At 50.1% G+C, this 124,658-nt stretch overlaps 5 protein-coding genes across 10 annotated transcripts in view; 3 read left to right on the plus strand and 2 right to left on the minus strand.

The window, feature by feature from the left end:
- The window catches only part of CYB561A3 (cytochrome b561 family member A3), a 13,327-nt gene extending 3,125 nt beyond the window's left edge, over window positions 1–10,202 (plus strand). For both annotated transcript variants that reach the window (XM_007996283.3, XM_037999244.2), the window contains exons 2-7: window positions 1,537–1,632; window positions 2,653–2,851; window positions 5,441–5,649; window positions 6,309–6,463; window positions 7,989–8,145; window positions 8,715–10,202. In XM_007996283.3, the coding sequence (XP_007994474.1) occupies window positions 2,659–2,851; window positions 5,441–5,649; window positions 6,309–6,463; window positions 7,989–8,145; window positions 8,715–8,738 (738 nt within the window). In that variant the 5' untranslated portion in view covers window positions 1,537–1,632; window positions 2,653–2,658 and the 3' untranslated portion in view covers window positions 8,739–10,202. The remainder of the gene's footprint in view (window positions 1–1,536; window positions 1,633–2,652; window positions 2,852–5,440; window positions 5,650–6,308; window positions 6,464–7,988; window positions 8,146–8,714) is intronic.
- Window positions 10,203–12,040: 1,838 nt separating this feature from the next.
- Window positions 12,041–25,695, minus strand: TKFC (triokinase and FMN cyclase). Of its 2 annotated transcripts, XM_073015725.1 has the most exons (19): window positions 25,574–25,695; window positions 24,809–24,911; window positions 24,165–24,276; window positions 20,454–20,643; window positions 19,428–19,538; window positions 19,169–19,350; window positions 17,443–17,521; window positions 17,044–17,133; window positions 16,460–16,494; window positions 16,297–16,381; window positions 16,111–16,200; window positions 15,496–15,612; window positions 14,977–15,096; window positions 14,679–14,816; window positions 13,597–13,703; window positions 13,398–13,501; window positions 13,219–13,252; window positions 13,017–13,106; window positions 12,041–12,612 (listed from the first exon to the last, which is right to left on the minus strand). In XM_073015725.1, exons 3-19 carry the CDS (start codon window positions 24,165–24,167, stop codon window positions 12,460–12,462), a joined length of 1,728 nt encoding a protein of 575 aa, XP_072871826.1. In that variant the 5' UTR covers window positions 24,168–24,276; window positions 24,809–24,911; window positions 25,574–25,695; the 3' UTR covers window positions 12,041–12,459. The 2 variants fall into 2 exon arrangements, with proteins under 2 accessions (XP_072871826.1, XP_037855170.1); XM_037999242.2 differs by having other exon boundaries at window positions 24,775–25,689.
- Window positions 25,696–25,754: 59 nt separating this feature from the next.
- On the plus strand, window positions 25,755–60,014 carry DDB1 (damage specific DNA binding protein 1). Its single transcript, XM_007996250.3, has 27 exons — window positions 25,755–25,995; window positions 27,202–27,350; window positions 28,843–28,959; window positions 29,334–29,555; window positions 32,014–32,128; window positions 33,194–33,291; window positions 34,763–34,921; window positions 36,092–36,175; window positions 36,766–36,882; window positions 37,483–37,585; window positions 42,816–42,891; window positions 42,990–43,098; window positions 44,889–45,067; window positions 45,167–45,330; window positions 45,408–45,515; window positions 45,671–45,878; window positions 47,619–47,714; window positions 47,808–47,919; window positions 49,412–49,535; window positions 49,875–50,039; window positions 50,759–50,853; window positions 55,762–55,932; window positions 56,316–56,425; window positions 56,720–56,889; window positions 57,111–57,213; window positions 58,537–58,660; window positions 59,250–60,014. Exons 1-27 carry the CDS (start codon window positions 25,935–25,937, stop codon window positions 59,331–59,333), a joined length of 3,423 nt encoding a protein of 1,140 aa, XP_007994441.1. The 5' UTR covers window positions 25,755–25,934; the 3' UTR covers window positions 59,334–60,014.
- Window positions 60,015–60,089: 75 nt separating this feature from the next.
- VWCE (von Willebrand factor C and EGF domains) lies at window positions 60,090–101,774 on the plus strand. 4 transcript variants are annotated; one of them, XM_007996326.3, is made up of 20 exons: window positions 60,090–64,213; window positions 67,401–67,495; window positions 67,624–67,713; window positions 68,050–68,178; window positions 72,202–72,318; window positions 76,078–76,194; window positions 77,066–77,194; window positions 77,761–78,203; window positions 78,286–78,379; window positions 80,389–80,471; window positions 83,448–83,535; window positions 85,540–85,625; window positions 86,837–86,954; window positions 88,593–88,678; window positions 91,018–91,114; window positions 92,460–92,542; window positions 94,774–94,864; window positions 94,948–95,030; window positions 95,408–95,498; window positions 100,330–101,774. In XM_007996326.3, exons 1-20 carry the CDS (start codon window positions 63,600–63,602, stop codon window positions 100,965–100,967), a joined length of 3,372 nt encoding a protein of 1,123 aa, XP_007994517.3. In that variant the 5' UTR covers window positions 60,090–63,599; the 3' UTR covers window positions 100,968–101,774. The 4 variants fall into 4 exon arrangements, with proteins under 4 accessions (XP_007994517.3, XP_007994535.3, XP_072871824.1 ...); XM_073015724.1 differs by lacking the exon at window positions 67,401–67,495 and having other exon boundaries at window positions 64,115–64,213; XM_007996344.3 differs by lacking the exons at window positions 91,018–91,114; window positions 92,460–92,542.
- A 6,997-nt stretch (window positions 101,775–108,771) lies between these two features.
- LOC140711884 (pepsin A-4) lies at window positions 108,772–117,640 on the minus strand. The gene is made up of 9 exons (XM_073016722.1): window positions 117,585–117,640; window positions 117,057–117,219; window positions 114,683–114,824; window positions 113,702–113,820; window positions 112,826–113,025; window positions 111,522–111,638; window positions 110,400–110,544; window positions 110,200–110,298; window positions 108,772–109,084 (listed from the first exon to the last, which is right to left on the minus strand). Exons 1-9 carry the CDS (start codon window positions 117,638–117,640, stop codon window positions 108,935–108,937), a joined length of 1,191 nt encoding a protein of 396 aa, XP_072872823.1. The 3' UTR covers window positions 108,772–108,934.
- Window positions 117,641–124,658: the final 7,018 nt, after the last annotated feature.

Genomic DNA, 124,658 nt, shown 5'->3' on the forward strand with positions numbered 1-124,658 from the left:
GGAGGCAGTTCTAAGGCTGGGTAGTAAATCTCTGAGTTAAGTAGTTGAGTCACAAAGCTTCTAGGAAGCTGGTGGCATGATTTTCTCCTGCCAGCTTCATGGAAGCTTTTTCCCCACAGTCCTTGGACCTTCTTTTCTTTTTTTTGAGACAGTCTCGCTCTGTCCCCCAGGCTGGAGAGCAGTGGCATGATCTCGGCTCACTGCAACCTCCACCTCCAGGGTTCAAGCAATTCTCCTGCCTCAGCCTCCCTAGTAGCTGGAATTATAGGTGAGTGCCACCACACCCAGCACACTTTTGCATTTTTAATAGAGACACGGTTTTACCATGTTGGCCAGGCTGGTGTTGAACTCCTGACCTCAGGTGATCTGCCCACGTCAGCCTCCCAAAGTGCTGGGTTTACAGGCTTGAGCCACCGTGCCTGGCTGGACCTTCCTTTCTCAGAGATTACTGCCAAGTTGGGTCACCTTGTGAAATTCCAGCATTTTTACCTAAGTAGGTGGACCCCTAGCATGGGGAGAGCTGGTATGGCATGACTGAGGGCCACTGAGAGGCCTGGGCAGGCACAAGGAACATGAGTTGCATGTTTTTGTTAGTAGTTAGGATGAAGTACGTGACAGCAATGACTAAGAATTCTATTTTTTTTTTTTTAGATGGAGTCTTGCTCAGTCGCCAGGCTGGAGTGCAGTGGCGTGATCGCGGCTCACTGCAACCTCCGCCTCCCGGGTTCAAGCAATTTTCTTGCCTCTGCCTCCTGAGTAGCTGAGACTATAGGCATGCGCCACCATGCCCAGCTAATTTTTTAGTTTTAGTAGAGATGGGTGTCGGGGTTCACCATGTTGGCCAGGATGGTCTTGATCTCTTGACCTCATGATCTGCCCACCTCGGCCTCCCAAAGTGCTAGGATTACAGGCGTGAGCCACTGCACCCAGCCTATTTATTTATTTATTTATTGAGATGAAGTTTCGCTCTTGTTGCTCAGGCTGGAGTGCAATGGGCACACTGTCAGCTCATTGCAACCTCTGCCTACCTAGGTCAAGCAATTCTCCTGCCTCAGCCTCCCGAGTAGCTGGGATTACAGGTGCCCACGACCACACCCAACTAATTTTGCATTTTTAGTAGAGATGGGGTTTCACCATGTTGATCAGTCCGGTCTCGAACTCCTGACCTCAGGTCATCCACCTGCCTCAGCCTCCCAAAGTGCAGGATTACAGGCGTAAGCCATTGCGCCTAGCCAAGAATTCTAATACTTGACTTCTACAATGTGCTACATTCATTTTCTCACTTGATCTGCCAACCTGTGGTCAAGGAAGTGCGTGGGCCTTGAAGCTAAACATACAGGATTTGGAACTCCCCACCCACTCACTGGGTCCTCATACTAATTACTTCTCTCTCTCAGCCTTAGTTTCCTCATGGGTAATATGCCTCCCAGGGTTAAGAGGAATAAATGGGATCTTGTGTGTAAGGCTCTGGCGCTCGTAGCTGGTGTTCGTTATTCTTATTGTTCAAGTATTCTTATTGCCGTGTCTTTCTTGCAGGTGAGTCCTGCAAATGTTCAGTGATTTGCTCAAGGTGCCCATTTCGCAGGGATTGGAGCCCAGGCCAGTTCTCTGAGCCTATCATTAGGGCTAAAGGTGAGCAGTCAAGTGTTTTACCTCCATGGGGGCTATTGGCTATTTCTTCTCTCTATTGACTGGTTCTGAGTGAGGGGCCTCAATGCAGGAAGCCACATTGTTGCCTTCGTGGTGTGAGTCCATGGGACAGGGTGACTACCTTGATGCCTGGGCCCGTGCTGCCTACGTATTAGCTGAAAGCAGGGCCAGTCCTGTGGCTTTGCCCACTTGTCTAGGGTTTAAGAGCAACTGCTCAGGGCTTTAAGCATTTGCCATGCCTGAAACCAGAGCTGGTTTCTGGGTTTATCAAGGACTTGTGGAAATCTCAAAATAAATCTCTTGCTTTCTGGACCATGAGTTGTTGCTTCCTCTTTTCTTCTCTGGACTTTCCCCAGAGGAAGAGAAAGCAGAAGTCTCAGGGCTGGAGACAGCTGAGGGGCATCAGCTGGTTCAAGGTGTGGAGTGTGGGCAGTGGAGTGAAGGCCTGGTTACCTCTCCAGTGAAGATTAGCCCCGTAGCGCTCACTCTCTGGGGAAGAACTTTTCTGACTTCTTCCTGTCTAGTGTAATAGTGGGGTGTTTGCTCGTTTCAGATTGTAAGTTTCACCTTCTTATGTTAGAACCCAAGGCCTGGGCATTTGCGTGATTTAGCCTGGATTTTGATTCCTGTCCCTTTTTTCCTGGGGGGTGTGGGGTGGTAATTCTTTACCTTCTGGTCCTGTGAGGGGAGAGCAATCCCAGGACTCTGGGCCTTGGGGCTTGGCATCTGGCCTTCACCACAGCCAGCCACAGCCTTGAGCTTGCTGCTCTGTCTGGGCACTGCCAGGTGCTGGGGTGGGGCCTCAGTCATTGTGACTGAAGATCAGGCCCACCCAGACATTGAGGCCTCGGGGGTGGGGGGGGTGGTGCCCAGGCTGATGCAAGGGAACTGAAGCAAAAAGATTCCGTCCCACAAGTCAAGAGCGAAATCAGTGTTACGTCCTTTAGCCAGAGAACTGGGTGCACCTGAGCCAGTGGAGACTTGTGACTTCTCCTTCTTCAGGAGTGCATGATCAGAATGGCATCGGGATGGTTCTACCTGTCCTGCCTGCTGCTGGGGTCCCTGGGCTCCATGTGCATCCTCTTCACTATCTACTGGATGCAGTACTGGCGTGGTGGCTTTGCCTGGAATGGCAGTATCTACATGTTCAACTGGCACCCGGTGCTTATGGTTGCTGGCATGGTGGTATTCTACGGAGGTGGTGAGTAAGAGGTCAGGAAGGGAGGCGGGATAGGGCCCAGACTGGACAAAGCTGCACTTTCCCTCTCCAAGGCTGGCCTTTTTTAATATTGGGTTTGGGGCTATGTGGGTAGGGTGGGTTGGGCTGTCTCTGGGCCCAGCTGTCATTTGGGGGAGGAAGGGGTTAAGACTGGGGGCATCTCAGAAGGGTGGCTTCACACATACTCTAGGGCAGGAGTTGGCAAACTTTCTGTAGAGGGTCAGATAAATATTTCAGTTTTGCAAGACATAGAATCTGTGTTGCAGGTACTCAGCTCTGCCACTGTATTTTGAGAGCAGCCATAGACAACAGATAAACACTAGTGTGGCTCATGTGTTCCAATAAAGCTTTATTTGCAAACATAGGTAGCGAGCTGGATTTGGCCTTTGAGCTGTAGTGTTTTTTTTTTTTTTTTTTTTTTTTTTTTGAGACGGAGTCTCATTCTGTTGCCCAGGCTGGAGTGCAGTGGCATGATCTCGGCTCACTGCAAGCTCCACCTCCTGGGTTCACGCCATTCTCCTGCTTCAGCTTCCTGAGTAGCTGGGACTACAGGTGCTCACCACCACGCCCGGCTAATTTTTGGTATTTTTAATAGAGACAGAGTTTCACCATGTTAGCCAGGATGGTCTAGATCTCCTGATCTCGCGTGATCCGCCCACCTCAGCCTCCCAAAGTGCTGAAATTACAGGCGTGAGCCACCGCGCCTGGCCTGAGCTGTAGTTTTTAACCAGCTCTAGAGAACAGGAGATTGAAGCCTCTCATGGTTTGGTCAGGCCACTGAATGAGGGACTTGCTTGCTTTTCCGGGATCTATGTTTTTTTTTTTTTCTTTTTTTTCTTTTTTTGAGATGGAGTTTTGCTCTTGTCGCCCAGGCTGGAGTGCAGTGGCATGATCTTGGCTCACTGCAACCTCTGCCTCCTGGGTTCAGGCTATTCTCCTGCCTCAGTCTCCCAAGTGGCTGGGATTACAGGTGCCTGCCATCATACCCAGCTAATTTTTGTATTTTTTAGTAGAGATGGGGTTTCACCATGTTGGTCAGGCTGGTCTCGAACTCCTGACCTCAGGTGATCCACCTGCCTTTGCCTCCCAAAGTGCTGGGATTACAGGCGTGAGCCACCGTGCCCAGCCTGGGATCTATCTTTGTAATCTTTGTCCCATGCTTTCAAAACTATGCCTTGGGGCCCCGATGAGCCTCATTTTCCCCACTTGCAAAATGGCAATACGATGCCATTGATGATAGCAGCTTATCATGTGCAGTTCACATGTCATCCCATTTTGTTCTTACAAGTTTGTGAGGTGGGCTCTGTTATGTCCCTTTTACAGATGAGGAAATTGAGAGTTAGAAAGGAGAGGCCAAACAGCTAAGAGGCAGAGCCTGGATTTGGACCTATGTTGCCTGACCTTAGTACCTGTGTTCTTGACAGCCAGCCTCAGTTGTGACAATTCAGTTTGATGAAATAATGACTGTCATGATGCTTTTTAGCCTGGAAACCGCAAACAAGCTGAATTTATTATTGTAAAAATAGAATGAGAAGTCTAAGAAACCTGCTTCTCCCCTCCACTTTTTTTTTTTTTTTAGGAGACCGGGTTTCCCTCTTTTTCAGGCTAGAGTGCAGTGGGATGATCATAGCTTGCTGCAGCCTTGAACTGTTGGGCTCAAGTGATCCTCCCACCTCAGCCCCTAAGTAGCTGAGAGTACAGGCATGTGCCACCACGCCCGGGTAATTTATTTTTATTTTTATTTTTTTGTGGAGACAGGATCTTGCTATGTTGCCCAGGCTGGTCTTGAACTTCTCACCTCCCAAAGTGCTGACATGAGCCACCGTGCCCAGCCCTCCTCCCTTTTTAATTTGAATCTATTTATTTATTTCTCTCTGTGGCCCAGGCTAGGTCGCAGTGGCATGATCATAGCTCACCGTAACCTCAAACTCCTGGTCTCAAGCAGTCCTCCCACCTTGGCTTCCCAAAAAGTGCTGGAATTGCGGGCATGAGCCACATTGCCTGACCCCTCCTCCCTTTTTTTTTTTTTTTTTTTTTTTTTGAGGCGGAGTCTCGCTCTGTCCCAGGCTGGAGTGCAGTGGCCGCATCTCAGCTCACCGCAAGCTCCGCCTCCCGGGTTGACGCCATTCTCCTGCCTCAAGACTCCCGAGTAGCTGGGACTACAGGCGCCCGCCACCTCGCCCGGCTAGATTTTTGTGTTTTTTAGTAGAGACGGGGTTTCACCGGGTTAGCCAGGATGGTCTTGATCTCCTGACCTCGTGATCCGCCCGTCTCGGCCTCCCAAAGTGCTGGGATTACAGGCTTGAGCCACCGCGCCCGGCCCCTCCTCCCTTTTTAACTGGCCCTTCTCTCCTCCCTTCGTGGCTGACTGTTATCCCACAAATTATGGGAGGATAAAAGATGCCAAGGAGTTGATACCAGTGCCCTAGCATTTCCTGTTCCCTTGCTGGGAAACCGTGTAGGATCCTATCAGGGTTATTCCCTGATGTCTGGGTGAGCACGAGGGGAGAGGCTGAGCCCTGGGACTGCCCTCTCCTGGATGCTGAGCCCTGGGACTGCTCTCTCCTGCAGCGTCACTGGTGTACCGCCTGCCCCAGTCGTGGGTGGGGCCCAAACTGCCCTGGAAACTCCTCCATGCAGCGCTGCACCTGATGGCCTTCATCCTCACTGTTGTGGGGCTGGTTGCTGTCTTTACGTTTCACAACCATGGAAAGATTGCCAACCTGTACTCCCTGCACAGCTGGCTGGGCATCACTGCTGTCTTCCTCTTCGCCTGCCAGGTGGGTTCTCTCTGTGCTCCTCCTCGAGGTTCCTAGAGCCATGAGCTCTGGTTGGGGGTTCACTTGCATGAGCACCAAATATTCCTTCTGCTCACTGCCTGGAGAGAGCACCAAATATTCCTTCTGCTCACTGCTTGGAAGTTGTATCCTGTAGAATTGACAGTTTCTTCCAGGGCTGTGGGAGGTCAGTGGCCTGAACTTACTCTGTTCCTTTTATCCCTCCCATTGCCCGTCTCTTGTCCCAGAGCCCTCTCTGCTAACTTTGTCATGGCACGTACCATGCTGACTAATCAGCCATCTGGCTTCCACTTTCCCCACTCCCACCTCTGTGAACCAAAAGAATTCTAGAAGTGCTTCCCATATTCTGATCTCAGGCCTGTGCAAGTGAGGAGTTTTATGAGCAAGGACTGGAAGGAAGCAGAGACAAACAAGGTGGTTAGGTTTGCTGGGAGTGGGATGGTAGCTAAGCATGTCATTTACTGTTCTTGGGTAATAGGCCACATTGAGGAAGCTAGCATGGTGGTGGGCAATGCCTGGTGGGAGGGTCTGAGTTGTGAAAGAAGATCCAGGGAGTAGAGATGGGGAGGAGGTGCTGCTGGGGTGGGCTGTGCTTTGGTCACACATAGCACAGTTGGGTGCGTCCTCCCTTTTGTCCACAGTGGTGCCTGGGCTTTGCTGTCTTCCTCCTGCCCTGGGCGTCCATGTGGCTGCGCAGCCTCCTGAAACCCATCCACGTCTTTTTTGGAGCCGCCATCCTCTCTCTGTCCATCGCATCCGTCATTTCCGGCATTAACGAGAAGCTTTTCTTCAGTTTGTGAGTGCAGTGGGGTCCCCAACTCTAAGGTGAAGAGGAGGGAATAGGGTCTTCAAAAAATACACCCTGTGATCACAGGATTCACCCAAGGGAGGAGAGCTTTTGGGGTTGGGCCCATTCCTGATCTGGAAGGTAACAGAATTGATCTTTCTTTAGGTTGAAATTGTTAAGTCAGCAGATATTTATTGAGCATCAGTTTGATTTAGCACCTGCTGTGTGTCAGAAACTGTCCTAAGCACTTTACATTTAATCCTGTCAACCACCCTACATCACTGGTATTGTTGTCATTGCTATTTTCTTTTTTTTTTTTGAGATGGAGTCTCGCTCTGTCGCCCAGGCTGGAGCGCAGTGGCACAATCTTGGCTCACTGCAACCTCCACCTGCCGGGTTCAAGCAATTCTCCTGCCTCAGCCTCCCAAGTAGCTGGGTCTACAAGAGCACGCCACCATGCCGGGCTAATTTTTTGTATTTTTAGTAGAGACGGGGTTTCACCATGCTGGGCAGGCTGGTCTCAAACTCCTGACCTCGTGATCCGCCCCCCTCAGCCTCCCAAAGTGCTGGGATTACAGGCGTGAGCCACCGTGTCTGTAATGCCATCATTGCCATTTTCAATTGAGGGAACAGATTCTGCAATAGGACTGTTCAGGTAAAAAGGAAAATAATAAAAAAAAAAAAAACAAATGAGGGAACAGAGGGGTTACGTAAACTTACCCAACAGCACACAGCCAGTAAGTGGCAGAGCTGAGGCTCGGGTTAGGCAGTCTGACTTTAGAGCCGTGCATGCCTGACCACTACTGTCCATTTTCTTGAGGCAGTGGGGTGTAGTGAAAAGCAAGTAGGACTTAAGGTCAGACTGTGGTTTCGATCTTGGCTGTGCCATTTACTAATTATGCAACTTTGGGCAAGTTAATTTCATTGCTTTGAGCTTCAGTTTCCTCATGGGTAAAAGGATTATTACAGCTGGGTGCAGTGGCATGCACCTGTAGTCCCAGCTACTAGTGAGGCTGAGGTGGAAGGAGTCCAGCCTGGGCAACGTAGGAAGACCCTCTCTCTCCTTTTATCCCCCCCACCAAGAGATAGCATCTCACTCTGTTGCCTAGGTTTGAGAGCAATGGTGTCACCATAGCTTACTGCAGCATCAAACTTCTGCACTCAAGCGATCTTCCCAATTTAGCCTCCCAAGTAAGCTAGGACTACAGGCATGGACCACTTCACCCAGCTAAGCTTTATTTTTGTAGAGATAGGATCTCAGTATGTTGCAGTGTTGCACAGGCTAGTCTGGAACTCCTGGGGTAAAGCAATCCTCATGCCTTGGCCTCCCAAAGTGCTGGGATTACAAGAGTGAGCCACTGTGCCTGGCTCATTATACAAATATTTGCAGGGACTTAGAAAGGGTGTTAAAATTCTAGATCACATGTGGCCCTGGGAAGGTTTTCTCACCCTCTTTTAGTGACATCGAGTCTCCCACTAGACAAAAATAGGTGGAAAAATCTCTCGAGGGCTCACATTGTTTTGTCATCTTCAGGAAAAACACCACCAGGCCATACAACAGCCTGCCCAGTGAGGCGGTCTTTGCCAACAGCACCGGGATGCTGGTGGCGGCCTTCGGGCTGCTGGTGCTCTACATCCTTCTGGCTTCATCTTGGAAGCGCCCAGAGCCAGGGATCTTGACCGACAGACAGGTATGGGTTCCAGTCCCACATTCCAGGGTGAGACAGGGCCAGGTCTAGAGAAGGATCTCCCACAAAAGGCTGGGGCCTTGACAAGAAGACTAACCCTGTGGCACAGTGGGAAATCAAGTAACTTGAGGGTGGAGTTAGGGTGGCTGATGGGGAGCACTGGTTCCAAACCAGTGCATCCCAGCAAAATGCTGCGACTCCCCAGGGTCTGTCCATTGGGCGACAGAATTTCCCCCCAAATTACTGTGGTTCTGTGGGGTGAAGTGTGGCCTTATCTTCTTCCCCAAGGAAGGGCTTGACTATGACAAGGGTGTGGGATTTCTCCTTTACCAGCCTGGGGGCTACTCTAGTGAGATGGGTACATGGTGACCAGCTGAGTGCTCGGAGCAGGTCTTGATGGGATGTAGGGAGATGGGGTGTGTACCAGGCTCAGGGACTTTGGGGCTTCCCTGAGGGATGTGGTGGCTTGGGTGGGGACCACCCTGCAGGTTGGGGGTCTCTCTGAATAGCTTGGGCCTGGTGTGACTCCTGCATCATGTCATTAACTCCTCGGCATCTGCCTGTCTTTCCAGCCCCTGCTGCATGATGGGGAGTGAAGCAGCAGGAAGGGGCTCCCAGGAGCTCCTGGTGGTGCAGCCTGTGTTCTTCAGAAGCTCTGCTCTTCCCAGGGCTCCCAGCTGGTTTCAGCAGGCAACTTTCTTCGAAGGCTGGGCCCAGACTTCTTGCCTGGGTACTGGGCCTGCCTTCTCCAGCCGCTTGCTGTCTGTCTGCTTTTCTTGGTGGCTTTGGCTTCTGCTTCTCCTTGGCATCAGCCTCTCAGGTCCTCCATTCACACGAGGTCCTCCTTGCTCTGGCCACTCTTGCTGCTCCTGTCTGAAGAAGTCAGACTGATTTCCTCTTAAGACTCCTAGGGATGTGGTGAAGAGCTGGGACTCAAGTGCAGTCCATGATGTGAACCATGAGGGAGGTGAGGTGTCCGTCTGCTTCCCCCATAAAGGCGTGCATTTCAGTTAGGCTGCCCCGCCACAGAGCAGGCTTCATCTGCCATCCAACCCCGTCTGGATGTGAGGTGGGGTGGAGACATCATGGGGTGATTGCAGAAGCGGGGAGTGGTGGCCCACACAGCTTCTGCTGAGGAGCTGACTGCTCTGAGCTGTTCTGTTTCGTATTGCTGCTCTGTGTCTGCGTGTATTGTGACCGTGCGGCTCCACCTCTTCCAGCTGCTGCTACAGCTGAGGCCTGGATCCCGGCCTTTCCCTGTGACTTACATGCCTGTCACCGGCAGGCAGCCCTACGAATCCTGGTAACCTGCTCTCCCAAGAACAGAGCCTGTCCCCAGATGTCCTAGTAGCCATGAGTAACAGGTGGCTGTAGACTTCCTTTACTTCCCCTTGCTGGATCAGGACTTTCCTGTCTCCTGCTGGGCACATCTGGCCTTGCTCTCTTGGCAGGGCCCCAGCCCCTCTGATCACTGCAGCTTACCATGCATGCAACTGATGCCAAAGTTGTGGTGTCCTGTGTGCAGCAGCCCTGGGAGCCACTGCCACCTTCAGAGGGGTTCCTTGCTGAGACCCACATTGCTTCACCTGCCCCCACCATGGCTGCTTGCCTAGCCCAACCCAGTGTTCTGTGCCAGAGCTTGAGCTATTGTTCTTCTTCAGAGGAGGACATACGGTGGGGAGGGGGAAGGGTCTTGCTCCTCTCCTAAGTGTTGCTGCTGTGGCTTTTTTGCCTTCTCCAAAGACGCACTGCCAGGTCCCAAGCTCCAGACTGCTGTGCTTAGTAGGCAAGTGAGAAGCCTGGGGTTTGGAGCCCACCTACTCTCTGGCAGCATTAGCATCCTACTCCTGGCAACATCAGGCCAACCGTCCGCCCCAGCCTCACATTGCCAGATGTTGGCAGAAGGGCTAATATTGAACATCTTGACTGGCTGGAGCCTTCAAAGCCACTGGGATGTCCTCCAGGCACCTAGGCCCCATGACCAGCTCCCTGTCGCCATAGGGGTAGGCATTTCACTGGTTTACGAAGCCCGAGTTTCATTAAATATGTTAAGAATCAAAGCTGTCTTTGTTCAGGCTGCTATAACAAAAATATAATAGCCTGGGTGGCTTAAACAACAAGCGTTTATTTCTCACAGTTCTGTAGGCTATAGACATCCAAGATCAAGGCACTGGCAAATGTGGTGTGTGGCAAGGGCCAGCTTCCTCAGAGACCGTCTTGTCACCATAACCTCACATGGTGGAAAGGGTGTGAGAGCTCTCTGGGGCTCCACCCTCATAACCCAACCACCTCCCAAAGGCCCCACGTCCTAACACTACCATAGTGGGGGTGAGCCTTTCAACACAGGAATTTGCGGGGGGGACACATTCATTCAGTCTCTAATAGCAGCCCTCTGATGAAATGATGCTGTGGTTAAATGAGTTCTGGGCCAATTTGTAAAAGCCTCAGGACAGGTCTGACCGTCACAGACCTAGGGAGGGGCCAACTGGAAGGCACCAAAGATCCACACGATCCTCTGTCTTCATGGAATGGCATGTGTAGATTCACATGCAGCTCATTTATGTGCGGATGTCCTTAATTGCTAATGGCACTTGCTTATCTCAGGAGGAAGGAAATTTTTCCTATTTCATAATCTGAGAAAACAAGACTCAAAAAGGTTAAGTGACTAGGTTGAGGTCACCCAGCCAGGAAGTGACAGAGCTGGGATCCACAGGCCACTGTCTGAGGCCAGCCTCCTTCGCCGCTGCTGGGCACACACCCCTGTGCAGGTGCCTTGTGGTCAGGGACATACGGTGCAGCTGACAGACAAGACCCTGGGTAGAGAAGCCCAGGCACTGGGGGAGCCTACAGCCAATTTGGGCGAAATAGGTGACGGGGGTTGGGGGGCACAGGAGGCTGTTTCCTACTAGCTAGTGGTGGAGTGGATGACCTGGGAGGGGCTGAGGGCCCAACCCTTGTGATAACTCCCAGTGAGTGAGCACTTGGACTGTGCTGGGCTTCATCTTCATCAGTTCATTGGAATCCTTTCATGTCCCCGTGAGGTGGGTACCATTCTAATTTTACAGATCCCAAGGGGCTAAAAAATAGGCCTTAGCTCATGTAACCAGGTTAAAGCAGAACCAGATTTCAGATCATGTGTATGAGTTAACAGCCAGTGCCTTTACCACTCCCTACCCTACATGCGTGCCAGGCACGTGCTATTGGTCTCCACATGCACAGAATGCACCTGCTCACCCTGGTGCCATCAGTGATTGCTCTAGAAAGAGACCTAGGGGCTGGCTTGGCCACAGCCCTCCTCTCCCCTCCCCTCCCCCTGTTGCCCAGGCTGGAGTTTAGTGGCATGATCACAGCTCACTGCAGCCTCGACCACCTGGGCCCAAGCCATCTTCCCAACTCAGCCTCCCAGGAAGTTAGGTCTACAGGCACACTACCATGCCTGGCTAATGTTGTATTTTTTGGTAGAGCCAGGGTTTCACCATGTTGCCCAGGCTGGTCTTGAACTCCTGAGTGTAAGGGATCACAAAGTGCTGGTATTGCAGATGTGAGCCACCATGCCCGGCCTGGCTGCATTTTCTGATCTACAACCGAACCTTAGACTATGATGATTTATTTTTCTTCTGGTGTCCCAAATGCCCATTTGACTCCCGAGGAGCCACTGAATTGTTAATTCGATGCTGAGAAAAGCCGTTCTACCATTCTTACACGAATCAGGTGTGTGTACTGGAAAGGGAACAGGTCGGGGGTCTCAGTGGAAGCAGCCCAGCTGAGGAGACACTGATTTAGGGGCTCAGGTAATAAAGATCTGCCTGGTAGAAGATGGGTCATGATGCCTGCAGCCAGGGCTGTGGGCCCCTTTGTTTACACGCATGGGAAAAGGTCCCTCAGAGGAGGCAGTGGCTTTCTTGCTTCCACGTATTATAGTTTATTAACTTTCTTTTCCATGCTCATTGGGATTAAGGTGCAGAAGGCATTTCACAGGGAGTCTTAAAACCAAATTAGGATTGCCAGATAAAGGCTGCACAAGGAAAATGCCTTATCTCTGAAGCCCAGAACTGGCAAGGGAGGGCATGACCCAGGGACTCCACCCTCTCACAAAGGGAAAGGGCATGCTGGAGAGGCACAGGGACCCACTCTAGCTCGCTCTGGGTGCTGTCTGTAGTTCTGGAAGCTTGGTGGAGGATTTCCTGCTCAACTTAGAGGGTGGGCCAATGGAGCCAGGCCAGGGGAAAGTGACGGTTGGAAGGCAGAAAGAAGTGACAAAGGCCACCTCAGCACAGCAATGAGAGGAGCTGAGGCCAAGGGAGGCAGTCACACACCCTAGCTCTGCAAGACCTCCAGGATGGCCCGGAGGATGGCAGCAGCTGCCACTGCCCCGGGGTCTGGCTGCTCCAGCCGTGCTGAGCTGATATAACTGGCTCTTCCGGCTCCAGCTTCCATATTCTTGGTGGCCTCCGCTGCAGCTTCGGCACTCTGGGGGATGGGGTGTGGGAGCAGGTTCAAGGGCAGGCCATGAGGCCGCCTCCTTCCTGCCATGGACAGAACGTCTCTGCCGTGCAGCCTGGCCCTGCATGCTCTTGCCCTGGCTCTGCCAGCACCCTCTGCTCTGTCACCAAATGGAAAGTTACCTCTCATCTACTTCCAGCAGGGAAAAGGGTCACCATTCACTGAGGCCCTGTCACATCCCAGGCAGTGTGCGGGGCTCTACATATTTCCTTAGCCACATAACCACCTTCTGAGATAGGTGCTCATCTCCATTGTACAGAGAAGGAAACTGTGATCCAGGAAGGTTATTAACTTGCTCAGGGTCACATGGAGACAGGAGTCTGGTGGCTAGAAGCCTGTCTCCCTGGGTGGCTGGGCCCAGCCTCACTCACCTTGACTGCTTTGGTCAGGACTTGCAACAGATCGGCTCCGGGGCTCTTCCAGGCTTGGAGCTCCTGCCCTGCTGCCCACAGAGAATCCAGCTGGACAAGGTGAGGGAAAGGGGGCTGAGCACAGGCCCTGCAACTGAGGGTGCTCTTTAGGGCTTACAGGCTCAAAAGGAGAAAGGTCTAGGGCCACAGCCCGAGTACATACCATAGTCCTGTCCCCTGGGGCAGCCTTTCCATACCTAGCAGGGAGAGAATGAAAGGGGCTCACTATAGGGAACCAAGGGAATCACTCTGAGGGTGGGGCTAGGGCCTGGTGGGGGGGCAGATGTCACCAACCACCTCCCCCAGCCCACCCCTGGTCTGATGCACAGGGCTCCGGCTCACTTCTGCATGGCTTCCAGGCCGGCATCCATGGCAGCAGACCAGGCTGGGAGGCTGGTCTTGACCTTGAGGGGCTGGGCAGCCGCAGTCAGGAACAGGCCATAGAGCTGGGGAGGATGAGAACACTGAGCATGTGGTGCTGGCCTGGACCCCAGCCGGCCCAGCCACCTCCCTGTCAGCCCTTCAGCCCCCAGGCACCCACCGCTCCAGATGAGCCTCCCATCTTCTCCAGGAGCAGGACAGACAACTTGGAGAGCAGCTGGGCAGGGCTGGCAGGGGGTGGGCCCTCCTTCAGCCACTCCCGGATTGCTGCAGGCACCGAGAGACGGGAGGAATTCAGAGACCCTCCCTCCATCTGCCAGACTTCCAGCCGGCACCAATGATGGCTGGAAAAGGCTGACAGGGAGGTGAAATGAAGGCTTCCCAAGATCCCTTTCCACATTCAGTGTGCAGTCTAGACAGAGGCCAGACTGTATAATCGAAAGGGTCTGGGGAGGCGAGGCCTGCCTCGAAGCCCCTCCACCTGACACTGTGTACTCCGCTTCCTGGCTTGGTTTTTTCTCCTTCGCCCTTTGTGCTAACATCCTCTGTGTTTTACTGATTTATCTTGTTGACTGTCTTCCACCCAGAACATAAGCCATGAGGGCGGTGATTTCTGTCTGCTCTGTTCACTACTGTATCCACAGTTGAGAGCAGTGCCTGCCCCGTGGCAGACACCAAATACCTTTTTCTCGAATGAATGATGCTGGACAGTTAAGAGCTTTTCACTGGTCTGGGTAAACTGAGAAAAATAAGGACAACAGAATATGTTTTGCTTGAGTTGTAAGTTATTCACTGTGAAGGATTTCATTTAATTCTAAGATAATAACCTCGTACATTTGTGCTGTTAAGAAGGTCACTGTCGGTCAGGTGCAGTGGCTTATGCCTGTAATCCCAGCACTTTGGGAGGCCAAGGTGAGCAATGGCTTGAGGTCAGGAGTTAGAGACCAGCCTGGCCAACACAGCGAACCCTGCCTCCACTAAAAACACAAAAATTAGCCAGGCGTGGTTGTGCATGCCTGTAATCTCAGCTAGTTGGGAGACTGAAGCAGGAGAATTGCTTGAACCCGGCAGGACGGAGGCTGCAGGGAGCCGAGATCACGCCATTGCACACTCCAGCCCGGTGACAGAGTAAGACTCCTTCTTTAAAAAAAAAAAAAAAAAGTCCCTGTCTTCAAGGCAACAGGTGGAAGGGGGGCTAGGGTTTTGTGGATGACCTAACTTGGAAAAGTCCCCGGCACCAACCTCTGGCCGCACGGCTGTGGGTGGTGCCACAGTCGCCATCACCAGCAGCCCGGTCCAGGGCATTCAGGTGTTCCTCCAGGCCCAGGAGGGTGCTGCACACCCGTTCCAGCACCAGCGCCATCCGCTTCGAGGCTGAGCCTAGAAAGGGAGGATGGTGAAGAACAGGCCCACCAGGCCCTTCTCACAACCACACTTGACTGAGGTGGGAGATGTGGGTGCCAGGGCCCCTACCCACCCCACCGCATACCCCTGCATCCTTTGGGAAGCCTGTCCCTTCCCCAGAGGCAGGAGTTGGTACCTCCTACAGCAGTGGAATCAAGGGCCTCCTGGGGCTCGGCAGGGGCTACCCGGTTCCGCTTCCGCCCAGTAATGGAGACTGCGGCCACGTTAGGCCAGGCTACTGCAGTGGTTTCAGCATCTAAGAGCAGCAAGATAACTCTCTTAGACATGGCTGTCCAGCCAGGGATTCAGCAGGGCTTGGACCCCCCCATCCTGGCCCTGGTGGACTGGCTCCCTCAGCAGCCCTGGAGGAAGGGAGTCCACCTCAACAAGCATGGACTGAGTGCCTACTGTGTACAGGGGTATGGAGAGAGGGTCCCTGGGGAAAGGGTCAGGCCTATCTGAGGAGGATCCTAATACCAACTCCTCCTAGTACCAGTGACAGCTGGAGAAGGCTGAAGAAGCCCAGAAAGGTCCTTCTTCACAGGCTGCAGAGCCCTGATGGTCACGGTCAGCCCTGATAGAGTCTCCAAGTCTGCCTGACTCCTTCCAGCTACAAGGAGCCCTGGCTTGGGCGACCCCAGGTTCCAAGTCTCACCTATCAGTTTCAGGAGAGGCTCATCCACCAGCAGGAGGGTGAGAGAAATGCCAGGCATCTCCAGTGCTGACATGAAGGTGCCCACCAGGGCACGGGCAATCTTCACCCCACGGCCCTCTGCAATACCAGAGCATGGCGGTCCAGAAGGGAAAAATGGGCATCAGGGAAAGAAACAAAACAACAGAAAAGCAAGGACCTTGGAAGCTGGGGCACTGAGATCAGGACGGGGATGGCCTGATTTCCTCCTGGCAGGCATCCCTCAACCCCACAAATGACCATGTTCCCTGGAGGTGTCCCCTACTTCACGGCAGATGAGCAATTACAGGTCTCATTTACTCAGTTCGTGCCAGGTGCTGGGTGCTGTGTTGAGTGCCTTACATATGTTTAATCTCACTTAATCCTCACAACAACGGTATAACGCAGGTACCATTATTATTACCCCAAATTTGCAGACAAGAAAACAAACAGAGGCTCAAGGTATCCAGCAATTAGGTGGCAGAGAGACGATTTAACTCAGACTTATCTGACGCACAGTCCATGTTCTCTGCCATCACAAGGCCCTCCCTCAGCCCTTTCCAGAGGGCTGCAGGCTCCGCTTCCCAGTGCATGGCTCACCCAGGGAGCGAACGGCAGCATCGGCTATGATGCCCAGTTCCAGGAATGACAGGCCACCCAGGTTGTTGACCATCATCACAACTGAAGAGCCTGTGGGTAGACATGACACCCCAGGTGATACCCTCTGGGCGTCTCCTGCCCAGAGGTGTAGGAAGGGTTGGGAGACGCGGGCGAGAAGCTACCCACCGGGCTGCACAGGCACATGGGACGCATTGGTGGTGTCTGTCATGTGGTCGAGCATGAGTTTCACAATCTCATCAGCAGTTGCCATCTGTCACAGGGAGCCAGGAATGAGCTACATCTGGGAGGCCTTGGCTTTAGGGTGGCCTGTGCCAGGGCGACCACTTACCTTTATCCGGCGCACACCAGCTTCCCCGTGGATCCCTGTGGATAGATGTGGTCACTGCTGACCCACTCAGGGCCTGGGGATTTGCGCATCGTTTTTATCAAGGACCCACACAGTGCTGGACTCACACAGTAAGTGGGCGGGAGTCGGGAATGGAAAGGGACAGAATAATGAAAAACATGGTCTCTGTTCTCTGGGAGCTCGTGGCTTGGTGGTGGAGATAGCTTTAACTAGAGGTCATCAAGGTGGAAGCACAGGGGAGGAAGCAGAAAGCTTTGCAGCCAGGGATCTCTGAAGAGCCCTTGAAAGAAGGGTGTATTCTGGCAGAGACAGGAGGACCTGGGAATGGTAGGCAAAGGCAAGGACGGCGGCAGCGTACAGAGCTCCACGTGGCCAGAGCCCTGGGTGTAGATGGCAAAGCAGGTAGGAATCAGGTAGGTTGGGCCAGGCTGGGCCTCAAATGCCCAGGTAAAAATGCTAAGACCACCTGGGGAGAGGAGCAGGTTGATGGCTCTCAGGGTATACAAGGTGGGCAAAGTCCAGGGCTAAGGGGCAGGCAGGGCTGGGATGGGCGGCCACAAGCTTACCCAGGCCCAGCTCCACCTCATCGGCTGAGAGCTCGAAGGTGGGTTTGGAACCAGGGACGCTGCAGGAGGATAAGCTCACCCCCAGGGTACCTATGAGAAACAAGGCATGAAGGGATGACTGTTCCACTCTCAGCACTGGGCATCAGGAAGGGCGGCAGCAGCATCTCAGAAGCCCTGCCCACAGACACCCTCTTCTCTGAGAAAGCCTGCTGGACTCTCCACCTCAGTCATGGTACCCAAGGCCACCAGTCCCCAGGAGCTCCCCCAGGGATACCTTCCCTAGACCCCTGGGAAATAACCTGGGGAGCACCGCTAGGCAGCCAACAGGAACCTGCTCCTCGTCCCAGGGCTGTCCCAACCTTCCCCACTCTCCTGCCCAACTCCCAGGCCGGCACTCACCCATGGCCTTGGCAACCACGTTCACCCGCTTTGTGATCTCCTCCAGCCCCACACCTGCCTCGGCCAGAGCACCTGCCACCTGCAGCCACACAGAGTTAAAAGCCCCAGCGGGGCAGGTATCACTGTACCATGTGGGGTAGAAGACAGGCAGGGGGTGAGTTTCTTGTTGGGAAGGGGGAACCTCTTAGGATTTCCACACTCAACCTGGCCCATCACATTTAGGGCAGAAGAGCAAACTCCCTCCATTCGCATTGTACCTGCCAGAAATCTTCAAGAATTCTAGTCTGTTGGAGTCAGAAGAGACTTTACAAATGGGGAAATGGACCCAGAGAGGGGAGGTGACTTGTCCAATGTCACACAGCCAGTGGGTGGCCAGTTTCCCAACTCTAGAGTTCCAGAGTTCTCTCTCCCATAGCCTTGCTATTGTGGGTAACTTTACCCATCTATCCATCCATCCATCCAGCCAATTTTTACCAAGCATCTAGTATATGCTGAAAAGGAAAAAAGGCAACTAAGTCACAGTCCCCACCTTCAAGAACTCACAGCCTGGAGAGAGGCTAGGGAAGCAGACATGCACAGATGGAAAATTTATGTGAGGTGGTAATTACAATTACACTAGGAGGGGCTGCCAGCCAGCTCAGGGTAGTGGGGAGATGTAGATCAGGGAGAGCCTTCCAGGTGGGGAGACATCAGAGCTGAGCCTCTGCAGAAAGGTAGGAGTTAGCCAGGCCAAAAGGAGGCTGGACAAGGAAAGAATTTTCCAGGCCACAGACACTGCATAAGCAAAGTCAGAGATGATCCACAGCCTGGCAGGTATAGGAGCTGGTGTGAATGGACCGTAAGAGGAAGGCAACGATGGCCGGGTATGGTGGCTCACGCTTGTCATCCCAACACTTTGGGAGGCCGAGGAGGGCAGATCATTTGAGGTCAGGAGTTCGAGACCAGCCTGGCCAACATGGTAAAACCCCATCTCTACTAAAACTACAAAATTAGCCAGGCGTAGTGGCAGGCACCTGTAATCCCAGCTACTGGGGAGGCTGAGGAAGGAGAATCGCTTAAACCTGGGCGGCGGAGACTGCAGTGAGCCAAGATTGTGCCACTGCATTCCAATCTGGGCAACAGAATAAGACTCTGTCTCGAAAAATAAATTAAAAAATAAATAAATAAAAGAAAATTTAAAAAGAGGAAGGCAGGGATGATGGGAGATGAAGGTGGGGAGTCAGGGAGCTGAGGTGAGGGCTTGTGTTGATTCCAAGGACCCAAGAAGGCTTTCAGTGGATGAACCTAGTCAGATACACATTTTAAAAAGACACCTCTGGCAGTCGTGTGAGGAATGGATGAGCAAGGCCGGAAGGCAGGAAGCAGGCAGGGGAGCCCAGTGAGGAGGTGGCTGCAGCCATCAGGCATGAGCAGATGACCCCTGAACCAAGGCAAAGCAGGAGGGTGGGGTCTGAGGAGGATGTGTGTTACATACATTTGGGAGTAGAAGCGCCAGAACTGGGCAACTGATTGGGTGTGGAGAAGAGAAGGGGACGAGTCTGGGAAAATGCCTGTATCTGGGCTTAGGTAGCTGAGGGGATGGCGGGGCCTTCTGAGATCAGGGAACACTGGAGAAAAAGAAGTAGCTTCTTGGGGAAGGGCTGGAAAGGTCCAGTTACAGGGTGCTGCCAGGCAAGGGAAGGCTGGAAGGGGCTGGCCAGTCTCTGTGTCCCCGGTGGAAGCCTACCTTGTGTATAAGCACCGTGCCACACAGCCCCCGCCGGCCTGCCTTCTTCAGGACGGTGAAGGCGCTGTCATCCCCGATCACCACCATCTCCACTGAGATGCCTTCAGCCCGGGCCTGCTCCCGGGCCAGGCCGAAGTTGAGCCGATCCCCAGTGTAGTTCTTCACGATGAGGAGGGTCCCCACTGCGGGAGCAGCCGGCAGGGCTCAGTGCACAAACTGTGCCCTCCCCGCCGCAGCCCCTCCTGCATGCCAGGCTTACCTGTGCCGGCCTGGGCCACTGCCCTGATGGCTGCCAGGATGCTACCCACTGCTGGGGAGGTGAACACGGCTCCTGCGATGACCCCGGTCAGCATCCCTTTCCCTATGAAACCTGGAGGTGGAAGGGGTGGAGTGAGCATGGCAGGCGGGACTTGCGCCTGTAGTCACTGGGGCTTCCCATGCTCCGGGGGTCATGGTTTGGTGAGCCCTACTGTGTGCTTGGTGCTCAAAGATCCCCCAGGTCTTCGGCTGACTCCTTCTTAGGAGGCATCTTAGAGAGGCCTTCTGCGACCTCCCAGCCTGAAGCAGTCACCAACTCCCTCCCCAGGGACTCACTGTTCCTTTGCCGTTTTACTGTCTGTACTAAGTCACATAGCACCCTCTGAAATGATCTCATTTACTTTCGTGTTTACCTGGCTATTGTCTATCTCCCCTAAGTAGAATAAAAGCTCCACGAGGGCAGGGACCTTGCCTGTCTGGTTCATTGCTGTATCCCTAGTGCCCAGTACAGTGCCAGGTACACAATGGGCTCATGAGTGTTTGCTGAATGAATGGATTTTGCTGAAGGAAGACAGGAAGAGGACAAATGATGCGCATCCTAGTCCCTGCCCTCCAGCAGCCCTCAAGGAGAGTTCGCGTCCCCGGTTCCAGGTGTGGGTTACGGCAGGTGGGAATTCAGAAGAGGGGTGCTGCTCTAGGCTGGAAGAGTCAGGAAGCCTTCATGGAAGAGGGGGTGGGTCTGTTGGGCCTGGAGGGTCCAGAAGATTCATGGAATCACCAACTCTCAGAGCTAGAAGGACTTGAGGGATTGTTTGGCCCAACTTCATAGTTTTGTAGATGTAGAAACAGATTCAGAGAGGCCGTAATGGGCCCCTGATCCCAGCCGGAGGGAGTGGGAGAGTGGGAAGTGGCCCCAGTTCCTGACTCTGGGCTGGGCTCCATGCTGCACCTCATAGCAGCACTGAGGATCTCACAGGAGGCCCTGTCCACTCCACCAGTACCCCCTGCCCCACCCCAGGGTACTCACCAGCATGGGCAGGCTCATGGCCAGAGCCCCCACCCGACAGCAGTGCCACCCGGCCCTTGAGGCTGTCCAGGTCAGAACGGAGGGCCACGCGGTGGCCCTGCAGGAGCTGCAGGTTGGGGTTGCAGGCCACCAGGCCAGCAAGGGCGTCATCAGCACAACCAGCCACCGAGTTCACCAGCTTCTTGGAGGTCTGCAGGGGAGGAGTGAGAAGGATGTCAGAGTGTGGTCAGCACAGACACCCCATCCTGCCCAGCCACACTGCTGTGGTGTAGACCCCTCTCCCGCATCCACCTAGGAACTCCAAGAGCGCAGGACTTCCTTGAGTTGGGTGACATCTTAGGTGGGTATTTCTTTTTTTTTTTTTTTTTTTTTTGAGACGGAGTCTTTGCTCTGTCGCCCAGGCTGGAGTGCAGTGGCACGAACTCGGCTCACTACAAGCTCCGCTTCCTGGGTTTACGCCATTCTCCTGCCTCAGCCTCCCGAGTAGCTGGGACTACAGGCACCCGCCACCTCGCCCGGCTAGTTTTTTGTATTTTTTAGTAGAGACGGGGTTTCACCGGGTTAGCCAGGATGGTCTCAATCCCCTGACCTTGTGATCCGCCCGTCTCGGCCTCCCAAAGTGCTGGGATTACAGGCGTGAGCCACCGCGCCCGGACTTAGGTGGGTATTTCTGTGAGTTTTCAATAATGTGTGACTTTCTATTGAGTACCTAATTTATGAAGTGTCTTGCACCATACCTTCAATTTATTCTGAAAAAATGGCTGCAATACAAAGAAAATGGGGGAGTTGTTGTCTGCAGTGTAAAATATTTTAATAAAACTGGGGCCCAACACCTTCTTCTGTCAAAAGGAAGAAAAGCCCCAGGCTGAGGCTCCAATGCTGGGGGAGGAGCTGAGCAGGTTTCACAGCCACCGCTGCTCCCTGGTGCTCCAATGTGGGCAAAACATTTCCCCAGCCTGTTGGCATGCCAGGCCCAGTGCTAGACAGTGTGTAGAGATAACAGCCCAGGTGCGGTGGCTCATGCCTGTAATCCCAGCACTTTGGGAGGCTGAGGCAGGCAGATCGCTTGAGCCCAAGACTTTGAGACTGGCCTAGGCAACATGATGAGACTCCACCTCTACAAAAAATATGAAAAATGATCCAGGCATAGTGGTGCATGCCTAGAGTCCCACTACTGGGAAGGCTGAGGTGGGAGGATCGCTTGAACCTGGGAGGTAATGGCTGCAGTGAGCTGTCATCGTGCCACTGCACTCCAGCCTGGGTGACAGAGTGAGACTCCATCTCAGAAATAAAAAAAGAGATAACAATGCTGTTCCTGCCCTCAGGGGAAACACAGCAGAGGTCACAACCATGTGTGGTGGGCACCGCTACTCGAGGAGTGGACGTGCACCATGGGAGCATGGAGGAGGGGCCGCAGCCTCCTGAGGGGCCTGGAGGTCTCTGTGAAGGATAAGCAGGACCGGGGTAGGCAAAAGGGGGCAGGAGGCATGGGGGGAGGGAAAAGGGAGGCTCTTCCAGCCAGAGGGGGAGCATAAGCCAAGGCCTGGATGAGTGAATAGTGTGGTGGTGCCAGGAAGCATGGTTGACCAGCAGGGAGGGATGAGGAGGAGAGGGCTGGCCACAGGCAGCCTCAGGAGGGGTTGCAGAGCAGCACCGCCAGGCTTGACTAAGTGGATACGGGGTGCAGATAGAAGTGAGTAGCGTGGGGGCCAGAATGGAGCGTGGCTTGAGCTCTGCTGTTACAGGGACTTGGGTTCAAATCCCACTTCTGCCTCTGATTAGCTGCAGGAACTCAGGGAAGATAACATCATTGTTGGGAGCTATAATTCTTCCTCTCTAAAATAGGGATTTACTAGAACAGAGTATATGCCCGTGATATAGTGGAAACTCAATCACAGGAAGCGACTCCCCTTTTCAAACAGGCTGTGAAAAGCCTGAACAAGGGCTGAACAAGGGCTGCAGCCCCTGGTTTTGTCCTGAAGACAGAGACTGGGGCGCAACCTGGACTCAGAGGGCTGGGCTCCCACCGCCACCTGGTGGCCCAGTGGGAACCTGCAGCTGAGCCAGGTCCTGGCAAGGTGAACTTCTGGCTGTGGCTTCTTCCTGACCCGGCTAGCACCAGCTCCTTTGTACAAAATTTGGCTCTGCTGCCTCCCTGCCAACCTGTCCTGCACCCAGCCAGGGCCAGGGCTAAGCCACCTGCTTCAGAGTAGCCTAGGTCTGTAGGGAGCAAGAAGAATAAGATTGGTTCCATTTGCCGAGCAGTGACTAAGCACCAGGCTCAGTTCTAACTGTTTTTGAGCATGTCTCATTTAATCTTCCCAACAAGCCGGGTGTGGTAGCTCATGCCTGTAATCCCAGCACTTTGGAAGGCCGAGGTGGGCGGATTACCTGAGGTTGGGAGTTCAAGACCAGCCTGCCCAATATGGAGAAACCTCATTTCCACTAAAAAATACAAAGTTAGCTGGGCGTGGTGGTGCATGCCTGTAATTCCAGCAACTCGGGAGGCTGAGGCAGGAGAATCACTTGAACCTGGGAGGCAGAGTTTGCGGTGAGCTGAGACTGCACCATTGCACTCCAGCCTGGGCAACAAGAGCAAAACTGCATCTCAAAAAAAAAAAAAAACCAAACTTCCCAATAACCCTATGGAGGAAAGATGAGCCCAGTGAGGAAACTGAGGCACAGTTAAACGATTTTGCCCAAGGTCACACAGCCAGCAGGTGTCCAGGTCTGCCTGGCTCCAAAGCTGGTTCCCTTTTGGCCATATCATGCTGCTTTCTCGAGGGATTGGAGGGAGGTGGAGGGTGACAGAGGTTGCCCTAGAAAGGGCATGGGCTTGTGGCTCTCAGAGCCTATCAGGGACTGGAACATACAATAAAGTTGTGAGTTGGCCTCACTCCAAGCTCAGCCTCCAGCACCACTACCCTCCAAGAAAGTGGCCTGCTCTCCATCTTGATAATCTGTCTTGCCTGAGATTTTCAACAATCCCTCTGCCAGAGCCAGAGGAGGGTTTAGGGACCAGTGCTATCCCTGGTTTCAGTGGCCTGAGAGGATGGAAAAGGAAAGGAAGTCAGGTGAGGCCTCCAGGACTCTGCTTGATCACCACCACACAACCACTAGAGGTAGGCCTTAATTTGCCTTGTAATGCAGATGAAGAAAAAGAGGCTCAGAGAGGTCAAATCTTCTGCAAAAGGTCATGCAGCTGGTCAGTGGCAGGCTGAAATTTGAATCCAGATATGTTCAAGGCTTGTTTTGATTCAAATCAGTGGGCCTGGAGCAAAGCCCAGGGACATGGCCAGCCTCCCACACTGTAGATCCCAGCTCCAGACCGGCCCACATACGCCCCAAGGTTAGGAACAGTCACATGATCATTCTTCATGGTTCCTTCTGTGACTGGTACAGTATCTATTACAGAGCAGGTAACTGTTACTGTTTCACTTTGAATTCAAGACCCAGATAGGAGGCACAACGGCTCTGAAGGGACTCAAGAGGCTGCAGCCCCAGGCCTGGCTGGGACCAGTGGCCTCCAGAAAATGAAGAAAAGCAGGGATCAGGCCCTGGGAGAGAGGATGACCCTCTCTCTTCACCCGTGAGCCTCAGGAGGCAGGAGCATCTCTCAGTCAAGGTGTAAGCAGCTCTAGCATGCCCAAGGCCGGGATCCTGCTTTGAGACCATGCTGCCATTCCCCTGCCCCGGCCCTGTATGACTCACCATGGTGGGGAGGCTCTGAAACAGGCTGAGTTCACACCGCTGCGCTGAGCTGCTGGAGGATGGACAATCCTGTGCTACCTGGGTCTGAGTACAGTGGAGGCAGCAGCAGCACCTGCAGGAGTGGGTAATGATACAAGCTGCAGAAGGCACTCACAGCCGACTAGCACAATCACGCTTAAGCGCCCTAGTAATTAGGGAGCTGCCCCAGACTTCGGTCCAAGTCCAAACTCTAGTACGTGGGCTACGGATGGAGAAGAGTGTGGGGTTGACCAAGGTTCACGCCTGCACTTGGCTGCCAGAAGACAGATCAATCCATGTCAAGCACAGGGCTGCCTTTATGCCCAGGAACAGCACCCACTTCATCACTAAAGAACAGTGATCCTCAGAATAACTATCTTTTACACGGGCATCACATGCAGTGAAAAAGTTAACAAAGCTCTTCACACGCTTGCCCTCACTGTCCTTGGCACCAAAAGGGCAGGGAATGGGGGGAGCTAGCCAGGTTTGTGACCCATTTTACTTCTGGGAAACAGACTCAGAGAGCTCTAGGGACTTGTCCAAGGTCATACAGGTAGGAGCCAGGATCTAAATCCATGTCTAGTTTTCCTACCAGGAGAGTGTGTTTACTACTGATAATTCCGTGCCTCCAAAGTCAGGCAGAGTCTCTGCTGTGGCAAGGGCAAGACGTAAACCACGATGACGTTCTAGCTTTCCTCAGTTCAGCCTGGTTCAGCCGCGTGTTGGCCTCTGTGTGGGTGCACAATAGGAAGAATCAACATAGCTCTAACTCAGCCTACTTGGGGTTGGGGGGAGGGTCTTAGGTAAACCAATTCCTCCCTAAGCCTCAGCTTCCCCATCTGTAAAATGGGGGTTGGCTCCTCTCTGGCATTCTGCGAGTGTGCAAAGCCACGTGGTTCTCCTCTTGTTCCCGGGGAGCCTGTTTGATGTGGGGCACCCTGGAGGCTGCAGGGCTGACTGCCCTCCTGGCTCATTAAGGTTCCCTACGGAGAAATGTTGGTTTTGTGTTTGAGGTTCGAATTTGTAGAGTAATAGGGGCACCAATCACGTTGGGCAAGCAGACCAGTGGGCCCTTCGAAGTCTGAAGAAACAACGCGCAAAAGGGAGGAGGTGAGCCGGTGGTCGTTCTAACGTCAGGCGAGGGCACCAGCTGGATCTGGAGGAACTCAGAGAGTGAAAGGAAGGCAGGCAAGGTTCTAGTCTGGGATGTGCACGAATAGCGGTCGTCTCCCTTCCCTCTCTAGGCCTCAGCAGTCCTTCCCGTTCCAAAAGGAGGAACAGCCCCGAGGGCTCCTGGAGCAACGGAAGGAAGAGGACTGGATGCGGGGAAGGGCAAAGGGCGCGGAACGGGGTGCGGAGTCCGCGGGCGAGCTCCGAGGACACTGGCGCACCTCCCCCGCCAGCTCACAGCCGCATCTGCAACCTCCGAAGGCTCCGCGACTTCCCGGGGACCCCCAGTGGTGAGCTCTCATCCGGGTCCTGCGGTCGCTGGCGGAAAGAGGCGAGGCGGCGCCTCCGGGGGCGGGGTTTCCTTCGGTTGGCGGCCTCGGGCTTCGGGAGTCCTCCAAGAGGCCAGGTGAGGCCGTCCCGTGATGCCCCGCGTCCCGGCCGCTCTGGCCTGCAACGTGTCTCTGGGGCGGAGGCAGCGGCAGTGGAGTTCGCTGCGCGCTGTTGGGGGCCACCTGTCTTCTCGCTTGTGTCCGTCTCTCTAGTGTCGCGCTTGCGTCCCGACGGGCCGCTCTAAGCCTAGACATGTCGTACAACTACGTGGTAACGGCCCAGAAGCCCACTGCCGTGAACGGCTGCGTGACCGGTGAGGCTGCCGGGGCCGGAGACCCCGGCGAGGGAGGGAGCTGGGGGGAGCCGCGGCCTAGGGAGGCCCGCGGCCCCCGGGGCGGCCGGGCAGGAGTCGGCTCGGCTAATGGAAGGCCCTGGCGGCCGAGGAACCTCACCAACCCCGCGACCTCGAAAGAGCCGTCCCAGTACGCGCTTTTTGGGGGTTGGAAGCCGCTCTCGAGGGTCCCCTTTCGTTCTGGGGAGGTCACTCGGCCTCGAGGACAGGGCGGGCCCAGTGAGACAGAGGAGTGTGAGTTGGTTGTGCGGTGTTGTTTGGGCCGGAAGATTGGCCTCCTGTGGCCGGGAAAGGGGGAGGTGGTAATGGCGACTTTGGGGTCAGGATTTTCCTGTGGGGAAGTCTGGGGGGCCCAGGAGGTGGAGGGATGTGAGGAATGCCCGCATTATCCCACAGAGGGAGAGGAGCCCTCTTCAGGCTACCCCCTTTGCCTGGGGCGGTTGTTTACATGAGGGCCGTGCTGGAGAAGAGGGTTTGGTTTTCCCTATTGACGATGCGCTTGGACTGTTATGGACACCGAAGACCAGAACCCGGGAAGAGTCCTCTTAACCCACATTCTCAGCTGAATATGCAGACCCCAAGCTTGCATGTTTATATACACCCTAATCACGATTCCAAAACAAAACTGTTTTTCAGAGTTGGAGGTAGCTGAGTGTGGATGGGGGTATTGGTAGACTACCAGGAGGGCAGGGAGTGTGGACAAAACAGTGTTTTCATGTAAAGCTCGGGGACTTCTCATTTGACTTGGTCTGTCAGATAAAAGTTTTGTGAGACTTTAGATGAAGCCTGGAAGAAATGAACAGTTTCTCCGGCTTTCTCAATTAGAGCCTGCCACTGTAACTGTATATTACAGTTACAGAGTAAAATTTGAGGGACGAGAGCCATGAGAAGGGATTACGAAGTCATTGTCAGTTGGAGGACACACGGCTCTTAGGTCCAGTCCAGTTTTCTTAGTCTGATTAGGAAAGTAGCTTTGTTGAATGCATGAACTGAGACTCTTTGAGGTGCCGGGTATGATAAGAAGGGGAGTAGTACCTGGAGGGAGTTGGAGAAGTATGTGAAGTAAATGAGAATTTTGGAGGTATTTAGGCATAAGTGATAGGATTATTTTGAAGGGATGGGAGGCCCTTCCCCTGAGTTCAAAAGTTAGAGGGTCTGTTCTTTCAGGACACTTTACTTCAGCCGAAGACTTAAACCTGTTGATTGCCAAAAACACGAGATTAGAGATCTATGTGGTCACTGCCGAGGGGCTTCGGCCCGTCAAAGAGGTGGGCATGTACGGGAAGATTGCGGTCATGGAGCTTTTCAGGCCCAAGGTAAGTGTTGCAGTTGGGACAAGCAGTGGAGGGAGAACTGTTGGTTGTAGGTTGTTTTATGTTATTTTTGTTTATTTATTTTCTTTGAAACGGGTGTCTCGCAGTGTTGCCCAGGATGTCTTGAACTCCTGGGCTCAAGCAATCCCTCCGCTTCAGCCTCTGGAGTAGAGTAGCTGAGGGATTGTAGGCATGCGCCACCGTGTCTGGGCTGTGTTACGTTGTTTTGCGAATTCTTGAGATGGGTGGAATATACCTTAGGAGAGAAACTCTCTTCTCTTTTTTCTTTCTTTGGATGGCAAATTTCAGTATGTACTCTTGACCAGGCTTTCTGGAAGTAAAAGGAGAGATTTGTTAGGGAAACATTTATGAAGTTGACTTCTTTAGGAGACAGAAATTAAAGCAGTTTGTTTCAGAGGATAGGTTACAGAGTGGGGCAGTCCTGGCTTCATTCCTTGTTAATTCTGACTTTAGGTGTCACTTGAGGCACCTTTCAGATCAAGTCCCCTGGATTATTTTGAAGATGAAATGATTCGGTAACACAGGGCCTATCATATAGCAAGCATTTAAAGTTATGTTAACAATTACCAGGCTGGTTGTGGTGGCTCACACCTGTAACCCCAGCACTTTGGGAGGCCAAGGTGGTTGGATCACCTGAGGTCAGGAGTTCGAGACCAGCCTGGCCAACATGGTGAAACCCTGTCTCTACTAAAAATACAAAAGTTAGCCAGATGTGGTGGCATGCGCCTGTAATCCCAGCTACTTGGCAGGCTGAGGCACGAGAATTGCTTGAACCCAGGAGGCGGAGGTTGCAGTGAGCGGAGATGGTGCCCATTGCACTCCAGCCAGGGTGACAGAACGAGACTCCATCTCAAAAAAAAGAAAAAAAAAGAACCAAACAACAACAACAAAAAAACAATTACCATCAGTATTTTTATTATTTTAGTGCAAATGTATTCACCCAAATCACCACTACATTCCTTTATGATGTCTTAACTGAATCTGGCAAGAAAGCAGTGGGTTCAAAATTTTAATTATAACCCTTTGAACAAAACAGTAATTTTTTGGAGTCTGTGTTAAATAAGTAAGACTTTGTTGATCCATTTTAGCTTCCGTTGTTATTCCCACATTTTTTTTTCTCTTTCTTCAAATACTTGGAGAGGAGTGGAGGAGGCATTACATTCACGTTTCAGAATTTGAATGGGATGATTGAGATTAGCTTGAGATTGAAATAGATGAAGACTTTGTATATAGAACAGAGAGATGGAGAATAATGAAAGTGAGAAATAGATGTTTACCAGCTTCAGTTCTGGCTTTTTGTACGTGCCCTTAGGGTGTATGTGTACCTAGTGTGGGTTACAAGCTCATCATGTATTTTCTCTTTAGGGAGAGAAGAATTTGGAAAATTCTTAAAGAATTTGGTGTGCTTAAAGACTAGACAGGTTGTTCCTGTTTTAAAAAGAATCTCTTTTGATAGCATAACATTGGTTTCCAGGGGGAGAGCAAGGACCTGCTGTTTATCTTGACAGCGAAGTACAATGCCTGCATCCTGGAGTATAAGCAGAGTGGCGAGAGCATTGACATCATTACACGAGCCCATGGCAATGTCCAGGTGAGGTGGCTGCTTTAGGCCGACAAAAGTTTTCTAAGTAGGACTGTCATGATTCATGGAAAAAAATTAAAATGCTGGGGGCAGCTCGCTGTTTGATCAGAGAAACGAGGAGAAGACACTATGGGTTTGAGCTTTTTGGAGAAAAGACTCCTGTGGTTCATTCAAGGCCCAAGGGACAGAGCAATAATTCATTGAGATTCAGTGTTTCGTGAAAAAGACATGCACTGACATTGGGGCTCCAACTATTTGGCCTATCAAATAGATCCGTTAGTTTTACTTCCTCTCCTAAAGTTTTTCTTTGCAAGTGGTGCCCAGTGTCCTCTGTTGCTCTGTGGATGTTGAGGTTCTTCCCTAATCCCAATTTTGTTTCTCAGGACCGCATTGGCCGCCCCTCGGAGACCGGTATTATTGGCATCATTGACCCTGAGTGCCGGATGATTGGCCTGCGTCTCTATGATGGCCTTTTCAAGGTTATTCCACTAGATCGCGATAATAAAGAACTCAAGGCCTTCAACATCCGCCTGGAGGAGCTGCATGTCATTGATGTCAAGTTCCTATATGGTTGCCAAGCACCTACTATTTGCTTTGTCTACCAGGTAGGAGGAGAAGGGGAGAAACTGTGAGGCTGATGTGATAGGAGTTGTTTTTGCTAACTGGAATATCTGGGTTTGGTAGGCTAGAGAGAAGTGTTTACTGTGTTTGTCCTGAAATGTTTTGAACAACACAATTAATATGGGTCAGACTTTTGTTGCTTCTTGTGTGCACTAGTGCTTATTATGGAGGCAGCAAGCTCTCTGGGGCTTGTAGCAGGTTTTAATCCTGAGATTACACTCTGGTTGTGGGCCTTGGGAGATTTCACAGGATAACCTAGTTTATACTTTGATTCTCTTACTGGAGTGCTAGGGGATTATTAAAATTTAGCTGTCGAGAAGTTATCTAGATCTTGCCTTTATATTAAGTAAAGAGAAATTGTCTTGGTGATGCTTTATATGTGTTTTTTAAGAAGAGGTTTACATTTTGTCCAGCAATCACTTGTGATTTGCTGGCTTATTTTTATTTTATTTTATTATTATTTTTTTGAGACAGAGTCTCACTCTGTCGCCCAGGCCGGAGTGCGATGGCCTGATCTTGGCTCACTGCAACCTCTGCCTCCTGGGTTCAAGCGATTCTCCTGCCTCAGCCTCCTGAGTAGCTGGAATTACAGGTGCACGCCACCATGCCCAGCTAATTTTTGTATTTTTAGTAGAGACGGGGTTTCACCATGTTGGCCAGAATGGTCACGAACTCATGACCTCATGACCCTCCTGCCTCGGCCTCCCAAAGTGCTGGGATTACAGACATGAGCACCCGGCAGCTTGCTGGCTCTTCTATTTTAGTCTGTGCCTAAAACTTTAGCAGAGCTGATCCTGGGCAGCTGTTCTCTGGTCCAGATCTGTTAAGTGGGGGTGGGGTGGTAGAGCACCAGGCTAACATGCCAGTATCTTGGTAAAATCTCAGCCCTTTAACAAAAGGCCATGCAGCCTTAAGATCAGTTCATTTGCATGTGGCTGAATGAGTGACAGAAGGAGATGATAGTCTAGTCCCACATAGAGTGTGTGGGTACATAGACAGCTTGATGGCCTTGTTAGGTGTTGGAAGTGCTGATATCTTTTTGTATATTTCTTAGTATTACTGTAGTTCTGAGGCTATTGGAATAAGGCCCAATTGAATAAGGTTGAAACCAAGAGATTTTGTTTGATCTTACCAAGTATGAGTTAAAATAAAAACTTAGAATTTCTCTCTGTTTAGTTTTGTAAATATTAGGTCATTAAAACTTGATGTTGTTGATTATTCAGGGTTGGTTGCTCTCAGCTTCAGGGCTGCCAGGTGTGATCAGATCTTCATTTCTGCATGTGTGTCTCAGAGGCCCAAATCCACACTTGAACTTTTTGCGAAGCTGTGTCATAACCCTACTCATTGATGGGAAAATGTTTTCATCAGCCAAAAATTACTATCTCCTGTTTTATGCCAAAAATTCAATTTGACAAATATTTAGTTGCTTAGTGCTATGTGAAAGGTATTCATGCTTCAGGAGCTGTAACAGTGACTAAGATGTGATCCCTGCCCTGAAACACATTGCTGAATTCCTTCCATAACTTCTTTGTTGAAGCCGTCTTCCACTGGTTGAGTGTAGCTTTCTTCCCGTCCCTGCTCTTCAGCATCTTAAAGGTGACCTTGGCAGTCCCAGGACTGACATGAGTCATAATTCAGAAAAAGGAGGGGAAGATGATGTTGACAATGGCAGGACTGAAAGGTTTGACTTAACAGAGCAATCAATTGTGTTCTCTACTGTTACCCCATCAGAATGCTTTTGAGAATTGTATCAATTTAAAAAAAATCTCATAGGTATAGCTTATCAATGCGTTTTGTAAATTTCTTGAGGCTAAGGAACACACACAGGCACACGCACAGTATCTTTTTTTTTTTTTTTTTCCCTGAGATGGAGTCTTGCTGTGTTGCCTAGGCTGGAGTGCAGTGGTGCCATCTTGGCTTATTGCAACCTTCGCCTCCCAGGTTCAAGCGATTCTCCCGCCTCAGCCACCCGAGTAGCTGGGATGGTAGGTGTGCGCCACCACACAGGGCTAATTTTTGTATTTTTAGTAGAGACGGGGTTTTGCCATGTTGGCCAGGCTGGTTTTGAATTCCTGACCTCAGGTGATCCACCCACCTCAGCCTTCCAAAGTTCTGGGATTACAGGCGTGAGCCACTGTGCCTGGCACACAGTATCTCTTATAGTACCTAGTGCAGTGTGACAAGTTCATTTTTCTAATTCTTTAAACCTTTCTTCGTTGGTTGAATTGTTAGGAATGGTAGATCTAAGATGCTACAGTCTACCTAGGAATTAATCCCAGGCTCAACTGGTGATTGTCAGTGTACTGATGGATGAGGGTGGGAGGGCTGACGTGATGGGACTGTCAGATGCGGGGTGGTGGTAGCTTGTCCCTTTCAGCACCTCTCTTTAGCCCAAGGCTTACCCTTCCTAAGGGCTAACCATTTCACCTTTCCCCCACCCAGGACCCTCAGGGGCGGCATGTAAAAACCTATGAGGTGTCTCTCCGAGAGAAGGAATTCAATAAGGGCCCTTGGAAACAGGAAAATGTCGAAGCTGAAGCTTCCATGGTGATTGCAGGTTGGTTGGGGGTTTAGGAAATATGCCTTCACCCAGGTCTAGGCTAGTTCCCTGTTCTTGTTCCCTCTCTCACCTTCTCTGCCCTTTGTTTTGGCACTCAGTATTATTGAAGGTGTGCATTGTTTACCACACCTTTATGTCTGCTTTCTCTAAATTGTGCTTTGTTTTTTTCTGTCTTTGAGATTTTCTGTTTTTCATTCCTCCCCCCAAAAGTATAACTTCTCTTTTACTTGGGTGGAGGGATTGACTATAAAACACTGAGATTGATTTGCACAGTGGCGTATGGAAATGAGTCTCATTATTTTATTGCTGGGCATAACATTTAAAATTGAAAGGAAGCCAGGATCTATAGTCCCAGCTACTCAAGAGGCTGAGTTGGGAGGTTCATTTGAACTTAGGAGTTTGAGTTTAGCCTGGGCAGCGTAATGAGACCCCATCTCTTTAAAAAACAAAAAACAAAAAACCAAAAGGGAGCAATAGAGCTTATCTGATTTCTTTACCTCATGGATGAGGAAACAGGGCCAGAGGGGACCTGCCCATGTCTGTCCATGGTCTAGCCTGGGCTAGAATCCAGGCCTCTTCACTCCTTGTCCTAACTCTGCCCTTACATTATGTTTGTCTCACTCAGTAGGGAAGTTTTAAAACTCTTAAGAGAAGATTGGCTCTTCTAAATGGTAGCCCTGATAATGGGGGGAAGTTAAGCTAAGGAACAAGAGTAGAGACCAGGAAAAAAAAAGTAAAAGCTTTTACTTGGAAAGGATTAGAAGTTGAGAAGAAAAATGGGGGAGAATGCACGGGGAAGAACATGGAGAAGACTTCCCACCCATAGGAATAGTCAAATACCAGAAGAGTGGCAGTAAAAATATTACTGGGATTAGATAATGGCCAGTCAACAAATTCTAAGAATCTCGTAAAGGTTATCATGTTCCCTGGGTTTTGATGTCCTTTTTAACATAATGATGATCTTAAAGTTTGTCTTGGGGCTAACTAGACCTGTGCTCTTGCCAGTCCTGGCTTGGCAGACCCAGAGTGCTGAGCGTTCTAATTTTGCTGTCTTTCCTGCAGTCCCAGAGCCCTTTGGGGGGGCCATCATCATTGGACAGGAGTCAATCACTTATCACAATGGTGACAAATACCTGGCTATTGCCCCTCCTATCATCAAGGTGAGCAACAGTACTCTACCTTTTTTTCCTTTCATTTTTTCTTTCCTTGTCCTCACCTTGCTCCTCCCTTTCTCTCGTGTGTCAAAAGGAGATTCACAGATGCCTGTTACACGATTTTCTGTTTATACAAGATATTGCGTTGGCCTTTGGGAATACAGAAAGAGATTAGCCTGGATTTGCTTACAGAGAGCTTGGTTGCTGGCTTAGATAAATGATAATCAAAACAGGCTTCCCCTTTTCATTGACTGGGGCACCTTTTTTTGTCAAAGAGACAGGGTCTTACTCTGTCGCTCAGGCTGGAGAGCTAGAATGCAGTGACATGATTGTAGCTCACTGTAGCCTTGAACTCCTGGGCTTAAGTGATCCTGTTGTCTTAGCCGCCCGAGTAGCTAGAATTACAGGCATGAACTACCACATGGGGCAACTTTAAGAAGGGAAAATTTTGACAATTCCTTCCTTTTTTTTTGAGATGGAGTTTTGCTCTTGTTGCCCAGGCTGGAGTGCAATAGCACGATCTCGGCTCACCGCAACCTCTGCCTCCCAGGTTCAAGTGATTCTCCTGCCTGAGCCTCCCTAGTACCTGGGATTACAGGCATGTGCCACCACGCCTGGCTAATTTTGTATTTTTAGTAGAGATGGGGTTTCTCCATGTTGGTCAGGCTGGTCTCAAACTCCCGACCGCAGGTGATCCACTTTTCGGCCTCCCAAAGTGCCGGGATTACAGGCATGAGCCACTGTGCCTGGCCATAATTTTGGCAATTTCTGTTGCATGTAATGTTTTCAGGGCTCAAATCATATAAAGTAATATATTGATAAATTATAAAGGCTGAAAAAGTCAAAAATTTCACGGACTTAGAATATCAAGTTGTAAAAATTAGGCCTTAAAAGTTTCATTTTACTTACTTTTTGAGAAAAAAGAACAAAATCTAGCTGGCTACAGTGGCAAGTGCCTGCAGTCCTACCCACTTGAGCGGATGGCTTGAGTCCAGGAGTTAGGCTGCAGTGCACCATGATCATGCCTGTGAATAGCCACTGTACTTTAGCCTGGGTGACATAGCGAGACCCTGTCTCTAAAAAAGAACAAAATCTGTGGTAGCATTGCCACAGTGGTAGGGGGTAATTAGTGGTATTAAGAATAAAGAACTACATTTGTAATAGCATGCATAGTTCAGTGAATTTTGGCAGCAGCTTCCTATTCTGTGTATTTCTATTTTCCTGCAGAATGACGACATATCAGTAAACATATAAGATATATTGATGGAGCTCCTCAGAAAATTATCTTCAAAATAAAAAAGCTCCCCATTTTGTATTAATGGGGAATAGGATCTATCCTCATTTTCATGTAATGTTATCTGAGCGATTTGTCTGCCGGTAAAATGGCTGGGTTTGGTAAAGGGAGTGGTCCAGTAGGGTTTGTTTTCTGGTGTGGAAGATGCTGAATCTCTAATGACTGTTTCCTCCCCATTGGCAGCAAAGCACGATCGTGTGCCACAATCGAGTGGACCCTAATGGCTCAAGATACCTGCTGGGAGACATGGAAGGCCGGCTCTTCATGCTGCTTTTGGAGAAGGAGGAACAGATGGATGGCACTGTCACGCTCAAGGATCTCCGTGTAGAACTCCTTGGAGAGGTAGAACTTGTTCTCCCTGTTGCTCTACAATATTCTCTTAGGTTCCTAAAGATCCCAAGTGTGTGGTCCCACACCTCAACTCTGGGAATTATGTTACTTAACACCTAACAACAAAGTGTTGTTCTTGCTGTGGAAGTTGACTATTGAATGAGTTAGGTATTGGAGAATCTCACAGGATCCTGTGAGAATCTACCCAAGCTGCCCGTGAGAAAAGGAAAAGAAAGGGAAATAAAAGGATATAATCTGGAATTAAATATCAATCTAGCTGGTTTCGGTGGTTCACACCTGTGATCCCAGCACTTTGGGAGGCCGAGTCAGGCTGACTGTGTGAGCCCCAGGAGTTCGAGATTAGCCTGGTCAATATGGCAAAACGCCATCTCTACAAAAAGTACAGAAATTAGCTGGGTATGGTGGTGTGTGCCTGTAGTCCCATCTACTTGGGAGGCTGAGGTGGGAGGATCACCTTAGCCTGGGGAGGTCAAGGTTGCAGTCAGTGAGCCAGGATTGTACCACTGCACTCCAGCCTGGGTGACAGCGAGACCCTGTCTCAAAAAAAAAAAAATTGCTGATTTCAGTTCTGGGAGGAGGTTCCCAAAAAGTTTAATATTAATACTTAAAGCCGGGCGCGGTAGCTCGCGCCTGTAATCCCAGCACTTTGGGAGGCCGAGGTGGGCGGATCACGAGGTCAGGAGATCGAGACCATCCTGGCTAACACGGTGAAACCCTGTCTCTACTAAAAAAAATACAAAAATTAAAAAATTAGCCAGGCATGGTGGCGGGCACTTGTAGTCCCAGCTACTCGGGAGGCTGAGGCAGGAGAATGGCACAAACCCGGAAGGCGGAGCTTGCAGTGAGCAAGATAGCGCAACTGCACTCCAGCCTGGCTAATGGAGTGAGACTCTGTCTCAAAAAAAAAAAGGAAGTATCTTTTGGAGCAGGAATATGCAAGACAAATGATAGATTTTTCTGAGTGTAGGGATACAACAGATGAAGAATCACAAACTTCAGAGATTTAGAAATGTTTGCTTAGTGTGACCTGGGAATTTGAAACAGAACTGTCCTGAATTATGGCTGCAGTTGGGAGTTTTCTCAGCAGATGTCTGAGATGTGGATAGTATCTGGATCCCATGTGGAGTCCATTCTCATTTCTTCCATGTTGCTTTCTTCCAGACCTCTATTGCTGAGTGCTTGACATACCTTGATAATGGTGTTGTGTTTGTCGGGTCTCGCCTGGGTGACTCCCAGCTTGTGAAGGTGAGAAGACACTTGTTTCTGGTTTCTTTTTCGCTGTCCTCACTGTTTCTTCATCAAATTTCTCCTATGTTTGGTGCCTGTCAGAATCTCTCCATTTTATCCACATCCCTACTGTCCAGCTTTCTACTTGGTTAACATCCTACCTCTGACTAGCTCTTTGTCTTTGTGGTTCATTTAGCAAATTTTCCGGGCAAGGTGCTAGGTGCTGTGGATACATTGACGAGTAAGACCCAGCTCCTAACTTCAAACAGGTTATAGTTTAATGTAATGGACTTCTAGAATATGAAAACTTCGGACCTTCTCTGCAGGAAAATGCATGCAAACATTTTACATTAATTTTCAAATATTCACTTCTTCTCTGAAATCCATCCATGGACTCTAGGTCAGCCATCCTTGGCTGATTAATGGGTCACCTGTAGGACAACCATATTCCTTAGTCAACAATCCCCTTCTGGAATCATCGCTTGGAACACGAGAATGGCAGATCTAGAAACTAGTTATTGAGAGTTTCTTTTGGACAATAACCATCTCTTTTGGGTAGGTCTGTTAGGGTGTTCTAGGACTAACATAACATTGTTCTTTCTTCTTAGCTCAACGTTGACAGTAATGAACAAGGCTCCTATGTAGTGGCCATGGAAACATTTACTAACTTAGGACCCATTGTGGATATGTGCGTGGTGGACCTGGAGAGGCAGGGGCAGGGGCAGGTAAGGGCCATTCTGAAAGTGGATAGTTGGTATATGCCCACTCAAACTGTGTCCTCCTAGCTATGCTTATCTAGAGTGGGGAGGGTGCACTGAAAATACTTTTAAGAGCCCCCTCATGAATCCAAATGATATAAGGATAACTACTGTTTATTGAGTGCCTATCTTGGTCTGCCAGGCACTTTATATATATTATCTCTAATTACACAAGTACCCTAGATAGGGATTTTTGGCCATCTCAGAAGTGAGGAAAATTAGTGCTGAGAAAGATTAAGTAACTTTTTCCAAAGTCACCTAACTTAGTAAGTGGCAGGTGTATGTAACTCCAGATCCTTTGCTCATTCTAGTAAACTAGGTCCCAGGGATCTAAGCAAGCTTGCTGGGAGCAGTGGTAGAAGCTTTTTGCTTCCTGCACTAGGATGTCCTGTCTGCTCCGTAAATTTGAAAAACTTTGGAAATCAACCTCTGCCAAGTCTGCATTCTCAAACCAGCCCCACAATAAAGGTTCTTGGATTTAGGTATACCGTGTTTGCTTTCTGGGCATCAGTATGACTGGCCCAGTATCTTGAGGAGGTTCTTTAGAAATGTTTTCTCTGCTTGCAGCTGGTCACTTGCTCTGGGGCTTTCAAGGAAGGTTCCTTGCGGATCATCCGGAATGGAATTGGAATCCACGAGCATGCCAGCATTGACTTACCAGGCATCAAAGGTAGCTTTTTTGGTGAACACAGGATGCAGATCTTATATGAGGGACTTTGGCCTTGTTATATGTTGTGAGGGTGTTTTGGTGAGAGCCAGAGGAAAGCAAATCAAATGAAGAGTGAAGGTCATAACAACAGATCAGAAGCTTAAACATATCTGAAAGTATAAAAGTAAACTTTAAAAAAAAATACTACTAATCAAAATTGGTAGTAGAATAGAGGACACGGGGATTAAAAGATTATAAATTAAATTTAATGTTTTTATGAGGGAACTGGTAGAATTCATAAAGAGACAGGATATTTTATGAAGATATATGTATAAATGTAACTTCTAGATAAAAAATATAAATCTTCCTAAATTCCAGGAGAATTTTAATTAAAAAAAGATCAGAGGCTAGGCAAGGTGGTGTGGCTCATGCCTGTCATTACAGCACTTTGGGAGGCCAAGGTGGAAGGATTGCTTAAGCCCAAGAGTTTGAGACCAGCCTAGGCAATGTAGACCTCATCTCTATAAAAAAATTAAAAATTAGCCAGGGGTGATGGTGCATGCCTGTGGTTCCAGCTACTTGGTTCTAGCCTAGGTGGTTGTAGCCTTGAGGCTGTAGAGAGCCATGATTGTGCCACTGCACTCTAGCTTGGGCAACAGTGAGATCTTGTCTCACCAAAAAAAAAAAAAAAAAAGGCTACACAGTGAAAGACATTTACAATGTATAAGCGTAACCTAAAACAATATGACAGAATTGATATGGAACATAGCTGTCATGTCAGTAAATGTAAATGTCCTGTTAGAGGACAACATAATTAGATCAAATTATGAAACAAAACCACCTTAAAGTTGTATATAGGAGGCACGTCTTTAAAAGAGTAATTCTGAAGGCAGGTGCAGTGGCGTGTGTCTGTAGTTCCAGCCACTTGGGAGGCTGAGGCAGGAGGATCGCTTGAGTCCAGGAGTTTGAGACCAGCCTGGGCAACGTAGCAGGATCCCATCTCAATTTAAAAAAAGGAGTAATTCAGAATATGAAAAAAAAAAAAAGTGTGGGAAAAGGTGAATAAAGAAATAGAAGCATGGGCCGGGCGCGGTGGCTCACGCCTGTAATCCCAGCACTTTGAGAGGCCGAGACGGGTGGATCACAAGGTCAGGAGATCGAGACCATCCTGGCGAACACGGTGAAACCCCGTCTCTACTAAAAAATACAAAAAACTAGCCGGGCGAGGTGGCGGGCACCTGTAGTCCCAGCTACTCGGGAGGCTGAGGCAGGAGAATGGCGTAAACCTGGGAGGCGGAGCTTGTAGTGAGCCGAGTTCGTGCCACTGCACTCCAGCCTGGGCGACAGAGCAAAGACTCCGTCTCAAAAAAAAAAAAAGAAATAGAAGTATGGCCAGGCATGTTGCCTGATGCCTGTAATGCCAGCAGTTTGGGAGGCTGAGGCAGGTGGATCACTTCATTTCAGGAGTTCGAGACCAGCCTGGCCAAAATGGTGAAACCCTGTCTCTACTAAAAATACAAAAAATTAGCCAGGCATGGTGTGGGTGCCTGTAATCCCAGCTACTTGGGAGGCTGAGACAGGAGAGGCACTTGAACCTGGGAGGCAGAGGTAGCAGTGAGCTGAGACTGTGCCACTGCACTACAGCCTGGGCCACATAATGAGACTCCATCTCAAAAAAAAAAAAAAAAAAAAAAAAGAAATAGAAGTATATGAAATTGCAAAGGAAGAGATCATGTAACTATAAACCCAAGATAATCACCTAAAAAACTACTATAGACAATAAAAATTCACTGAGGTAGCAGGATATAAAAGTAACGTACTGAAATTAATAGCTTTCACGTAAACACAATTAGAAAGTATAGTAGAGGAAAGGGGGCAATTTACAATAACAAGAAAATGATAAAGTACCAAGGAGTACATTTAACAAAATTGTGCAAAACCTATACAAGGAAAACTTAAAAATACTCCTAAAGGATGAAAAGAACAAGTTGATCAAATGAAAAAGACACACCAAGGTCTACAAATCAATATAAAGTTGTTCTCTCTTTGTATATAATGTACCTCAATATGTATACATTTTTTCCTTGACTTAGACAAGTCTGAATGGAAAAAGGAAGAAGCAGGCGTAACCAGGAAAACTTTAAAAAGAGCAGTGAGAGGCAGGGTGTGATGCCTCACGCCTGTAATCCCAGTACTTCGGGAGGCCGAGGCGGGCAGATTACGAGGTCAGGAGATTGAGACCATCCTGGCCAACATGATGAAACCCTGTCTCTACTAAAATACAAAAAATTAGCTGGGGTTGGTGGCGCGTGCCTATAGTCCCAGCTACTCGGGAGGCTGAGGCAGGGGAATCATTTGAACTCGGGAGGCGGAGGTTGCAGTGAGCCGAGATTGCGCCACTGCACTCCAGCCTGGCGACAGAGTGAGACTCCATCTCAAAAAAAAAAAAGCAGTGAGACAGGTTAACCCTACCAGATACTGAAACGTTAAGCCTCTATAATTAGAAGTGTTGTATTGCTGATGAATAGGCAGAGTCTAATGGGCAGATTCAGAAGTCCGGAAATGACAATTACACATGGAAATTCAGTGTATGATAGTGGTGGCTTCTCAGTTCAGTGAGTAAAGTTGGGACTTTTAAAATTTTTATTTTTATTTTTATTCATTTTTTGAGATAGGGTCTCACTCTGTCACCCAGACTGGAGTACAGTGGCATGATCATGGCTTACTATAGCCTCAGTCTCCTGGGCTCAAGTGATCTTCCCTGTCTCAGCCTCCCAGTAGCTGAGACTGCAACCATGTGCCATCATGCCTGGCTAATTTTATTTTTTATTTTTTTGGTAGAGACAGGGTCTCCCTATGTTGCCCAGACTGGTCTCAAACTCCTGGGCTCAAGCGATCCTCCTGCCTTGGCCTTGTAAAGTGCTGTAATGACAGGCGTGAGCCACTGAGCCTAGCTTAAAGTTGGGACTTAATAAATGGTGTTTTTGGGATAACTGATAGTCATTTGGGAAAAGACAAGTTTGGGTTCCTACTGCCTGCCAAATATATACTTGGCTAGAATCTAAATGGATGAAAAACTTAATGTAAAAAAATGAAGCCATAACTATGACTCAAAGTACAGAAGCCAGAAAGAAAGATTGATAAATACAACTATATAAAGATAAAACACTTCATAGCAAAAGCAAAACAGAACATTATTAGCTAAGTCAGAAGAAATGACAAACTGGATAAAAATATTCTGTAGTTCATCTTATAGACAAAAGGCCCAGTCTTCCTAATTTATAAGAAATTTATAGGAAGATCACTAAATTTTCTGTCCCCAAACTAGCAAAGGACATGAATGGACAGGCAACAGTCCTGAGAAATGCACATTAACACCAAACAACTCTACTGGTTGACCAAAATCCAGAAGTTTGGCCATACGTGATGTTGGTCAGGCGTGAGAAAATAAACATGCTTGTGCGTCCTCTATAGACGGGAATTGGGCAATATCAAAAACAGCATTTAGCAGTTTACTTAGTAGTCCCAGTTCTGAGCCTCTACCTGACCTTCATATGTGTAAAGTGAAATAAAAATACAAGCTTATTTCTTGTGGCATTGTATGTTATAGCAAAATACTGTGTAAATGTCATGAGAAGGGATTTGTTAATCTGCATGATTTAATAATAATTGTATAGATAAATGATTTACACAATTATACTGTGTTCCGATAAGGGCTTTAAGCATATATTGTTAAACGAAAGAACAAGGTGCAGAATAGTGCTTGATAAACTATATTATATTTGTATTTGCTTGTAATACTCTATTTCCTTAAATTAAAAAAAAAAATTAAGCTTGGTGTTGAGTGGTGGGCCTGTAGTCCTCTCTATTCAGGAGGCTGAGGTGGGAGGATCACTTGAGCCCAGGAGATGGAGGCTAGACTGGGGCAACATAGTAAGATCCCCCCACACCCCATCTCTTTACCAGAAGGCTAAACAAGATGCCTTTATTGATTACTTGTTTGGGGAATGGGTTGGAGGGAGGTATGGAAATGAGACTTTTTTGTGTACTTTTAAAAAATATGTTTAGGCCGGGTGCAGTGGCTCATACCTGTAATCCTAGTAGTTTGGGAGACTGAGCCGGCTGATCATGAGGTCAGGAGATCGAGACCATCCTGGCTAACATGGTGAAACCCTGTCTTTACTAAAAATAGAAAAAATTAGCCGAGCGTGGTAATGCACACCTGTAGTCCCAGCTACTCAGGAGGCTGAGGCAGGAGAATTGCTTGAACCCAGAGGCAGAGATTGTAGTGAGCCGAGATCGTGCCACTGCACCCCCGCCTGGGTGACAGAGCAAGACTCTGTCTCCAAAAAAAAAAAAAATAAATAAATAAATTTAGACTTTGGGTAATGGAAATGTATATAATCCAATCCCAAATTTAAAACAGGCTCAAAACAGCTTTAAAAACTATCTAACTTTTGGCCGGGCACGGTGGCTCACGCCTGTAATCCCAGCACTTTGGGAGACCGAGGAGGGCGAATCACGAGGTCAGGAGATTGAGACCATCCTGGCTAACACAGCCAAACCCTGTCTCTACTAAAAATACAAAAAATTAGCTGGGCATGATGGTGGGCACCTGTGGTCCCAGCTACTTGGGAGACTGAGGCAGGAGAATGGCATGAACCTGGGAGGCAGAGCTTGCAGTGAGCTGAGATCGGGCCACTGCACTCCAGCCTGGGCGACAGAGCGAGACTCACACACACAAAAAAAAGGCCAAAAAAAAAAAACCACTAACTTTTTAGAGCCTTAAAACCAAGAAGGAGCGAGAGGGGGTTTCAGCTCAGGGCTCCAAGTTCCAGCCCTTCCAGTGGTATCAGACTGCCCTATCCATATATATACCTTTTTTTTTTTTTTTGAGACAGCATCTTGCTGTGTCACCCATGCTGGAGTGCAATGACATGATCATAGCTGCAGCCTCTTGTCTCCTAGTCTTAAGCAATCCCCCCACCTCAGCCTCCCATGTAGCTGGAACTACAGTTTTGTGGCACCACACCTAGCAAGTTCTTTTGTATTTTTGGCAGAGACAAGGTCTGTCTCTCCATTTTGCCCAGGCTGGTCTAGAACTCCTGGTCCCAAGCAGTTCTCCTGCCTCAGCCTTCTCAGGTGTTGAGATTACAGGCATGAGCCACTGCCCCTGGCCTGCCCTGTCTGTAGATATGCACGCTAAGTGTTGGTCTGTCCTATGCATCTGAATCCTTGGTCCTTGTTCCAGGATTATGGCCACTGCGGTCTGACCCTAATCGTGAGACTGATGACACTTTGGTGCTCTCTTTTGTGGGCCAGACAAGGTAAGGATGGGTCTAATCCCAGCTGTTGGTGCTGGTGAGAAGGTTTTGAGGTGGGGAAGCTGGTCCCAGGCTGACCCAGGCCCTCCATTCTGCTGCAGAGTTCTCATGTTAAATGGAGAGGAGGTAGAAGAAACCGAACTGATGGGTTTCGTGGATGATCAGCAGACTTTCTTCTGTGGCAACGTGGCTCATCAGCAGCTTATCCAGGTGATAACTGAGAAAGGGGCAGGTGTTACCATGTACTTGAATTGACCTAGAGTGCAGTACAGAGCACCACTGGATTTTAAAACAACCAATTTTTATGGCTCCAAAAACAATGTAAAAATTCTAGGGGGAAAAAATTATGGATAACCCACTACTCAGAGATCACAGCTCTTAACCTTAGAGTTGCTCCTTTTAGCTTTATTTTTTTCTGCAAATGTATGTGTATTTATTTACAATTTCTTTTATAGACTCGGATCGTTGTATACATAAATATAAAAATATAGTTTCGGATCCTGTTTTAGCGCTAATTTTATTTTCCGAGACACTCAAATTTTTTCCCTTTGTTAAAATAGTGATGCATCCTTATTTAAAAAATTGGAAAATACCAAAAAGCACAAAAAAAGAAAAAATTTATCATGATGCTACCATCCAATATGACTCTTTCCACATGTTAATTATAACCGAAGCTTACCCTATTCTGATCCTTACTTTCAATCTATCTGCGATATGGGGACAGATAGCCTTCTGGCATTTGTTATCCACGAGAACCTCATTTCTGACACCCTTCCACCCCTCAGCAATTGTTTGAAGTTTGGAGTGACCCTGACATCCTTTAGCTTTTTGCACTCTCTCCTAACCTTCTGAGCTGTTCTTGACTCTGTGGCCAGAGTCCGTCTTGCCATTGGTGGGTAGGGCACTGGAGTGCCTAAGGATTAATTAACTGTCTCCTTCTTTTTATCCACCCGGTTTTCCTTTTAGCCACCTGGCAGTGGTAGATTGGTAAAACTGGAGGGAAATTCTGTCAGTTTGCAAACCAAGTGTGGGACGTGCCCAGATACTGAGTCATTGCTTTGTCAGTGTTATCTAACTATTGGCCTGAAGACTGGCACCAGCTCACCTATCTATTATTAAAGAGCTTTCATCCTTAAATATAAGCTCAATCATGCTAGGTAAGATGAATGAATAGATAACAGTGTCACCAACCTACTTCCTGTTTTATTTCAGTGATAAATTTATACAATATATTTCTATACAATTTTGTAACCTTTATTAAGGAACTTTAAATAATTTAACTGGCTCATACACAGTAAAGAACTTAGATATTTTAGAGGTCTGGTTTGTGGGATGAGAAAAACTGCTGAGACTGGTGGTTACAGCCAGGCATGGTGGCTCACGCTTGTAATCCCAACACTGTGAAGCCGAGGTGGGTGGATCATGAGGTCAAGAGTTCAGGATCAGCCTGGCCAACGTGGTGAAACCCCGTCTCTACCCAAAATACAAAAGTTAGCCAGGTGTGGTGGCATGCGCCTGTAATCCCAGCTACTCGGGAGGCTAAGGCATGAGGCAGGAGAACGGCTTGAACCTGGGAGGCGGAGGTTGTGGTGAGCTGAGATTGCGCCACTGCACTCCAGCCCGGGCGACAGAGCAAGACTCTGTCTCAAAAAAAAAAAAATAAGCCAAAAAACTGGTGATCACAGGGTCTTACTGTATTCATATCTTCCCACAGGATGCAGTTTGTATTACCCAAGTAAGCCTCAATTAGAATGAAATAGGCCTTTTCCCCACTGGCTGTAGGTTTGAAAGCTGTAAGCTACTTTTAAGCTGGCGTCTTTCAGGCATTCATCCAAAAATGACGTCTGTTGTAATCATTAGCAGGACTTTGGGGAATAAGAAATAGAAGCCTCATGTAGCTTATTCGTAGGGCTTTATTAGTGCTGTATTTACCGCCTTTCCACTCCTGTGTGGACCCTGGCAGATGCTTGGAGACATTTGCTCATCTGCTCTTTATCTAGATCACTTCAGCGTCGGTGAGGTTGGTCTCTCAAGAACCCAAAGCTCTGGTCAGTGAATGGAAGGAGCCTCAGGCCAAGAACATCAGTGTGGCTTCCTGCAACAGCAGCCAGGTGGTGGTAGCTGTGGGCAGGGCCCTCTACTATCTGCAGATCCATCCTCAGGAGCTCCGGCAGATCAGGTGTGTGGTTTTTTTTCTATCTGCTTGCTTTCCTCCTCTTTTCTCTAGGACTTCTTTGATCCTTGGATTCCTTCCTCTGCCATATTCTTCTTTGTTCAGCCACACAGAGATGGAACATGAAGTGGCTTGCTTGGACATCACCCCATTAGGAGACAGCAATGGACTGTCCCCTCTTTGTGCCATTGGCCTCTGGACGGACATCTCGGCTCGTATCTTGAAGTTGCCTTCTTTTGAACTACTGCACAAGGAGATGCTGGGTGGAGGTATGTGTCATTTAGGGACCTGGATTGGGACAGAGTCAAAATGTGGAACAAGAACATAATGTCCCCATTTCTCACAGAGATCATTCCTCGCTCCATCCTGATGACCACCTTTGAGAGTAGCCACTACCTCCTTTGTGCCTTGGGAGATGGAGCGCTTTTCTACTTTGGGCTCAACATTGAGACAGGTGAGAGTAGTATTTTGAGTGAGGGACTCGTTCAAAAATGGAGTCTTAGAATTACACAGAATTCTTAGTCCCAGGGTTCTGCTTTTGAACTTTCACAGGCCAGCTATTTGTCCTGTTTTCTTTCTTCCTTTCTCCTGATGTCATTCTCTCTGTAGGTCTGTTGAGTGACCGTAAGAAGGTGACTTTAGGCACCCAGCCCACCGTATTGAGGACTTTTCGTTCTCTTTCTACTACCAACGTCTTTGCTTGCTCTGACCGCCCCACTGTCATCTATAGCAGCAACCACAAATTGGTCTTCTCAAATGTCAACCTCAAGGAAGTGAACTACATGTGTCCCCTCAATTCAGATGGCTATCCTGACAGGTGAGTCTCTTTTTCCTTATGTAATGAGAGCTATTGATTGAGGGGATCATGATGTTTTCCTCAAACCCTTACCTCAAAGCCTTTTTCCGGTGTCAAAGTCATAAGTAACTGAGATGGGAGTTATAGTGCAGAGGTTCTCAAATCTGGCTACCCACTAGAAACACCTGGGAAGTTTTTTAAAACTGCAGGGTTTTTGGAGTCTTCCTCAGAGTCTGATTCAGTAGGTCTGAGGTTGAGCTCTGGAATCTGTATTTTCAGAAAACTTATCAGGTGATTCAGATGATTGTTTCATAACCCCTAATTCAGAGATCATTTTGTGTCCCTCTAGAGCAGGAGTTCTCAAAGGGTGGCCCCAACCAGCAGCTACAGCACTACTTGGGAACTTGTTAGAAATGCAGATTCTCTGACTGGGCACGGTGGCTCACGCCTGTAATCCCGGCACTTTGGGAGGCCGGGGCAGGAGGATCGTTTGAAGTCAGGAGTTTGAGACTAGCCTGGCCAACATGTTGAAACCTTGTCTCTACTAAAAATACAAAAATTAGGTATGGTGGTATGTGCCTGTAATCGCAGCTACTTGGGATGCTGAGGCAGGAGATTCCCTTGAAACTGGGAGGTTGCTGGGCACAGTGACTCATCCCTGTAATCCCAGCTCTGGGAGGCTGCGGTGGGTGGATCACCGGAGGTCAGGAGCTCGAGACTAGTCTGGCCAACATGGCGAAAACCCATCTCTACTAAAAATCTCTACTAAAAATACAGAAGTTAGCTGGGTGTGGTGGCAGGCATCTGTAATCCCAGCTACTCAGGAGTTGAGGCAGGAGAATCGCTTGAACCCAGGAGGCAGAGTTTGCAGTGAGCTGAGATCTCACCATTGCACTCCAGCCTGGTGACAAGAACAAAACTCTGTCTCAAAAAAAAAAAGCAAAAAAAACTGGGAGGTGGAAGTTGCAGTGAGCTTACTTAGATTGCACCGCTACACTCCAGCCTAGATAACAGAGCTGAGACTCTCTCTCAAAAAAGAAAGAAAGAAAAGAAAGAAATGCAGATGCTTAGGCCCCATCCTGACTCACAGAATCAGAAACTGGGAGGGGACCCAGCAGACTGTTTTGACAAGCCCTCCAGCTGACTCTGACACAGGCAGTAGTTTGAAAGTCACTTTCCTGGAGCGGTGATTTTTTTAACTGGCTGCACATTATCATTAAATGGAAAGCTGTTGAAAATCTCAGCCTAGGCTCACCCAGACCAATGAAATAAGAGTATCTTGTGGATGGGACCAGGAATCAGAATTGTCTGTCTCTCCAGGTGATGTTTAGCGTGGAGTCAAAGCTGGTGTAATCCTGCCTTGTTTTTCTTTTTTTTTTTTTTTTTTGAGACGGAGTCTCGCTCTGTCGCCCAGGCTAGAGTGCAGTGGCACGATCTCCCCTCACTGCAAGCTCTGCCTCCCAGGTTCACGCCATTCTCATGCCTCAGCCTCCCGTGTAGCTGGGACTACAGGCGCCCGCCACCGCGCCCGGCTAATTTTTGTATTTTTTTAGTAGAGATGGGGTTTCACCGTATTAGCCAGGATGGTCTTGATCTCCTGACCTCGTGATCCGCCCGTCTTGGCCTCCCAAAGTGCTGGGATTATAGGCGTGAGCCACCGCGTCTGGCCCCTGCCTTGTTTTTCTTCCTCTGTGGAGTTGCCTCATAGAATCTTTGCCTTCCTTGAGTCTCCTCAGTCTAAACCCAGACCCTTCTTTCCAGCCTGGCACTGGCCAACAATAGCACCCTCACCATTGGCACCATCGACGAGATCCAGAAGCTGCACATTCGCACAGTTCCCCTCTATGAATCTCCAAGGTGAGGCCTGGGGTGGGAGAGTGGGATGTGGGAGTTGGTGTAGGGCGCTTCTGACTTTGTAAGTGACACTGTTGTTCCATACTTGTTCTGCAGGAAGATCTGCTACCAGGAAGTGTCCCAGTGTTTCGGGGTCCTCTCCAGCCGCATTGAAGTCCAAGACACGAGTGGGGGCACAACAGCCTTGAGGCCCAGCGCTAGTACCCAGGTAAGGGCAATGGACAAAGAAAGATGACATTAGAGCAGGGGCCAGCAAGCTTTCTGTAAAGGCCAGGTAGTAAAGGCTTTCAGCTTTGCAGGCAGTGTGGTCTCAGTTACCACTAACTGTTCAACTTTGCCATCGTAGCCTGAAAGCAGCCGTAGGCAACAGGTGAGCATAGCTGACTTCTGTAAAACTGTATTTATAAAAAGCAGTTCCTACTTGGTGGCCTTGCAGCATGAAAAATTCCTTTTCTGTCACCATCAGTTTGGGTCCTTTGTAGGGCAGAGTAGTAGAATAGGGGAGGAGCATGGGGTTTGGAGTCCGACAGAATGGACTTCCAGGTTTTTTTTTTTCTTTTTCTTTTTTAAAGACAGAAACCAGCTTTTCAAAAGTACCTACTGGGTTTATTTTATTTTATTTTATTTTTAAAATTTTATTTATTTTATTTTATTTTTTTATTTTATTGTATTTATTTTATTTTATTTTTTATTTTATTTTATTTATTTTTTTGAGACGGAGTCTCACCCTGTCGCCCAGGCTGGAGTGCAGTGGTGCGATCTTGGCTCACTGCAACCTCTACCTCCCAGGTTCAAGTGATTCTCCTGCCCCAGCCTCCCGAGTAGCCGGGATTACAGGCGCGTGCCACCATGCCCAGCTAATTTTTGTGTTTTTAGTAGAGATGGGGTTTCACTGTGTTGGGCAGCTTGGTCTCGAACTTTTGACCTTTTGATCCACCTACCTCGGCCTCCCAAAGTGCTGGAATTACAAGCGTGAGCCACTGTGCGTGGCCTGGCTTCCAGGTTTATTGCTAGCTGTGTGACCTTGGGAAAGCCTAAACTTCAGCTTTCTTGCCTGCAGAATGAGGCAGATAACAGGACAGTCTGGAGCTACACATACTAGGCTCAGTGGAGATACCAGCTGGTCATTTTCTTCCATGTATTCTCTGCCTTTCTTGTTTCCATACATCTGCGATAGGACCTCCCTCTGTAGTCCAGAGTTGAAGTCTTCATGGCTTCTGTTTTTATTTGAAGTGCCCCACTCCTCTTCCCATTGAGGGCAGTGGAGTCTGTCCCTTTATTAGGTCACCTGAGTTCCTTTTTAACTGTGTTTGATTGACTTGCAGCATCACTGTTTTGTCTTTAATATCCCTTAGAATTTTACTGTGTTTTGGATTGATGTTTCAACTGTATGTTTCCTCTGAAACATTCTCCTCAGACTCCTTGAGCTGCCAGCCATCAGAGTTTTTTTTTTTTTTTTTTTTTTTTTTTTTGAGACGGAGTCTTTGCTCTGTCGCCCAGGCTGGAGTGCAGTGGCACGAACTCAGCTCACTACAAGCTCCGCCTCCCGGGTTTACGCCATTCTCCTGCCTCAGCCTCCCGACCATCAGAGTTCTTGGCTAGCTGCAGCCTCTGTCCCAATCTGACGGGTCCCCTCACAATGATGTCTCAGCGCCTCTTCTGCGTTTGAGAAGGATGATGTGCATTCTTTCTGTTTGCAGGCTCTTTCCAGCAGTGTCAGCTCCAGCAAGCTGTTCTCCAGCAGCACTGCTCCTCATGAGACCTCCTTTGGAGAAGAGGTGGAGGTGCACAACCTACTTATCATTGACCAACACACCTTTGAAGGTGCACATGAGCTCTTTCGATAATTTTTATCTATGCCCTCCCTAATCCAGCTGTTCTGGGCTCTGTTACCTACAAAGCCTGACAGATGTGGCAGACTATCCCAGGAGGAACAGAAAGGAGGGGTGGGACCTCTTTGAGATGGCAGTGAGTTTGGAGGGCTGGTCATCCTCTCCTTAGCTTAGGCTGGTGGGGGACGGATAATCTGATGAGACAGGGACAGCAGGTGGCACACGCTTTGTCACTGCCTAAGCCGCAGGCCTCACAGAAATACATGGTTACTTGTGTGTGCAGATATGGGTAACCTATCGTCACATAGTCATCTCTGTACTCTCTATTTAGTGCTTCATGCCCACCAGTTTCTGCAGAATGAATATGCCCTCAGCCTGGTCTCCTGCAAGCTGGGCAAAGACCCCAACACTTACTTCATTGTGGGCACAGCAATGGTGTATCCTGAAGAGGCAGAGCCCAAGCAGGGTCGCATTGTGGTCTTTCAGTATTCGGATGGTAAGGGGGCGCAGTTTCCTGTTTCTGAGGGATGTGAAATGCTGAGAAAGTCAGCAGGCCATTGTGAGGTTTCAGAGAGCCTCAGTTAAGCAGTAGAAGAAGTTGGATTCATTGCTGTAAAGAGCGGTTCTCTTCTTTATTTGGTTGAATTTTGGAGCATGTGAACAGTACACAGTAAAATTTAGCTTACATTTCTTTCTTTGCTAGTCTTTGAAAGGCCAAAAGAACAAAAGGAGGGGTGGGAGAAGTGAATGATGGGTAAGGGAATCTAGTGACAACAGGTGTAAAAATTAAGAGTCCTAGAATTGTTTTCCACTTGGTTGCTCAGGCATTTAGGTGCTCTTTCCAGCTTCAGCACTGTGTTTATCTTTTAATATCTTTTCTCATTACTCCCACCCAAGAGGGCTCTAAAGACTATCAGCCCGGAAATCTCAGATCAGATAGGTGAAATGGGATTTGGTTTCCATCTTGAGAGAGAGATCTAGAGTTTCAGGGTGGGGGGCAGATCGTAGACACCAAGTGTATTTCTCTGCACTTTATCTTGGGGCTCATACTTGAGGTGGTGGTTAACTCCAGTAGATACTGAGTCTGTGTTGTTTTTTTAGACGAGTGGCTTTGCGGGGGCAAGAATTAGTACCAGAGGGGCAACCAGAGGATTCTTTTGACAAGGTAAAGTATGAGCTCATAGAGAGACTCAAACATATTTTTTCCACCCCCAGGAAAACTACAGACTGTGGCTGAAAAGGAAGTGAAAGGGGCCGTGTACTCTATGGTGGAATTTAACGGGAAGCTGTTAGCCAGCATCAATAGCACGGTGAGGCCTGGACCACTTGGTACTTACTTTAGGCTGCCCATCATTGTCTGCAGAATGTGTCTCTCTTAGGTTATCCGGTGCCGCGTGTGTGTCAGATTTGAAGGAGAACAAAGTAGTGGGTGTGGAGGATAGATCTCTGAGTTGAGAATCTGGGAAACTGAGATTGAACCAGGCATTGAACTAGGTTACATGAACCCCCATGTGTTTCAGATCCTGAGTGCTGCTGTGGGACTTGAGAAACGAGTGAGACCTATGGTCCCTGTATGTAGGGTGTTCCATGCCAAAAGAAAATGAGCCAAATCAGAATATCCTGAGTGCATCCCTGAAAGCTAGTCCTTTGAAATATTCCACTGCTTCTGCCATGACCCTACCTTCCTTGCTAAAAAGTTTTTTTCCATCTTTATTGAGGTATAATTGACAAAAATTTTGTATATCGAAAATGGACAACTTGATGTTTTGGAGTAGGGAGATAGCAGCAAACAAAATGGACAGTGAGCTGCCCTTTTGGAGTTTTTGAGCAAATAAAGTACATAGTACATAAAATGGTGAGAAATAAAAGGGGCACAGGACTGGAGGAATGCCGGGATGAACATGGGAAGTGGGGTTTGCTGTTTCATATCACATGGTCGGGAGGGTCTCGTGGATACACAGTGGCATTTGAGCAGATTCCAAAATGAAGGGAGGTAAGAACCCTACCTGTGCTTGGGGAAGACAAGTGCAAGGGGTGGTAGGTCACAGGCGAGAGTGGGCAGGCCTGGTGTCTGCGGGGACTGAGCTGATGGTCTGGTGAGAGATGAGTCCAGTGGACAGCCAGGGACCAGAGCGTGAAGAGCCTGGTAGGCATGTCAGTGTTTTATTCAGAGCGTGATGGCAACCTCTGGAGGGTTTGAGCAAGGGTTTGAACATGATTGAACTTGTGTTTTAAAAGATAATGTTGCTTCTCTGGAAAGGCTATAGGGGAGCAGGGGTAGAAGCAGTGGTAGAAGAGGTCAGTTAGGGGAGGCTCTTGTAGTAATCCAGATGTGGTTGGTGGTTGCTGGGACCAGGCGATGATGGAGGAGATGAAGAAGAGTAGTCACATTCTGCTTATATTATGAGGGTAAGATTGAAGGACTTCGATAGATTGAAGATGAGGTGTGAGAGGCAGAGGAATAAAGTGTCAGGGGTTTTGGCTTTGCCATTTACTGATGGAAAGATAGTGCAGCAGGTTTGGAGTGGAAACCAGAGGTTCTGGATATACTCAGTTTCAGTGGTTATCTAAGTGGAGGTGTTCACTAGGTAACAATGAGAGAGGTATGGAATCCAGGGAAGAGGTACACTGGAGATACTAGCACGGCAATTAAAGCTAAAAGTCTGGTTGACATCGCCAGACCATGTGCTGAGAGACTGTAGAGACAGGATCTGAAGATAGCCCTGGAGCTGTCCAGTATTTCAAAGACAGGGTGAAGATCCAGCCAAACGAAGGGTGACTTGTGAAGTAGGAGAACCGAGAGAATAGTGTTTTGGAAGCCATGGAGAAAAAGTATTTGAAGCAGGAGGGAATTGGTAAACTGCAAGTGTTGCCGGCAGGTCAGGTAACATAAAGATTAGTAACATGGAAGTCAGTGGTAAACTTGATCAGAACTCTTGGTTGAGTGGTGGGGCTAGAAACCTGATTGCAGTCGGCTCAACGGAGAGTAGGAGGAAAGGAGGCTGGTACAGAAAACCCCTCAAGGAGTTTTGCAGTAAAGGAGAGAGTGATGTAGACAGGGAAATTTCAGGATAATAATTTTCTGTTTTTAAGTTTTCAAGCTGGGAAACACTGCTGCATGTTTTCTATGCTGATGGGACTGATGTTAGAAAGAGAGCCATTGTTCTTGGCCAGGCAAAAGGAGGTGGGATCTCAAACCCAGTGGTAGAGAAGGGAACAGACATGAAAGTTCATGAAAATGCCCTTTTGGCTGTTGTCTCTGTTCTCTGTAAAATTGCTGAGAGAGAAGATGGGAAGGAAGTATTGGCAATTTGAGTAGAGTGGAAAAAGGATGAATTCATTGTTTTAGGACCAGAAGAGTGAATGGAGTAGGAAAATGCATGATTCCTGAGAGGTTTAGGAACCCCCTTTCAGTTATTAAGTCTTGAATTTAAAAGAACAGTCATCCTGTTGGTTTTTCTTACCTGTGGTGGAAGATGAAAATTTTATCCAAGTCGAGTTTTGTTGGGTGAGCATGAGAAAGGGGAGAGGGGTCAGGGCATTGGAATCTGCAAGACAGTTACTATGTGATTATGGTGGTGGACTATGGGCATCTGAGAAGAGGCAGAGTGGAGGACACAAGATTCAGGAAGAGTGTGGTTACTTGTAATGCCAGGCTTTAAGAGGTGGTCATAAGAATGGACTAAGTGGGAAAGAAGGGGTCAGAAAAGCTAAGATGTGAGGGTATTAGAAGGACCTTCTCTGTGAATGTTATAGTCATCAACACTTATAGGAGGTTGTGTGGGAGAGAGTGATGGGTGGGGTGGGAATTCAGGTGACTGCTTTAGTGGGTGATGGTGGTTGTGTGGTCTGGTGGTATGAGCCTCAAAACTGGTGTTTCAAGGGAGGGAGTGACAAGTCTGAAAGAGCAGACGAGGAGCATGGGAGACTGTGCTACCTCCTGTTCCAGTGTTACGAGGGACAGTGGAAGAGAAAACAGACAAGTTAGGAGTGCCACAAGGCCCTTAGGAAAGAGCCATGGATATCGGTTAGAATGAGAAGGTGAAGGGTTTGCCCAGAGAAGAGGCTGTCCATGATTAATGACTGTTCCAGAGGGTGCAGTGAGTGGGCACAGGGATTAGGAGGGTGGAGGGTGGCATTGAGGTCAGGTGAGGACATATCTATTCTGTGGCTGGCCAATAGAAATACTATATGAGTAATGTATGTCATTCTAAATTTTCTAGTAGCCACATTAACAAATGCACAAAGAATCAGGTGAAATGAATAAGGTATTTTATTTAACCCAGTATCTAAAATATTAGCATTTCCACATGTAATCCGTATAAAAACACTTAAGATATTTTACAGTTTTTCATACTAATAATTCAAAAATCTGGTATGTATTTTACAGTCAGAACACATCTCAGCATGGACTAGGCACATTTCAAGTGTTTCATAGCCATGTGTGGCTAGTGACTACCATGTTGAACAGTGGAAATCTACAACCTTTTGGGAAGAGAATGGGAGTCTTGGGCTTCTGGCGGTGTCTGGCCTTGGTCTTGACTCTCTCCAAGGCGATGGGGAGGTTGAGAGTGTGGAGAGAGAGTGGTGGCAGGTGTTTGCAGGAACATGTGGAACTCTGAGGCCCCCCACCTTCACTCTCCCTGTTGGAGGTGTCTAGGCCCAGCAGGGTGGGCTTGCCTGAAGAGGGGACACTCTGGAGGTACCTTGTACCCTGTGATAGAGGTGTGGTAACCATAGTATGTATATATATATGTATGTATGTATGTATTTATGAGATGGAGTCTTGCTCTGTTGCCAGGCTGGAGTGCAGTGGTGTAATCTTGGCTCACTGCAACCTCTACCTCCCTAGTTCAAGCAATTCTCCTGCCTCAGCCTCCCGAGTAGCTGGGATTACAGGCATGCATCACAATGCCTAGCTAATTTTTGTATTTTTAGTAGAGATGGGGTTTCACCATGTTGGCGAGGATGGTCTTGATCTCCTGACCTCATGATCAGCCTGCCTCGGCCTCCCAAAGTGCTGGGATTACAGGTGTGAGCCACTGTGCCTGGCCAACCATTGTAATTATTACAAATGACTCTTGGAATATATTCCTGTGTTGCTAGGGTTCTTTGGACAAATCTTGAGAAATTGTGGTTTAATTAATATGTTCTACTCAGGAGTTTCTAGATGTGCAGAGGCCATGGGGATTATCTGGATCCTGAAGGATGTGCCAGGGAAGGCTTGTCAGTTCAGATGGGTTGAGTCTGTCTTCTTCAGCACTGGGCGATGCCAAGTATCTCTCCATTTGTCTACTGATGATAAAGCATCTTCATTCTTTTGGAGATGTGGTTGTAATTGAAGAAGCACTGCGGTGGAGACAGAAAAAAGCATGTTTTTTTTTTCGAGGTGGAGTCTCACCTTGTCCCTTAGGCTGGAGTGCAGTGGTGCGATCTTGGCTCACTATAAGCTCCGCCTCCCGGGTTCACGCCATTCTCCTGCCTCAGCCTCCCGAGTAGCTGGGACTACAGGCGCCCGCCACCATGCCCGGCTAATTTTTTTTTTTTGTATTTTTAGTAGAGACGGTGTTTCACTACGTTAGCCAGGATGGTCTCCATCTCCTGACGGTGTGATCTGCCCATGTCGGCCTCCCAAAGTGCTGGGATTACAGGCGTGAGCCACCATGTCTGGCCGCACAAGTTTCTTTTTCCCTCTTGTGGGATGGTAGAGGGTGGCCATAGAATCAAGTTCTTTGGGTTCCTTTAGTTATTTGACAATGTTTTCTGTTGGACTTTTCTTTTTCTTTTTTTTTTTTTTTTTCGAGACAGAGTCTCGCTGTGTCACCTAGGTTTGGATGCAGTGGCATGATCTCAGTTCACTGCATCCTGGGTTCATGCAATTCTTATGTCTCAGCCTCCTGAGTTGCTGGGATTACAGGTGTACGCAACAAGCCCAGCTACCCACATTACTGTTTCCTTTACATGGACTCATTGTTTTGTGTAAAGGAAAACTTGGAAAGTCTTGTATTCCTAGTTTGGTGTGTTCATCGTGTTTTCATATTTCATAAATGTATAATAGCGAAATAATAAATGTTTACCCCAGTGCCTCATAAAACTGGTTCCCGTCCCGCATTGCACTTTGAGAAGTGGTGCTGTAGATGGAGGGTCGAGGAGTCGGGGGGCAGTCGTTCTGAGAGTGCTCTGGCCCCTTTGACTGAGAGAGACAATGCCCTTCCCAGGTGCGGCTCTATGAGTGGACAACAGAGAAGGAGCTGCGCACTGAGTGCAACCACTACAACAACATCATGGCCCTCTACCTGAAGACCAAGGGCGACTTCATCCTGGTGGGCGACCTTATGCGCTCAGTGCTGCTGCTCGCCTACAAGCCCATGGAAGGAAACTTTGAAGAGGTGATGCTGGTGGGGGGATGGGAGCAGACTTCTTTCTTGAGCCATGGCCCCTGCAAGTGTCTCTGGTGGGGAAGGATAATCCAGCCGAGTATTAGGGGCAGAAATGTTTTCCGTGGAGCAGACATTCTACATTGATTAAGTATTTTTAGAGACTCCCAACTCGAACTCTGAGTAGGCTCCATCTTTGGGCAGTTGGCAATCAAATGGGCTGCGTTGGCAGAGAGGTGGGGGGAGAATCCCTCTAGGGCGACACTTGTTGAACACTGGGCTACATCTTCTGCAGGGTGGGGCCTTGCTCCTGAATAAAGGAAACACAAGTCCCAGAACTGGATTCCATGCAAACTTCTGATTGTGCTTTCTTGTTTCACCTTGTCTGTTTTAAGATTGCTCGAGACTTTAATCCCAACTGGATGAGTGCTGTGGAAATCTTGGATGATGACAATTTTCTGGGGGCCGAAAATGCCTTTAACTTGTTTGTGTGTCAAAAGGACAGGTGAGTAGTGGCCAGCTCTGGGAGTGGTGGGGAGGGTTGGGAGCTCCCGGGTCTCTGGTGGATACAAGCAATGGGTTCTGTGTCAGGTTCAGGTGCTCCTCTTTACAGAGATAGAACTTTCCTCATGAGAGAGTATAAGGTGACAGAAATCCACCTCTTTAGACTGGCTCCCCTACTGTGAAGTATGTCAGCTCCCCAGGGAAGTTCAGCACCGTGACCACTGCACGTGGTCCTGTCTCAGGGCCTGTGGTGGAAACAGGAGGTTCAGAAACTTACTTTCTCACCACCTTTCAGCGCTGCCACCACTGACGAGGAGCGGCAGCACCTCCAGGAGGTTGGTCTTTTCCACCTGGGCGAGTTTGTCAATGTCTTTTGCCACGGCTCTCTGGTAATGCAGAATCTGGGTGAGACTTCCACCCCCACACAAGGCTCGGTGCTCTTTGGCACGGTCAATGGCATGATAGGTAAGGTTACCCCCCGGGGCACACCCCCACACAGGCCTCCTTCCTGATACCACCATTCTGAGGGACTGGGGAGAGCAACTGGATAAGACCTAGGTGTTTACTAGAGGAGGCTGCAGCACATTAGTCCTCCCCGAGCTGCTCTCCTGGGCTGCCCTTTACGTAGAGGATGCGTGCTGTGAGGTTGGCCTCTCTGCAGCTCACTGTCTCCTTCACTTCTTCAGGGCTGGTGACCTCACTGTCAGAGAGCTGGTACAACCTCCTGCTGGACATGCAGAATCGTCTCAATAAAGTCATCAAAAGTGTGGGGAAGATCGAGCACTCCTTATATCCTTCCCAGAGCCATCCCCTTGCTGGGAAGCATGTCCCGGCATATGTGGCACATGGAGTCACATTACCCGGAAGCTGCTACATGTCTTGGTTAGGTTCCTATACAGAACAGGTTTTTTGTTTTGTTTTGTTTTTGACTTTTTCATGTGGAAAATTTCAAACATACACAATAGAACAGTATATTGACTCCCAAAGCACTTATCACTCAGCTTCTGCTGGTCCATCTTGGAAATGTACATTTATATTCCTGAAATGTGTCCGCCTCTGGCCCTCAGTGTAGCAGGTGAAATGTAAGTTTAGATCACAACACAGGAGCACATCCTTTCAGGGATTTGGTTGAGGGCAACAGTGTCTGAGACTAGAGAGACTACCAGAAGAAAGGGAAAGGTGAAGAACCAGAAAACGCTGAAGCGCAAGAATTTGCCACCCTGGGACCCCCAGAATCCAAGTGCTATTGGAAGTTGGTTTAGTACAGGAGATATAAAGGGCCCTCCCTGCCCCCGCTGGAGGTGGGAGGAGCTCCTGCCTGTGACTCTGGTCCGGCTCTAGTCAAGGAGGGCTGATGGGCTGATTTATTGTTTTTTGCTAACTATCAAGACTTTAGGCAGCCCTGTCTCAGTGAATCTCAGTTTATTCATCAAGGGAGCTGCTGCTTTTCTTCTTCTTTTTTTTTTTTTTTTTTGAGATGGGTTCTTGCTCTGTTGCCCAGGCTGGAGTGCCGTGACACGATCATGGCTCACTGCAACCTTGACACCCTGGGCTCATGTGATTCTCCCACCTCAGCCTCCCGAATAGCTGGGACTATAAGCACATGCCTCACCTGGCTAATTTAAAAAAATTTTTGTTTTTTGTAGAGACAGGAGTTCATGGTGTTGCCCAGGTTTGGTCTTGAACTTTTGGACTCAAACGATCCTCCTGCCTCAACCTCCCAAAATGTTGGGTTCACAGGCGTGAGCTGCCACCACACTGACCTCTCTATGGAGCTCTGAGGGTAGACTTATACAAGTGGTTTTTGTGCATCAGCTTTGCCTAGAGCACGTTTAAAGAACTTGCATACACGTATGGTCTTCACATTAATAGACTCTGATCTGTACTTTTAAAAACTATTTTGAAGATCACCCCAATTGAGAACCAATTAGATTAGGTCATATTTTTACATTTTTTTCAATTCCAAAAATGTCCAAAAAAAACCAAGGCGAAAGGAAAGTGTCATTTCCTTTTGAATCCTGATTGCTTTTAGATTGTGGTCTTATTCAAAGGTGGGGATGACTGAGGAAGGTGTTTCCTGATAAGCACATGTTCCTTAACTCACCCGTCCACCTGGAGATCCTTTCACACCGAGCGGAAGACAGAACCAGCCACAGGTTTCATTGATGGTGACTTGATTGAGAGTTTCCTGGATATCAGCCGCCCCAAGATGCAGGAGGTGGTGGCAAACCTACAGGTGAGCTGTGTGTTGTTTAGCCCTGGGCCGGACAAGTCCGGTGCAGGTTGGGGCATGCCAGGAGACTGTCTCTGGGCACCTCTCCCCCTCAATTCCAAGGTGTGAGGGGCCCTCTGTGTAATCCTTACCAGATAGAAGGTGGAGTCTGAGGGAAAAGAGATGTTTGTGGTTGTGGCTTCTGGGTATCTACTAGGTACCAGATGCTGTGCTAGTAACTCTACCCATGTTAACCCCATCCTTGAGCAATGAAGACACATCTGGGATCTCTGGCAAGACCCAAAGGGAGGAGGCAGGGTCAGGATCCTGTAGGGAGGAGAAATGGCCACTATTCTGGAGTTCAGGATATTGCTCACTGGAGATGGTGTCTTGGGGACAGCAGAAGAGGGAGAATCTCGAAGAGGGAGAAATAGACCAGGTGGTGTCCTTGCTGACCTGTACCACTCAGGGGGAGGTGTGGGTTTCTGGTGAGTCCTTTCTCTGCCATGACGACGGTGGAGTCTTGTGCCTCCTTCACTGGGGGCATTCCCTTCCCCAGCTGTGGGCGAGCGCCCTCTTGGTCCTCACAGCCCCGCCCGTCTTCTCATTGCAGTATGACGATGGCAGCGGTATGAAGCGAGAGGCTACTGCAGACGACCTCATCAAGGTTGTGGAGGAGCTAACTCGGATCCATTAGCCAAGGGCAGGGGGCCCTCTTTCTGACCCTCCCCAAAGGCTTTGCCCTGCTGCCCTCCCCCTCCTCTCCACCATTGTCTTCTTGGCCATGGGAGGCCTTTCCCTAAGCCAGCTGCCCCCAGAGCTGTAGTTCCCCTACGTGGAAGTGGGGCGGGCTTCATAGAGACCTGGGAATGAGCTGAAGGTGAAACATTTTCTTCCTGGATTTTTACCAGTCTCACACGATTCCAGCCATCACCTTGGACCACCAAGCCTTGATTGGTGTTGCCAGTTGTCCTCCTTCCAGGGAGGGATTTTGCAGTTCTTTGGCTGAAAGGAAGCTGTGCGTGTGTGTGTGTGTGTGTGTGTATGTGTGTGTGTGTGTATCTCACACCCATGCATTGTCCTCTTTTTATTTAGATTGGCAGTGTAGGGAGTTGTGGGTAGTGGGGAAGAGGGTTGGGAGAGTTTCATTGTGAAGTGAGACCTTCCTTTTACTTTTCTTCTATTGCCTCTGAGAGCGTCAGGCCTAGAGGCCTGCCAGGCCATGGGCAGCCTGTGTGTAAAACCTGGAGACGGTGGATGATCCCCACACCACAGCCCTTTTGTCTCTGCAAACTGCCTTCTTCGGAAAGAAGGAGGTGGGAGGATGTGAATTGTTAGTTTCTGAGTTTTACCAAATAAAGTAGAATCTAAGAAGAAAGGTATGTTTGTTTTTGCTTTTATTCACCCTGCCCAGCTATCCAGGACCTCAGGTATACTATTCCTAATTTACTGCGAACGTAGGCAGTATCCTACTCTATGGCAGCTGTTGCATTCACTTGCCCTTGCTGTTAGAACGACTCTTTTCAGGTAGTGAAAGTGAAGACGTCTATACCTCTTCTTGATCACGTGATTGTTTGATGGGATCCCAAGGATGATGGATTTAGAAATTCACTGGTCTTTGTGGTTGTCCTTGACACCATTTGATTCTTACTTGCCTCTGCCAGTAACCTGCTGGGCCTGGGCTGCCTTTCCTGGTTTTACAGCCAGCTGTGTGTGCAGTGTCTAGTCATCTAGCCCCCAGGCCACCTAGTAGCTTCTCATGTGCCTTCCAGCTGCTTGTTGCCACATGCCCTTTGAACCCTCATTTTGTTTCCTCTGATCTAATCAAGTGACCATTTGGTGCTTTTGGTTTGAGAATACAGGAGTAGGGCACATATGGGGTTCACTCTTTTGTCTGGCTAACAAAGCCTGTCTTCTTTTCAGCTTGGTGGGCCAGTGTCTGGGCCCACGTTTCTCCCAGTGATCCAGTGGGAAGAAAGGCTGCTCTGTCCCCACAGTGGAGTAGGGTTGATCCTAGGCATATTAGTGGCTCCTTTAAGACCAGCCTTTGATACAGTGTCAGGAAAATTGTGGTTACAAGTTCAAATTGTGGTTTTGAGAGATTCTAGCTTAAAAGGAAAAGAGCAAAGAAGCATCCCTGGTTTGAGGGTCTTCTGGAGGAAGTTTCCTTCCCTGAAGGAATTCCTTGTGTTTTACTACCCTTTTTTCCCCTTAGTCTTCTGAGAGTTCTGGGGGTAGGGGATAAGGTCTTAACAAAAAATAATCAGCATCTCAAAAACCACAGTTTGAACTGGAAACCTAACACTGTGATTTGAATTCTAAAAGTCATGGTTTGAATTTGAAAGGGCCTCCCCCGCCCCCCAGAGGCCAGCTTTAATGAGGCAGGCAAGCAACAGTCTCCACATTGTAAAAATTTAATCCTAGGTGGGAGCGCTGACTATAAGGTGTCATGATCAGAAAGACGGAATGTGTTGGGATGATCATTCTGGGGCACTTTCGTGGTCTGACCTGCAGCTGCTGAGACCTGCTATTGAAGAAGGTTGTCAATGACTTGTCTTGAATTTGGAGGCTTGTGGAGTCCTTGCTATGTTTTGCTGTTTTTTTGTTTCATACACTCTTGGGTATATTCACTCGGGATTGAATTCCAACTTCGGAAACTGATGTTCTGCTGCCATACTCCCACATCCCCTCTTAAAAACCATTAATCACCTCTCTAGGGTGAAAGGTTGTCTTTGGAGCATGGCTCTAGCCAGCTGGAACAGTTCCATTCCATGTAGGCGCTGATGAGCTAGCATCACTCCAGGCCTCTGCATGGAGGGACCTTTGGGAGAATAATAGAAACACTGACTCATCACATGACCATTTGGAGGGATCACAAGCCAGAGGCCGTCATTCTGCAGCCAACAACAACTTGGATCCTCCACCCTCGGTGGAGGGTCCCTTTTGTTACCGAGAAACCACAAGCCACAGAAGTGGGGAAGGAACACAGGAACTGCAATCAAGGGATATGCCTGAACTAGTCTTGAACAATAGTAAGAGACTCTGTGTCCAAACTGAGAAACCTCAGGGTCAAACAAAAAGACAAGAAAAACAAAAACCAAACTAAAGGGGCAAATGTTGATAGGAGCAAGGTGAATGCCATAAGGTCACCACAACTTTATGGGGAAATGAAAGAAATGCCAAGGGCAGTTTGGACGTTATTTGGAGATTCACTAACAGGAATTTACTATGTATTAAGTATTCTGAATTCCTTAGGGTAGATGTGGGTTTTCTTCAAGCACAAAGTTGCATCTCAGCTATTACAGCTGCTCTTTGGCCAATATGGAGCAAACTGCCAGAGAGTGAGTTTTACAGGGTGAGGTGGAGCGGGTGGGGCTCCATAATGTAGCTAAGAACAGAGGTAGCTGAGGTGTGCTGGAGTGTGAGAAGGAAGATGGCATGAAATATGGCAGTCATGTGGACACTTGTTCTGTGTATGCCTGTTGAAAATGTGGGTAGCTCCCCTAGGGCCAGGAAGAAAGAGCACCTATTTGACATTGGTGGTTTAGGGGCAGTGGAGGGGGAAAGTACAACCTTCAGATGTTTGGGGAGAGACAGATGCCTTAGGATTCTGAGAGTCCTTAGAACTCAGAATGGATATGATGGAAGCGGCATTCATCTTATATTACAGAATATTTTGGCTCCTACTTGTTGAGAATATGTTGACTAGATTAGAAAATGGGCCAAAACAAACAAGGTGAGGTAAAGCCTCAAGGTGAATGTCTGCAAAAATGTAGCCACACAGCTTCAGGTAGGAAGACCGCTTGGCAGCTTGTGTTTAAATAACGTAAAAGCACAACAAAAAATGCCTGCGGTTTTTTTTTGTTTTTTGTGTTTTTTTTTGAGACAGTCTTGCTCTGTCACCCAGGCTAGAGTGCAATGGTACCATCTTGGCTCACTGCAACCTCTGCCTCCCGGGTTCAAGCGATTCTCCAGCCTCAACCTCCTGAGTAGCTGGGATTACAGGCACCCACCACCGCGCCCAGCTAATTTCTGTATTTTTAGTAGAGATGGGCTGTCACCATATGGCTAGGCTGGTCTGGAACTCCTCACCTCAGGTAATACACCCGCTTTGACCTCCCAAAGTGCTGGGATTACAGGCGTGAGCCATCACACCGGGTCACCTGCGGTTTTTCTTTACTGCAAACTCAGTGTGTCATAATTAACATCATGGGGTTGCCAAAAGTAATATTAGGGTGCATTAGTAAATATGTTGTCTGCGGGAAGGAGGCATGAGTCCAGGCCACTGCTGGTACGCCATGTCCATTTGTGGCCACCAATGTTAAGCACCTCAGTAAAGGCAGAGGTAGCAGGAAGGCCAAAGGACCTGGGATTGTTCAGCTGGGAAGTGAAGACACTTTAAAACAAATGTGGTTCAAAACTGGATGGGCTGCTTCTTAACAGGTAGTGAGTTTCTTACCCCTGGAAGTATTTAAGCAAAATCTTGACTAATTGTGAGTGGCTAAGGGAAAGATTACTGCATGGAGCAGAAGGTAAAATCAGTTATCCTTTCAGCTTTCTCCCAGCGGGATGATTATTATTTCCACGCACCCATTTCTGCACCCCTTCCTTACCTAAATCCCTACGCGGACCCCCAGTCTCTGACCACAGCCTGGGGCAGCTGCAGAAGGGGCAAAGAGGAGCGTTCCAGATCTGCTTCTGCCTCTCCACTGCCAACGGCGCCAGCTGCTTCCTCGCCTTGCCACCAGCAGTCGGGAGGCCAGCCATCTGCCCCCTGGGTGCCCAGAGGAGGCCGGGGCTTCAAGAGTGGCTAGGGCCCCCGGCCAGGGAGCGGTTGGACCTACAGATCTACGCACTCCGGTGTTAGGGTGCAGACCTGCTGGCAGGCTGGGGGCACGCCTAGAACTGCCCAGCGGCGCAGCGACCTGGCGTCCTGGGTTCGAATTTCCACGGTTCCCACCTCATGAAAACAAGGCGTCTCGGGTCCCACCGACAGGGGCCATGCCCGGGGCGCGCAGCCTCGGGCGCTAGCCTTGTTCCTGAAGTCTGTTTCCTCCTGGGGCCTCGGTCTGACGCCCTCAGTCAGCGCTTCGCAGGAAGCCGACTCCCAAACCCGGGCAGGGGGTGTGGGCCAAGGGCGAAACCCCGCCCCCAGGGGTCCCTGATCTTTGCCCCGGCCCCGGGCTCGGCGCCTCTCGGAGAGGCATCAGCAGGCGGGCGGCGTTGCCTTTGTGTGTTTCGCTTCGAGGTGCCGGAGACCCTCCCCAAAGCCGTCCGCCGCGTCCCCTCGCGGCCCTCGGCCCCTCCTCTCGGCATCCCCAGCCCCCCTGCTCAGCTCCGCTTGCCAGTTCGGGAATTGCTGGTTCGCTCCCCGCGGCGCCAGGAGGAGGGGCGAGAGCCGGCAGCCCCCTCCCCCGCGCGCGGCGCAGGAGCTGAGCCCAGCCCGGGGGACCCGCCGCCGCCGGTCATGTGGGCCGGACTGCTTCTTTGGGCCGCCTGTGTCGCGCTTCTGCTGCCGGGGGCTCCAGCCCGAGGCTACACTGGGAGGAAGCCGCCCGGGCACTTCGCGGCCGAGAGGTAAGCGCCCCGAGCTCCTCCCCGCCCCCTCGCCCGGGAGAGCGCTACCCGTGTGCAGCCGAGAGGCGCGGAGGGGCGCCTAGGAGCCGCAGGCAGCCACGGGTCGGGGCTTCCTCTGGGGTGCTATCCGCGCGGGCATAGCTCGGGGACGGGACAAAGAGACAGCAACTTGTGCCTCTGGGCGGGTGCTCCTCGTGCGCCCCTGGCTGGGGCTGTCCTGACTGGGACCTAGGGGGACGGAGGTCCAGGCGCTGGGGGACTCCTAATGTGCCCTGGAGCGCGGACCTCTGGAGAGGGGAGCCCAGGACGTGCCATCTGGTATCCGGACTGTCTGGCTCACCCCGCAGCGTGCCCATGGCTCTGCCTGGGCGGCGCCTGGCCTCCCCCAGTGCGCGGGGCTTTCCCTAGGTCTTGGCCCTAAGAACGTGGTGGACCTTGGAACCGCCGGGGTCTCTGGGTCACCTTTCGTTTTCTGTCCGTGCGTGCGTGCGTGCGCGCGCGGCGGGGTGGGGGGTGGGGGTGCATGCCCCTCCGCCGTCTTTCGCGATGGATGCCGCCCTCCGCACGTGCTTTCCCCCGGACTGCGGCGGGGCGGTAAGCGTGTGTGCGTGATGCTCGGAGCTAGGGAACACGGTGTCAGCGGGCGGCCTGGCCCGCGGCCAAGTCCTCCGGGGGGCGCGCAGCGGGGGCGGCCCGGCCAAGCTTGCAACTCGCACGTGTGTTCCACAGCCACCGCCAGTTCCTGCTCAGATCCGGCCCCGGTGCCGCAGCGTTCCACAGGCTCCCACCACCTGTCCCTCTGTCACCAGCCCTAGGAGGCTCCTTGGGGCGCTCTGGCGGGTGCTCGGTCCCGGCTCACCTGAGAGTTCGACTCCATCAGCCTCCCTGGGCACCCTTTTATCTGCCGCCTTGGTGGCACTGCCTGTCAGTTTCTGAGAGTCCCAAGGCTCCGTTCATTTTCCTGGTCCCCTCCTTGTCAGACTGCTGCCATAATCACTCCAGCAAGGGGGTGGGTGAGGCTTCACTGCCAGCTCCCGCCAGCAGGAGGGCCCCCCTTTCTTCTGTGATGACCTCAGAGAGGGAAAAAGGCCCCAGGGACAGCTTTCCTCAGACTTTTCTGTGCTGCCATGGCGCCCTGAGCTTCCTTTTCCGGAATACTTGTCACATTTTGGCACAGATTCTTCTCCCCAAGAACGCGATAAGTTTGCCTTGTCCCACGTCCCCAGTGCCTGGTGCGGTGCGCAGCGCAGAGTGGGTGCTTTACAGAGCGCCTGCCTCACAGCATCACCTTCCCTCAGCTCTCAACACTGGTGGAACCCCGTTGGGAAGGGGTTTCTTGTCCCTTTTCTGTTGCGGTGGGGTTGGAAGCTCAAACCAGGCTGGATTTCCTCACCCTCTGTCCAGTCCATGACTGGAGCTGGTTGCAGTTGTCCTCTCTGTCCCCCTCGAGGCCCTGCAGTTGTGCTGTTTCTCCTGCTGGAACACCCTCTCCCTTCCTCTTCTTTTGCTGGCTGCCCTACGTGTTTTTTTGAGACAGAATCTTACTCTGTCACCCAGGCTGGCGTGCAATGGCTTGATCTCGGCTCACCGCAAGCTCTGCCTCCTGGGTTCAAGCGATTCTCCTGCCTCAGCCTCCCAAGTAGCTGAGATTACAGGCATGCGCCACCATGCCCGGCTAATTTTGTATTTTTAGTAGAGATGAGGTTTCCCCATGTTGGTCAGGCTGGTCTCGAACTCCTGTCCTCAGGTGATCCGTCCGCCTCAGCCTCCCAAAGTGCTGGAATTACAAGCGTGAGCCACCGTGCCCGGCCTGTATTTTTTTTTTTTTTTTTTTTTTTTTTTTAGTGGAGACAGGGTTTTGCTGGGTTGACCAGGCTGCTCTCAAACTTCTGACCTCAAGTTATCCACCTGCCTTGGCCTCCCAAAGTTTTCTCTCTGACCTCAGCCTAGATGCTGCCCTTCCAGGAAACCCACCAACCCTCCTCAGGGCTCCACAGCCCGTTCCATTATGGCATTTGTCACTCTATGCTGTTATCATCTGGCTCCTGGTCTGCCCTACGTTCCTTGAAGGCGGGGGCAGTAGCTTGTTTATGGCTCTATGGTCACGCCTCACTCAGCACCCAGCACCAGTTGGATGCATCTGGCTTCCCACCCTTTCTGGACCTCATTCCTGGTTGAACAGACCCCCACTGCCTCCAGTTTTGGGCGGCTCACTGATGACCCCACACCCACCCCAGAGATGTCACCTATGCCATTGCCCTTCTCAACCTTTCCCTCAATAGCCATTTACTGAACACCCACTATATGCCAGGCACTGCTCTGGGTGCTGGGGTAAATAGATAAGAAACCCTTGTCACCAGCGAGTTGTAGGGGAGACAATGAATTCATAAATTAAAAACTAATCTGTATTCCCAGGAAGTAAATTTTGTGGAGAATAAAGCAAAGTAAGGGTCAACAAGGAAGGCCTCTCTGAGAAGGTGCCTTGGGCAGAGATCTGGGTGAAGGGAGAGAGGGAGCCCAGTGTGTGTCTGAGGAAGAATCTTTCTTTCTTTCTTTTTTGAGATGGTCTGGCTCTGTCACCTAGGCTGGAGGGCAGTGGCAGCAACTTGGCTTGCTGCAACCTCTGCCTCACAGGCTCAAGCCATTCTTCCACCTCAGTCTCCCAAGTAGCTGACCCTACAGGTGTGCGTCACCATGCCCAGCTAGTTTTTGTGGAGACGAGGTTTCGCCATGTTGCCCAGACTGGTCTCAAACTCCTGGGCTCAAAATGGTCATCCTGCTTCGGCTTCCCAAAGTGCTGGGATTACGGGCATGAGCCACCGCACCCAGCCGTAAGAACATTTCTTAGAGCCGGAACTGTAAGTGCAAAGGTCCTGAGGCAGCCACCCCGGGGCTCCTCATCCATTGCACAGCCTTTCTTCAGCTCTGAGGCCCCTCTCCTGGCAACTCTGCTGTGTGTTCATGTGGCAGATGTCTGTAGGAGGCCAGTATCTATTGTCTCACACTTGTCTGTCTTGCCTCCCGGAGAGACTGTCTGGGTCATTTTTCTTTGGCACTTCCCATTGCCTCTCCAGACAGTTCTTGAGAACTGTTCGTTGACTGACTTACAGACTGGCTGGGAGACTTTCCTGTTGACCAATGTCTCCCTTAGTATAGAATGAGGAAAGTGCTCTCTCTTCTCTTGCAGACGCATGCTGGGCCCCCACGTCTGCCTCTCTGGGTTCGGGAGTGGTTGCTGCCCTGGCTGGGCGCCCTCTATGGGTGGTGGACACTGCACCCTGCGTAAGTGCTTGTCCCTGTGCCCCAAGCCTTCTCCTCCAGCAGTGTGTGTTGCCAGCCCTCAGTCCCTGGTCCGAGGGGCAGACGGGGGTCCCCAGTCCCTTGTCTCTCACCTGCACTTCTCCTCTCAGCCCTCTGCTCCTTCGGCTGTGGGAGCGGCATCTGCATCGCTCCCAACGTCTGCTCCTGCCAGGATGGAGAGCAAGGGGCCACCTGCCCAGGTAACTGGGGATGGGCAGTGGCTGATGGGAACAGATGAATGAGCATTGAGGTTATGTGCTGGGCAGTGAGCACTTGAGATGGGTCCTGGCATCTCAACTTCAGACAACTCTATTAGGTAGACATTTTGTGCCCATTTTATAGATGAAGAAACTGAGACACAGAAGTTATTGTCTTGCCCCGGGTCACACAGCTGGTAAATGGCAGAGCTGGATTTAAACCCAGGCCTGTTTGCCTTCAGATCTACCCTCCCAACAGAATTCAGGAGGATCCTGGTGAGGTGGGGGTGGCTGGGACTGCCACAGGGTGCACGCTTACCCATGCGATGCCTGCTCTAGAAACCCACGGACCATGTGGGGAGTACGGCTGTGACCTTACCTGCAACCACGGCGGCTGTCAGGAGGTGGCCCGAGTGTGCCCCGTGGGCTTCTCGATGACGGAGACAGCTGTTGGCATCAGGTGTACAGGTGAGACCTCTGGGAGTGGTGGGGGAGGGGGACAGCGGGAATTATATCTCCTCCCCATCCTGCCAGGATGGTCTCCAGTGTATTGCAAGAGCCAGGCTGAGCCAAGATAGGCTCTGATGTATCAGAGTGGGCAGAGAGACACAAAAACAAGAGAAATGTGTCACTTCTGTTATTTTACAAATATATATATATATCTTAGGGGCAGGAACTGAGCTAGGGACTGCGGTTATGGGAGCCACAGTCAGTCCCTGTTAGGGAGTTTTTTTTTTGTTTTTTTTTTTGAGACGGAGTTTCACTCTTTTGCCCAGGCTGGAGTGAAATAGCATGGTCTCAGCTCACTGCAGCTTCCACCTCCTGGGTTCAAACGATTCTCCTGCCTCAGCCTCCCGAGTAGCTGGGATTACAGGCGAGTACAACCATACCCAGCTAATTTTTGTATTTTTAGTAGAGATGGGGTTTTGCCATGTTGGCCAGGGTGGTCTCGAACTCCTGACCTTGTTATCCGCCCACCTCAGCCTCCCAAAGTGCTGGGATTACAGGCGTGAGCCACCGCACCCAGCCCCTGTTAGGGAGTTTCTGAATATGAGGAAGGAAGACAAGTAACAGCACAAGAACAGCCCAGTTGTCATGGGGACCTTAACTGGGAAGGGCAAGGTGCCAGGGTCCACAGAGGGCCATGGAACCCAGAGTCGGTAGGGTTGGCCAGGGGAGGCTTCTTGGGGAAATAACATTTGAAAGATGAGGGAAGCTAAACTCAATAATTATTTTGTGAACGTATTATTTGTTTATGATTTTTAAAACGTTTCTACGGACAAAATCTGTTACCTTCCCCAGAAACAACCACTGTGACCAGTTTCTTGCCAATCTTTCCAGAGCGACAAAAGCCTTTTTGGAGTTTTAACTTGGTAAAAATCATGTTTCTCCCCCTGAATAGAAAATTAGGAGATAGTTCATTGTAGAACATTTGGAAAGTAAGAGGAGAAAAATGAAAATAAGCATTCTCTGGAAGTCCCCACCCGGAGATATTTGTTACTAAAATCAAGTTTTTTTTCCTGCCCTTTTCCCTGGGTGTGTCTGTGTTTGTGTGTGTATATGTATGTTAAGCATGCATAGATGTATGCTTTATAAAATTGGGGTTATATCTTACCTGTAGTTTTTATTATTTCTCCTATCTTATTTTATGTTGTAGGTATCACTAACAATTTCTTGCAACATAATTTTTTTTTTTCTGCTGGTCTCGGTGGCTCACGCCTGTAATCCCAGAACTTTGGGAGGCTGAGGCGGGTGGATTACTTGAGTTCAGGAGTTCAAGACCAGCCTGGCCAACATGGTGAAACCCTGTCTCTACTAAAAACACAAAAACTAGCCGGTGTGGTGGCGGGCGCCTGTAATCCCAGCTACTCAGGAGGCTGAGGCAGGAGAATTGCATGAACCCAGAAGGTGGAGGTTGCAGTGAGCCAAGATCGTGCCACTGCACTCTGGCCTGGGTGACAGAGCAAGACTCTTGTCTCAAAAAAAAAAAAAAAATTGTTTTTAGCAGTTACGTATGTGGTTGCTGTAACTGAAATAAGTATTTGTCTGTTGTCCCTTATTTAAGAGGTTTGCAGTGTTTCACCACTATAAATAATGCTGCCATAAAGAGGCTTCTTGTCGGCTTCTCTGATTATTTCCCAGAAGGACGCTGTTGGGTCCAAGGGTCTCACTAAAGGTGTCTTGGAGTTCCTTGCTTGTTGCAGCATCTCCTCCAGATAGGAAAAACAATGGAAGCAATTGATCTGCTCCCGAATACCTTTCACCTTGGGGCACTTTCTGCACGTACTTCTTATTTCTGAGGCAAACAGAATCAAGGAGAAGCCAGAGAACAATGTCAGAGCACTTGCAGGACAGGGTGGCACTGACTGTAGCCACTAGACATCCCAGTGGAATGGGGTTAGTCAGGGTGGGTTTCTTAGCAGTGTTGAGCATAGTCTTGACCATCCAGCTGTTGGGAACAGTGGGTAGATGCTGGGTAGAAGGCTAACTAGAGGATAAGGAGAGCGGGGGTGTCCCATGGGCTTGGGGGCCACAGTGGGGAGACTCACTACCCAGTAAGTGCAGACTGGGTAGACTGAGCTGAGCCCTTAGGTCCTCAGAAGCCGCGGCAGATCTTTGGCAGGGAAGGGATCGCCTGCAGCATGATTTGGGGAGATCTGTCTCCCAGCTCCTGTCATCCCTCAGATCAGAACACCTCACTAGGCTCGCCTTCCTAAAGTACTACTTGGGTTTAGTCACCACAACTTAGTCTTTTTTTTTTTTTTTGAGACAGAGTCTCGCTCTGTCGCTAGGCTGGAGTGCAGTGGTGCGATCTCAGCTCACCGCAACTCTGACTCCCTGGTTCAGCGATTCTTGTGCCTCAGCCTCCCAAGTAGCTGGGATTACAGGCACGTGCCACCACGCCCAGCTAATTTTTGTATTTTTGGTAGAGACGGGGTTTCACCATGTTGACCAGGGTAGTCTCAATCTCTTGACCTCGTGATCCGCCCACCTTGGCCTCCCAAAGTGCTGGGATTACAGGCATGAGCCACTGCGCCTGGCCTTAGTCTCTTTTTTTTTTTTTTTTTTTTTTTTTTTTGAGACGGAGTCTTGCTCTGTAGCCCGGGCTGGAGTGCAGTGGCCGGATCTCAGCTCACTGCAAGCTCCGCCTCCCGGGTTCACGCCATTCTCCTGCCTCAGCCTCCGGAGTAGCTGGGACTACAGGCGCCCGCCACCTCGCCCGGCTAGTTTTTTTTTTTGTATTTTTAGTAGAGACGGGGTTTCACCGTGTTAGCCAGGATGGTCTCGATCTCCTGACCTCGTGATCCGCCCGTCTCGGCCTCCCAAAGTGCTGGGATTACAGGCTTGAGCCACCGCGCCCGGCCGTCTCTTCTTAATTCACATCTTCAGTCCTGTCTCCTGCTGCCTCGAAAGGAACCCAAGCTTCAACCAGTCTGGGCCTCAGGACAGTTTGAAAGGAGCTGCTGCCTGGAAGCACATCAGACCCTTTCTTCACCTGGGCAGTCCCTCCCCCGATACTCCTGGTCCTCTCAGCCAGTTGCTCTTCCAGGGCATGCCTGCTGGGGCCAGTCTGTCCCTGGTGAGGCATATATCACCCCAGCAGGCACTGTTCTCCTTTGGGTGTGTGTCTTGGCTCCTGTGTTATCAAACTGTGAACATCTGGAGTCAGCACTGTGTCTTACTCACATTTGCCTCCTCAACAGCCCCACTCTGGTCTGCATCACACAGTTGGTGCTCAGTGAACCTTTAAGAGAATGACTCTGTTGATTATTTAATAGCCTCCCTGTCTACTGCCCTCTGCCCCTTTGAGGGCCCTTTGGGGCTGCCCTGCAGGCAGGGCCATTGGAAACAGTTGGGTCCGTCTTCTCTCCTCATCTGATCTCCATGGACTGAAGGGGGCCCCAGTCCCTTGGCCTCTTCCTTCCTGGGGTTTCTTCATAGCCAGTGACCTTCCTGGTGTCTGCTCTTTCTTCCTGGGGTGCAGGTGGGGATTCCACGCTGCTGAGGGCAGGCTTGGTGTGGGCTCAGGGTCCTTGTGGGGTTGATTTGTTCCTGAGTCACAGTCATGTTCAGATAGGGCCGTGTAAGGGTGCTTTCTTTTCTTTTTTTCTTTTTTTTCTTGAGACAGAGTTTCGCTCTTGTCGCCCAGACTGGAGTGCAATGGTGCAATCTTGGCTCACCGCAATCTCCACCTCCTGGGTTCAAGCGATTCTCCTGCCTCAGCCTCCCAAGTAGCTGGGATTACAGGCATGCACCACCATGCTTGGCTAATTTTGTATTTTTAGTAGAGACGGGGTTTCTCCATGTTGGTCAGGCTGGTCTTGAACTCCTGACCTCTGGTGATCCGCCTGCCTCAGCCTCCCAAAGTGCTGGGATTACAGGCATGAACCACAGTGCCCGCTGCAAGGGTGCTTTCTTCCCAGACACTGACGAATGTGTAAGTTCCCTTGCGAGGACCACTGTGTAAACACGTGCTTTCTCTCTTTCCAGACATTGACGAATGTGTAAGCTCCTCTTGCGAGGGCCACTGTGTGAACACGGAAGGCGGGTTTGTGTGTGAGTGTGGGCCGGGCATGCAGCTGTCTGCCGACCGCCACAGCTGCCAAGGTGAGCTGCAGAGAAGGAACGGCTGCTCTGGGAGGGGTAATGGGGCTGCCACATTGAACACTCAGCCCTGCCATGCCCAGCACAGTGTGCTCTGTGCGCCACTGGATTGAACCTTCACCACCGGCTTCTGAGGGAGATGCTGATATGGTTCCTGTTTGACTGGTGTGGAGACTGAGGCTTGCCCAAGGCCAAGTCATTAGTAAGAGGTGGAGTCAGAGTTTGAATCCCAGCACATCTAACAGTTGGAACCGACTGCTGCTGGCCTGGCGGGATGGCTCACATCTGTAATCCTTGCACTTTGGGAGGCCGAGGCGGGAGGATCACCTGAGGTCAGGAGTTCGAGACCAGCCTGTTAGCCACACGGTGAAACCTCATCTCTACTAAAAATACAAAAATTAGCCAGGTATGGTGGCGAGCGCCTGTAATCCCAGCTACTCAGGAGGCTGAGGCAGGAAAATTGCTTGAACCCATCTGGTGGAGGTTGCAATGAGCCGAAATTGCACCACTGCACTCCAGCCTGGATGACAGAGTGAGACTTCGTCTCAGAAAACAAAGTACCTGCTGCTGCTGTTGCAGGATAAAGGGATGGTGATGGAAGAGGGGTCATGAGGAGAGCCAGGGCAGAGTGGGCCGACCAACCTGGGGAAGGAGGCCACTGAGAAGAGGGAGGGCCAGGAGAGACTCAGGCTGTGAGACCAGAGGAGCCATGGAGGGGCATACCAGGATGGGGTCATTCACTGACTTCATTCATCAGTTTCACCTGCCCCAGTGCTGGCCCAGGCTCTGGAGCTACCCTGGGGAGGGGGATCCCCCAAGTCTGATTGGGAGCAGAACAACAAGGTTAGGATGAGGGATAAGTGTTGGGGAAACCCAGGGAAGAGAAGGAATCCTTCTTCAGTTTGCAGGATGAGATATCTTACAATTATTACTCATCCTTTTAAAATGCCTTTTATTTACGCGTTATGGAAGAAAAGAATCTCACAAGGCGGATAATTGTGAGCTCCCCCTGAATCTTACATTATTATTTTCTTTGTGTTTGGCATTTTCATAAATGATAAGAAAAAATTTAAAAGCCATGGTGCTAGCCCAGGTCCTCTTTCCCACTGCTGCCCTCTGCTCTCCCTGGAGAATAGCCTGCACGTCTTAGTCTGCTCGGGCGGCCATCATAAAATTCCATAGGCTGGGCTGGGCGTGGTGGCTCCCGCCTATAATCCCAGCACTTTGGGAGGCCAAGACGGGTGGATCACGAGGTCAGGAGATCGAGACCATCCTCGCTAACACGGTGGAACCCCGTCTCTACTAAAATACAAAAAAAATTAGCCGGGCGTGGTGGCGGGCACCTGTAGTCCCAGCTACTCGGGAGGCTGAGGCAGGAGAATGGCGGGAACTCGGGAGGCGGAGCTTGCAGTGAGCTGAGATCACACCACTGCACTCCAGCCTGGGTGACAGAGCGAGACTCTGTCTCCAAAAAAAAAAAAAAAAACAAACAAAATTCCACAGGCTGGGGGCTTATACCACAGACATTGATTCTCATAGTTCTGGAGGCTGCAAAGTCCAAGATTAAGGCACCGGCTAATTCAGTTTCTGGTGAGGGCTTTTCCTGGCTTTCAGAAGGTAGTCTTCTTGCTGTGTCCTCACTTGGAGAGAGAGCTCTCTGGTATCTCTTCTTCTTTTTCTTCTTCTTTTTTTTTGTTTTTGACATGGAGGAGGACAGAGGACATTCCCTCTGTCTCCCAGGAGTGCAGTGATACAATCTCGGTTCACTGCAACCTCTACCTCCTGGGTTCAAGTGATTCTCCAATCCTCCCAAATAGCTAGGGTTACAGGTGTGCACCACCATGCCTGGCTAATTTTTGTATTTTTAGTAGAGATGGGGTTTCACCATGTTGGCCAGGCTGGTCTCGAACTCCTGACCTCAAATGATCTGCCTGCCTCAGCCTCCCAAAGTGCTGGAATTACAAGTGTGAGCCACCCAGCTAGGCCTCTCATGTTTCTTCTTACAAGGACACTAATCCCATCAATAGGGCACACCCTAATGACCTCATGTAACCCTAATTATCTTATCTACTTATCTTTGTATCTTCCAAATGCCATTACATTGGCGGTTAGGGCTTCAACACGATTTTTGAGGGGACAGAGTTTAGTCCATAGCATGCAGGCATTGGTCTGCTGTGTGCCCTGACTGCCCTTTCCCATGATGTGTATGTACATACACCGGCACTTACAGAGATATGATAGTTGCTGAACTCTCGGGTCCTGGGTCCTGGACTAAGCACTTTACATGCATTTTCTCCTTTCGCCCTCAAAATTACCCAGTGAAGTTGGTATTATTTATCTCCGTTTTATTGATAGGAACGCTGAGGCTTAAGTAAATTGTTACTTGCTTAAGATCACATCAGTGCTAAGGTTTTTTTTTCTTTTTTTTTTTGTAGAGATGAGGTCTTGCTGTGTTGCCCAGGCTAGTCTCAAATTCCTGGCCTTAAGCCATCCTTCCCCCTTTGGCCCCCAAAGGGCTGGGATTCCAGGCATGAGCCACTGCGCCCAGCCAGAGTTGGGATTTGAACCTAGTCATTTCTTTGCTTGTTCCCCCCACCCCTGCCCAATGTTGGTCTTGAAGATCTTTCCACATCAGGGTAAATAGACTTACCTTGTTCCTTTTAACTGCTGACTTTGCAGTGCAAATATTTCATAGTTTACTAACTCTTCTCTTATTGATGAACATGGAGATTATTTCCAGTTTTTCACAATTTCAAACAGCACTAGGGAACTTTTACAGAGGAGGTTCCACTGAAGCTGAGTTTTGAAGTATGACTAGGAGTTTTCCAGCCAGACAAGAGAGAAAGGCATTCCAGGCAGACAGAGAACATGGGCAAAAGGGGAGTACCAGAAGAGCATGGTGCATTTGGAAGATGGCAAGAATTTAAGCCAGTGGCCAGGTGCAGTGGCTCACGCCTGTAATCCCAGGCGTGGGATTTGGGAGGCCAAGGCAGGTGGATCACCTGAGGTCAGGAGTTTGAGACCAGCCTGACCAACATGGTGAAACCCCATCTCTACTAAAAATACAAAATTACCCAGGCGTGGTGGCGCGTGCCTGTAATCCCAACTACTTGCGAGGCTGAGGCAGGAGAACTGCTTGAACCCAGGAGATGGAGACTGCAGTGAGCTGAGATTGTGCCATTGTACTCCAGCCTGGGCAAAAAGAGCGACACTCTGTCTCAAACAACAACAATAACAACAAACAAACAAACAATAAAAGAATTTAAGCCAGAGTGAAGGTCAGGGGCAAGGAAGGAGGTGGGGAAGGCAACCAGGACTATGTTCAAAGGCGTTGTGAGCTGTGGGGCGGCATTGGTGTCTTACCCTAAGATGAGGTCTGTGACCCGTGGGAGCAGCGGAGGGGTTTTGAGCAGGGAGGGCCCTGATTAGAAGTGCCCTTTGGTCAGAACATCCTGGAGGCAGTGCAGAGGATGACTTGAAGGAACCTAGGTAGAGACAGAGAGACACACTGGAGGCTGTGGCTATTCTCCAGACTAGAGATGAATGTGGCCGGGCTAAGGGGTAGCAGTGAGGATGAGAGACGTGGGCTGGTCCAGAGAGTATTTAGGACTGGATGTGGGCAGTGCAGAAGAGTGGCAGCTAAGGTGGTTCCCCACAGCCCTGTGTAGGATAGGAGATGGAGATGAGAGAGGAAGAGGGGACCACATGTTTCCAAAGTTCTCTTGGGGAAATGAACCCCAGTCTTGTCCCTTTTCCTGCCAGACACTGATGAATGCCTAGGGACTCCCTGTCAGCAGAGGTGTAAAAACAGCATTGGCAGCTACAAGTGTTCCTGTCGAACTGGCTTCCACCTTCATGGCAACCGGCACTCCTGTGTAGGTAAGGCGGGGAGGACGCTGTGGTCTGCACACTTAGGCTGCCAATCAGGAAGATGGACAGGGAGCCCAGGGACCCGGGAAGGTTAACAATCAGACCCTCTAGTCCTCTGGAGCCTGAAGGGGTTTGAGCCTTTGCTCAGAGCCTGCCTGTCCCTGGGGTTGGCGTGGCTCTGCATGAAGACCCTGTCTTGGACTTTTCCTGGCCATTTGCCACTTTCATCCTGTTATGTTTCTCTTCCGCTCCTCTCCCAGATACACCCCAAGGATTCCTCTCTGCTCACCCATTTTCTTGGCTGCCTTTGCTCCCCTTGGTAAATAAAGCACGTTATGTCTTGGTTCCTCTGGTTTAGAAGGAGACCCTGTTTTCTCAGCCCATTAGCAGAAATTTCCAGAAAGGGATTGGCATGTTTGGTTTGAGCTTGGCTCATGGGCTGAAGGTGGGGTCCCATGGGCCTGAAAAAAGACCTTGTTCTAGCAGAGTTAGGTATTTGTCCCGAAGCCTACCTTGAGCAGCTCAGTGAGTTTTGAGACTTTTTTCGGAAAGAAAAACCAGAGGGTGGAAGGTTTGGAGATGAGCTTCTCAGCGGGATTTATCCCCACCAGGCAGCAATTAATTACCACTGCATAGTGCTGGGGCTGAGTCTGATACTCGCATTAAATGCCTGCTGGATATGTGAACCTATCAACGAGACTAGCACTAGATTTCAGCCCCGCTCCCAACTGCCTGAGTCACATCCCGCACCTTGGGGCAGGGATGGACCCTGTAAGAACGTGGCAGGGAAACTCCCCAAGTCTTTTGAGCTAAGGGATGGGCGGAAGAAGGCCTCAGTATCCCAAACAAAGCAGCTATCCGCAGCGAGGCTCTCCCGCAGATGTAAACGAGTGTCGGAGGCCATTGGAGAGGCGAGTCTGTCACCATTCCTGCCACAACACCGTGGGCAGCTTCCTATGCACATGCCGACCTGGCTTCAGGCTCCGAGCTGACCGTGTGTCCTGTGAAGGTGAGGCCCCCCCTCCCCTCCCTACAGTCGGTGACTGGCCACGCCCTCTCAGTGCCTGCCCTGGCCACGCCCCCTCAGAGCCTGTCCCCTCCCCATTCACGCCCTCCGGGCACCCAGCCACGCCCTCTCAGCACCTGGCCCTGCCCTGCCCTGACCCGCCCACCTGGCGCCAGGCCCCCTTATTTCCGTCTGCCCTTGTTTTCAGTTCATCTTGTTTGTTACTTCCAACACTCCACTTTCTTCTTCGCTTTTTTTTTTTTCCCACTTCTTTATCCATTCTTCCCTCTTCTTTTCATTGTTTCCCCAGCCCTTCTGTTTTTTCCCAAATGATAAAAGGATAAAACCCAACAGGAGTCAGAATAACATGGGCTGCAGCAACAACCATTTCCGTGGTTCGCCCTATCGCACGGCGACAGTGTGCCCATAAACATAGTAGAATGTTGCGCAGACCACGGGGGTAAACAGGGGCAAACAGGGGCTTGTGGTGGAGCTGAGCCCAGGTCTCCCTAAACCTTGCCTCCTGTCTCTGCTGCCCACCCCAACAGACCTCCGTGCTTCTGTTTCAGCTTTCCCGAAAGCTGTGCTGGCCCCATCTGCCATCCTGCAACCCCGGCAACACCTGCCCAAGATGCTCCTGTTGCTTCCTGAGGCCGGCCGGCCTGCCCTGTCCCCAGGACATAGCCCTCCTTCTGGGGCTCCAGGGCCCCCAGCCGGAGTCAGGACCACCCGCCTGCCATCTCCCACCCCACCACTACCCACATCCTCCCCTTCTGCCCCTGTGTGGCTGCTGTCCACCCTGATTGCCACCCCAGTGCCTACTGCCTCCCTGTTGGGGAACCTCAGACCCCCCTCACTCCTTCATGGGGAAGTGATGGGGACCCCTTCCTCACCCAGGGGCCCTAAGGCCCCCTGGCTGGCAGCAGGGCCCTCTCCCTGCTGGCACCTGGGAGCCATGCTTGAATCAGGGAGTCGCTGGACAGAGCCTGGGTGTTCCCAGTGCTGGTGCAAGGTGGGTACTAGGGGTCCCTGGAACTTCCTTGGTCTGGAGTCTGGGGCCTTGTGATGGCTGTAACTCCTGCTTGTGCTTCTAGGATGGGAAGGTGACCTGTGAAAAGGTGAGGTGTGAAGCTGCTTGTTCCCACCCAATTCCCTCCAAAGATGGGGGGTGCTGCCCATCATGCACAGGTGAGAGCTGGTGCCAGGGAAGGACATAGCCCTGCCTCTTCCTTTCTCTGCACCCTCCTGCCACCAAAAGGCTGTTCTTTAACATTAGTGTACATTAGAATCTCCTGGAGGGCTTACCAAGCCACACTTCCCTTGGCGCTGCCCCCGAGCTTCTGATTCAGTAGGTCTGGGATAGGGCCAGAACATGTGCATTTGAACAGGTTCCCAGGTGATACTGACGTGCCTGGTCTAGCGACCACACTTTGAGAACCACCCGTTTATGCTGTAATATCCCTCAAGGGGGAGTTTTCATCTTCTGGGCATTGTTTTCAGCTTCATTCACTCATTCATTTATTCAGTCATTCATTGAGCCTCTTTAAATCCACTGTGCAGTCCCCTTCTCCTGCCCCAGTTCCCCTCCTACAGGAGGAGGAGTCATTGTTTCTAAATTCTGTCCCCTTTTTGACTACCCCCGCCATCTGCTGATGGTTTTTCGTTTGCTTCTCATTGCTGGAAGGATAGGGACCCAAATTCTTCACAGATCCTTCACAGAGCTTCTCGAAACTTGCTCTGCACTTGGATCAAGGGGACTCTTCCTAAAATGCAGATTCTTGGCTGGGCATGCTGGCTAAAGCCTGTAATCCCAGCACTTTGGGAGGCGGAGGTGGGCGGATCACTTGAGCTCAGGAGTTTGAGACTAGCCCTGTGTCTACAAAAAATACAAAAAATTAGCCAGGTATGGTGGTGTGTACCTGTAGTCCTACCTGCCTGGGAGACTGAGGTGGGAGGATCACCTGAGCCCAGGAGGTCGAGGCTGCAGTGAGCCATGATTGTGCCACTGCACTCTAGCCTGGGCGACAGAGCGAGACCTTGGCTCAAAAAAAAAGAACAAGCAGGATGGCCGGGCGCGGTGGCTCAAGCCTGTAATCCCAGCACTTTGGGAGGCCGAGACGGGTGGATCACGAGGTCAGCAGATCGAGACCATCCTGGCTAACACGGTGAAACCCTGTCTCTACTAAAAAATACAAAAAAGTAGCCGGGCGAGGTGGCGGGCGCCTGTAGCCCCAGCTACGTGGGAGGCTGAGGCAGGAGAATGGCGTGAACCTGGGAGGCGGAGCTTGCAGTGAGTGGAGATCGCACCACTGCACTCCAGCCTGGGCGACAGAGTGAGACTCCGTCTCAAAAAACAAAACAAAACAAAACAAAAAACCCGGCAGGAGCCGCCGTGCCTGGCTTGATTTTCTTAGTCACTGTTGTGGGTTATGTCCCCGCTACATGCTGAGTCCTGAGTGCCAAGTATTGGGTACTTTACTGCCCAGGTTTTGGATCCTTCCAAGTTCCCTGCAGGGTACATGGTGGTGTTTTCATTTTGCAGTGAAGACAGCTGGGTACCAGAGAGGTGAACATGTCCAGGGCCATGCTGGTTAATGTAGCTGGAGGGCCAGGTTTTTCTTCTTCTTTTTCTTTTTTTTAAGACGGAGTCTCGCTCTATTGCCCAGGCTGGAGTGCAGTGGCGCGATCTCCGCTCACTGCAACATCTGCCTCCCGGGTTCAAGCGATTCTCCTGCTTCAGCCTCCCCAGTAGTGGGATTACAGGCACATGCCACCATGCCCGGCTTATTTTTGTATTTTCAGTAGAGACAGGGTTTCACCATGTTGGCCAGGCTGGTCTCAAACTCCTGACCTCGTGATCTGCCAGCCTCGGCCTCCCAAAGTGCTGGGATTACAGGTGTGAGTCATTGCGCCTGGCCTCAGGTTTTGAATCCAGGCTGCCTTTCCTGCCCTCTGGGAAGAAAATGCTGTGCCCTCCAGACAGTTGTGAGTTTGTGAGACATGGATGGACCCTCCTGGGGCCACCACAACTGATCCTTACAGGACCACACAGTCAGAGTACCCTGAATCTGCCACTCCTGGGACACCTAGGGCAGTGAGAAAATGTTCCAGGTACATTAAGCATGGAGAAGCAGCGAGACCTCAAGCTTCCTCTTTGAAGAGGTCTGATGCTTTTACCTCCTATTTGTCCTTCAAAGACTGTTTTCACAGTGGTGTTGTCCGAGCTGAAGGGGACGTGTTTTCACCTCCCAACGAGAACTGCACCGTCTGTGTCTGTCTGGTAAGCGTCACAAGATCCTCAAAGCCTCATGGGTGTTTTCTTAACCTTTGGGGGTTTTAGAGGAAGGGGAAAAGACCGGATGTTAAAGGTGAGCTTGCTGAGTGGAAGGGAACATTCTCAGGTTGTGGAATTTGGTTAGAAGCTGTAGAATTTAAAAGCGGGAGGGAAGTATAAAGCGGGAAGGTTGGTGGAGTCAGGGAGGCTTCTGCTCCGAAGCAGACAGCCAGCAGGCACACAGGGTCGTCTGTTTAGGAAGGGGAGGGGACGAAACTCCCTCGGAAACTTCCCACCAGGGAGGCTGTTTTTCTCTCCAGGCAAAATATTTGCCAGCACAATAAAGGTCTCCACATTTGGGAGAAAGAAGGCTCATTACCAAACTCAGCTTGTTAAAAGTATTTGGCTTTGGGCAAATTCACTCCTGCAAGAATAGTTATTAAGCACCTACTGTGTGCCTGCCCTGCCAGATGCTGTCTCATGTATTTGATTAGGAGCATCTACTGAGTGCCAGGCCCAGGGTTGGTGCTTCTCATCTCTTTCCAGACTGAGGCTCCCAGCAGCTCTTCAGGCTCAGCTTTACTGCCCCTATTCTGCAGATGAAAAGACAGAGGCTGGGAGGTGGCAGAGTTGGGATTTGAGGTCTCTCTGAGCCCAAAGTCAGGGCTCTGTCCACCAGCCCTCACTGCCACCTTCTGACTATCTTTATTTTTTATTTTAGAGACAGGGTCTTGCTCTATTGCCCAGGCTGGATTACAGTGGTGCAGTCATAGCACGTTGTAGCCTCGAATTCCCGGGCTCAAGCGATCCTCCCATCTCAGTCTCCCAGGTAGCTGAGACCACAGGCACATGCCATTATACCCGGCTAATTTTTTTTTTTTTTAAATAGAGATAGGGTCTCACTGTGTTGCCCAGGCTGGTCTCAAATTCCTGGGCTCAAGCGATCTTCCCACCTTGGCCTCCCAAAATGCTGGGATTACAGGGATGAGCCACTGCACCTGGTCATGACCATCTTTTTTTTTTTTTTTTTTTTTTGAGACAGAGTTTCACTCTTTTTGCCCAGGCTGGAGTGCAATGGCGCAATCTCGGCTCACCGCAACCTCCGCCTCCTGGGTTCAAGCGATTCTCCTGCCTCAGCCTCCCGAGTAGCTGGGATTACAGGCATGTGCCACCACCCCGGCTAATTTTGTATTTTTAGTAGAGACGGGGTTTCTCCATGTTGGTCAGGCTGGTCTTGAACTCCCGACCTCAGGTGATCCACCTGCCTCGGCCTCCCAAAGTGCTGGGATTACAAGCATGAGCCACCGCGCCCGGCCTATGACCGTCTTTAAATGTCTCTTGTTCTGGCATCAAAGGTGGAAGCTGCAGTGTGAAATCAGGCATGCAGACAACCACCAGCACCCTTTATCCAACTCTTCCTATGTGCTACATGAAGGCACAGCAGCCAAGTTCCCTCCCTCCCTCCTTTCTTTCCTTTCCTTTCTTTCATGTTTCTTTCTTCTCTTTCTCTCTCTTCTCTCTTCCCCCCTCCCCTCCCCTCCCCTCTCCTCTTCTGCTCCTCTCCTCCTGCTCCTCTCCTCTCCTCCTCTTTCCTCTCCTCCCCTCCCCTCCCCTTCCCTCTCTTCTCTCCTAATCTCCTCCCGTTCCCCTCTCCTCTCTCCCCCCTCCCCCCTCCTCCTTCCCCTCCCCCTCCCCCTCTCCTCTCTCCTCTCCTCTCCTCTTTTCTTTTCTTACTTATGGGATCTCCTTTTGTTGTCCAGGCTGGGGTGCAGGGGTGCAATCATGGCTCATTGTAGCCTTGACTTCCCATGCTAAAGCAATCTTCCCACCTCAACCTCCCGAGTAACTGGGACCACAGGCATGTGCCACCACCCCAGCTAATTTATTTTATTTTATTTTTTGTAGAGACAGGGTCTCCCTATGTTGCCAGGCTGGTCTGAAACTCCTGGGCTCAAGCAGTTCTCTCGTCTTGGCCTCCCAAAGTGCTGGGATTACAGGCGTGAGCCATGGCATACAGCCCCAAGTGCTTTCATGCATGATCTCATTTCACGTAATCCTTGGAAACCCCGAGAGACACGCCAATTCCAGCCTATTTCTTAGATGGGGAGACCGGGGCTCAGAGATGTGATGTACTTGGCCCAAAGTGTTGATAGGGGAGGAGCAGATATTGGAACTCAGGTGTGGCTGACTCCAAAACTGGGGGCTCTTTGGTCTCAATGTCAAATTTAAAACACTTACTTGGAAATTTAATTCTTTGACTAGCCAATATGAGCCACCTGATTCAAAACTCAGATGCACGGGAAGGTGTGTAGGGGTCTCCTTCCCTGCAGGAGTCAGCTCTGTTCTCTGCTCCCCAGTACCTTCCAGAGCTCCCAGGCACATTTGCATAAGGAAGGGAGCACGCTCTGCCTGCTGGGCTGCCCTGGCCTTTTTCCTGGAATGGTGTGTTACGGCCTGGAGGTGTTCTAACCACACCATATGTATTAGTCCATTTCCACACTGTCAATAAAGACATACCTGACACTGGGTAATTTATAAAGAAAAGGAGGTTTAATGAACTCACAGCTCCATGTGGCTGGGGAGGCCTCACAATCATGGTGGAAGGTGAAAGGTACGTCTTACATCGCAGAAGGCAAGAGAGAACGGGAGCCAAGCAAAAGGGGAAACCCGTTATCAAACCATCAGATCTCGTGAGACTTATTCACTCCCAGGAGAACAGTATGGGGGAAACCGCCCTGATTCAATTCAATTCAGTGTGAGAATTATGGGAGCTACAATTCACGATGAGATTTGGGTGAGGACACAGCCAAACCATATCAGCATCATAAACACCGGGAATGTGTCCCTGTGACACGGCAGCATTTAAACGTTTCTGGTGGCCTCCTTTAGGCAGCTTTCCTGTTCGAAGGGCCTGCTGTGTGATGGGCAATGAGCCCTGTTCCACGCCCGCACCCCCAGTGCCGTCTCTTGCCTCCTCCTCAGGCTGGAAACGTGTCCTGCATCTCTCCCGAGTGTCCCCCCGGCCCCTGTCAGACCTCCCCACAGTCAGACTGCTGTACTTGTGTTCCAGGTAAGTGACACTCTTGGGGCATTTTTCTTTTTCTTTTTTTTTTTTAAGATTTTTTGTAGACCTCGCTATGTTGCCCAGGCTGGTCTTGAGCCTCAGGTGGTCCTCCTGCTTCAGCCTCTCAAACTGCTGGGATGACAGGCATGAGCCCCCAAGCCCGTTTTTGCATTTTGCTTTTTTTTTTTTTTTTTTGAGGGGGAGACTTGCCCTCCAGACTGGAGTGCAGTGGCATGATCTCAGCTCGCTGCAACCTCCACCTCCCAGGTTCAAGTGATTCTCCTGCCTGAGCCTCCGGAGTAGTGAGTAGCTGGGATTACAGGTGCCCGCCACCACGCCGGGCTAATTTTTGTATTTTTAGTTGAGACAGGGTTTCACGATGTTGGCCAGGCTGGTCTCGAACTCCTGACCTCAGGTGATCGACCTGCCTTGGCCCCCCAAAGTGCTGGGATGACAGGCGTGAGCCCCGGAGCCCGGTTTTACATTTTGCTGCTTCGTGTGTGCAGGGGAGGTTGTCTTTTGAGTATGCAACGGGGTGGGGTGAGTGGAGGAGTCAGGGAGGAGATTGGTTTCTGCTTTACAAACTCAGATCAAGTGAAGCATTTCAAAGTGGCTGTTTTTATTGTGCACTTTTTATGTGTACAGAGTTTGATGCTAGACTGTACTCACAGCCCAGCTTTCCCCTGCTTTAGGAGGCACCTTCAGCTCAGGCAGGACCGGGTTTCAGTCCACCTCTGTCATTGCTGCCCCAGGGCAGGGAGGGGTCTCTCCTTAGCCACTAATGAGTTGGTCCTTTGTTAAAAACAAGGTTTTATTTCCTGGGATGGCTTCATCACTGTCATGGATGTTCCCTGCTGACCCTGTGCCCCTTGCGGTGGGGGGCACTTGCCGGAACTCCATCTCATGAAACCCTATGTCACCAGTCTGAGGCAGTACTATTTATTGCCCCATTTTATAGATGGGAAGACTGAGACTCGGAAAGTTCAAGTCACTGCCTAAAGGCACACAACCATTAAGTAATGGAGCAGAACTTGAATTCAGGTCTACCTGATTTCAAAGCTGGTGTTCTTTTTAAGTATTTTTTTCTAAATATTTAAATGTTATATTATTTTTAATTGACTTATTTTTGCATAGTCAATGTAGTCTGGATGAGATAGGAACCCTTATCAGTCCCATTGTATGGATGAGAAAACTGAGGCTTAGAGAGCTTTAAGTGTCTTGCCCAAAGTCATTCCCTGGTGAGTTGTGTAGCTAGGATTTGAGCCCAGGGCATTCTAACAGCAGGTGACCCTGGGCAGTTTCTAAGGCTGTTTTTTCACTGGAGTGGATCTTCAAATCAAAGGCTCTTCCCAGATTCTCATAGCCTCCAGGGGGGTGGTAGCACCATTTGTCTCACGTGGCACCTTTGTCTTAGGTGTCTGGGACAGTCTCTTTTTCTTTCTTTTTTTCTGTTATTCTTTAGTTATTTAGGGCTTCCCCTGCCTTTTTTAGTTAAGGACCTTGTCTTACATGTGATTCATTCTTTGTCAGATTTTTTTTTGTTGTTGAGATGGGGTCTTGCTCTGTCGCCCAGGCTGCAGTAGAGTGATGCAATCACTATAACCTCAACCCCTGGTTTCAAGCCATCCTCCTGCCTTAGCCTCCTGATTAGCAAGGACTACAGGCACACACTGCTGCACTCAGCTAATTTTTAAAAGTTTTTGTAGAGATGGGGTCTCGCTATGTTGACCAGACTGGCCTCGAACTCCTGGGTGCAAGAGATCCTCCCACCTCGGCCTCCCAGAATGTTGGGATTACAGGCGTGAACTGCCACACCCAGCCCTTGTTTTGTGTCTGGGGTTTGGAGGGGGAGAAGTACTTTGGGTTCCTGGGCATGGAGCATGCTTGGAGCATGCTGTGGAGTATCGTGGGTGGGTGTTAAATGCCCTGGGGCTCCCCACCCATTTGTTCCCCCTTTTCTTTAGCTGCCTCTGCCCAAAGACCTTGAGCTGCCCCCTTTCTCCTCTGCAGTGAGATGCTATTTCCACGGCCGGTGGTACGCGGATGGGGCCGTGTTCAGTGGGGGTGGTGACGCGTGTACCACCTGTGTCTGCCAGGTATGGTGGCGGAGCGTCCCGAAGCCTGTGGAATTGATGGGGAGGGGGGCGAGGCACAGCGCTTTACTCAGGTTGACTGGACTAGGAGAACATGAGCTGCCATACAGCAACAGGGAAACTGAGGAAACAAAGGCACTACAGGGATCCCCCAGGCCTTCCCACAGTCTCTTTGAACTTCATCTTTCAGCACTGCTATTTACAGAGCACCTACTGTGTGCTGGGGACACAGCTAAGCACAAGGAAGTCCCAGTCCCCTTGGTCCAGAAGCCCACAGCCTAAGTGGGTTGATGGCCAGGGACCCAGGACTCCTGATGCCTTTTTGGAAGGCAGGATGTTAAGTAGAGATCTAGAGGGTGGCGGGGACTCATCAGGCAGGGAGCTGAGGTTGCTGTACCCAGCAGAGGGTGGAGGACTGGAGATGGCCGTTCTGGCTGGAGCACGGACAGAGGCAGGCAGGCAGCAAGGCTGCAGGAAGGGGTTGCATCTTGGGTTGTGTTCCCTAGAAGCAGGGCCTGTGCAGGCAACTTACCAAAGGAGTGCTCTCAGGAGAAACCAGTGAGGGAAGCAGGGTGAAGGTGTGGTTTCACACGGATCCCTGGGAAGCTCTGGACAGTGGACCATGCTGGGGAGCAAGGCTCTTGCACACCAGGGCCAGTCTTTATAGAGACTCTCTGTGTTCCCCAGGGAGTGGGGGCAGTGACCATCCAGGCATCTCTGGAGGATGCAGCTGCCGCCAGCCACTGGCAGCACTTCAGAGACAGGACCTGGGTGGGCACTGACGGCCTCTGCCCTGACTCAGTCCTGAAGGGCTCCACCAGCTGCATTGAGGGCTTTGCACTCAGTCAAGCTGCGGAATGGTTTTATGCGTGGAGGGATGCGATCAGATTGTGCTGGAGAAAGTTCTCTGGCTGCGGACCAAGAGACGATTGGAGGGCCCAGAGTGGAAGACAGTAGGGAGCCTGGATGGCAGCGGGAGGCTGAGAGATGGTGGACACCACGCCTATTCCCAGGGTGCCCTCCTGGGCTCACACCCAGCCCCCATTGAAGGACTGCGGGTTCTCCCCACCCCACTGTTGTGCTCCCTGGAGATTTCTTTGTCAGTTTCACTTGAGTAGTGGGAGGGTGATGGCAGCCTGCCAGCCTCCTCTAGCTCTCCATGGTCTGCAGGCGGGGCGCTGCCCTCATCATTCTGTGCCTGGGCTCTCTTCCAGAATGGGGAGGTGGAGTGCTCCTTCATGCCCTGCCCTGAGCTGGCCTGCCCCCGAGAAGAGTGGCGGCTGGGCCCTGGGCAGTGCTGCTTCACCTGCCAGGAGCCCACACCCGTGACAGGTGAGCTGGCCCAGGGCTGCCCCGACACAGGGCAGGGTGTGGATGCTGGGGAGAGAGGCTGAGCTCCACCTGTTGAGACTGCTGGTGTGTGTGTTTGTGTGTGTGTGTGTACATGTGTCTTTGTGTGCGTGTGTATGAGTGTGAGTCTGTTTTGTGTAGTGTGTCTGAGTGTGTGCCTGTGTAAGTTTGTGTGTCTGAGTTTGTGAGTGGTTATCTGTGTGTTGGTGTGTTAGTAGTACCTGCGTGTGGGAGCCTGTGTATGTGTGTCTTTGTATTTATGTATATGAGTGTGTGTCTGTGTTTTGTGTAGTATGTCTATGTGTATTTCTGTGGGAGTGTATGTGTGTGTGTGTCTGTTTTTGTGTGTGCCTGTGTGAGCATGCATGTTTGTGTCTGTTGTGTCTGCATATGTCTCTTGTGTCTGCATGTGTGTGTGTGCATGTAAGTGTATGAGTGTGTCTGAGTGTAAGTTTGTGTGTCTGTGTGAGTAATGTGTGTGTCTGTGAGCGTGTATATGTATGTGTGCATTTGTATGAATGTGTGTAAATTTGTGTACATGTGTCTTTGCCTGTGTACAAGTGTGTATCTGTGTTGTGTAGTATGTCTTAGTGTGTGCCTGTGTGTGTGTTTCTGTGCTGATGAGTAGTTTTCTGTGTGTGTGTGTGTGTGTGTGTGTCAGTGTGTTAGTGGTATCTGTGTGTGGGAGTCTGTGTACATGTGTCTTTATGTATGAGCATGTGTCTGCTTTGTGTAGTATGAGTGTGTCTCTGTGGTATTTATGTTTGTGTCTGTTTTTGTGTTTTTGTGTGTGCCTGTGTGAGCACGCATGTTTGTGTTTGTTGTATCTGTATATGTGTATGTGCATGTAAGTGTTTGATTCTATGAGTGTGTCTGTGTGCAAGTTTGTGTCTCTGTGAGTAGTAGCTGTGTGTGTGAGTATATGTATGTAAGTGTATTTCTATGAGTGTATGTGTGTCTGTGTGAATTGTATCTGTGTGTGTATGTAAATGTGCATTTGTGTATGTGTGTGTCTCTGTGCATGAATGGTATCTGCGTGCATGTGTAAGTGTACATTAGTATGAGTGTATGTGTGTCTCTGAACTGTGTCTGTGTGTGTGTATAAATATGCATTTGTATGAGTGTGTGTATGCATGAATGGTATCTGCGTGCATGTGTAAGTGTGCATTAGTATGAGTGTATGTGTGTCTCTGTGAACTGTCCTTATCTGTGTGTGTGTATATATAAATATGCATTTGTATGAGTGTGTGTGTCTGTGCATGAATGGTATCTGTGAGCATGTGTATGTGTACGTAAGTGCATTTGTATGAGTGTATGTGTGTCTGTGTTGTATCTGTGTGTGTATGCAAATGTACATTTGTATCAGTATGTGTGTGTCTCTGTGCATGAATGGTATCTGTGTGTGTGTATTTAAGTGTGCATTTGTATGAGTATGTGTGTGTGAGTTGTATCTGTGTGTATATGTAAGTGTGCATTTGTATGAGGGTAAGTTTGTGTGTCGATGTGTGTGAGTGATATCGGTGTCTGTGTGTGTGTGTGCGCATAAGGCGTCTGTCCTTGCTGCTGTTGTAGTCTAGGTCTTGTGCCCACTGTCTTTTCTTTGCCATTGTCCTCATCCAGGCTGCTCTCTCGATGACAATGGGGTTGAGTTTCCAATTGGACAGATCTGGTCGCCTGGTGACCCCTGTGAGTTATGCATCTGCCAGGTGAATGACAACCTGCTCGCCTTCAGCTGCTTTACCCGGCTGCCCCGCCTCACCCAGAGGAGACAAGCGTCCTGGCCCCTCCAAAGGCTGGCCTCAGGCTGGCTGCAGTCTCCCTCCAGCACTGTCAAGTTCCACTTTCACAGAAAGGGTTGGACACAGTTTATCCTGCCCTTGGTAGATGTGTGAGGACCGTGGTGCTTGGCAGTTGGCCTTAAGAAGTGGGTATGGTTGGCTGGGCGCAGTGGCTCACGCCTGTAATCCCAGCACTTTGGGAGGCTGAGGTGGGTGGATCACAAGTTTAGGAGATCGAGGCCATCCTGGCTAACACGGTGAAACCCCGTCTCTACTAAAAACACAAAAAATTAGCCGAGCATGGTGGCGGGTTCCTATAGTCCCAGCTACTTGGGAGACTGAGGCAGGAGAATCATTTGAACCCAGGAGGAGGAGGTTGCAGTGAGCTGAGATCGTGCCACTGCACCCCAGCTTGGGCAACAAAGCAAGACTCCATCTCAAAAAAAAAAAAGTGTGTATGTCCAAGAGTGGTGGCTCACGCCTATAATCCCAACACTTAGGGAGGCTGAGGTGGGAAGATTGCTTGAGCCCAGGAATTTGAGACCAGCCTGGACAACATGGAGAGACCCTGTCTCTACAAAAAAAATACAAAAATTAGCTACGTGTAGTGGCATGCCCCTGTGGTCCCAGCTACTTGGGAGGCTAAAGTGGGAGGATCGCTTCCTCAGCTCCTGAGGCTGACCCAGGAGGTCGAGGCTGCAGTGAACTTTGATCACATTACTGCATTCCAGCCTGGGTGAAAGAGAAAGACCCTGTTTCAAAAAAAAAAAAAAAAAGTGTGTGTAACACACTGTGCATGTGCAGGGAGCTGCTGGCATGAGGAGTAAGATTTAGGAATCTTCATAGAAGGTTTTCCCCAGGCATGGATAACTGAGGGAGTGGGGCAGCCTGAGACCTAGTTGTTCAGGCTGTTTCTGTGAAATTGCAATGTTTTCTTCATGACTGCAGATCGTGTGACCTCACCATTTCGGAAATGGGTAAGGAGGTGCATGAGTTTAAGTCAGATGGACAGCAATGCAAACATAGCTATCCAGCCAGAAATACAACTCTTTTAGCTCATTATTGAAGCACTAGTCATTGCGGGTTTTTTTTACCATTACGTATAATGGCAAAAACCGCAATTTTGCACCAATATAATCCATGCTGGCTTTCCTTTCTACTTTAAGAGCTTCGAGTCTTTTAGAGGTTTATTTCTCAAAATGAGGTCTCTTGCACCTGCGTTGGGAGCCCTGGTTAGACGTGCAGGCTTTCGAGGCCCCGCCCACACCTCTGCCCTCAGAAACTGCATTTTAATCTCTAGGTGATTTGTGTGCACTTTCATGTGGGAGAAGCCTAGCCTTCTAGTGCCTTCGATGAGCCGTTGGTTAAAAAGCTGTAAGCTGAACACGTCTCATTGAAATTAGAGTTGGGAGGAAAGTCCATCCTGTGCTATCTTCTCCTTTATGACTGATTTCGGGCGCCCATTATCAGTCACCAAGAGAGTGATACAAAAGGTTCAAACTGTCAGATTTTTTTTTTTTTTTTTTTTTTTTAAAGAAAAAGAGTCCGGGTGCGGTGGCTCACGCGTATAATCCCAGCACTTTGGGAGGCCGACATGGGGGGATGATCTGAGGTCACGAGTTCAAGACCAGCCTGACCAACATGGTGAAACCCTGTCTCTACTAAATATAAAAAAATTAGCCTGGCATGGTGGTGCATGCCTGTAATCCCAGCTACTCAGGAGACTGAGGCAGGAGAATCGTTTAAACCAGGGAGGTGGAAGTTGCAGTGAGCCAAGATTGCGCCATTGCATTCCAGCCTGGGCAATATTGAGTGAGACTCTGTCTTAAAAAAAAAAAAAAAAGAAAAGAAACCTTGTATGGCACTTTGGCTTTCTGAAATAGACATTTCTGGTGGCATTGTTTTTTCTAAAAATAATGTTTTATGGTACTCTGTAGGTTCCCGGTGAGCCAGGTTTCCAGGGTAAAGGTGAGAAAGGATTTGGATGGGGGTAACGGTGCAGCCTTTGGCTGCTACAGGAAGCCGAGGAGAACAGAATCCCAGCCCTGACTTTCCTTCTTAAAGATGCGTAGACTTCCTGGAAGGCTCCCATGGCCTTTCCCAAGTAACTGGTCCTCTTTAGGGGGACCTGCCACCTTTCAGCTGCATCATGGTGCCTTTCAGGGCAAGCCTTGGCCAGGTTGCTACATTGCCGTTTCTTTTGCAGGGCGGGGAGGCAGGGGCTGGTGTCACCGGTGGGGTCTTGGTGAAGTTCCTCCTTCCTCCAGGCAGATGGCTCGGTGAGCTGCAAGAGAACAGACTGTGTGGACTCCTGCCCTCACCCGATCCGGATCCCTGGACAGTGCTGCCCAGACTGTTCAGCAGGTAATCCCCTGCCTCCGCCCCCAGCCCCCAGGGCAGGGCATCTCAGGGGGTCCCACCTCCAGGTTCACCCTGCACTGGGCTCCTTTGCGCTAAGCCCTATACAACCTTCATCTCTTGTCCTAACAACCCCAAGGGACAACCCCATTGCACAGATAAAGAAACTGAGGTAAAACAGTTTGCCCAAGTCGGGCCGCCTCTGAGTGCTGGAGGCAGATCTGAAGACGTGCAGGACTTATAGTGCAGGTGGGCGGTACAGGAGCTGTACCTGTGAGACAATGGGAAAACAGCAAGAGGAGAGAAGTTGTAATAGTCATTTTTACCTTTTCCATGATTTCAGAAGTAATGTTTTATTATAGAAAATGTATTTTATTTTATTTTACTTGTTTTGAGACAGCCTCGCTCTGTTGCCCAGGCTGGAGTGCAGTGGTGCAATCTCAGCTCACTGCACCCTCCGCCTCCCGGGTTCAAGCGATTCTCCTGCTTCAGCCTTCTGAGTAGCTGGGATCACAGGTGCCTACCACCACGCCCAGCTAGTTTTTGTATTTTTAGTAGAGACGGGGTTTCACCATGTTGGCCAGGCTGGTCTCGAACTCCTGACCTCAGGTGATCTGCCTGCCTCGGCCTCCTAACGTGCTGGGATTACAGGCGTGAGCCAACGCACCCGACTCCATTATAGAAAATTTAGGAAAAAAGCACAGAAAGCAAAAATAAAAAATATTAACAAGGACCTATTATGACTGTTAAATTTGTGTTTATGTCCTTCTAGTCTCTTTTTGTGATGCTCATACACATTTAGTAGATGTACATTTTACATATATATATATATTTTTTTTTTTTTTTAAAGTTTCCCCTACTATCTCATCACCTGCTTTTACACTTACCAGTATGTTATAGTATCATCACTCAGATCAGGCTTCTGGGGCTGCCAGGAATCAGAGAGGGGAGTGGTGTTGGGGAATGTTCTGGACAGACGGGGTTGGTGGTTTGACTGAGTTTGGAAGGCAGAGAGGAGTTGGGGGGCCTCACACACACCCGTATTTCCAGTCCTTCCGCCTGATCCTCCCTGGTGAGGAGGTAGAGGACGAATCTCCCCACTCTCCCAGGGTGAGAATACTGAGGCCAAGACACTTGATCCTTTTGCTGAATCCAGTGGGAAAAAAGTCAATACACGATCGAGACAATCCAGACAGGCATTTTGTCCCTTCCCTAACTCCCAGGGTGACTGCCTGGGGAGGCACATGGCCTCCCGTTTGCTATCCAGATAAGCCTCTGACCTTGGCCCTGGCCGGGGAGCCTGGTCCCTGGCCACTCCCAGCTGGTGCTCAGCACGTGCTCTCTCTGGCAGGCTGTACCTACACAGGCAGAATCTTCTATAACAACGAGACCTTCCCGTCTGTGCTGGACCCATGTCTGAGCTGCATCTGCCTGGTATGGACCACCCAGATCTGACCCCCGCCTCTGGAAACTCCCTCACAACTGACATCGGCTCCTGAATCCCAGAGGCAAAATCCAGAGACCTCCACGACAAGGGATGCTTCTGGTTCATGGTGGAAGTCAGCTCCCTCCAGTCCTGCCCAGGGTGACCCTTCAGACAGGGCCAGATAAATTTTTTTTGTTTGTTTTTGAGATGGAGTCTTGCTTTATCACCCAGGCTCCCAGGTTGGAGTGCAGTGGTGCAATCTCAGCTCATTGCAACCTCCGTCTCCCGAGTTCAAGCGAGTCTCCTGTGTCAGCCTCCTGAGTAGCTGGGACTACAGGCATGCACCATCACGCACAGCTAATTTTTGTATTTTTGGTAGAGACAGGGTCTTGCCGTGTTGGCCAGGCTGTTTCTGAACTCTTGAACTCAGGTGATCTGCCCACCTCAGCCTCCCAAAGTATTGGGATTACGGGCATGAGCCACCATGCCCAGCCCAGATAAATGTTCTTAAACCTGGCTGGCAAAGTCCTCTGCTTCCGGGTTACCCACTAGAGATGGTCTCAGGGATTCTTGATGAGGGTGGAGGTGAAGCGCACAAACCTAGAACCCAGTACTGGAACCTTTTCAATAGACCCACATAGTCAAGCTCTTGCTGTGTGCCAGGCCCCTCATAGGCATGCACTCAGCTAATCCATTCCAGAATTTATCATCTCATTCTTCTGGATGAGAAAACCAAGGCACAGAGAGAGTCTTTGCTTAAGATCCTATAACTAGTTAATCAAAGTACTGAGAATGGAACCCTAGCATTGTGATTCCGAGATGCACATGTATTCTGAGTCATACTGCCCCTCAGTCTGAAAAAGCATGTCACGTAGTATCACTTAATTTTTGGAGAATGAAAAAAAATTTTTTTTTTTTTTTGAGACAGGGTGTTGCTTTGTCACCCAGGTTGAAGTGCAGTAGCATGATCATGACTCACTGCAACCTTGAACTCCTAGGCTCAAGCCATCGTCCCAAGTAGGTGGGATCACACCCAGCCAGGATTACCGCCACACCTGGCTAATTAAAAGATTCTTTTCATAGAGATGGGGTCATGTTGTATTGCCCAGGCTGGTATGGAACTTCTGGGCTCAGGCAGTCCTCCCACCTCGGCCTCTCAAGGTTTTGGGATTATAGGCATGAGCCAATGCACCCAGGCAAAAAGTTTTTTCTTTTTTAAAAGTTTATTTTATAAAATTTTTATATAAAAAATAAAATCTTGCTGTGTTGCCTAGGCTGGTCTTGAATTCCTGGCCTCAAGTGATCCTCCTACCTCACCTTCCCAAAGTGCTGGATTATAGGCGTGAGCCACTATGCCCAGATGAAAAAAAATTCGTTTATTTATTTTTTTTGAGACAGTCTCGCTCTTGTCGCCAGGCTGGAGTGCAGTGGCATAATCTTGGCTCACTGCAACCTCTGCCTCCCACGTTCAAGCAATTCTCCTGTCTCAGCCTCCTGAGTAGCTGGGATTACAGGTGTGTGCCACCACGCCAGGCTAATTTTTGTACTTTTAGTAGAGTCGGAGTTTTGCCATGTTGGCCAGGCTGGTCTCGAACTCCTGACCTCAAGTGATCTGCCCGCCTCGGCCTCCCAAAATGTTGGAATTACAGGAGTGAGCCACTGCTCCGGGCAAAAAATTCTTAATGCTTATTATGCTGACGGTCTGAATGTGGGATGACGCTGCTTTGCTGGCGTGGGTACAGATGCAATATTCCTTTGGTGATCTGTGAGCCTCAGCAGAGTACATGCGTGACAAGGGACACGATCTGCAGAAAGATTGAGAAACTCAGGGTAAACAGCCCTGTGCATGTAAACAGCCCTGGGCTCCTTACCCTGAGTGACCCACTGCACGTAGGCCCCAATTGTTCTCAGCCTTGGGCTTTGGGGAACTTTGGCCCCTGGATCTTCCTCTCTTAGGTTTTGGTGCTCATCTTTTCTGGGCAGTTCATGCAACAGGCACCTGTTAACAGATGCACTCCGTGGACAGGGCCATGTTCTTACCTTTGAGGGGCTTGAATTCTAGTGGGAAGATGGACCCCAACAGAGAAAATGTGCCCCCTGCTCCACTGTCCTACCATGGACTCCTCCCACAATGTTGATCGTTCTGATGAGCACTCAGTGGCTATAGGAGCGGCGTTTTCCTGAGTGTCTCATCAGCTGCCCTGAACCGAGGGCCTTGTGTGTTTTCTGTGTCTTGCAGCTGGGCTCAGTGGCCTGTTCCCCCGTGGACTGCCCCATCACCTGTACCTACCCTTTCCACCCTGACGGGGAGTGCTGTCCCGTGTGCCGAGGTGAGTGGGACCAGCTACCCCATGTTCGAGGCTCCCGGCCAGGCCTTGGCTCTCATGGGCTCCTGTCTCTTCTGCCTCCACAGACTGCAACTATGAGGGAAGGAAGGTGGCGAATGGCCAGGTGTTCACCTTGGATGATGAACCCTGCACCAGGTGCACGTGCCAGGTGAGCTGGGCCTGGGAACCCAAGAGCGGCCCCAGAAGAGGGCGGCTTCTTGCCTTTTGTCCCTTTGCAAAACATGGAGCCCCTTAGCTGGCATAAGTCCATCCTCCTGCCATCCTCCACCTTTAATTAACTGCCAGAATATCTGTGGTTTTGACCATCTCTCCCTCTGTGGAAGTCCGGAGGGAGAAGTGGTTTCCCTAAGGGGGTCCTGCCATGGCTGGCTTTACCTGTTCTCCAGGCAAGGGCTCAGGCACTGTAGCCTCTGTCCCGGGATCTTTCCATGGGTCCTGCTGCTGGTGCAAGAGGCCCATGAGGGCACTGCCCAGGGCAGGCAAGATGCTCTGGGCTTCCTCATGGGGGTCCTTCTGCTTCCCCAGCTGGGAGAGGTGAGCTGCGAGAAGGTTCCCTGCCAGCGGGCCTGTGCCGACCCTGCCCTGCTCCCTGGGGACTGTTGCTCTTCCTGCCCAGGTAAGTGGGCCTCTGGGTCCTGGAGTGTCTCCACCATTTTCTTCCATCTTGCTCTTCTTCCTCAGTACGTAGAACTTATAAAGGGCCGGATGAGAGAAAGCCAGGCTCAGAGAGGGAACACAGCTCGTGCAAAGTTGTACAGCTGTGCTGTGACCTGCTGACCCTCGTCCCATGCTCATGATGCCACACACGATGGTGTTTGTTTATTTGTACTCCCTTTTTCTTCTTTATCTCCTTTCTTAATCTCTTCCTCTGCTTTCTTCTTTATTTTAAATTACAACATGGGAACTAAGTCCATTTTACAGAAGAGTAATCTCTTAACATGCATTGAGCACCCACTGTGTGCCGCGACACCTCATGTGTCTATACCCCTGCAATACTCCTGTCGTCCTGTGCCAGGTGAGGAACAGACCCAGGGAGGTGAAGTGCTGTGCTTGAGTTCACATGGCTGATTGGTGGTAAAGCCAGGATTTCAGCCTGGAGTCGATGCTTTTAGATAGGACAGTGGATTGATTCCCAACAACTGATGCCACTGTACTCCAGCCCAGGCCACAGAGAGACACTGTCTCTAAACAACCCAAAACACAACACAACACAGCACATATTCCTCCTGTCCCACTGAGATTTTGTACCCTTTGACAATCATCTCCCCATTCCCCTCGCCGCCACCAGCCTCCGTAACCACGATTCTACTCTCTGCTTCTTTGGGTTCAATCATTTTGGATTCCACATAAAACTGAGATTTTGCAATGGTTGTCTTTGTGTGTCTGGCTTATTTCGCTTAGCATAATGTCCTCCAATTTCATCCATGTTGTTGCAAATGACCGAATTTCCTTTTTCTTTTTTTTGAGGATTCTCACTCTGTCACCCAGGCTGGAGTGCAGTGGCGCTATCTCAGCTCACTTCAACTTCTGCCTCCCAGGTTCAAGTGATTCTCGTGCCTCAGCCTCCTGAATAGCTGGGATTACAGGCGCACACCACCACGCCCGGCTAATTTTTGTATTTTTAGTAGAGAAAAGGTTTCACCATATTCATCAGGCTGGTCTCACACTTCTGACCTTAAGTGATCCGCCCACTTCGGCCTCCCAAAGTGCTGGGATTACAGGCGTGAGCCTGTCATTTCCACGTTTTAAAAGGCTAAATAATATTCCATTCTGGATAAAGAAATGTGGTATATGCAGACAATGAAGTACTATTGACGGACACTTAGGTTGGTTCCGTAGCTTGGCTACTGTGAATAGTGTCACAGTGAACACAGGAGTGCAGCTGTCTTCCCCAAACTGACTTTAAATCTTCTGGCTAAATACTCAGCAGTGGGATTGCTGGATCTATTTTATGTTTTTTAAACTTCTAGGAAGACGGAATTTTTTTCACTGATGGTGGCCTGAATTTCCTTTTTTATAAAATATTTGTTTAACTCCTTTGACTGTTCGAAGAGTATGCTCTCTTTTCGGGGGCAGCTCTTCAGATCTGTGGATGATGAGCTTTTAGGGCGGGTGGCGCCGGGAATATCCGCTGAGCCTTTAAATCCATCATGTTGGGGACATCATAGATTGTACTTCATTATAACCACCACAAACTTCTCTGCATGCTAGTGGATATTAGTCCCCTGACTGTCTAGAGACTGATTGCTAGCTAACATGCCAGGCAGTTTACTCAGCATTTTATACCTTACTTAAATGTATTACCTCATTTAAATGTTCATGGAATGTTCCAGCGTGGCTGCTATGTTCCCCATTTTGCAGGTGGGGAAATGGAGGCTCAAAGAAGTTAAGTTTCTAGTTGGTGTGTAAGACTTAAGCCTAGGTCTCTCTTATTTCCTATCCTGTGCTCTTCCCCATCCTGCCCTCCTACCTCCACATGGGGAAACTGAGGCCCAAAGAGGTGACCTCCAGGCCTGGCCTGGTGGCTCATGCCTGTAATTCCAGCACTTTGGGAGGCCGATGTGGGCGGATCGCCTGAGGCCAGGAGTTCGAGACCAGCCTGTCCAACGTGGTGAAACCCTGCCTCTACTAAAAGTAGAAAAATTAGCCGGGCGTGTTGGTGCACGCCTGTAATCTCAGCTATTTGGGAGGCTGAGGCAGGAGAATTGCTTGAACATGGGAGATGGAAGTTGCAGTGAGCTGAGACTGCCCCCTGCCCTCCAGCCTGGGCAACAGAGCAACACTGTCTCAAAAACAAAACAAAGAGGTAACCTCCAGAGCCCAGCTCCTTCTCCTGAAACACGTTATGTTTACCACATACCTCTTATTAACAAGAACTCCCTTTAAGGGAAAACAACTTTTTATTGAAGTAGAGTATGTTCTCTTTTGATGATTTTTTTTTTTTTTTTTGAGACAGGGTCTCACTCTGTTGCCCAGGCTGGACTGCAGTGGTGCGATCACAGCTCACTGTAGCCTCAACCCCCTGGGCTCAAGCAATCCTCCTACTTCAGTCTCACAAGTAGCTAGGACTACAGGTGCGTGTCACCATGCCTGGCTAATTTTTTGTTTTATTTCCAAGCCCATGAAGTGATAAACGCTTGGCTAATTATTTTATTTTATTTTTTTAGAGACACTGTCTTGCTGTGTTGCCCAGGCTGGTCCCAACTCCTGGACTCAAGCGATCGTCCCGCCTTGGCCTTCCAAACTGTTGAGATTACAGGCATGAGCCACCGAGCCCAGCCCCTTTTGATGATTTTTTAAAAGTATAACAGCTTTCTTAGGATACAGTTCATATGTCATACAATTCACACATTTAAAGTAGATGATTCAATCATGTTAAGCATATTTTTAGAGTTATGCAACCATCTGTTAATATGAATAGTTGATTTTAAAAATATAATCATTCCATTTTTTTATGTGCTTGACAACATCTGATTTTTCCTTGATCATACCTTTGATACTCTTTCTTCTTCTTCCTTTTTTTTTTTTTTTTTTTGAGATGGAGTCTCGCTCTGTTGTCCAGGCTGGAGTGCAGTGGCATCATCTTGGCTCACTGCAACCTCCATCTCCCAGGTTCCAGTGACTCTCCTGCCTCAGCCTCCTGAGTAGCTGGACTACAGGCACCACCATGCCTGGCTAATTTTTGTATTTTTAGTAGAGATGAGGTTTCACCATGTTGGCCAGGATGGTCTCAAGCTCATGACCTCAAGTGATCCACCCACCCAGCCTCCCAAAATGCTGGGATTATGGGCATGAGCCACTGTGCCTGGCCTGATACTCTTTCTTTTTTTGCTTCTTCACTCTTCATTTTCTTTTTGCTGAGCTTCTTCCTTTTTTCACAAATGATTCCTGACTTTCTGGTGGTTTATCTTAATGATTTTTTGACTTTACAAGGTACAAAACCATCAAAATTTTGCTGTATTTTGAATTTTGATCTTTTCTTGGGTTATCAATATGTGACACATGGATATTCAGCACTTTATTAAAAAAATAGGATTTGACTTAGATGATTTTTCCCAACTGTAGGCCAATGTAAGTGTTCTGAACACACATAAGGTTGGCCAGGGTTCAGGAAGTGAGCTGTATTAAATGCATTTTTGCTGGGCACCGTGGATCACACTGATAATCCCAGCACTTTGGGAGACTGAGGCAGGAGGATCACTTGAGCTCAGGAGTTTGAGACCAGCCTGGGCAACAAAGTAGGATCCTGTCTCTACTAAAATAAAGTAAAAGTAAAGTAAAAAGTAAAGTAAAATAAAATAAAATATAAAATAAATAAATACTAGCCAGGTGTGGGTAGCATGTGACTGTGGTCCCAGCGACTAGGAGAGCCAAAGTGGGAGGATCGCTTGAGCCCAGGAGGTCTAGGGTGCAGTGAGCCATGTTCACACCACTGCACTCCAGCCTGGACAACAGAGTGAGAACCTGTCTCAAAGAAGGAAAAAAAAAAAATCCTTTTTGTTTTTTTTGGTGAAACGGAGTCCTGCTCTGTCTCCCAGGCTGGAGTACAGTGGCATGATCTCAGCTCACTGCAGCCTCTGCCACCCGGGTTCTAGTGATTCTTGTGCCTCAGCCTCCCGAGTAGCTGGGACTACAGGCACATACCACCACGTCCGGCTAATTTTTGTATTTTTAGTAGAGATGGGGTTTCACCATATTGACCAGGCTGGTCTCGAACTCCTGACCTCAGGTGATCCGCCCGCCTCGGCTTCTCAAAGTGTTGGGATTACAGGCGTGAGCCACTGTGCTTGGTCAGAAATGCATTTTTGATTTATAGGTTTATTGGGATGTGACCCCATTGTAAGTCGAGGCACATCTGTGTTTATTTTCTCCTTGTATGCTGAGCCTTTATGCAAGGCCCTAGGCTGAGACTTTTCTAAAAATTCTTCAAAGAAACTATTTTTTAGAACAGTTTGAGGCTCATGGCAAAATTGAGTGGAACGTAGAGAGTTCCCATATGTCTCGGACTCCACACGCCACAGCATCGCCCCCTATTAGCACCCCACACCAGTGTGGCATGTTTGTTATAATCGGTGATCCCGCACTGACACTGACATGTCATTGACATCCAGTGTCTATAGTTCACATTGAGGTTTAGGCTGAGTCTCTCCATGCACCCTTTCATTCACACTCGGTCCTTACTGCTGTGCCCATTTTACAGATGAGGAAACAGAGGCCCAGGGGAGTTGCATGCCTTGCGTGAGGTCACACAGCTAACTGCCTGCCTGCCTCCGTTCATGGCTCCTTTAGTCTTCCCTTCCTGGAGGCAGGAGCTGGCCGGTCCTCACCAGGTGTGCCGAGGCCCCTCCGAGGACAGAGCTTGGGTGTCCCTGGTGTACCTTGTCCCAGAGCCACCTTGGCCACTGGAGAGAACCATTGAGCATCTCATTTCGCCCTCCTCTCTCTAGATTCCCTTTCTCCTCTGGAAGAAAAGCAGGGGCTCTCCGCTCACGGAAATGTGGCGTTCAGCAAAGCTGCTAGGAGCCTGCATAGAGACACTGAGGCCCCTGTCAACTGTAGCTCCTGCACTGGGACCCCAACAGCATCACTCTCAAGGCCGGCGCTCCATCTGCTCCAGCTCCTTTTAAGAACAAACTTGACAAAAACACAGACTTTACCTACAAGCCCAGCAGGAGCTCTTGGTCCACACTCACCCGCTTTGGGGCCCACAGGCACTTTCCCAGGGGAGCCTGGGGCCTCCCCTCGACTCTCACGAGGGTCTTCGACCCCTCCAGGAGCCCCCACTCTACCTCTAGCTTCCCCAGGGGCTCCTCAGCCACCTCCTGTGACTCCAGAGCACTCATTCTCAGCCTCTGGGGCCCAGATAGCGTCCAGGTGGCCTCCTCTGCCTACCGCCCTCCTGACAGAAGCTTCAGCACTTTCCATGATGGACCCCAACCCCTCGAAGACCCCCATCACCCTCCTCGGGACTCGCACGCTTTCTTCCACCACCTCTAGACTCTCTGCAGCCCTTGCAGCCACCACTCACCACAGCCCCCAGCAGCCCCCAGTGGGGGCCTCTCGGGGGGAAGAGTCCACCATGTAAGCCGGTCACTGTGTCCGGGAGACTCAGGAGAGAGCACACTCTGCCAGTGGCTCAGGGAGTGTGCAGGGCGGCTCCAAGGGTGAACCTCGTGGGGATGCCTGGGTTCCCTTCTGCAGGGGCCCTGGTGAGGATGGAAGACCCCCAAAGCTGGATGTAACCTTGTTCCCAAGAAGTGTTTGGACTGTGCTGTAAGAATGGAGGAAGTGGTTTCCACTGTCAGCATCCTCCCTGGACCGCGTGGCCAGCTCATGTTTTGAGAAGGGTCGGGGCTGCCAAGTTCTCCTAGAGGACGAGTCACGTCCGGCTGGGATTCCACTCACTGGGACTGTACCGCCAGGTGTCATGCGTCCCCCTGAGGTTTCCTGATTAAAGGTTGTCTCGGTTTCCCCAGGCTGCGCTGCTCATTCACCGCTTACCTGTGGGAAGGCAGGAAACGTGGCCCCAAGCCCACAGGTGGTTAGTGAGCGCCCACCTTTACCCCACTGCTGGGGAGAAAAGCTGGCACTAAATTGTGACTGGGCTGGGGAAGGGTCTCCTGTAAGCACCTGGCGACCTTTGATATTGGGAGACTTCTTTTTATTTTTTTCCCCAAGATCATGATTTTATTTTGTTTTTTTTTTTTTTACTTTTATTTTAAGTTCAGGGGTACATGTGCAGGTTTATTATATAGTGAAACTCGTGTCACAGGGGTTGGTCATACAGATTATATTATTTCATCACCCAGGGATTCAGCTCAGTACTCATTCGTTATTTTTCCTAAGTTTCTCCCTGGGCCCTCCCTCCACCCTTCCATAGACCCCAGTGTGTGCTGTTTGCCTTTATGTGTGCATGTGTTCTCATCATTTAACTCCCACTTCTAAACGAGAACATGCCGTATTTGGTTTTCTCTTCCTGCGTAACTTTGCTAAGGATAATGGCCTCCAGCTCCATTCATGTTCCTGCAAAGGACATGATCGCATTCTTTTTTATGGCTGCATAGCATGTACACCATGGAATACCATGCGGACGTTGTGGGGCTTCCACAGTGAGAAGGGAAAAGATGATGGAGGGGACTTACTTCTGGGAAGGAATCTCTGAGACTAAATGAGAGGCCAGCAGTTTCTTTTTTGACACAGAGTTTCGCTCTTGTTGCCCAGGCTAGAGTGCAATGGTGAGGCCTTGGCTCACTGCAACCTCTGCCTCCTGGGTTCAAGCAGTTCTCCTGCCTCAGCCTCCTGAGTGGCTGGGATTACGGGAACCCACCACGACACCCGGCTAAGTTTTTGTATTTTTGGTAGACGTGGGGTTTCACCACGTTGGCCAGGCTGGTCTTGAACTCCTGACCTCAGGTGATCTGCCTGCCTTGGCCTCCCAAAGTGCTGGGATGACAGGCGTGAGCCACCGCACCTGGCTGGGCCAGCAGTTTCTTAAGACGTCTTTTTAGCATGAACACCTGTGGGCAGAGGGGAAGGAGCGGGCAGGGAGAGTGGGGCTGCTGGGCCTTCTCGAAGCCCCAGCCAGCCCCCTCTGGGAGCTCTGGGGCTAGGCTGGCCCTTCAGAGCTGTCCTGAGCTGGGGCCACGGGGCAGGGCTTTCTGCGGAGATTGATCCTTCCGTCCTAGCATGGGGATCTGAGCAGTGCAGCACAGTGTGCGTGAGAGACGGGAAGAGGACAGTGCCATCATGAATGGGGGGATGAGGATTTGTGATAAGGGAAGTGATGTGGGTCTAGGAAGCAGAAGCTGCCCTGTCACCAAGTCACCACTTGCTACCATTTTTTTTTTTTTTTTTGAGACAGAATGTTGCCCTGTCACCCAGGCTGGAGTGTAGTGGCATGATCAGGGCTCACTGCAGCCTCAACTTTATGGGCTCAAGCCTTCCTCCCACCCCAGCTTCCCGGGTGGGTGGGATTAGAGGCACGTGCCACCACGCCTGTCTAATTTTTAAAACATTTTTGTAGAAACGGGGTCTCGCTGTGTTGCCTAGACTGGTCTAGAACTCCTATGCTCCAGTAATCCTCCCACTTCAGCCTCCCTGAGTACTGGGATTACAGGCATGTGGCCTCACACTTGCTGCCACTGAAACCCATGGAGGCTGCCGAGTGAAAGCACCTCCAGGGCATGGCCTGTCACTTTGCTGAGGCTGCCCTCTTCTGAGCCCTTCTCTATCCTGCTGCTCACTCTGTGTCCCAGGGCGAAGCGTCTGCTGAAGTGTTCCCTGGCTGCAAAGGCAACCTGGTATCCAGTCCGGATGACAGTGTAGTCAGGCCTCTCACCTGAGCGTGGTGGCAGGAATAATGAATGTGGGAGATAGGAGCATGGAAACCAAAGAGTTTGGAGAGGCAAAGGACTTAAGAGACTGTTTTGTCCAGTAAGATACAAAGGGTCATGGTCATGAGTGAGGTCTGGGGCCCATGAAACTCAAGTGTGAACCTCACTCTGCTGGACTAGCTGAGGGATATTAGGTCTCTGCTCCCTTATTATTTTTTGAGATGGAGTCGTGCTCTGTCACCCAGGCTGGAGTACAGTGACGTGATCTTGGCTCACTGCAACCTCTGCCTCCCAGGTTCAAGCGATTCTCCTTCCTCAGCCTCCCGAGTAGCTGGAATTACAGGCGTGCACTACCATGCCCAGCTAGTTTTTGTATTTTTAGTAGAGACGGGGTTTCGCCACGTTGGCCAGGCTGGTCTCAAACTGACCTCAGGTGATCTGCCCACCTTGGCCTCCCAAAGTGCTGGGATTACAAGCATGAGCCATCGTGCCCGGCTTTTGCTCCCTTATTTGGACAATGGGGATAATAACAGGCCTGCTTTATGGAGTTGTGACATTGACGTGTGATAATGCCTCTGTAAGTCTCAGTGGTTTACACGTGTGGCCCTGTGGCCCCTAAGCTTGCTACAGCCCACCAGGCTTAGTGATGCCACGTGGGGTCTGATTTCAGGATGAAAGCGTAGAGTGCTCATTGTCCCCATGCTGCAACTTTTCCAACAAGTCCGTCTGTCAATATGATAGTGGCTAAAAATTAGTGTCGATTTCCTCATTGCTCTTCTTTTATGCAATAAGTTAGCATGCAATTTAAGTTTAATACTAGTCCCCCCCACCTGCCTCTGCAAATAGGACTCATGTCAATGATGTTCATTTTGAATGTTTAAAAAAAAAAAAAAAGGAGTCCGGGCGTGGTGGCTCATGCCTATAATCCTGGCACTTTGGAAAGCTGAGGCAGGCAGATCACAAGGTCAGGAGTTCAAGACCAGCATGACCAATATGGTGAAACCCCGTCTTTACTAAAAATACAAAAATTAGTTGGGCATGGTGGTATGTGCCTATAGTCCCAGCTACTTGGGAGACTGAGGCAGGAGAATCGCTTGAACCCAGGAGGCAGAGGTTGCAGTGAGCCGAGATCGTGCCACTCCACTCCAGAGCCTGGATGACAGAGTGAGACTCCATCTCCAAAAAAAAAAAAAAGAGTCGGGTGCGGTGGTTCCCGCCTGCAATCCCAGCACTTTGGGAAGCTGAGGCAGGTGGATTGCTGTGAGCTCATGAGTTTGAGACAAGCCTGGGCAACATGGCAAAACCTTATCCCTACAAAAAATACAAAAATTAGCCAGGCGTGGTGGCACATGCCTGCAGTCCCAGCTGCTAGGGAGGCTGAGGCTGGAGAATCACTTGAGCCCAGGAAGCAGAGGTTGCAGTGGGCCGAGATCACACTACTGCACTCCAACCTGGGTGATGGAACAAGACCCTGTCTCAAAAAAAAAAAAAAAAAAAAAAAAAAAGAAAGAAAAAAAGTTAGTGGGGGGGTGGGGCAAGGGGACAGCTGTAAACAATTTTCCTAAGTTTTTCCAAGTATAAAAACATGCTTAACTGGACTGTTCCCCAGCCAGTATCACAGCTGAGAAGCAGAGGCTCAGAGAAGTTAGGAGAGTGTTCTAAGGCTACACAGATTATGACGGCTGAATGGGAGGAGAGCCCCATTCTTCTGACTCCCAGTCCAGGTATTTTTCCTTCGCTTCACATGTCACCTGATGAGGTTTTCCTGCTGGCGTTTGGAGACACAGCTGATGGCCCACAGTTGAGGAGGGTCTCTGTGAACACTATTTGAGTTTGGGTTCCCCCTAAAGCAGACCCGGAGATGGTATTCGGATGAGAGCCAAGAGAAAAAGACCAAGGGGCATTGATGAGCCGGTTACAGCTATAGGCAATTGGCACTTTGTCCTTCTAGGGACCCTCTGAGAGAATGTGGAGCCCATGCCTTGCCTCAGGATTGTCCCCCAAGAGTGTGAAGATGCACCAGTAGTTGTCCCTCAGCTTTCGTTCCTCACTGGTGGAGCCTCGTCCTGGGCTCTTGGCTCTCTAGCACACCCAGCTGGCCTTGCCGTAGTACTGAGCCTGCGTTTCTGCTCGTCCCCAGGCACCAGAAAACTCTTGGGGCAGAGGTGCAGGAGCCATCGGTGGAGGGCTGGGCCAGGGCTCTCACTGGGCCAGGTAAGAACATGTTCTGTCCATGATAAACCACAGTGTACCAGGAGGCAGGAGTCCACCCGAAGCCCCCAGCGGGGTGTGCAGTGCCTTTAATGGGATGAGCTGCTTCGAATTCTCAGGAGCCTGGGCTCCAACAAGCAAGGGGGTGTTTGTTCTTGGATGGAGACACCGTGCATTTTTCCTGAGCTAGGATTCCACTTTCAGGGTTCTGAGAAACAGAACAGAATGGGGGTGTGTTGGAAGCCTATTCTATGGCCTCAGTTTCCCTTGCACCTGGGAGCTTCCCAAAGGGCAGAATGATCAAATCTGTTTCAAGAGACCCGATTTTAAAGGTTATTAGATGCATGGCCTGAACGCAAGTCACAGTAGGTTTCTAAGTAGGACAAACTTTCAGAGGCTCAAAATCACATAATTCACTTTGTTTTTTTAACTTACCTTCTTTTTAAGATCTTTCTGAGGCTGGGCGCAGTGGCTCACATCTGTAATCTCAGCATTTTGGGAGGCTGAGGTGGGTGGATCATGAGGTCAGGAGTTCCAGACCAGGCTGGCCAACATGGTGAAACTCCGTCTCCACTAAAAATACACAAATCAGCTGGGTGTGGTGGCAGGCGCCCGTGATCCCAGTTATTCGGGAGGCTGAGGCGGGAGAATTGCTTGAACCTGGGAGGTGGAGGTTGCAGTGAGCTGAGGTCGCGTCACTGCACTCCAGCCTGGGAGACAGAGCAAGACTCCGTCTTAAAAAAAAAAAAATCTTTCCATCTTAGCACCTAGTGAGCACATTTGCTTTTTCCTTTTACAGCTGTACATTGTGTGGATGCAGCGTAAGCTGTTGAAGCAACCCCTGTGGATGGACTTTTCGGTCATTTCAAATCTTGCTTTTCCACATGATGCTGCAAAGAATCATGTCCTTATATCGTTTCGCACATGTACAAGTGTATCTTTAAGGTGAATTTCCAGAAGTGAAGTTACTGAGCCAAAAGGCATATGTTTTTTTTTTTTTAAATGGAGTTTCACTCTTGTTGCTGAGGCTGGAGGGCAGTGTGGTCATCTCCTCAGCTCACTGCAACCTCCGCCTCCCAGGTTCAAGCAATTCTCCTGCCTCAGCCTCCCGAGTAGCTGGGACCACAGGCATGTGGCACCACACCTGGCTAATTTTGTATTTTTCTTGTTGTTTTGAGATGGAGTCTCGCTCTGTTACCCAGGCTGGAGTGCAGTGGCGCGATCTTGGGTCACTGCCAGCTCCGCCTCCTGAGTTCACGCCATTCTCCTGCCGCAGCCTCCCTGCTAACGGGACTACAAGCTCCCACCACCACAACCAGCTAATTTTTTGTATTTTTCGTGGAGGCCCGGCTTTACTGTGTTAGCCAGGATGGTCTCGATCTCCTGACCTCGTGATCCGCCAACCTTGGCCTCCCAAAGTGCTGGGATTACAGGCGTGAGCCACCGTGCCCGGCCTAATTTTGTGTTTTTAGTAGAGAGGGGGTTTCACCATGTTGGCCTGGCTGGTCTCAAGCTCCTCACCTCAGGTGATCTGCCTGTCTTGGCCTCCCAAAGGGCTGGGATTACAGGCATGAGCCACTGCGCCCGGCCAGCATGTGCTTCTTTAATTTTGATAGAAACAACCACATGATGCTCCTTAGGGTGGTGCCAGTTTACACTCCCAGCAATGTGTGGAGTGATCATTTGGGACAGGTGAGGATGGATGGGGCAAGAGACCTGTGAGATTAAAATAGGACGAGTGTGAATGAGAAGGATGGAAGGAGCTGTGATTAGACCCCCAAGGCCGTTACAGGAAGATGCATGAAGCAGAGGTCTGAGACTGCAGCAAAGGCTTGTGAATTCATCTTCTCTTGTACAGCAACATAGGAAGGATCGAATCGGATACATTGGCGCGGGGCTTTCTGGTCAAATGATCTGTCTGATGAGGAAGCTCTTTAGATGCTGGCTGAGTTCAGGAATCCCAGGGTGGGAATGAAAGAGGTGCTGGGAGAGAGAGGCTGAGCTGCAGCTGCTGGGGTTGAGATGGAGGAGGAAGGAAGGATGGGGTCAGGACCAGGAGAACAGATAGGATCCAGGAAAGTCTGAGATCAAGCTCAGCTGAGTTAAAATGAAACAGATCACTTTGCAGCAGGACTTGTCAGAGCCTTTGATTGGGAATTGTAGCTGGTGAACCCTGGGGAAGGGCCTAGAATGTAGCATGTTCTATACTTACTTTGAAACTATATTTTACATTGAACATTTTGCTACCAAGCCCAGTCTGAGAAACTACTCCATTTCCTCTTTACCTTTCTAGGGAATGTATGCTACTGAGCATTCTTAATTCTCGGTTTCACAACCTCTGCTCAGGGAAGTGGAACACCATTCTGTTTGGTTACAGATGGGGAAACAGACGTGTTCAGGGCCTTGTGCCTGGGACCTTGCGGGAGATTGACAGTTAGTCTTGGACACCAGCGAATCACAGGGGCGTCCTGGAAGACTGTGGGGTGTCAGCTTCTTCCACTGCTCCTGTCCATGTCTTGCAGACAACACACTGCCCTGTCCTGTCTACTTAGGGACATCGCCATTAGTGTCCACCTCTCCTGTCTCTCCTGATTGCTTTCTTTTCCTCATGATCTCTCTCTCTCTTTTTTTTTTTTTTTTTTTTTTTTTGAGATGGAGTCCTGCTCTATTGCATAGGCTAGAGTGCAATGGTGCGATCTCAGCCCACTGCAACCTCCACCTTCAGGGTTCAAGCGATTCTCCTGCCTCAGCCTCCTGAGTAGCTGGGATTACAGGCACGCACCACCATGCCCAGCTAATTTTTGCATTTTGAGTAAAGACAGGGTTTCACCATGTTGGCCAGGCTGGTCTCAAACTCCTGACTTCAGGTGACCTGTCCATCTCAGCCTCCCAAAGTGCTGGGATTACAGGTGTGAGCCACTGCGCCCAGCCTTGTCATGATCTCTTATTGGTTTTGGGAGAAGTAGGAAGTTGACTCCCTCAACTAAGAGCTTCAGTGCCATATTTTTACTTTTTTTTCTTTCTTTCTTTTTTTTTTTTTTGAGATGGAGTCTCTCTGTGTCACGCAGGCTGGAGTACAATGGCACGATCTCAGCTCTCACTGTCCCTTCTATGAGAAGACAATGAGCCCAGCATTTTTGGTCCCCATGTCTTTTTATGATGCTTCCAGCACAGTCCCCTGCAGGCCTCTGTCTTCCTGGCTCTACCATGAAGTGTCCGCTGCTGGGGTCACTCTGTTGGGTGCCATCCAAGTGGATGTGGTCATTTTGGTCCCTGCCCTGGCGTTCTAACCCCAGTGATGTGAAGGAAAAAGACCAGCAAAGAGAAGCAGCTCCACAAAACCTGTTTCAGTAGGTTATGTTTTTATTCTACATTATCGGTAAGACAGGGAACAGGGCCAAGACCTCCGCACTCCCGTGGGAAGGACAGTCAGGAGAATTAGATGCATCTAAAGTGGGCACAGGACGGAGGTCGGATCTTCCTGGGAGGTGGCTGGAAAGACTTGGGCTTAAGCCACGGGAGCCAGGCCGACCTGGTTGTTTGCCCTGTCGAAGACAGTAAAGTACTGGCGGATGAAGACATCACCCAGGATCCAAAGCTCTCCAGATTCGGTGGGGACGTCCATGCCCTCGAAGCCGCTGATGCAGCTGCCCTGGCTCTGGAGAAAAGGAGAATAAAAGTGGAGTTGAGACACCAATTCAGCAGTGACAGGCACTGGGTGATAAACATCCAGGGCGCCCTGGTCCAGCTGCAAGGCACGTGCAAGGAGGAGCTTCCTGGCTCAGTGTCCAGGGGCTCGGCTGTTCTTGGCCTGGAGTTGGCCTGTAGAAGCTGTCCACAGCACGATTGGTTTCTACACATTACTGGACATTATCTGGCGTTTCTGGCAGGCACAGGAACCCTGACATCAGCATCAGAGCTAAGGGGCTTGGGGAGAATTCAGCTGGTAGGAAGGAGTGTGAAAACCCTGTTGATGTAGCCTTTTCTCATGATTATTCTGATCCCGACCAGTGGCAAACCGAATGAGCTGTTAGCCCTCTTGCCTTACTAAATCACTGGTCTGTGACCTTGTCTGCACGTCACCTGGGGAGCTTTGAACCCCCGTAGCCCCATCCCATTGCTCAGGCCTTGCCCTCTCCTAATGTAATCAGAATCACTGGGGGAGCCCAGGCGTCAGTGCTTCTTGTTGAGTAACATCAGTCCACTGGCAAAATCAGTTTTCCACCTGACGTTATAATAATAGAAGGGAGAGTTTTCCTGTGGCTCATATAGCTAAAGATTTGCTACCTGGTAGAGACGGTAGGTTTGTCGGAAGCCCCAGCCTATGGAAATGAGGATTTCCATTTGTCCAACCCTTGGTAGCTCTGATGTGATCAGTCTCACTTGGTTAACCTAACCGCACTCTGAGCGTGGGGAAAGCTGCCATGTCTACATTTTGGATGAGAAAACTGAGGCTGAGATGAGTTGTAGCTTGCTGAGAATCAATGGGCTGGTAATTCAGACCCAGGACTTGGACCCAGGCGTCCAAATAGAATCCTCTTTTCCCTTCATTAAACTTTGCTTCACTTTTTCCCTTGGGGGGCTGTATCCGAGTTCTTATTCCTGCGTTTGTTTTTAATCTGTTCCTTCTCTCCGGAGCTATCTGGGGCAGATGTTCGTCTGCCTCTGCCTCTCGGCTTCAGCTCGTGGAAGCGCACCTTCCCTCTGCAGAGGGGGACTCTGTGGCCACATTCTGTGTGAGCCCCTCTAGTGGATGGTCCAGAGCCCCCTCACCTGCAGGATGTAGGCACTGGGTGGCAAAGGGTACTGGACTCCGTTGATGGTGAAGACGATGTCGGGCAGGCTGCTGATGGCTGAGCAGCTGACTACCATCTGGAAAGAGTGGGGTGAGAAAAGTTGGAAGGGTTTTGGTCCTGATTGCCTGGCACACCCACTATTTGAGTGTAGAACAGAGCCGTCGGGGCTGGACTCACCTCGCCGTCTGAGTTCTCGCTGGCTCCGATGTCGCTCTGGATGTTGGCAATGGGGCTGGTTGGGCCGGTCAGCAGAGAGGTGCCGGTGTCAACAATGGCCTGGCAGCCCTCAGCGCAAGCGATGGTCTTTCCGTTCATGGTGATGCTGAGGGCAAGAAGCAAGTGAAGGTTCCTGAGCCCTCAGGGGTACATCTCTCCAAGGGGGAACCAGGAGGTGACCCCAGACATTTCTTCCCCACCCATCCATTGGCCAATGCATGGAATTTCTGTTCCTCTCATTCACACACTCATTCATCCTGCATTCATTTACCCAACAGATATTTTGCAAGTGCCTACTCTCTGCCAGGCATGGGAAACGCAAAGGTAAAGCAGACAGCCTCACAGTTCCAGGCTGCAGGGAGCTCCCGGCCTGGCTGTCAAGATAAGTTATGGTGGCAGAAGGGCAGGATGATAAGCCAGGCATGCGGCAGGGAACAAAACAGGGTCCAGGGTGAGAGGCGGTGGAGGGAAGCAGCCAGGGGAGCAGACACCCAGGGATGCCAGGCAGGTGAAGAGAGAAGGAGGACATCAACAGGGGACGGTATGCGGGGAGGGACAGAGACCAGAGGGCTGGGGCAGGAGTTGGAAGAACTGGTGAAATGCTAGCATGGCTGGGCAGACATGAGGCGATCAATGTGTCCTGGTTTGCCTGGGATGGTCCCAGCTTTAGTACTGAAGTCTTTGTCCTGGGAAATTGTTCACTCTTGAGAAATGACTTCACACAATTTCTTAGCCATTTTGCCCTACTTCTAGACTGAAAGTGACACATCTCCTTGAGTGGGAGGAGCATGTGCTGGTTCCCAGGCAGGTGGTCACCTGGCTTTCCCCAGGGATGCTGGTGGATTGTCCTGCCTCCGTGACTATTAGGAGAGTGGCTCGGCTTCCCAGACAGCTCTTCCTTCCTCCGCCCGGGAGGTGTCTTTCTAGGGTCTCTCTGGCTGAGCCAACTTCCACCTTCTCCCTGGAGTGTTCCCCTGTGTCAGCTGTTCTCGGGGGGATTCTGGAAAGCTGGTAGCTATGAGTCCATAAGGAAATGGGATGTGCGGCCCAGGCCTGGATGCTGTCCATCCATGGCAGTCTCACCTGTCCACGGAGATCTGCCAGTAACCCTCGACAGAAACAGGCACCCAGTTCAGACTTCCAGTGTAGTAAGAAGAGTCAATGTCACCAAATATCACCACGCTGCCACTCTGGTCATCGCTGTGGAAAGTGAGGGAAGAAGACATGAATTTCTCTGTTCGTTCATGTGTGAACATCTGCTGTTGGCTCCTCAGAGCCACCGTTGATAGGGCACTTGGCAGGCTGTCCTGGGGTGTGACCAATGTGGTTTCTTGTCCTCTTAGGCCAGGGCCCACGCAGTGGACACTGTCACTGTTATTGCCACTTACCATGAGGACACTGAGCCTGAGGGAGGTGAGGCCACCTGCCCAAGGTCACACAGCGGGGAAGTGGTGGAACTACGTTTAGAAGAACACGGGTCTTTTAGGTTGAGTGTGTGGTTTTCACCGTGGTACTCACTCTAGTTGCCATGGCGACCCCAGGGATGTGAATGGGTGACAGTGTCGGCTCTTAAGGACTTGATGGTAGACATGTCTTGTTCTTAGCTGGGAGGAGTTTCACCCCCAGGGGAATGTATTTTTTAGTAGAGACGGGGTTTTGCCACTTTGGCCAGGCTGGTCTTGAACTCCTGACTTGTGGTGATCCTCCCGTCTCAGACTCCCAAAGTGCTGGGATTACAGGCATGAGCCACTGCGCCTGCCCAAGTGTATTCACTTTCTTTTTTTTTTTTTTTTTGAGACGGAGTCTCGCTCTGTCGCCCAGGCTGGAGTGCAGTGGCACAATCTCGGCTCACTGCAAGCTCCGCCTCCCGGGTTCACGCCATTCTCCTGCCTCAGCCTCCCGAGTAGCTGGGACTACAGGCGCCCGCCACTGCGCCCGGCTAATTTTTTCTATTTTTAGTAGAGACGGGGTTTCACCATGGTCTCGATCTCCTGACCTTGTGATCTGCCCGCCTCGGCCTCCCAAAGTGCTGGGATTACAGGCGTGAGCCACCGCGCCCGGCCTGTATTCACTTTCAATGGCATCTTTGGGGGCCAAGTACGACAGAACTGGCACTGGGGGGCAAATGGCTGATGACATTTGAGTTGTGCACATCAAGGGACAAAGACGCTGGTAAATGAGGTGGAGTGCACATGGCCCATCAGAGAGAGACTTGGCACTATCACTCTCCAAAGACACATTTCTCCACCCTCAGACATTGACTTTCCAAATCCCTTGCTTCCCAAGACCCTCTCCATCGCAGCCAGCCTTGAATAGCTCCTGCTGGGCCAGAACACTGTGACCTCTGGAGGGGGAGGTGGGAGGAGGCCCCTCTCTACCCAACTTACGCGCTCAGGTAGACAGAGAAGAGGTCCTGAGAAACCAGGCGCTGGTTCCAGATGTTGTCAAATACGGGTGTGGCCCCGGACGAGGAAATGCTGGGGTAGGCCAGCCCCAGGATGCCGTCGAAGGGAGCGAAAAACAGGAAGAAGCCGGGTTCGGTCTCGCTCAAGCCGAAGATCTGATTGGTGTCCGAGATGCCTCCAACCTGGGTGGGGGAACCGAGATGATGTTCACACTCAGGTCACGTTCACTGAGCTCTGGGTGCCAGCCTCAGGCCCACAGCTGCCCTGGTTCATCCCATGCAGGACTTGGCTTCCAGGGCATCAGCCCGGAAGGAGGGGAGAGGGACTGTCTCCTGGAATGCTTGTTCCTCTGCTGGAGGTAACCATGGCAGCTGATCTGCAGATGGCCACGGTCTATGACTCAGTGTGAGATTTTGCTGGAGAACAGATTCACTGTGTGTTTGTGTTACGGATGAACAAATGCAAAGCAGACCCTGGGCGAATCAGGACCTTTGACCCCTGCCATGCCCCAAAAGTAGCAGAGAGGGCTTGTGGAGATTTGAGGACATGGGGGGGCTGCAGGTCGGGAGAAGGAGGAAGAAGAGGAGGTGCTAGTAGAGAATTGAGCCTTTACGGACTCTCCCCACCCTCCATAACATTCTGCTTGGGTGGAGCTGAGGCTGGCTTATGGCTCCCGGCAGCCCACCCTTTTACTCACTGCCACCCGAGCTAGCAACGTCTGTGACATCTCTGCTGCTTCTCCCCGACCTGCACCCCCAATCAGGTTACTTTTGTGATCACCGAGACTCATCGTGCTGGAATAAGCTTATTCTGGGGGTGCCTGATGGCGGGATGCAGCAGCAGCCTGCAGGCGCCCACCTTGACAGTGTCATATCCGAGGATGCCTGTCATGCTGCCGGTGCCGTAGGTGATGGAGAGTGTCTTGCTGGTGGCCCGGTATGTGGAGGAATCCTGAGGGTTGAAGAGGTTGTGGTCCACTGCAAGGGCAAGCGGTGATTGTTAGTCTCTGAGAGCTGGGTGAAGGTCATGGGCTGGGATGTCTTCCTGGGATGGGGTGCCCTGGCCCCAGGAAGGGCTCTGGACGTGAGCAGTGACCTTTCCCCCTAGACCCTTCGACCCCGAAAGACCCCAAATTCTGTCCTGTCTCATTGAACTCAGGGACCATCCTCTGGGCTTCCTGGAGTCCCCCCCCCCAGGCTGACATTGAGCCGAGTAGGCCCGTGGCTGTCGAGTGACAAGCGCTTTCACCCTCCAGCCCCTGGCCGGTGCTCCCGTTATGATGTGGAAGAAGCCAGTGGCACCTCATCTTAATTAAAACTCAGGCGAAAACACTAGAAGAGGAAGGAACCCGCAACACACATTGTTCATGACTTTCAAAGACAAACTGTCTTTCATTAGCAAACCAATCATTTTTTTTAAAATTTTTATTTAAAAAAAAAAAAAAAAGGAGCTCAGCACTCACCTCTAGCCTGTCCTAGCCAGGCTTTGGAGCCATTTCCTCACACTGGACTCTTTCCTGGCGGGCTATTCTACAGCCCTTTGGCCTTGTGTTGCTTTGGGCCCCTACATTTCCTCTCCCAGGCTGTAGTTATTTTGGGGAGCTTCTCTCTGCCCTCCGACTGGAAAGTCTTTGACCGCAAGGATTATATCGCTCATCCCTTTACCCCATGGAGCACCTGCGCCCAGTATTTGGCACGTAGTCGGTGCTCAGTAAATGCCTGTCGAGTGGCTCCAGCAGGCTTGAGGTGGGAGCTCTCTGAAGCCCACGGGTGTCCAGGGTTCCCCAGGGTCAGCTGGGGCTGGGGAGCAAGAGTGGGGTGGGGCGGGCTGGGAACTTACTGCAGGCGAGACTGGAGCAGTAGACTGAGGGCACCCACAGGTTGGAGGATCCGGTGTCAAAGACGACGGTGAAATTCTGGGCAGGGGTTCCAATGCCGATAGTGCCGAAGTACTCCGCCTGCCGGGGCGGGGACAGGGCAGTTCATGGACCGGGGTCTCTCTGTTGGGGCCTCCCTAGGGACTGTCTCTGGGTCATCTCCTCGGTCCACCTCTCTACCTTTTCCTTCCCTCCTCACAGTTCTTGTCTTTCTCTTCCCAGCCACTGTCTTCATCCTTCAAAGCCCAGCCCTGGCGTCCCTTCCTCCTTGAAGTCTTCCCTGATTGCTCCCCCAGTTTACCCTCTGCTCTCTCCTAAGCACCACAAGCACCTAACAATCTGCTGCTCCCTCTTCAGCTGTTGTCTTGTTTGTCAGTCTTCCCATCCTTACAGCACATGTTCTCAGAGGATGGGGGTGGAACCTTCTAGCACCGGGCAAGTGACAGCTTAAGTGCTTGTGCCTTAAATTGTTCATCAGAAGCTAAGCAAGCCACCTAAAGATGGAAACCTGGCCGGTTTTCTTATTTCTACCTCTAGATGTGTACAGCAGGTTGCAAGAAAGGGCATTGCCAGTATTTTTCTTCTTTTTTTTTTTTTTTTGAGGCAAGTCTCGCTCTGTTGTCCAGGCTAGAGTGCAGTGGTACGATCTCGTCTCGCTGCAGCCTCCGCCTCCTGGGTTCCAGTGATTCTCCTGCCTCAGCCTCCCAAGTAGCTGGGATGACAGGTGTGTGCCATCACGCCCGGCTAATTTTTGTATTTGTAGTAATGACGGGGTTGCACCATGTTTCCAGGCTGGTCTCAAACTCTTGACCTCAAGTGATCCACCCACCTCAGCCAACCAACCAGTATTTTTCCTCTGAGTGGCAGCATTTTCCCCCTTGCCGGCTCTGTTCTTGCCACACTGGTCTGCTTGCTGCTCCTTGGTGATGAGCAGTCCCTCCTGCCCTAGGGCCTTTGCACTGGGTATTCCTTGTGCTAGGAAAATGTTTATTCTAGATCTTTCTTTGGTTGATCCTTTTTTCAAAAATCAATCATTCAGGTCTCTAGTCAAATGTCCCCTCTGCCAACAGGCCTTCTGTGACCACTTTATCTAAATATGCCCCCTCTCGATCTTCTTTTTCCTCGTACTCCAATTAATTAATTTGTCTTGGCCCTCATCATTACCTGAAATTATCTTCCACGCTTGTTTATCTGTCATCCCCTGTAGAATACAAGCTCCAGGAACTTTGCTTATTCACCATCATTTTGGCAACTTGCATAGCCTCTGGCCCATAGAGAGGTGCCAATATTTGCTAAATATTTGTTAACTAAATAAATGTGCTAACTAAGCCTCTTACCAAGGGCCTGCCAGACCCCATGCTAAGCACTCCAGAAACATGATTGCGTGAATTCCTGGCAACAACCTCTGTTGGTAGATATTAGTGTTTCTGTTTTCCAGACCAAGAAACAGTCTCAGAGGATTTAAATGTCTTGGCCAATGTCCCGTGACTTAGAGGCGCTGGAACCCACATTTGCACCAGGTCTGCTGGATGGCAGAGGCCAATCTCTGAACCACAGGCATCACTGCTCTGTGCCCTGTGCCCCGTGCCAGGCACAGAGGGGACATACGATATCTGTGGCAAGGCAGGGTGTTTGCTGTCGGGTCTCAAATCATAAAGTCAGAGTGATCTTTCTGAAACTCTGATCTGATTTTGTCACCCCCTGTTTGAGATAAATCAGTGGCAGTTAGGATGGAGCCTCTCTCCGTCCACCCCTCGGCTCCTCGGGCCGCAGTCTGCAGCACCCTTCTTCCCTCCCTCTCGGCTCTCCTTCAAATGCCCTGTGCTCCCGCCTGCACAGGGTTCGGCACAAGTGATCAGGCTGTGCGGAGTTCTGTCTTCTTCTCTTGGAAATTCCCGCTCTTGCTGCTCGGCTCCCGGGAGGCTCCCTGCCCAAGTGGCCGACTCTGGCAGTGTGACACCTTCACTCTGTGGTCCTCCTGCTGCCTGTTCTTCTCATTGGTTTGCAAGACTCCTTGATTACTGTCTTTCTCTCCTCGGCTATGACTTTGCTCACTGCTGTTTCCTCCTGAGCCCCACAGAGGCCCTGACATATAACAAGGCGCTCAGAAGAAATGAACATTGCATGAATGAGTGAAGGAATGAATGAATGAACAAGAAGCAACAGCTCTGAGTGTGAGCTTTCCTGCCTGCCCGGGGCCACTGACATCAAGGGGGAGACCCTGGTTCACTGCCTGGAGCCTCAGAGCCCCGGCCCGTCCTCCAAGACCCCAGGGAAACTCTCTTTCCTGCGGGCGAAGTCCTCAGAGCCGGTCCCACCGCTTGCCCACACACTCACATCCAGGTAGTTCTCCAGGGGCTGTTCGTCTATCAGGGTGGGCGCCTCTGCCTGGGGGAAGTACTTCCTGGCTGGGTTGCGGTTGTGCTTCTTCAGGAAGTCCTTCAGCAGGCCATGCTCAGACAGGTTGCGCCTCAAGGACTTCTTTCTGACGAGGGGGACCCTGTGGTTTGGAGGAGGAAGAGGAATTAGGCAAGGATTCTGCTCACCAAGTGCTGTGGCAGCCCCAGAAGGGAAGGGAAGCTGGTCTAAGAGAGGAAGATGGAAGGAAGGGAGGAGTTCCCACGTCTGTGCAATAATGCAAAGACGTTAAGTTGACTAGGGCTGGAGCTGGGAACCAGACTCAGGCTGGGCCCGAGTTTTAACCAGGTCTGCAGAGCTGCCTCCCAAAGGGCAGAGAGAGAGGCAGAGAAGGGGCATGGAGACAGCCTAAGACAGAGAGAGAAAACAGGGACGAAGGAAGACATGGGAGGAAAGAAAGGTGATGATGGAGGCAGCCGTCTTCACACCCATGCCACCCGGACTCACTTGTGGATGATGCACTCAGAGAGCGCCACCAGACCCAGCAGCAGCAGCCACTTCATGGTTCTTCCCAGGTCCAAACTCCAGGGAGAAGCAAGACGGGAGGAAGGTGCAGAGCAGCTGCATGAGCTGCCCCTTATATACAACTTGGGTCCTGCCTTATCGGCCTCTCGGAAAGTCACCCGTTCCCCTGATCCCAAACAGAAAAGCTCGTGATAAGATTGTCGCTGCCCCGAGCCAAGTTCTGAGACTGTTCCAGTGGAGGCACTTTCCATTGTAACCTTGCGCCATTGTGGTGGTGGTGGGGGAGGTTGCCATGGGGGTGGACCGGGGGGAGAGAGAGGAGCAATGGCCTGGAGGCTTAGTTTTTCTTTTCTTTTCCTTCTCCTTCCCTCCCTCCCTTCCTTCCTTCCTTTCCTCCTTCCTTCCTTCCTACCTCCCTTCCTCCCTACCTCTTTCTTTCTTTCTTTCTTTCTCTTTCTTTCTTTCTTTCTTTCTTTCTTTCTTTCTTTCTTTCTTTCTTTCTTTCTTTCTTTCTTTCTCTTTCTTTCTTTCTTTCTTTCTTTCTTTCTTTCTTTCTTTCCTTTCTTTCTTTCCTTTCTTTCTTTCTTTCTTTCTTTCTTTCTTTCTTTCTTTCTTTCTTTCTTTCTTTCTTTCTTTCTTTCTTTTTCTTTCTTTCTTTCTTTTTCTTTCTCTTTCCTTCCTTCCTTCCTTCCCTTCTTTCTTTCTTTCTTTCTTCCTTTCCTTTCTTTTCCTTTCCTTTCCTTTCCTTTCCTTTCCATTCCTTTCCTTTCCTTTCCTTTCCTTTCCTTTCCTTCTTCCTTTCTTCTTTCTGACATTCTTTTGCTCTTTCTTTCTGACTGAGTTTTGCTCTGTCGCCCAGTCACAGGCTTATTTCTTAAGCATTGACAAAGGCCCACATTAACACTTTACAAGCTGAGCATTTCCACAAAGTTGTTTACAAGTGCGTTTAGCACAGCATTGGACAGACAGATGGGAAGGAGCCCCAGGTGGCCTGATTTGTCCCAGTGGGGCACGCAGCTGGGGTTCTTAGAGAGCAGCTCCCCGACTCAGTGATAGGTGGTACTGCTTGTGGTCACTGCTTATTCACAGCACACTGGGGGGTCGGTCATTTGGGACTCAGGACACAATTCCCCACATAAGTTCATTGTGTGGGGTTGTTGGACGTCTGTCTAGGCTATGGCACTTCCGGCTTGCTTTTGGTGGCTACTGGGCTGAGTGTGGGAAGGAGATGTGCGCAGTACATGGGGGAGGAGGGAGAGAGCACTGTGAGAATGCTGCCTTCCCTTCCTGGAGGAGGCAAACTTGAGGCCGGCCAGGCATTTCCTTGGAATCTGTGTCCCTCCCTTTCTGCACCTCTTCTCTTTCTTTTGCTCCCTTCCCACCCTCTCCACCTTTGACATCCCACCTGGGTCTGATTTCTCCAGGTGCTCCAGGCTTACAACTGGGCTGAAATCAGCTACAATGGAGCAAAGCAATCTGGGCAAAGAATTCATACTCGTGGGTGAGTGACTTAGAAAGAGGATGCTTAGCTGGGTGCCGCGGCTCACGCTTGTAATCCCAGTATTTTGGGAGGCTGAGGCAGGTGAATCACCTGAAGTCAGGAGTTCAAAACCTGCCTGGCCAACACAGGGAAACCCTGTCTCTACTAAAAGTAGAAAAGTTAGCTGGGCATGGTGGTGGGCGCCTGTAATCCCAGCTACTCGAGAGGCTGAGGCAGGAGAATCGCTTGAAACCAGGAGACAGAGGTTGTGAGAGGTGAAGCCAGCTGCTCCTCTGAGTCGGGTGGGGACTTGGAGAACTTTTCTATCTAGCTAATGGATTGTAAATGCACCAATCCGCTCTCTGTAAAATGGACCAATCAACAGGATATGAGTGGGGCCAAGTAAGGAAATAAAAGCAGGCCACCCGAGCCAGCAGCGGCAACCCGCTCGGGTCCCCTTCCAGGCTGAGGAGGATTTGCTGTTTCGCTCTTTGCAATAAATGTTGCTGCTGCTCACTCTCTGGGTCTGCACTACCTTCATGAGCTGTAACACTCACTGCGAAGGTCTGCGGCTTCACTCCTGAAGCCAGTGAGATCAGGAACCCACCAGGAGGAAGGAACAACTCTGGACGCCACCTTTAAGAACTGTTACACTCACCGAGAAGGTCTGCAGCTTCACTGCTGAAGCCAGCTATACCAGAAACCCACCGGAAGGAAGAAACTCCGGACACATCTGAACATGTGAAGGAACAAACTCTGGGCTCACCATATTTAAGAACTGTAACACTTACCGTGAGGGTCCGCAGCTTAATGTGTCTCTACATTAGAGATATTAGCACCCTGAGGGACACTGGCATGCTTGCTGACAGCAATTCAGGGGTATGGCAGAGAGACTCTAGGATGGCCCTCAATTATTCATGCTGCTGGTGTTCACACCCGTGTGTAATCCCCTCCTCTTTTGTGTAGGCAAGACTTGCTTCTAACCAACAGGATACAGCAAAGTAGATGGGACGTTGCTTCTGCGATTACATTATACAGGCTCGTAGCTTGTGTCTTGCTAGTACACTCTCTGTATAGACTCTTCCCCTTGCTGGCTCTGAGAAAGAAAGCTGCCCTATAAAGAGGCCCAAGGGGAAGGAACCAAGGGTAGCCTCCAGCCAACAGCCAGGAAGGAACTCAGGCCTTCAGTGTGACAATCTGTAAGTAACTGAATCCTGCCAGCAACCGTGTGAGCGTGGAAGCAGATCCTTCTCCAGTTGAGCCTCAGATGAGACCACAGACCAGGCTGACATCCCTGACTGACAGAGGCCTCAGTTGAATGGAGCCTGGATTCCTGAGCCACAGAAATTGTGAGATAGTCAGTCGATGTGAGTTGTTGTAAGTCATGAAATGTGTGTTAAATTGTCATCAGTGTCTTCAGCAATAGAAAACAGGACTGGAAACCTCGTTGAAATCTCCAGAAAGATCCAACTGGCTGGCTCTTGCTCTTCTGTGTTTTGAGAACATTTCAGTGCTCTGCTAGGTGGTTTTCTACTCAGGCAATGTGAGTGATCTGAAAAGGGGGAAGGTGACATTGTTGGTCAGGTCATCTGCAAACCTCCCTCAACACAGAAGTGCTTACATTTCTGTGGCTCTTTGGGCTTTTCTGAATGCTTTGAATTATTTTTAAAAAGAATTATTATACAATTACCCCCAGTTTTTCCCAACTTACATAACTCAGAGGGGTTAAGTGATCAGTGCAGGTTCACATAACTAAGTAATGACACAGGTGGGAGCTGAACCTGGGTCTCAGGGGACTCTGGTCCCTGACCAGACTGTGTGACCATGTACATCCACCTGGTTTCTGTTCATGGGTTAGTGTGTGACATGAACATTCCATGATGGCTGCAGCCTCCATCCCGGGAGCACTTGGAGAAGCCATTCCACTCAGCCCCTGTTACCAGAGGAACCCTTGGGATGGAAAAGGGAATCCTGATTCTGCCATCACATGCCCATGAGATCTGATTGTCAGCCAGGGCTGATCTGTGGCTGCCAGCAAGGAAGCCACATCATCTCATTATACCAGACTGGCCCGGCAGAAAGATTAGATAACAACGTTTATTTTGCCATTAGCCCTGCCTGGTCCTCAGTATGGTAGTGCCTGGCTTTCAGGGACGCTGGCAGCTGTGTCTCTGATGCACGGTAGCCCATGCCAAGGGCCCAGGTGTTCAGAAAGGTTCCATGAACGAATCAAATCAAGCAATGTAATGAGATCTAAGGAACCCAATCATGGCAAGCCTGAGATGGAGCACTTAAGCAGGATAAGTGTTATCGAGCTGGTCTGATAGGCATTGTGGCAGCTGGTCCTCTAGCAGCTTTCAATCAAGGCACCCCAGGGACACGATCTTCCAACAGCAAAGAGAACAGTGTGTTTTCCACTCCCCAGTCCCAGAGCTGGGCTGTTTCTCCAGAGATGCAAGCAGGTTTTTAAAGTTAAATTTATGATAACATTTTTGGCTCAACTATAGAAGTAATACATGATCATTGTAGATTATTCATAAGTAAATAAAAATTGTTAAATGATTTACAACCCCACTACCCAGAGCTAACCACTGTTAGCGTAGTAAATGAATACATAGGTTTACTTACAAATATAGGACCACAAGATATGGCACATGTTGCTTTGCAACCAGCCCGTTTTGATGGGTCAGCTCACATCTGCTGTGCTACTTTATGTGCAACCCGAACCTGCTTTTAAAAGAAATACCGTGGTCCTGTATTTTGCAAGTAATGTTTTAGAAATCTACATTATCATTTTTAAACCTTTCTTGAAATATTGTATGCACACAGAAAGGTGCATATCATAAAAAATAGGTTGATGAATTTTCACAAACCAAGCACATGCATGTAACCACAACCCAGACCCAGCAAAAGAGCATGTCAGGTACCCCCGGACCCCACCCCAGGCTCTTCCCAGTCACTACCCCAGTGCCAAACCAAGCGTATCACTACTCTAATATCCAAACAGCAAAGATTCATTTCACCTGTTTTTGTACTTTTGATAAGCAGTACCACATAACAAGTATTTTATTTGCATTGAGCTTCTTTGCTCAAAATCATGTTTAGTTGAGGCATCTGCGACTGGTGTCGTGTGGAGTTGTTACTCAGTCCTGTTCATTGCTATGTATTATTCTACTGCATCAATATACCCTCTACTTACCTCTTTTGCAGTTCATAGGCATTTGGGTAGCTTCCAGTGTGGGGCTCTTAGGAACAGTGCTCTATGAACGTTCTCTTATAATACACATCTTTGTTCTTTTTCTTTTATTTATTTTGTAAAAACAATGGAAATGAAGTCTTGCTGTGTTGCTCAGGCTGGTCTTGAACTCTTGGACTCAAGCCGTCCTCCCACCTTGGCCTTCCCAAGTGCTGGGGTTACACCATGAGCTACTGTGCCTGGCTCTTTTCTTTTTAATTCAAATGTAATAATTGTCCATATTTATGGGTACATAGGGGTGTTTCCGTACATATAATGTTTAGTGATCAGATCAGTGTCATTAGCATATTTATCGTCTTGAACATTGATCATTCTTTTGCTTTTCTTGGAGACAGAATCTCGCTCTGTTGCCCAGGCTGAAGTGCAATGGCGCCATCTCGGCTCACTGCAACCTCCGCCTCCCGGGTTCAGGAGATTCTCCTGCCTCAGCCTCCCGAGTAGCTGGGAATGACAGACATGTGTCACCACGCCCGACTAATTCTGTATTTTTAGTAGAGATGAGGTTTCACCATGTTGGCCTGTCTGGTCTCAAACTCCTCATCTCAGGTGATCCACCTGCCTCAGCCTCCCAAAGTGCCGGGATTACAGGCATGAGCCAGTGAGCCCGGCCAGCATATATGTATTTTTAGTTTTGATAGAAACAGCCACATCATGCTCCTTAGGGTGGTGCCAATTTACACTCCCACCAGCAATGTGTGGAGTGATCACTTGGGACGGGTGAGGATGGATGGGGAAGGAGACCTGTGAGATTAAAATAACACTCCTGGACGAGTGTGAATGAAAAGGACAGAAGGAGCTGTGCTTAGACCCCCAAGGCCCTTAGAGGAAGATGCATGAAGCAGAGTCCTGAGACTGCAGCAAAGGCTTGTGAATTCATCGTCTCTTGTGCAGCAACATAGGGAGGATCCCTTCGGATATGTTGGCGCAGGGCTTTCTGGTCAAATGATCTGTCTGATGAGGAAGCTCTTTAGATGCTGGCTGGGTTCAGGAATCCCAGGGTGGGAATGGAAGAGGTGCTGGGAGAGAGAGGCTGAGCTGCAGCTGCTGGGGTTGAGATGAGGGAGGAAGGAAGGATGGGGCCAGGCGCAGGAGAACGGATAGCATCCAGGAAGGCCTGCCTGTATCCCTGGAGCCTAGCACACTGCCTAGCTTCAAAGTAGCTACGTGGGAAATGTCAGAAAAACAAATCCAGGAAAGCAGCCAGGACAGGGTGAAATTCCTTCCCAGAAACTTGAGAAATCCACCTGCTTATCCCATGACAAAATGTGAGGAGGATGGAATGTTGGGGGTGGGAGCTGACCCCCCTGTTGTCATTCACGTGGCCTTTGTCAAACCCTGTCCACATCTCATACTCTCATCCTATCTGAGTTGTTTCCTTTTAAAACATCATCGCTAATCACTTATTCAGCAAAAATTGAGGGACCACCTACTATGTGCCAAGCCCTGCTCTTGCTGCTCGGCTTCAACCCTAAACAAAACGACCACCATCCCTGCCCTTGTGAATCTTAAACACTTAAATGCACGGTTACAAGTCGTGCCAAGTATCATGAGGGATAAGGTGGGCCCAGGCTCTATGGGAGAGTGGTCAGGGAGGGCTAATCACTTTTACAGGGAAGTGAGTTTTTGTTTTTGAGGTGGAGTTTTACTCTTGTTGCCCAGGCTGGAATACAATGGCGTGATCTCAGCTCACTGCAACCTCTGCCTCCTGGGTTCAAGCGATTCTCCTGCCTCAGCCTCCCGAGTAGCTGGGATTACAGGTGCCGGCCACCATGCCCAGCTAATTTTTTGTATTTTTTTTAGTTGAGACGGGGTTTCACCATGGTGGCCAGGCTGGTCTCGAATTCCTGACCTCAGTTCATCTGCCCACCTCGGCCTCCCAAAGTGCTGGGATTATATGTGTGAGCCACCATACCTGGTTGGGAAGTGACATTTAAGCCACGTCTGCAGATGCTAGGTGTTAGCAAGGCAAGAAAGAGGGAAAGGCAACCCAGGCAAAGGAAACAGCATATGCAAAGTCTGGAGGTGAGAAAGCACTTGGGCTATTTTGGCCATGGGAGCCGGGGTGGAGGGAGCTCAGGGCAGTGGGATCAGAGTGAGGCAGGGAACGTTTTGAGGGAAAGGAGCACACAGGACCTGGAACTATGCCAAAGATTTGCTGTTTTGTTCCAAAGGCAATGGCAAGAAGGCATTAAGAGTTTTAAGCAAGGAAGGGATGAGATGAAATGTATGTCTCATAAAGTTTATTCAGCTGTGGAAAATGGGCTTGGGAGGGTGAGAGTGACCCCGGGGAGACTGGGCGTTGGAGATCATCCCTGGCCCT

This window comes from Chlorocebus sabaeus, chromosome 1 (genome assembly GCF_047675955.1).
Source record: "Chlorocebus sabaeus isolate Y175 chromosome 1, mChlSab1.0.hap1, whole genome shotgun sequence".
Lineage (NCBI taxonomy): Eukaryota > Metazoa > Chordata > Mammalia > Primates > Cercopithecidae > Chlorocebus > Chlorocebus sabaeus.

Coding starts and splice junctions, on each gene's coding strand:
- TKFC (XM_073015725.1), bottom strand. Junction 13,502..13,596: donor TGGGAGGCTCATCTGGAGCG/GTGGGTGCCTGG, acceptor CATCCTCCCCAG/CTCTATGGCCTGTTCCTGAC. Junction 13,107..13,218: donor CCCCAGGGGACAGGACTATG/GTATGTACTCGG, acceptor CACCTTGTCCAG/CTGGATTCTCTGTGGGCAGC.
- DDB1 (XM_007996250.3), top strand. CDS start 25,935: ATGTCGTACAACTACGTGGTAACGGCCCAGAAGCCCACTGCCGTGAAC. Junction 32,129..33,193: donor AGCTTCCATGGTGATTGCAG/GTTGGTTGGGGG, acceptor TCTTTCCTGCAG/TCCCAGAGCCCTTTGGGGGG. Junction 47,715..47,807: donor CCCCTCTATGAATCTCCAAG/GTGAGGCCTGGG, acceptor CTTGTTCTGCAG/GAAGATCTGCTACCAGGAAG.
- VWCE (XM_007996326.3), top strand. CDS start 63,600: ATGAAAACAAGGCGTCTCGGGTCCCACCGACAGGGGCCATGCCCGGGG. Junction 78,204..78,285: donor GTTCCCAGTGCTGGTGCAAG/GTGGGTACTAGG, acceptor TTGTGCTTCTAG/GATGGGAAGGTGACCTGTGA. Junction 94,865..94,947: donor GTGCTGTCCCGTGTGCCGAG/GTGAGTGGGACC, acceptor CTGCCTCCACAG/ACTGCAACTATGAGGGAAGG.
- LOC140711884 (XM_073016722.1), bottom strand. CDS start 117,640: ATGAAGTGGCTGCTGCTGCTGGGTCTGGTGGCGCTCTCTGAGTGCATC. Junction 117,220..117,584: donor TCTGAGTGCATCATCCACAA/GTGAGTCCGGGT, acceptor TCCAAACCACAG/GGTCCCCCTCGTCAGAAAGA. Junction 114,825..117,056: donor CCCTGGAGAACTACCTGGAT/GTGAGTGTGTGG, acceptor CCCGGTCCATGA/ACTGCCCTGTCCCCGCCCCG.